The sequence below is a fragment of the Phodopus roborovskii genome, unplaced genomic scaffold, assembly GCF_943737965.1.
Source record: "Phodopus roborovskii unplaced genomic scaffold, PHOROB, whole genome shotgun sequence".
Classification (NCBI taxonomy): Eukaryota; Metazoa; Chordata; class Mammalia; order Rodentia; family Cricetidae; genus Phodopus; species Phodopus roborovskii.
In genome coordinates this window covers 7,722,350-7,866,528 of record NW_026126447.1, presented here as the reverse complement: position 1 = coordinate 7,866,528, position 144,179 = coordinate 7,722,350, and the positions used below count along the sequence as shown (strand labels likewise).

Below are 144,179 nucleotides of genomic sequence, written 5' to 3'. Positions count from 1 at the left end.
GATATACCCATGTCTGTCACCATGCACAAAACTGAAGTCCAAATGGATCAAAGACCTCAACATCAATCCAGCCACATTGAACCTCTTAGAAGAGAAAGTAGGAGGTACCCTTGAACAAATTGGTATAGGAGACTTTTTCCTGAACATAACTCTAGGGGCACAGACACTGAGAGAAACAATTAATAAATGGGATTTCTTCAAACTTAGAAGCTTTTGTAAGGCAAAGGTGACAGTGGACAAGACCAAACGGCAGCACACAGACTGGGAAAAGATTTTCACCAATCCTATATCCGACAAAGGGCTGATCTCCAAAATATACAAAGAACTCAAGAAACTAGTCAACAAAACACCAAATAACCCTATTTAAAAATGGGCTACAGAACTGAATTAAGAATTCTCAATAGAGGAAATCGAAAAGGCTGAAAGACACTTAAGAAAATGCTCCACATCCTTAGCTATTAGGGAAATGCAAATCAAAACAACTTTGAGATACCATCTTATTCCTGTCAGAATGGCTAAAATTAGAAACACCAATGATGACAGATGCTGGAGAGGATATGGAGAAAGGGGAACACTCCTCTACTGCTGGTGGGAGTGCAAACTCATACAGCCATTTTGGAGATCAGTATGGCAGTTCCTCAGGAAAATGGGACTTAGTTTACCACAGGACCCAGCAATCCCCCTCTTAGGCATATACCCAAAGGATTCACATCCATGCAACAAAGACATCTGTTCAACTATGTTCATAGCAGTACTATGTTGTTAATACCTAGCTATAATCTGCAGTAGCCATACAGGATGCAAGGAGTTATATTAGTTTTCTTTTATCTTTTGAGACTTGCTTCATGTTCAAGCATGTTCTATGAGGTGCTGAGAGGAAGGTATATTCTTTTGTGTTTGGATGAAGCATTTTGTAAATATGTTAGGTCCATTTGTATTATGATGTCACTTAACTTAAGTATTTCTCTGTTTAGTTTTGGCCTGAATAACACCACTACTGTTGAGAGAGAGGTACTGAAGTTTCCCACTATCAGTGTATGAGGGTCATTATGTGATTTAAACTATAGCAGTGTTTCTTTTGTGAATTTGGGTACCTTTGTGTTTGTTTCATATAAGTTAAGAATTTAAATGTCTTCTTCATGGATTTTTCTTTTGATAAATATGTGGTTCCCTTCCCTATATAGATAGCACTTCTATTTACTTTGACAAAAATAGACTATACCAACTTGTTTCTAAGGTACATTTGCTTAGAATATCTTTTTTCCATCCTTTTACCCTCAGTTGGTGGACTATACCCTGGAACTAGGAACAAGAACAAATCCTTCCTCCCTTAAATTGCTGTTGCTGGGGTATTTTATCAGAGGCAACAAAAATGCAACTAAAACATTCAAAATTCCATTGTTGAGAGAAAATGTATGGTAAAGCCAGTTTAAAAGATCTATTTTGACTGACAATTTCAGAAGTGTCAGTCCATCCTCATTCATCTCTGGTGCTTTGCACATGTGATGAGGTAGCATATCTAATAGGTAGTTCTTGGAAGAACAAAGCTGCCTCATAGCCCCTGGCAAGAGTGTACAGTAGAGTCTCCATACCCCCTTTCAAGGGCATAAAATTGGTGATGACAGTTCCTGCCAATAGGTCCCACTTTATAACTCATCAACCACATATTAACAAGGCTGATATCTGGAGAAGAAACTTCTAACACTTACCTTGAAAGGACATTTCACATCCAAAGTTACCCCATGTAACTTTTAGAGAAGAAATGTTTACTGCCCAGTGGATACCCACATGGTTCCCAAATTTCCCAGTTTATTTAGTTCTGTAACAGAGACCATGATTAACTCTGGCTAAAAGACACCTAGGAGCTGTGAATTTTATGCTCTCTCTCTCTCTCTCTCTCTCTCTCTCTCTCTCTCTCTCTCTCTCCTTTTGGCATGTATAAGCTAGAAGTTACACATCTAAAATGGTTTGCCAACAACACACAAGCAGCCTGGATACTTGAGTCATTTTTGGAAAGCAGCACCCCTGGAGAGCCATCAGACCTCTAGAGCCTATGTGGGGTTTTGTTTGTTTGTTTTTCATTGCTTGTTTGTTTTAGGAATGCCTAACTTATCTTGATAGATACATATGTTTCTGGACACCTCAGATTACACTAGGGGTTTTCCATGGGAACACATTAACTCTCAAATCCAACTAACTTATAATCAGTCCAAAAGGGCTGTAGACAGAATTGATCTCCGGATGCATAGGCCCTTTCAACATTGCCTCGTCATTAATCCTCTGATTTATTTTATCTAATGTGACCAAAGTAACACTGTGGCTTTACCCAGTCTGAGCCTAATAAAACTCTGCTAGTTTCTAATATTTGTATTGTAAGATACTCATGTATAAGAGATCTGACCAATCTCCTGTAAAGAGAAGCCATATGGAGATGTCTAGAAAATGAAACTTCACATGAAGAAACAGGATCCCAAAAGAGATACTAGACATGAAAAATAAGTCACACATGATTCAATCCCAGTTAGGCTTTCTCAGGAAATCAATCTTAAACATGGTCAGATTACAATTACATGAAAGACCCTGAGAGAAACAAAGCATTTCAGATGATCCCAGCCAATCAGGGAATTGTGATAAGAGTGAATTGATTTTAATCTACTCTTTTTGGACAGTGCTACTGTTTGGATGTGACATAAACATACCTTCCCAAAGGTTTATGTATTGGAGGATTGGTCCCAGATATGGTGGTACTGAGTGAGTGGACCATTTACCTTTAGGTGGTAGGGCACTGAACAAGGAAGTTAAGTAATTTGGAACACTGCCCTTAGAAGGGGTTTATATAGTTCACAAAGATCCCCAGATATTTTCCAAGAGATTGTTACAAAATTGCTTGGAACCTCCACACATTACAGATCCCACATTTATGTGCCCCCCTCTTGCATGTCATCCAAACATATCCTGCCACCTGCTACAAATTTCTCACCAGAATTGAGCAAATGTTGGCATCTTGCTCTTGAACTTTTAGAATTATAATTGCCTACACTTTATAAAGTGCCCATCTGCTCATATTTTGTTATAGCAACAGAAAATATACTAAAATAGTTTGTTAGCAATAGCTATATAAAGCATGGTATACCTACAATGTAGATAAATTATTATTAGTCTCCACATAGATGCTCATGGAACCACGTGGGTATAGGTGCTACCATCTTGTATTTCCATTTCAAACTCCGTTTTGTTAATGGATGAAGCAGAGGTGGAAACATTTAAAATCCAGTAGGCAGCCCCAGACCTCTCTTCCCTTGTCATGGATTCTTAGTGGAGCAGATACACGATGATGAACATGTATCAGCAGGACCCACATGAATTTATGTCTTAGCAATAAAATTTGTCCACACTTCCCCTAGTATTATATCAAGATTTTTATAAGTATTACCTATGGTAGTTTGAATGAAAATGGCCCAATAGGCTCATAGGGACTAGCACTAGTATGCCCTCCTTGGAGTAGGTATGGGTGTTATTGGAGGATGCCTGTCACTGGGGGGGGGGGGGACATTGAGGTCCCAGAAGCTCAACCCAGGCCCAGAGACTCACTCTCTCTTTCTTCTGCCTGAGGTCCAGATGTAGAACTCTCAGCTCCTTCTCCAGCACTATGTCTCTGCATGCCACCATGCTTCCTGCCATGACAATAATGTACTAAACCTCTGAACTGTACGCTATCCCTAATTAAATGTCTCCCTTTAAATGAGTTGCCATGGTCATGGTGTCTCTTCGCAGTAATAGAATCCGTAACTAAGACAGCACCCAACTTTTTTTCCCAAAATTTCTAAACAGTGAGGTATAGCACTGATTCACAGATCCCATGAGCTAGCTGAACAAGTCTGCAGACTCTTCATTCTTTGACATCATATTGGTGTTTGAAATTGGCCATGGTAGAAATACTTTTACCACAGCAAATCAGGATTTTCTTCCTCTGTAAATCTGACTGCTAAACATTTACCACAATACCACTAACTGCACACAAGCCAACTATATGTGCTATTTTAAATATGTTCCTGTTACTGGTGTTCTTGGGCTGGGCTGGTTTCCAGCTTCTTAGTGTCTTACTCAAAAATGAAATAAAAGTGTATACTGGAGGCAAAGTAGCACGAACACCTTATTTAGAGCAAATAGACAGAGCAGGTTGGATTCACTGTCAAGAGTGACAGTGGGACAACGAGGAGCATTCAAGGGCCTCAGGTTATTGCCTGGGGCTTCGTTTTATATTATCTTCAGAGAAAAGAAGTTTGTTTATTATGATTATGTTTGAATGGTTCCTTATTTTTTTTAAAAAAAAGTGTATTACAGTTATTTATTTATTTATTGGTGTGTGTGTTATGTACACATGTGCAGCCATGTACATGTATCCATATACAAATATGTATGTAGGCATGAGGGGACAATTTATAGCAGTCCATGGGTTCCTTCCATGTGGATTCCGGATATTAAACTCAGTTTCTTAGGCTTGTATTTACACTTTGAGCCATCTCACTGGCCCTGATTCCATATTTTTCATTGGCAGATTATAATATAACCTCATTTTAAAGAACATGCCCTTTCCCAGATGTATTTGATTTTATTCATATGCAAATTCAATTATGAATAGGCATAGTATAGTAAGTAATGGATTCTTTCTAAAAGTGAGGACATAGTTTGCCTGTTTGCTAATGCACTTAGAACCAGCGTAGGACTAATCAATCTATAACCATAGATCCAAGAAGCATTCTGAGATATGTTTGAATGGAAATGAGATGTTCTCAAGGGGCTGGCATAGAATAGTTCTGACTGTGACTTGACATAATCACCGGGAAACTAGTCTCAATGGGGGATTATCTAGATCACATTGGCCTATGGGCATATCTGTGGGGAATCATCACTGAAAGGACCTGCCTATTTTTGATGGCACCATTCCCTGGGTTTGTTTCTTTAACTGTGTAAGAATGGAGAAGATGAGCTGAGCATAAGCACACATGCATTTGTTCTCCTTCTCCTCTTGAATGAGAACATCACTTGCTGATCAGTCTCCTACCATTGAATCCCATAAAGATAGACCAGTGCAAAACTGTTAGCTAAAATAAACCCTTTCCCCCTAAGTTATTTTTGAACACATATCCTTTTGACAGCATCAGAAAACTAAAACAAGGAATGCCTTATTTTCATTGTTTAACACGGGTCTATTTGCAGGCCAATGCAAGGTGGAAGTTATTCCTTATGCACTGCTATATGTTCATGTCTTGTTATTATTAACTTATTATTTATTACCACAGGCAGAATTTGAAAATCTTCCACTAAGGACCACATTGTTCTACTCTGCATTTAGTAACACAGACTAAACACATGAATTAGAGCTATCAGCACACCTTTAGCGGCCTTTTATAAGTCATTTGATAATGGCAATTTAAGCCAGACATAGTAGCTCATATGAGTAGCAATTGTGAGACTGAGACCGGAGAATCATTCTGAATGAAACTGAGACCCTCCCTCAAACAATTTTTAAAAGGCAATTTAAAATGCTTTACATAATCAAAATGTACAAATTTCAATAGTCATGTGTGAGGTTCACATTTGTATTACTAGTCATAGAACCACTTCCATAAAATACAGAGGAGAATCTGTTTCCTGTCAGTACCAACAAGAATTCCATTGCTCCAGTACTATGGGTAATAATGTTAACTTAGTATTCCATAGTGTAGATGTGCCACATCTTCATTAACCATTCTTCAATTGAGGAACATCTAGGTTGCTTCCAGGTCCTTGCTATTACAAATAGTGCTGCTATGAACATAGTTGAACAGATGTCTTTGTTGCATGGATGTGAATCATTTGGAATACTACTCTGCAGAAAAAAAAAATAATGGTATCTTGAAATTCGCGGGCAAGTGGATGGTACTTGAAGAAACCATCCTGAATGAGGTAACCCAGTCACAAAAAGAGGAACACAGTGTGTACTCACTCATATATGGATTTTAGACCTAGATCAAAGGATCACCAGCCTATAATTCACACCACCAGAGGAACGAGAATACAAGGTATATTCTAAGAGATTCATATAAAGTCCCTCACAGAACTGCAAAGGGACAAGTCCCCCAGAGCTCAGGGGAAGTGCGGGGGGGGGGGGGAAGCCAGCGAATGGAGAGAGAAGTAGGAGAAAACGAGGGGGAGGAAAGGAAAACACATGAGACCAGGAAGATTGAGCCTGGTTAGGAATAGAAGACAGGAAAGAGAGAGAGAGAGAGACAGAGACAGAGAGAGAGGGAGAGAGAGAGAGACAGGGAGAGAGAACATAAAAGAGGGAGCCAATATTGGTTTGAAGATAAAATTGAACACAAAGAAAGGTCTAGAGAACTACAAGACTGCTGCCAAATAACAATTTGAGCTTCCGTGGAAAGGCTACCATAAATGCCCTTCCCGGAGAGTGAGATCAACAACTAACTTATCCATGGAGCCCTCAACTAATGCCTGTTGGAAACAGGAGCAAACACCCATACATAAACACTGAGTCGAACTAGAACCCAGATGCAGATGGAGAGGACAAGACCAGGCGGCAGAAACACATAGAGACAGCTTACCTGAACAGGAGGAGCTAACAGGCCAGCAGATTGATAGCTGAGAAGCCAGCATGGGACTGACTCATGTCCCCCTGAATATGGGTCTCAATCAAAAGGACTAAGCAGTCTAAGGGACCTCAGACAGTGGAGCCAGGATGTATCCCTGGTGTACAAAAGGACTTTTCGAACACATCCCCCATGGAGGGATAACTGCCTTAATCTAGAGACAGGAGAGAAGCCCTAGTCCCTACTTCACATGACCTGTCAGATCTACATGACCGCAACTGGATGGCATTCCCCTACATATGGAATTGGGGTGGGGGGTGGGAGGGGAGGGTGGTTAGAGTGCATGTGAGAGGGCAGAGAGGGTAAAAGGGAGGGAAGGAGGGAGCATTAAAATGCTTTGACTCCAAAATGTAAGTTTAAGGGCAAGTTACTGGGGAAAAGGATTTCTATTTTTGTTTCCACAGAAAATGAAAAGATGTGGATTCCTTCCAGACTAATGTGATTTGATCAAGCCAGACTACCTGAAACAGAGTACCAGGTGATCCTACATTCAAAAGAGCTGGACAAAGCAGCCTTACAGACTACAGCCAGGATTTCTGCATCTTTCTGAATCCCCCATGACAGCGCCCCTTACCAGCAGGAAGTAGTTTGGAAAGAACAAGGCTCAAATTCCCAAATATTGTCTATAAATGTTTGTTTTCATTTAAATGGACTTGGTTATATAAAATAAATAAATAAATAAAATAATGTTAACTTAGCTACTGATTTAATCGCTATCATTAAGGACTTAAGAAGTTTTATCTGTTTGTTGATTGGTTTTGTTTTGGGGTTTGTATTTTGTGATGATGGGAACTGAACCTAGGTTCCCTTAAATGCTAGGTAGCTGCTCTACCCTTGAGCTATATCGTTGGGGTTTATAAAATTAACCATCAGTTTACAATTTGTCAAAGGAAAAGGATATATATGTTCAGGTATTAAACATGGTTCATAGCTATTTTAAAATTGGTATTTGAATATATACTATTGTCTTGCTGGGAATATCAGTACATACATACCTTTTGTCCTGGCATTCAAAGGGTAGGCAGATTCCTCTGAGGTCAAGGTCAGTCTGATCTATGCATTGTGTTCCAGGCTAGCAAGAAATACATATTGAGATCTGCCTTAGAAACAAACAAACAACAAAAAATATTATCTCTATATCATCAACCTTTGTAGCAAATTTTTTAAATTATGCTATAATTATTGACTCTTCTATTGAAAGTGACTTCAACTGGGACAGTGATCTCCCTTCTCATGTCCTAAGTTCCCATGGCAGAGTATCTTGCTTCTGGAGGAAGGGAAAAGGAAGGGAGGGAAGGAGAAATAAATAGAAAATGAGGGAGAGAAGGAGGAAAAGAGAAAAGAGAAGAGAGGGAAAAGAGGTGTGAGAGACTGCATCTAGAAATGCTAAGAATGTGTGGAGAGGCTAGAGGAGCACAGATTTGGCTTCAGCTGGAAGGACATGAAGGAAAGGCTACTGCATCTCCTGACAAGGGTTTCTAGATTTAGTTGTAAGGAGTTAAGAATTTATTATCCACTTGAAGAAAAAAAGGCTAAATTTATTTCTTTCAAGTCTTGCAGAAACAGTTACTCCCTGTCCGAACTCACCAGCTCTTCCTCTCCCAGCTTTCCCCTTTGCACATAACCTAAAGAAAAGCCATCAACAAGGTTAAACCTTTATTACTGACTACGAAGCAATAGTGGTTGAAATAGCTATTGGGGGATAGAAGGAGTCAGTCCACCTCTCAGCCATGTCTGCCTATTTCACAACTTAGGAATATTTCAGGCCCTAAAAAAAATGTAGACTATTAAGAGGATGAGAATGGTATAGTAGAAAGGAAAAAATAATTTACTAGGCAAGAAAGGGCATAATTACACAAAGCATTTGAACACAGTCTGTCAAGGAAGCTTGCTACGAAGAGGTTGGTATTGACTTTGACTCAGCAAATTATTGAGTAAAGATAAATAGGTAAATAAATAAGTAAAGCACAGGGATACATGTAACTCAGCCAAGGATAACAGTCATGGTGCTTTGAAAGAAAATGGCCACCAAAGATAGGTGTGGTCTTATTGGAGGAGGTGTGTCATTGTGAGAATAGGCTTTGAGGTCTCTTTTGATCAAGCATCCCTCAGTGTAACTGTCAGTTGACTTCCTGATGCCTGCAAGATGTAGCACTCTCAGACCCAAGACATCTGCCTGTGTGCTGCCATGCTCCCCACCATGATGATTATGTACTGAATCTCTGAAACTGTAAGCCAACTCCTTAATTAAAATATTTTCCTTATAAGAGTTGCTCAGGTCAAGGTGTCTCTTCACAGCAATAGAACTTTAAGACACCGGTTTCTTTTTTGTTTTTTTTTTGTTTTTGTTTTTTTTTTTTTTTTTTTTGTTAAAAACCTACTTGCTGGGATGGAAAGATGGCTCAGCAGTTAAGGTCACTGCTTTTCCAGAGGCTGATATTTGATCCACAGCACCCACGTGGTTGTTGAGAATTGTCCATAACTCCAATTCCAGAGGATCCAGTGCTTTCTTCTGGCCTCAAAGGGTAGCAGGCATGCATGTAGTATCCAGACATACATGCAGGCAAAACACCCATACAAAGAAGGAAGAAGGAAGAAAGAAAGGATGGAAGGAAGGAAGGAAGGAAAGAAGGAAGGTAGGAAGGAAGGAAGGAAGGAAGGAAGGAAGGAAGGAAGGAAGGAAGGAAAAGGTTGCTTGTTGATTTGAACCCAGGGAGATTATCTACAAATAAGTCTTTTGTTCTGTTGTTCTCCTCAGAGCAGAAAGAGTAACAGGGCCCAGACCTTAGCATAAGTGACTCTATGATGGAAGCACCCTTCAGACTGTAACTCAGTGGACAGAAAGTACCACTTGCCAGAATGAAAACAAAGACCTAATCCATCAAAGTCCATAGTTCTAGGAAAGGCTTTAGATGTACTAACATTGCTTTTTTTTTTTTTTTTTTTTTTTTTTTTGTCTTCTATAGTTCTGCTTCTGGCTAACTGTCCTTGTTATCTGAAGTATGTCAACCCAGAACATGGCTTTCATGCTTAAAAGCTCACCCTAAGAAATGTTCTGAGCTACACTGGGATCCTGAACACTTAGTGTAATTGCCAGACAGCTAATAAAGATTTTCCATTAGTTTAATCTTGTTTAAGAAATGTTTTCTGATGAATGCCCCACCACACAAGCTTCATCTTCATTGACGTATTTTTTATTCATCCTGCTACAAATGATGTCTTATTTGAAGAATGAAGAACTATGGCCAGTTACAATCAAATCAAAACAGTATCAAAGCTCAGTGTCAGATATCTGTGATTTATGATTCTCTAGGCTTAAAAGGGCCTGGGAAGCTCCCCTTCTCCAAATCTGCCATCTACAGCACAAGACACATTGTTGGGAGATTTAGACAAACTCCACTCCACCCCTATACTGTTCCACTGGCCATCAACAATCCTAAAATCTTGAGTATACTGGCATCTTCACAGGCTTCACCTTAACCAAAGGCCTCCTAAGCTTCCCATGGTGCTGGATCTCTGTTTTTGTTCATGCCCCCTGCAATACTGATGTCTCCACTCTACCTGAGTCAGCATCTTCACCAATACTGTTTCTTGACCCCTCAAAGAGCCAAACCGCAGCTGTTCTCAATAATCTTTTATGCCTTCGATACTGTTGTGGAATATTAAGATGTGTTACATTCATTTATGCTTTGGAGTATTTGTTTAATGATGCAAAGTTGTGTTGCATTTTTTCCATGTTGTATATATTTAATTCCATAAAGCTGTGTTTATTTCATCTGTCTAAAACTTCTGATTAGTATAATAAAGAGCTGGAATGTCCAGTACATAGGAAGGAAAGAGAAATGGAAAGGGCTGCCAGTCAGAAAGAACAAATAGGAAGAGAACTCAAGGCTTGAGAGAAGAGGAGGACCAATAAAAGGAAAGAGAAGGATTCCAGGAAGCAGCCACCCAGCCACATAATCAGCTACAGAATAAGAAGGAAAGAAATATAGAACAGAGAAAGGGAAAAGCCCAGAGGCAAAAGGCAGATAGGACAATTTAAGAAAAGCTGGCTAGAAATAAGCCAAGCTAAACTGGGCATTCCTAAGTAGGAATAAGTCTCTGTGGGAGCTGGATGGTGGGCCCCCAAAGAGCAAAGAGTGAAAAACAACCAACTACAAAATATCATTATCTCATAGGAGATTCTTACACATTACTAAGGTCAAGTGCTCAGTCTGATCAAACTTCAGTGTGTTAACCCTTAAGAAACACCCCCAGAAAAATTTAACTCAGTGATCCTGGTCTCTTCTGATAACCATTTGTTTCTCAACTTCAGCTAGCCAGCATCAATTGTCCCAATAAAGTAAAGAGTTGACATTGGGGTGCTAAGTTTTTATTAATCACAGTCGATCTATTATCTAGCTCCAACTGACAAGATTCTTGATTTAAATATATCATATGTAGCCAGGCAGTGGTGGAGTATGCCTTTAATCCCAACACTCAGGAAACTGAGGCAGGTGCATCTCTTTGAGTTTGAGGCCACCTGGTATAAAGAGTGAGTTCCAGCACAGCCAAAGGTACAAAGAAAAACCCTGTCTTGAACCCCCACATGTACAAAAATTTATATGTGTGTGTGTATGTATAAAATGATATAATGATGTATATAATATATAGAAAGATACATTACATTTTATGTATGAACTGCCTTGATTGTCTGTAAGAGTCTTTTAAACGTCCCTCTGAATTTTACACACCAGGCCTCTGTCATCTGCACTACCTTCTAAGGTGACACAATAGCTCATTAAGCTCTACACTTAACAACTTTGCTATCCAAAATTTCTAAATTATTTTTATAGTTTCCCCCCAAATAAAATGGTCAGGTCTATCACAATACCCCATGACCCTGAATAATTTCTGTCCTTATTTTCTTTTTCCTTCTGTAATAAGACACCATGACCAAAAGCAGCTTGGGAAGGAAATAGGTTATTTGACTTACATAGCCCAGTCAAAGACCATCACTGAGGTAAATCAGGACAGGAACTCATGGCAGGGACCTGGATGCAGGAATTGAAGCAGAAGCCATTGAGTAATGGTCCTTACTGATGTGCTCTCCATGGCTTACTCAATGAGTTCTTCCTTCCTTCCTTCTTTCCTTCCTTCCTTCCTTCCTTCCATACTTTCTTCCTACCTTCCTTCCTACCTTCCTTCCTTTCTTTAATCATTCACATTTAAATTTTTATCATTTTTTATTCTAAAAACAATCTCTTCTCATATTACATACCAATCTCCTGTCCTCCTACTACCCCCTTCTTTCCCCATTCCCCCCTCCCCCCCCCCCCCCCCCCCGTCTATTCCTCAGAAAGGAAAAGCGTTCCCATGGAGCATCAACAAAGTTTGATATGTTACTTTGAGGCAGGACCAAGGCCCTCCTCCCTATATCTAGGTTGAGCAAGGTATCTCTCCTAAGAGAGTGGGATCTGATGCTTGATGTGAAATCCACAAAGAATCAATTAAAAGCTTAAAAAAGAGAAATCATATAAGGACTCAAGAGATGAATCAACAGTTAAGTACACTAGTTTCTCTTCATGAGGACCTAAGTTCAGTTCCCTGCATCCACATTAGGTGACTCAATGCCTTCTGTAACTCCAGCTCTAGATCTGATGTCTTCTCCTCTTCTCATTTGGTACTCACCCACATGTGACATAAATTCACATAAACACACACACACACACACACAAATAAAAATAAATCTTAAAAACAGAAATAAAATCAGAGAAGGGGGCCTGGAGGGATGGCTCAGCACTTAAGTGCCTGTTGCTCCTGCAGAGAACCCAAGTTTGGTTCTCAGCATCCACACTGGATGGATCACAACCACCTATAACTCTATCTCCAAGGAATCTGATGCCTCTGGCCTTCTTAAACACCTATATTCATGTGTATATTCCAAAACACAGATACATGTGTGAATAAAAATTTTAAATAATACAAATAAATATTTTTGAAAGAAGAAATCAGGTGCTGGAGAGATTGCTCAGTGGTCAAGAATACTTGCTGTTCTTGCACAGGAACTTAGTTTCAGTTACCACCAGCACCCATACAGCAGCTCTCAACCCTTATAACTCCAGCTTCAGGGTATCCAGTGCCTCCTTCCAGCCTCAGTGAGCACCAGGCACATTCATGTTACACATATATACATTCAGGAAAACACATACTAGAAATAAAATAGGTAAATGTGATATTATTATTACAGTTGCTAGACTACTTCAAAATAAAAGAATATCACCACTATTTGTGCATTTCACTTTTTGTCTACTTCAATTTGACATGCTGACTGCCACCTTGATATGTCAGGGACAAAGCTCAAGTCTGGGCAAAGCAAAAGCAGATGTTTAAATCATGTCTTTAATCAGAAAGACCCTGTTCCTTCCTGGAAATGCCTGAATGGGGAAGAGTCCTCCTCTCCACTACATAGAGATGCATATCATGTTGGCACTTAGCTAGAGAGGAGATAGTGTCTCTGCTGCTCATTGTGTATCTTTGCCTTCCTGTTGTCACCTTTTTATTGAGGGAGTTTAATCCTCCGGAATTCACATCCATAGTCATGTCTAAGAACTCCTGTTTTACAGCTCACATTTGGCATTGTACCAACAGATGATCAAAGAACCTCTTGAAATAGATTCTGTGGGAACTTTAGGGGAAAGATCACCTCTAATGAAGCAAACCTAGTGTTCTAAAAATTGTCAAAAACAAAATCCAGTGCTCTGAAATGTTTATTCCCATTCATTTCCTGACCTCTCTTCTTCCATCCCTCCCTCAATAAGGAGCTTTCTGAGAACATGGTGATACATATTTTCCTTTCACACACAGAATCAGTCAGGTGTTCTGTCCTGTCCATTCCAGAGCAGGCAAGAAACTGGTGAAGGAAAGAAAAAAGTGACAACAGGAATAACAGGCTCTTTCTGGTTAAAGATAGATGCTGGTAGCAAAAGAACTTCAGTTTGAATAATACCTCTTACACTTAGCTTAGATAAGTAATTTAAACTCTCTGTGCCTCAGTTTTCCCTTCTGCAAGATGTAGAGAATAACAACAATGAGATAAAAATCATAAAACACTAGAAACAATGACAACCTAATCAATATTAGCTATTGTTATTAAATTGTTGTTACTGTCACATTGGACTATCTCCAGATACTAATTATAATGCAACCTCATTATATTTTCCTCCATGGATGTGCTATCCAGCCCTCATACAGACAAGCAATGACATCACTTAATTACTGAACTCTTTGTTATAAAAATCAACATGAAACAGTTTAAAGCTGCTTTAGCAATAAAGGTAAGTGAGCTACTAGGAGGACTCAACTTTTCCAGGAAGTCTACTTCAAGGCATTCCTTCTGAGGCAGTTTTCAGATGGACAAAGAAAAGATACTTCCATATTATTTACAGGTAGGAAACTACACGTTGGCACCAAGTAATCGTGGAAGAGTCTGGTGATGATGAAATAAGTTCCAGACTCAGACTCCTGCAAATCATAATAAGCCATTAAAAGCAGCACTTCTGAAGAAATTGAAATATCTAATGATGCTCATGAAATACAGATAAGTAGAAAAGCCAAGTTTAAAGCCAGGTGTGGTACATGCCTTTAATCCCTGCACTCAAGAGGCAGAGGCAGGTGGATTGTTATGAGTTCAAGGCCAGCTTGATCCACATAGTGAGTTACAGGCAAGCCAGAGCTACATGGTGAAACCTTATCTCTCTTCCACAAAAAGATAAGTCATAAAACCATAATATGTAAACCATCTTCTGGAAAATGTGCAGTTGAATGAGAGGAACTATGGCTTTCAAATATTCTTCCTTCCCTTCTGTTTTGCCTTGAGTCTAAAATGAGTCCCTATAACAGAGACAAGAATGGTTCTTCTTAAATTTCTTTGTTATGGAAAGAAAAGCTAAAAGTAATCTCCCAGTTTTAAATGCACATTGATGGCTGTGGAGGTAGATTAGCAGATAAAGAAAGGTACTTGCTGCCAAGCCTGATAACTTGAGTACAGTCCCCAGGACCTACATGGTAGGAAAGAACTGACTTCCCAAAGTTGTACTCTGACCTCCACATGCATGCCAGAGCATGTATGCACCAGAATATAAGCACATACAAACATACACATAATAAATATAATATGTAATAAAACAATTTAGTGTGTATAATGTAGAAAGTGGCAACTGCATGGATGAGCACCTCTCATGGGCCTTAGGATACAAGCTAACACTGGCAGATTACAGCTAATGTTTTCACAAACTGGAGAGACATATCTTTGGCCTACAATTAAAACTGGAGAGACACATCTTTGGCCTACAATTAGTTAGTAGAAAGCTATCAGTCTATCAGTTTCACTGGAAGAAGTTTTGCTTTTCAAGGAAAAGACAATATACATACATAGTCCATAAGAGAAATCTAAGGAAGTACCAGAATTAGCAAATCTCCACATTTCTGCAACACAATAACTAGGATACAAGTTACAAATGGCTGTAACTCACTTGTACCTGTGCATCAGAAACATTTTTCAAAACCTTTTGACTTCTAGTCATTTTTTTTCGGAAGGGCTTGCACAAAGCATCTCATGGGTTTGAGACAGGTTCTGGTAATGAAGCCTAGTCTGGCCTCAAACTCATGATCCTCCTGTTTCAGCTTCCCATATGCTAGATTACAGGCAAGCAGTGTCATGCCCAATGTGGTGGATTGAAACAAAATGACCCTAAAAGGAAATGGAATTATTCACAGGTGTGGCCTTCTTGGAGGAAGTGTGTTACTGTGAGTATTGGCTTTGATGTCTCTTTTGCTTAAGCTTCCCTAAGTATGACTGTCAGTCAACTCCCTGTTGCCTGCAAGATGTAGCACTTTCAGTTCCAGCTCTATGTCTGCCTGTTTGCTGCCAGGCTCCCTGTCATATAAGCAAGCCACCCCAATTAAATGTTTTCTTTATAAAGTTGCTGTGGCCATGGTTTTTTCACAGCAATAAAAACCTAAACTAAGACACCCAACATAACATTATTACAGTTCTGACAACATTCCCCCTTATTGCTGAACAATATTCTCTGAAGATATTGTTGAATAACCCCTTGGTACTTTGCTCTCTACTGTTATATGATGCCAGGGAAGCATTCATCCCAGTTGATCTGATTTGATCCCACATCCAAGGTGAGGAGTAAATGACAGATGTCAAGAAGTTAGTGTCAATAAACCCTTCAGGCCAGGCTTAAGAAACTGAGGTATATAGATATAAATCTTAGGAAGGTACATCTGAACTCCATTCTGCTTGTCTTGTGGATAATGCCCTAGCATCTAAAAGTGTTGCTGTTCCTTTGTCAGAAGCTGCAAGTTGTAAGACTTGACAAAAATATAACTGTCAAATAGAATACAATGGTTAGCTACAAGGTTTTATGAAAACACACCAAAAAGCGTAAAACTATTTGGAAAATTAAGTACAGATTTATAAATATCTAACACCTCCAAATCTTTAGAAGGCTAACACAGTTTAAGAGATATCTATACATAAAGCTAGAAACAATTAGCATAATGACACAGAAGAACTATATAGTGTAGCACAACAAATAAAGACCAGAGACTTGCCGGTGTTAGTGGCTTTTAATCCAAGCACTTTGGGAGGCAGAGGCAGGAGAATCTTTGTGAGTTTGAGGTCAGCCTGGTCTACAGAGGTAGTTCCAGGACAGTCTCCGAAGCAATACAGAGAAACCCTGTCTCAAAGAAAAAAAAAAAAAAAAAAAAAAAAAGACCAGAGACTCGTATTGGGATTCAAGCTTCAAGCTGAAGATCAGAAAAGCAAAAGCAAAGCAGCTGGTCAGTAGCTCTTACTCTACCTCTGACTGAAGGGGATTCTGGCTCCATCAAACCTCAGACTGCTCCCTCTCCTCAGTATGGCTGTAAAATCCTGACATTTCAATGTCTTCCTGTCCTCAATGTGACTGGGAAATGAATGATTACTGAAATCCTTGCTCCTATCATTTATACCCCTCTAGTGCTGGGATTAAGGACATGTGATCCTTTTGTGTGTGTGTGTGTGTGTGTGTGTGTGTGTGTGTGTGTGTGTGTGTGAACTCTTTCTCTTTAGGACTGTATCAGTCTTGTGTAGATATGAGGTGGCCTTGGGCTCATAGAGATCTGTATACCTCTTAATCCTGAATCCTAGGATTAAAGGTCTGTACCACCCACCACCTCTTAGCTTCTGACTTCTGGAATTAAAGGTCTGTATCACCACTCCCTCATCTCTATCACTTGAGGCTGACTTTGCTTTCTGAATACTCAGGCAAGTTTTAATAAATCATAAACAATATATCACCACAATATAGAACTACTTTTAAGACAAAAATTAAACATTTCTGATTGAGTAGAAGGAAGCCAAATAGCAAGTTTTAATGCCTTTATAAAGTTTGTAGGACATGAAGAAGTCAGCATTACACCACACATGTAGTAGAACCTTTTCAGAGGGTGAGAGGGTCTCTAAAGACCCATCACTATCTATTTTAAGCAGGTACAAGTTGGTTTCAGGAGCCAGTAGCTAGAGTGATTAAAGAAAAACAATAGCAAGGTCCAATGGAGAGCCCACCATTTTGTAAAAGGGCAATTGTTCCATTTTAATTTCCTCTTAATCCACAAATTGTCTCTCTTTCTCATCCAAATACTGCCACTGGTTTTATATCTTTTTTTTTTTTTTTTAATCATCAGTTCAGTTGGCTTAGGCTTTTCAGCCTTGCCCATGGTCAAAGGGAATCAGGGCTTGTGCCTATCTGCTGTGCCTGTTGCTCAAGCTGGCTCCAGCAAGATGCAGCCCTGTAATTATCTCACTTTCAGCCCCATCCAGCTGCTATAAGACATTGTACTGAGCCATAGCACTTGTTAGTTATTTCTCATGGTGTATAAAGTTTACATACACAGCCCTACATGCTTGTAGCCAGGCAGATAGGGACTAAAATAAATTCAAAATAGTTGCTTACAAAGTTATCATTTAAAGACTGTGACACAAACTGATCCTTAAACGAACCTTGACTTTAAGACAATTTCCTAAGTAATCAAAGGCTGAAAGACAAACCATAGAAAACATAGAACACTTTTTAAAATAAACTGCAAAATCTTGTCTTATTGCATAAACAAAACAATTTCTCTCAGAAGATGGCAGGCAGCCATTTACATGATGTGCATATGTATTGTCTGCAACAAACAAATACAGGCAAAGCACACAGATTACATTTAAAACAACCACCCAGATCCATCCACCATACATTAAGCACTATACAACTGCAATTAGAGGAGCTGTCCTTTTAATAACAATAACTAGATGAGTTTACCCAGTTTGGAAAATAAAAACTTACAAAATCACTTGAAAACTTCTAAGTCTCTCTCTCTCTCTCTCTCTCTCTCTCTCTCTCTCTCTCTCTCTCTCTCTCTCTCTTCTCCTCTCTCTCTCTCTCTCTCTCTCACACACACACACACACACACACACACACACACACAGAGTGTGATGTGACCAAGACATGAAGCACAGTCACACTTTAAAACTAATGAGCCCATAAAACTGAGATGTTAGCTAGTCTCAGGGAAGAGTGATCAGTGATCAAACTAGATAGTATGAACCACAGAGAAAGCATTTGCTGAAGCTAGAATTTATAAGAAAGCTTATGTTAGATGGGAACTAGGCTATTTAGGTCATGTATATCCCTTCTCCCTCTGTCCTTCATAATAAATAAAGAAAACACCAGGCACTCTACTGAGTGCCTACTTGTGAGTCTTTAATTTTTATTTTTTACACATAGTGTTCTGAAGCCTTAGTAATTGGGGCTCATTTTACATGAAGGACACAATGAACTAAACTTTTGCTTTTTCCTCTTTTAGTAACAGTTTACAAATACCTAATGGAACAGAGTCATACAGAAGGAAGAAGACATAGTACAAAATACTGAACATTTAGTATAGTCTAATGTAATATCAAGTTCTTCAAAAAACAACTCTCAATACTCCAAAAAAATAAATGAATAACTATTTGAACAAAACAGAAAACTGACAGAATGCTCAGGTGAAGATGGAGAAGAGAACAAAGAACTCATCTACTCGTGGGATTTTTCCCCATCTATTTTTCCAATAAAAACCCCTGAGATCACTTCCCATTTGAAAAATGCTTGTGGTTTCTGCTTCATTTCCCCAACCTGGGATTCAAATAATACTATCTCCTCTACCAATTACTCTCTTCCAATTTATTTTGTTTTAATAAAGGCCACCGATAGCATGCAGGCACCAGTAACAGGTGTGCTTCAATTCCCCCACCTCTCCTCTCTTTTTCATATTAGATGGTCTTTACAATTTATTCTGAGCCCTATTTTCAAACTCCCACTGTTAGCATTCGAGCATTTACACTGGCCTGTTCACCAGGACCTAGTAGGACACTAAGCAGCAGCCAAGATGTGACACTGTTACTGCTGTAGCCACTAAGTAGAGCACGTTTCCAGTGTGCATGCAACTTATAATAGGCAAGCTCTTCTTGTCTTCCTCTCTCTTTCCTTCTACTCTTGCTCAGAGGCTGCCTCTGCTCCTCCCTCCACTCCCAATAAACCTCCCATGGGAGGAGCTCTGTTGCATGGTGTGACTTTGTGGTGCCCCTTAGCTCCAACCCTCCATGGTTACTATTACATCCATCTCAAGGAGACTAAGAACCGGGAAAAAGGAACACTATTAATATATTTTAATTTGATACTAAAATATATTATTCTTAACAAGTCTCTAGCAAAGGCTAGCCCATCTCAACATCCTTAATAAGTGTATGTGTAAAATGAAAAACCTCAAAAATATCTCTTTATACAGTAGGTCAATCCTGAAGCTAATCCTATTTGACACTTTGTCTAGCAATTCTAGCAAAGCAGTTCAGATTCCTTTTTTTTTTTTTTAAGCACTTAATAAAAGATGTGTTTAGCTATCTTTAGGTTATCTCAACTAAATTCTGTAATCAGATTTTCCTTCAACCCGAGTTTCCATTATTAGCACTTGAAAGCACCAGACACAAATCATTTTAAGAAGTATATTTAAAATTCATATTTCAATTAATTTTAGATAAGCCTGATAGAGGTAAAGCCTAGAATCCAGGACTTTTATTCTTAAATTTAAATTTCCTGAATCCTTGGATTTTTAGTTTAAAAAAAAAAACAGACACAGAAGCAACTGCTCTTATGTAGTCCAAAATGATCCTAAACACATTTATACACACAAACACTAAAACATTTTTAAAAGCATGCCAATCATGTTTATTAGTACACATTGAGTTTAAAAATAAACACACAACTGGAGTAGCCAGAATTTTCTCTTCAGGAGTTCCAGGAGCAGAGATTGGTTTGTCCCATTCCTGTCTTACAAATCACCCTAAGTGTATAGAAGACTTGTCAGCTGCAGTCCTCCCTGTGGGGGTGGACTTAATATTTTAATACTGACATAAATCACGACATCTTAATGATGCCGTCTAAGGGTCTTAATCAGGTCCATTTTCTCTGCCAGTTAGAGTTAAAAGTTAGAAAAATGTGGAACATCACAGGTAGCAGCAGAGAAATCAGATGGTAAAGATGGCTTTTATTACACACAAGGAAATGAGAAGGGCATGCCTATACAGAGAGAGAGAGAGAGAGAGAGAGACAGAGAGAGAATGCAGTCTCCTCTCCAAAATGAAAATCAAAACAAACAACAAAAAAGACAAAAATGCCAAACAAAAACTCCGGTGGTGGTGGTGGGGGTCAAGATCATGATGGGAAACCCACAGAGACAGCTGACCTGAGCTTGTGGGAGCTACCAGACTCTAGACGACAACTAGGGAGCCCCCCTAGGCCCTCTGCATCTGGGTGACAGCTGTGTGGCTTGGTCTTTGGTAAGGCCTCTAGCAGTTGGATCAGAATCTGGCCCTGATACCTGAGCTGCCTCTTTGGAACCTATTCCCTATGGTAGGATGCCTTATTCATCCTTGATGCAAGGGGGAGGAGCTTGGTTCTGCTTCAACTATATATGCTTTGCTTTGTTGATTCCCAAGAGAGGCCTTAACCCTTTTAATAGAGATGGAGGAGGAGTATGTAGGTGGACAGGAGGGAGGCAGAGAGAGAAAGGAAGGGAAACCATGATTGGTATGAAATTTAATATATATGTTTAGATTAAAAAAACAAGGCCAAACAAAAACTATTCAGCCAACGTTGAACAAACTCCATGTTTTGTTTTTGTTTTGTTTTGTTTTGTTTTGTTTTTTGTTTTGTGTGAACTTTGTTTAAGAGGCCAGGTTCTTGAGTAAGAACAGTAGGGAGAGGAAGAGGCCAGAATTCTTGGAAGTTTTTCATCTTTATTACCTGGTCATGAGCCCTTCTCCCTATCTGTGTGTATAGTAGGGAATCTGTTTAACTCCTACTCCATTTTCACCACACTTGTTTCTCTACCCCCAAATGGTTCCATAAAATGCAGTGGCTCAAGAGAGTCCTGCAACAGTTCCTGTCGAACAGTGGATGCCCTGCATGTTGCAACTGAACTGCAAAATTGCCCAAAAGAGACACCAAATTGACAAGGCTTGTCCTGCAAGTGACATCATTGTTAGATTATGAGTCTGTTTATTTAAGTCAAGCCATGTTCCTTCCCAGAGGTGACAGGCCCATTCTTCACATGTCACAGCAGGGAAAGAAAACAAACCTAAGACAAAGGAGACCTAAAAAGGTCCCACTGAAGCCCTGACCAGTCAGGTTCCCAATGCCTTCCAGATTTCTCTGTTCCACTTCCAAGGTTACTGTATTTCTCTGTGTTATAATAATATTGCCATAACTCTAACACTGTTCAATAAAAGACAAAATCAGTCTTTTGCAAGCTTTCTCTCCAGCGGATTCAAAAGAACCTCAAAATGTCCAATAGTATAGAGGCAAATAGGCAGGCAAAGCCCTTCAGGGATAGTGGTACTAGGTCAGATTTCCTCAAGAATCTAGAACAATGTTCAAAATCATTTTTCTGCTTCACCAAGTGGATGTCAGCAAGTGGAAAGATAGAAAAATGTCTATATGGTATGAATAAGAATGGACTCTATAGGCTAATAAAGTTGTACACTGATAACAGGAACTACTAGGGAGGATTAGGAGATTTGCCCTTGTTGGAAGAGGTGTGTCACTGGCAGTGGCCTTTGGGGTTATGGAAGCCTATACCATACTGTTAGCTCTCTGCCATGTGTTTAAGACGTAAGCTCACAGATACTGCTGTAGTGCCATGTGGGCCTACCTGGTGTCATGTTCCATCTCATGACAGTCATGTACCTACCCTCTGAAACCCTTGATAAATTCTTTTACAAGATGTCTTGGTCATGGTGTCTCTTCATAGAAACAGAGAAGCAACTAAGAAAATGTCTGTGGGATAAAAAGACCCAGCAGCTGCTAGGTCCAATTCTTTTGTTTTCACTGAGTCAGTTAACTGCTAGTGACAGCCACTCTCAAAATGTGTCTTTATTCCTTCATGGTTATTATTTGTTATCAAACTTGGGGGTGGGGGTGTCACAATCTGTGTCACAAGTCAAGTCTAGCAGCAAGTCCTCAATAAGCCAATTTAAAGAGCCAAATTTAAAATGAAGAGCAGAAAACGTAGATTTACTCAATGTGGCCACATTGGGAAGAGGGACAAAGGGATCCAGCAAAGTCATCATGTCTGTCCTCAGGTTTCTGAACTGAGCTCAAAATTTAGAGGCCCAAGTACATGCACATCTAAGCAATTCCAGTCAAGGTATGGTCCTCCAGTAAGAAATACTAAACATGAGGATTTTCTATAAACTAATATAAACAGTGTGTTTATGACAAGGAATTCAAATGTTTTTATCTACCCCACCTAGTAAAATCCTTGTGCAAATGTTTAATGCCCTTCACAGCAGGCAAACCATTGTTTGCACTATGTCCTTACTATAATCTCTATTAAAGTGGCTAACCCTTGCCTCTTCATTTCTTGCCAATTCTTTAGAGGAAAATAAACAATTCCACTTTCTGTTTCTGTGTGTTCACTCTTCTGAGCACACCCTCTTGATCAAAGGTCAAGTTTAGTCTTGTCCAGTAACTTCAACACAAGTGGAAATTCTTTCTTTGTAACCCCAAAGGATGTCTAACACACCCACCATTGATTCATCATTATATGGTTTCAGTCTCACCTGATAGGGCAGTCTAATAAGTTGTTAGAACTGTTTTTGTTGGTTCATTGGTTGAGTTTTGTACCCCTGGCTGTCCTGGAACTCACTATGCAGACCAGGCTGGGCTTGAACTCAGAGATTCACCTGACTCTGCCTCCTGAATTCTTGTACTAAATGCATGTGATTCACAGTCTGACTACTAGAACTATTTGAAATCTTCTGGGAGAAAAGTTCTCCCTCTGCCTGATGCCATTTTCCTTCTCCTGGCATGAAACTCTGTGGGAAATTCTCATGGCAGGGATGGGGTAGGGATGGGGGATGAGGGTGGGGGGTGTAAAGACCCAAGTGTTTCCAGATTCTAGAATCTCAGCTTGTGGGTCACAACCCTTTTGGGGGTGTATAACAAATATCCTGAATTATCAGATACACATTACAATCCATTATCGTAGCAAAATTATAGTTATGAGGTAGCAATGAAATAATTTTATGGTTGGAGGTCACCACCACATGAGGAACTGTGGTGTGACTGGGTCACAGTATTAGGAATGTTGAGAAGTACTGCTTTATTTCTTTCTGCTAGGCCAGTTAACATTCTCAGAATCCTTATCTTACAAATTTCCGCAACAGTTCATTAAGCTCTAAACACTCAGTGACTTTTTTAGCCCAGAGTTCCAAACTCCTTCCACAGTCCTCCAAAATACAACATAGTCAAACTCTTTATAGCAATACCCTGAGAACCTGGCACAAATTTCTGTCCTGATTTGCTTTCTATTGCTGTTACAAAACACCATGACAAAAAGCAACTTGGGGAGAAAAGGGTTTACTTGACTTAAAGGTTGTAGTATCAAGGAAAGCTAAGGTGTGAACCTGGAGGAATGCCGATTACCAGCTTCCTCTTCACAGCTTGCTCAGTTTGCTTTCTTACATACCCCAGGTCACCTGTTCAGGGATGGCACATGTGGTAGGATGGGCCCTCCCACATCAATTGTCAATTGAGAAAATGCCCCACAGATATACCTACAGGCCACTCTGATTGGGAGCATTTTTATCAGTTAGTTTCCTCTTCTCAGAAGACTCTAGCTTGCATCACACTGACAAAAAACAACATAGTTATCTCTCCAGCTGTAGTTAGCATTTCACTTGTTTATCTCCTTCAAGAAGACTGGCTGATTAGGGATTGAGAACTCCACACCTTTCTAATTCTAGGTTATAATTCCTGGGCTTCTAGTCATCTCTCCCCTATTCCTCATCTATGCTGAACACTGTTCCTTTCCCATGTTCAGCAGCAGCCTTGGTTAATGACTAATACTCTACAGTTAGTGGTCAGCTTGATGTACTAGACAGCAAAGAAGTTATCTGATGGGCATTTTCTATATAGATGTTAACTTGCTAAACTCTGCTTTTGTTTTAGAGGTTAACTAATTTAACAACTAGGTTCTGTCTCTTAATCATCTTAATATTTCTGGCCTTTGGAGTTCATAATGCTAAGTGTTTTTTGTTTGGTTGGTTTTTTTGTTTGTTTGGTTTATTTACCTCAGCAATGCTCACAGTAGGTCTCTTCTAGTCTACAAGGATCAGTATCATCTGGAAACTTTCAAACAATTCAAATTATCCAGCACTTCTGCTGAAAGTCTCAAAAGTAGAGTCTAGCATTTTCTGTTTTAATAAACTTGCCAGGTGATTCTAATGCATATTTGAATAACGATATTTGAATAACAGGGCCTCACAGGGAAGTTTTTCTCATGTAATTGCTCTTGATAGTTTCGAATGATGATACATTATTGTAATCGCAGCACTGAGGAAAGTGAGGAAGAAAGACTGTGTATTGGAGGCCAACCTGGACACTTACTGAGTCTGTCTCTACAAGCAAACAACAAAGGACAAACATTTGAGGATGGCAGCAGATTCATTTCAAAAGTAGTTAGGCTGGGCCTTTAGCTCAGTAGTGCAGTTATTTAACTAGCATGTGCCATCACCAAAATAATAAATAAATAAATAAACAATAAAGGAGGATGGAAGGAAAAAGAGAGGAAGATGGTAATAGAATGAAAAGTAAAGCATTTTTATGTCAGATTTTTAGAAAAGGAATTTTATGACAGGATAATTTCCAATAGGTGACATTTTAAGAGAACAACCTGAGCTGGGTGTGTTAGTGCACATCTTTAATCCCAACACTCAGGAGGCAAGGGCAGGTGGATCTCTGGGGGTTCCAGTCGAGCCTGGTCTACAGAGTTAGTTCTAGGACACTCAGGGCTGTTACACAGAGAAACCATGTCTCACAAATACCAAAAATAGAAAAGGAAGAAAGGAAGGAAGGGAGAGAGGAAGGAAGGAAGGAAGGAAGGAAGGAAGGAAGGAAGGATAGAAAGAAGGAAGGAAGGAAGGAAGGAGCAAGGAGGAGGAGAAGGAGAAGGAAACAACAACCTGCTTTGCTGGCTGTTTCTCTGCAGTCAGGCTTGGGTGTGGTCATGCTGGGGGCAGCATTTGGAAGCTGATCTTCTAGCATTCATATGCCAGGTGCTTTTAAAGAAATATAGTTTAGGCAGCAGGCACACAGTCAGACTTTCAGTGGACAAGGAGGCAGATACTTTTTCTTTTTTTTTTTTTTTTCCTTTCCAAGATGAGTCTTTGCCAGTCAACTCCAACAAAGGAGTGGCCAAGACCTTTCCAGAGAGATGACTGTTTGTTTTTAGGCCATAGAAATGAATCCTTGCGTTGTTTTCAAAGAAACCTGCTCTTCACACAGCCTACACAAACTGAATGACAAGTGGGTGAGTCCAGGATTGGAAAGATAAAACTTTATTTGTTGGTTTTTGGCCTGGTGTTGAAACAATGGAACAAAGGAAAGGCTTATTTGTATAATCTCAATAAAAGACAATAACGTTAGTCATGTAAGCAGAAGAAAATAGGAGAGGCTAAATGTGATAAATTACATCTAATCACCACATTAGGGATTAAAATATTCTGATTAAGCAGACACCAAAAGGCCTAGAAGAGAGGATAAAGGGAAGAGTGTTAACTTCAGATTCAGAGAACAATGGCCCTTTCTATCTAGAGTGCTATACAAAAAGCACAGCAGTCAGCTTCTGCCTGAGCCAACTGTGAGCTCTCATTAAGACACTACTTTACAGTTCAACTTCCTTCACCATCAGAAATACAAGTTAAAACAACTTTGAGATCATCTTACCTTAGTCAGAATAACGATCATCATGAAAGCAAAGCATTTTTTTAAAAGAGGCCTGGAAAGATGAGTTCAATCCTAGGACCTACAGATGGAAGAAGAAAACTGACTCCAGCAACTTTTTCTATGACTACCATATGTATGCTTCAATAAATGTTTTAACTACAACAAATACTAGTCACATTTTCTCTCATAAGTAGAACTTAGATTCTAATTGTTATCTTGTATATTTGTGTAAGAATATGTATGTGTAGAGGCCAGGAAACTAGAAATGGGTCTATGACAGAAGAAAAAGAAGCTTTAAGGGAGGGGATTGGAATAGAAATAGAACACATGTACTATGTCAATGGAAGAGGAATACTGTGGGGTGCACTGTGGAGACAGGATACAAGGAAATGGGCAAGGGTGGATCAACAAAATCTGAATGTAAGTATAAATGAAAATGCCATAAAGGAAATACATTAATTTGTACACATTTTTTTTAATGTAGCCACCCTTTTTGTTTGTTTGTTTGTTTGTTTGTTTCAGTGGATGGTGATAGGCACTTACTTGCTTTTAAGTACAGCATTTTGAAGGCAGTAGTGAACTCATCTATCGGAGTTCAAGGCCAGATAGATCTACATACAAGTTCCAGGCTAGCCAGGGCCATATAGTAAGGCCCTGCCTAATAATAATTAATAATAATAACCCAAATTTCACTACCAAAATAATCTTATGTACAAATCAACACATTGTTTTCCTACCTCTTGTGGGTCTGTGAACTTGGCTTTATTCTGCTTTCCACCTGTGACCCTGTGAATGCAGGTTTCTAATTGTGTTTGCACCCTGAAAACTGTTGGCCTGACTTTCAAATGTTGCTTAATCACTGCTGGTGAATAATCAATGGGAAATGGTAGACCTAACATTTAAGACTGAGGGTATGCTTGTGTAAACAGTAACTTTCTCATATTGTTTTTACAAGGAACTTTCAGCCACTGAGATGGAACTCAGACTGGAACAACGTCAACAATAGTGCTGTGCTTCTGGGGCTGGAATCATGATGTATGCTGACACAGTTATCTGTGGTTTTGATACATCTATAATGATGAAACAATTTTATTCTAAACCTAACAATGAGGAAACTCTCACTGATTCAACACTTCCAAAAGTTTCATGGCAGTGGGAATAAGCAAATAGTTGGCAACAAGTATTTTAAGGTAGAAAGCTGAAGGTGTTTCTGAGGGCAACTCTAAGTATGTGAGAGGCCTGGGGGTTGACATGTTGAGCACTGAATGTCAAAATCCTTCCTAGGAGGAGAATGGCTTTGAAAAAGAGTTTGCACCAAAGATATTTGGCCAATTTGAAGGTTCAAAACGGCCTTTGTCATAATTAATATTTCTTACTTGTTCACCATATACTCTGAATATTGCATCTCTTCAGAACTGAATATATATGTACATATATATGTATATGTTGAATATATGTGTGTATATATGCATCATACACCACACACACACACACACATATACATATATATATACCTGAACTTATATGTACTATATCTAATTTTAGGTAGATAATGATATGATTCCTCATGATTTTTTCAGACATCCCTAATGGTACTTTACCTTCCTCCTTCCTTCTGTATTTTTCTTCCCATCCCTAGAGTGCCCCTTTGCTCCACTTTTCCCTTGAGTTCACAAGTACCCTGCTATCCCCACTGTTCTGTATTATTCCTCACCATCCTCCTCTACTGCCAGGCAATGGTCTCTTTATTTTCCTGGTTTCTGCAGTTATTCCAAGTTACACACACACATCTCAAATCTGGTGCAAGGAACTTCAGATGAAAAAGAATAGGCATATTTTTTTTATTTCTGGGTCTGAGTTGCTTTATTCAATATGATCATTTCTAGTTATATCCATTTACCTGCAGAGCTCAGGATTTTATTTTTCTTTGGAGCTGATTAGTATTATATAGTATATATGTACCATATTTTCACTATTCATCAGCTGAAGGACATTTAGGTTGTTTCCATTTCCTAGTTATTGTGAATAAAGCAGCTATAGCATTAATAAGAAAAAGCCCAAAGACAGATATATAGGTTCAAGCTGAAGATCAGAAAAGCAAAGCAGCCAGCCACTAGCTCTTACATCTACCAAGGCTGGGAGGATGATCCTGGCTCCATGAATCCTCAGCATGGATGGAGACTGAATGCCTTCATGTCCTCAACATGGCTGGAGACTAATTGTCAGGTCTGAGACCCTGCTTCTGTCTTGTACACCTCTCTAGTCCTGAGATTAAAGGGGTGAGCTTTATTTCTCTTTTTGACTGATTCACTCTCATGTAACCCTGGGCAGTTGTGTACTCACAGAGATTCTCCTGCCTCTGAGTCCTGGGATTAAAGGTGTGTGCAATCACTGTCTGGCCTCTATGGGTGTGGCTGGCTTTGCATTCTGATCTTCAGGCAAGCATTATTAGATCAAAAACAGTACATCATTACAAGCAGCAACAGACATGGCTGAGAAAGAATCTGTGGACTAAGATGTTGAGTCCTTTGGGCACATGACAAGAAGTCAATTTGTAGATGTTGATGTATCTCCACACTGATTTCCAATAGTTTGCAATCTCACCAACAGTGAATGTTTGTTTCATTTTTCTCAGATTTCCTCCAGCATTTGTCAGCTGTTTGTTTGTTTGTTTTTGTTTTTTTGTTTGCTTGCTGTCTTTGTCATACTGGGGTAAAATGAAATCTCAAAGTTGTTTAGATTTGTATTTTTCTCATTCCTGGTGATGACGAACATTTTTTTGCAATATTTCTTAGTCATTTTTATTGATTCTTTTGAGAAATCTCTGTTCAGGTCTCAGGCCCATTTTTGAAATCAGTAATTTGGGGATTTTTGTTTTTTGGTTTTTTTTTTTTTTTTTTTTTTTTTGTCTTTTTGAGTTCTCTCTATTTTCTGATATTAATCATCTGTCAGATGTATAGTTGGAAGATTCTCTCCCTGTCTGGTCTTCCTTATTACTGAATTCATGACTGGTTCTTCAGCTGTGCAGAAGCTTTTTAGTTCTATGAGGTCCAACTGTCAGTTTCAGCCTTTAAGTTGTGGGCGAAAGGTTATCTATTCAGGAAGTTCTTTCCTATGCCTAAATCATGTAGACACTACCTTTCTTCCAGAAATTTCAGTCTTTCCAATTCCATATTTGTATCTGATCCATTTGTACTTAGTTTTAGTGCAAGGTTTCTACTTTCTTTCTTCTACATGTGGGCACCCAGTTTCCCTAGCACCATTTGTTGAAGATGACTTTCTTTCTTCAGCTTATGTTTTTAGCATCTTTCTCAAATATTAGATGTATATAATTATATGCATTAATGCTCTGGTGTTTGATTTTGTTCCATTAGTCTATATGTCTGATTTTGGGCCAATACCATATTGTTTTTATTACTATAGCTCTGTATCTTAAGATCTAGAATGGTATCCTTCCTATGTTGCTCTTTTTGCTCAGGAACACTTTGGCTTCTTTCTCTATATGTTGTTGGTACAAAGAAAAGCTATTGATTTTTTTTCAAGTTGATTGTGTCTTCCTGAATTGCTGATTGATTATTTACATAAGAACAGGCTATTTTTCAGGATATCTGAATCTTCTTCGAATCCCCCATGACAGTGCCCCTTACCAGCAGGAAGTAAATTGGAAAGAACGACGCCCAAATTCCCAAATATTGTGTATAAATGTTTGTTTTCATTTAATTGGACTTTGTTATATAAAATTAAATAAAATAATAAAAAAAGAACAGGCTATTTTTTTTAATTTCTTATGTATAAAATCATGTCATCTGAAAATAGGAATAGTTTGATTTTTACTTTTCCTATTTAAATCTCTTCAATTTCCTCCTTTAGTCTTATTGGTTCAGCTAGCACTTCAAGTACAATATTGAAGTGGGGATAGTTAGAAGTTCTGTCTCATTATTTTGAATTGTTGTCTGTTTAGGATAATATTGACTATAGGTTTCTCATATGCAGTTTTGCTTATGTTGAGCTATGTTCCCTCTAATCCTACATTTGCTAGGATTTTTTTTATTATATAGGCATGTTGAATTTGTCAAAAAATTCTTTTTCTACAACCATTACATCAAGTAATTTTCTTTAAAACCATTTATGAGATTTATTAAAGACAATTAGGTCACAGAGAACCTAATTTGGTGTATGTCTACATTTGATTTACAAGTATTTTATTAAGCTGTTTTCAAAAACTGTTGATTATGATAATGACCTATAGTTTTCTTTTTGTTGTCCTTGTGGTATCTTTCTTTACCTGGATTTCATATTAGAGTGATACTGAATTCATAGAAGAAGTTGTTAAATGTTCCTTCTGTGTCCCACCTGTACCCCAGGTTGTGAATCCTTCTGGGCCTGGACCAGTTGGAAAGTTTACTACTTTTACAATCTCCTTTGTTATGGGTCTTTTTAGATGGTTGATCTCTTCTTGGTTTATTGTTGGAATGGTAGTTTGATGAATCAAAAAATTTTCCAACTTAATGGAATAATGTTTTTTTTTTTGTAAGTATTACCTTTTAATATTCTGAATTTCTTGGGTGTTTGTTGTAATGTTCCCATGTTCATTTCTGATTCTGTTAACTTGGGCCCTCCATTTTTTTCTTCGGTTAACTGAACCAAACATATGTCAATCTTCTTTATCTTCCCAAAGAACCAGCACTTAGATTCATTCAGTCTTTGCATTTTTTCTCTCTTTGATTCTATTTCACTGACTAGAAAGACAGGTATCTCAATAAATTAGCCTTATGATGAACCTTAAAAGCATTGGAAAAAAACAAGAAGAAACCAATCACAAAAGCAGAATTTGGAGAATAACAAAGATTAAGGAAGAAATCAATGAAGTAAAATGGAAAAAGAAAAATACATAAAAAGAGAAAGAAGGGGTTGTTTCCTTGAAAAGGTAAACAAAGTACGCTGGATAATTTTATGTCAACTTGACATGGGCTAGAGTCATCTGACAGGAAGGAGCCTCAATTGAAATGCTTCCAAAGACTGGGCTGCGGGCAAGGGTATACAACATTTTCTTAATCAGTGATTAATGTGCAAGAACGGGCCCAGTCCATTGTGGGTAGTGTCATCCCTTGGCTAATGGTCTTGAGTTTTATAAGAAAAGAAAGCGATGCATGGGCCCGAACTAGGTCCTCTGCATGTGGGCAACAACTGTGTAGCTTGGTCTGCGTGAGGGGCTCCTGGTAGTGTGACCAAGATCTATCCCTAGTGAGTGAGCTGGCTTTTTGGAGGCCATTCCCTATGGTGGGATGTCTTGCTCAACCTTGATTCAGGGGTTGGGGCTTGGTACTGCCTCGACTTAATGTGCCAGGCTTTGTTGATTTCCCATGGTGGAGTGGATGGGGGAGGTGTTATGGGGGAAAAGACAGAGGTGCAGAAGAGGTGGGAAAAGGAACTGTGGTTGGTATGTAAAATGATTAAAAATTTTTAAAAAAATTGGCAGGCTGAGCAAGTTAAGGAGAACAAGCCAGTAAGAAGTACCCCTTTGTGGCCTCTGCATCAGCTCCTGCCTCTAGGTTCCCTTGCTGTTTGAGTTCTTGTCCTAACTTCCTTCAGTGATGGACTATTGATCTATGGATTTAAAACATAAGCCAAAAAAAAAAAAAAAAGCTTTCTTCTCTCTTATCCTGTACATAAATCAATTACAAATGGAAGAACGAGTAGGGAGTACACTTCAGAATATAGGCTTTACTAAGGACATTCTGAATTGGACTCCAGCAAACAGGAAATAGAACCAACAATCGAGAAGTAGGAGTTCATGATGCACTGCACAAGAAACTCTTAATCCACTGAAAAGACAGCCTACAGAATGGGAAAGAAAAAAACAAAACCAAAAACTTTGCTAGCTATATATCTGACAGAGGATTAATGCCTAGAATATACAAAGAACTAAAGATAGTGAACACCAGGAAAGAAAGCAACCCAATAAAAAAACAAAAACAAACAAACAAACAAACAAAAACTGGCAGTGAATAGAATAGAGTTCTCAAAAGAAGAAACACAAATGGGTAAGAAATATATTTAAAAGTATTCACCATAGTTAGCCATCAGATAAAGGCAAATTAAAACTACTTTGAGTTTCATGTTGTCCCAGTGTGAATGACTATGATTAAGAAAATGAAAGACAACAAATGTAGATGAGGTTGCAGGTAGCCGTCCTCATATACGATTGGTGAGAATGTAAACTGGTGCAATCACTATTGAAATCAGTGTAGCAGTTCCTCAAAGAACTAGAAATAGATCTATCATATGAACCAGCTATACCATTCCTGAGCTTACATCCAAAGAACTCTGCTTCCTGCCACAAAGACATATGCTCATCTATGTTTATAGCTACCCTATTCTCAATATCTAAGGCATGGAAACATTCTAGATGCCCATTATCTGATTACTGGATAATGAAACTGTGTGATCTGTAAGTAATGAAAATGTTCTCTTCTGTAAAGAAAAATATAATTTGTGGGTATGAATAGAACTGGAAAACATTATACAGAATGAGGTAACCCAGACCCAAGAAAAAAAAGTCACATGTTTTCACTAATATGTGGGTTTTAGGATTGAATCCTCAACCTTGTGAATTTAACATTGTTGGGGAGAGGGAAAAAAGTTCTTAAGTGAGGGGAGACAGTAAAACACAGTTGTTATGAAGGAGAGAAAGGAGACTAATGAAGAGAGAGGTTAAGCAGAGAGAAAGATGGGAGGGTATGGTGGAGAAGGATCTAGAAAAGGAAATAACATAAAGGTTGTTTGAAAAATCCTATGGAAATATATTGTCATAAGCTTTATATATACCTGTGAATGTATAATATTCATATTAATATATACATCTAAAGACGTTCAATAGGAGTTATCCTACATATAGGGTAGTACTCCTCCCAGAAGCTAGAATTTGCCAAATAAAAAACAGAGCATCAGGTATGGAATACTACTCCTCGAGTTTCTAGTCAGTGGTATCCCAGATACCCATAAAACAATTCAGGATATTGCCCCTGCTTTTGCTGGCTCACTGGAAAGATGATGGTAAGACCCTAATGCTAAAGTTGCTAAAGACACCACACTCAAGCCACAGGGCATGGGAAAATCCAGTTGGTACTGACTGGGAAACTTCTTCCCTGCTATCTTTCTTTTATACCAGCAAAAGTGTTGTGCAGACTGCTGGGGGGGGGGGGGTCATCAACTGTCTTACATATCATCACACTCTGAGTTAGAATAATTACTGTCTTTCCATGATATGCCCATAGATGTATTGTAGCACAAAAGTTCTTAGGGTAACTCGCTGATTGGGTTTAAGGCCCAACCCACAGAAAGGAACACATACCTAGTACTATAAATTTGGTTCAACACCCACAACCAGGGAGTTCATAGATTCTAGGGCTGAATGTACACTAGTATTATTTTGCTAATTGAACATAATTTCAACCTGCCCTCTAAATTCATATCTGTATAGATTAGAGATTAGTACAACTCTTATAACTTGTTAGATTTGTTATTTTGTGCAATGAACAGTAGTTAACACTGAAACTCACAACCAAAGTACAGAGAATAAGAGTCTCTAGATTTCTCCACAACAAATGGGATAGCTATATCATATCTCCTTTCCCTGAGGCTCAGGGATACTATGAGAAGAAAGGGTAGAAAGATTGTCAGGACAAAACCAGTGTCTTCTGCACAAGACTGGACCATTGAACTCATGAACTCACAGCAGCTGTGATTGCTGACATAAGACTAGCACGGAATTAAGCATCACAAACATAGTGTGGAAAGGGGCTCATGAACCCCCACCCCTAACCGAGGAACTATGAATAACTGTTGGCTTCTGGGGGGAGGGACAGTCAGTTTTCATTAAGGTATGTCAACCATATTTCAGTAGATGCCCAGAAACCCAAGGGTATATCTGATTATTCTTATTTGAACATTTCTTCCAAACTAAATGAATCAAATTAATTTATTCCCCAAACTAAACGCTCACTGCCTTCGCTACGTTGATGTTCCACTAACGGCATACCAAATTATAGTAATAGAATTGTATTTGTTTGCTTTTGATTTCCTTGAGAAAAGTTTCATTATACACCGAAGGGTAGCATTAAATCTCCTTAGGTAGTCAAAGCTGGACTTGAGCACTCAGTCCTCATGCCTCAATCTCAAGAGTGCTGGAATTACATGTGTACACCACTACTCCAACCTAGAATTTTAAATTCATCATTCTCTCTCTCTTATGCCCCAAGTTCTTAACTCATTATTATTCTTTAGCTGTATACCAATTTCCTACAAACTGAAACATTCCATTCTGTAGATGTAAATAACTTACATATCTCAGGGAGTTTTTGAAAAATAAAATCCACCCTCCCCCTCCAGGTTATATAAGCAGTGAGAACTGCTGAGAAGTAGATTCCTTAGTTGGGAACTGACTGCAAGTCCTGCAGAGACGTGTATGTGTGTGTGTGTGTGTGTGCGTGTGTGTGTGTGTGTGTGTGTGTGTGTTGTACACACATTTTGCTATCAATAGATCTATGGGGTAATCACTAGAAGAGCAACTACTGTGCTAATCATGACCAATGTCTGTTAGTGAGTTCTGTTGAATTCTAGGGTTAGAGGAGATTCTTAGCTTCGGATTCCTTGCCAGTAAAATAAGGAGACAGAAACAAGTCAGGCAGTTTGAAGGACAGGGACCAAAGTACTTATCTGTAGCCAGAAGCTACAATTGTCCTTATTTTTTTCCTGGAAGAGTTTAAGGGCTCTGGTTCCCTGTCTGATCTTGCCTCTCCTTGTACGGGGCTGCCTGGAGGCCTATATGGGGGTGTGAATAAAACTCCAGTACACACTTGGGAAAGAGAGATACATATAATTGCTGGGTGAACCAGCTGGGATGACTGGTTCCCTCTGCTTATCTCTACTCAGCTTCTGCTCTATATCTTATAAAACGCTCTTAAATTAGTATCCCAATGATTCTCCATCTCTGGGACCCACTACTCCTACATAGGCACTCTGCTGTTTGCTTATTTACTTTTTAGCTCCTACCTATGAGACTATAATAAACTTCTTCCTAAAACCGGACCATCTCTGTGGCCCATGACATTCATTCTTTCAATTCATGAGACAAGAACCCAGAGCAGCCGAGTCAGAACTTTCATGTGACCATTTGCTTACAACACCCTAACTCTTGAGTTAAACTCACAAGAACTTAGAAAGCCTCCCCAGAACGCAAGGACCCTGCTCACCCTAATTTGTGAGAGCAAAGTTATACTTTAAATTTTAATTACTGAGCTTAAGAGATCTAGGAAACAAATGCCTCTGATGAAGCCCCTTGCCCAAGGATAGATAGTTTTTGAAATGCTGGAGGCTGCTGTTTATGTAAGAAACAAGCCACATATTTTCACTCCCCTAAACAAGTTTGTTTGACCCAACTACACCAGAAGTGCTTGATCACATGTGGGCAGGAGGTTCATAGGCAGAAAATAACATTAGGATGTATGCTTGCCCCTGATTAGACCTGATGGGAAAACATTTAAGCCCCTGCAAACCATACCTCAAAGCCATTTCCTGGGAACTTGGGTATGGACCATCTACCTGGCCAGAATTTAATTAAAGCTTGCTTCAAATCTGGCTGTAAATTGTGGCAGTGACCTTATTCTCAACCTCCATTTCAATAAAACTTCATGTAATACTATGTAAGGAGAAATGGAGGTAATACAGACATAGAAAACACTTAGACTATTAGTGGTGTGCTGGCAGTATAGCTTAGTTGGAGTGTGCTTGCCTAGCATACATATGGCTTTAGGTTCAATCCCTAGGAGTTACATAAATAAATGATAAAATTCACATAACTTATACCTTTACAACTTCTCCCTTTCTCTCTCTCTCTCCCCCTCTTCCTCTCTCCACCTCTCCTTTTCTTTCTTTTTTAATTTATTTTTCTTATTTTACACATTGATTCCAGTTTCTCCTTCCTCCCTCCCTCTCTCTAACCCTCCCAGGCCCCCAACCACACTCCCCTCCCATTCTCCCCCCCCCACTCCACATGTAGGGTGATGCCTTCCAGGAGGGGGTTATCTAAATCTGTCAAGTCATTTGGAGTAGGGACTATGCCCTCCCTCCTGTCTCTAGGTTAAGGGAGTATCCCTCCATGGGGAATGTGCTCCCAAAGTCCTTTTGTGCACCAGAGATACATCCTGGTTCCACTATCAGAGGTCCCTTAGACTGCCCAGGCCTTCTAACTGAGAGCCATGTTCAGGGGGGTCTGAGCCAGTCCCATCCTGGATTCCCAGCCATCAGTCTGTGGGCCCATTAGCTCCTCCTTGTTCAGGTCAGCTGTCTCTGTGGGTTTCTATAGCCTGGTCTTGTCTTCCTTCTCTGCATCTGGATTCCAGTTCGGCTCAGTGTTTAGTTGTGGATGTCTACATCTCCTTTTCTTTTGAGATGGAATATCCTACAGTCTAGAGGAGCCTCAAACTTCATATGCAGTCAAGGCTGATATTGAACCCTTGGTCTTCCTGCCTCCACCTCTTGAATGCTGGAATCATAGATGCCTATGATATCACCAAAACTAATACCACCTTAACCATTTTCAAATGGTCAGTGGCAAAGAATACATATACACTTCATCTATTACCACCATTCACCCACAGAACTGCTTTTTCTTGCAAAACAGAAAATATACATTTATGAAACTCAAAGTTCCCATTAGTTCTTCCTTCCATCCTTAGGCAATCACCATTGTGCTTTCTGTGATTTTGACTCTAAGTATCTTATGTAAGTCTACCCATACACAGCTTGTCTTTGTGACTTATTTCTCTTAATATTACTATGGTGAAAAACAAAACAAAAAGAGTTACTTCAGGATGTGCACACCTGTTATTTTTCTAGGAAGACACCATACTCCCAGCACCAACTACACCCATCCTTGTGACTGAAGTAGTGTCCTTCTCCAGGAAGAAAACTAGATCCATACTATCATAATTACTTTTCTATTACCATAAAGAGACTCATTGACCAAGGCAACTTATTAAAGAAAGCATTTCATCTGGGGGGCTCACAGTTCCAGAGGATTAGAGCACCTGAACATCATGGTGGGGAACATGGCATCAGGCAGGCAGGCAGGCATGATGCTGGAATAGTAGCTGAGAAGTTACATATTGAGACAAGACAGAGAAACAGGTAACTTGGAATGACATGAGCTTTTGAAACTACAAAGGCCATGCTCCAGTGATATATCTCAAACAAAGCCATACTTTCTAATTCTTTCCTAATTCTATAAACTAGGGACCAAGTATTCAAATCTATGAGTCTATAGGGAGCTTTTTATTCAAATCACCACCTACACCATTCAAACTCTATTTACTCTGAAACCTGCCTAAGAAACCTACATCTAGTACTTGTCCTTTTGCATCCCTTTCTTCACACCCTTCTTGTTTAAGGAGGCTCAGCTTATACTACTAGAGTTCAGCTATCAATTCTACTTACCCCATCCATTCCTGTGTACATACTTAAGTCTTTCTCTAAACAGACACTAGACTTTTGTTTCTAACCCTATCCACCTTGAGGGCTTTCCCTCTCCAGGGTGGTACACTACACCCACACTGGCAACTCCTTTTTCATTCATGGCTGTCCTGAGGACCATGCATTTAACACCTCCATTCTGCCTCATCTCCTTCATTTAGGGATCCCAGACTGTTATCGCCAATTCCACTAGTACCTCTTGCCTGAGGAAAATTCCTGAGAAGCTCCCCTGGACTCCTGAAAATTGATTGTGAGAAGCCTCTAACCCTATAGAAGTTCTGTTCCTCAGCTTTGAAAACTAATGTAGTTCAAGCTGAGCCAGGACTCATTTTTGAAATCCCATTTGAACATTAATACTTTATTGTCCAAAGACTGAACCTTAAGTCCTACGTAGCTACTGTGCAATCACTGGACAAGTAGTGGTAATAGGAAACACAACTTCAAACAGCCATGTAGTAAATCAGAGAGAAGATCCATATTAAGAAAAAAACAAAAAAACATAACAACAACAAAAACAACCAATTACCTAACTCCAGAAGCTCAGGGGTTCCATCATAAATATACAGACATGAATAACCAAAGAAGTCTTCACCAAAAGTTAGTACTCTTATAGTAATGTCCTCCAATAAAATTGACTTAGAGGATATAAAAGACAATGATTTAAAGATAGCAATAATAAAGATGAACAAAGGTCTTAAAAATAATATAAATTAATGCTGGAATGGTGACTATGCATACAGTTGAATCAAATGAAAACAGGATTTAATAAAGAGATAAGATCTCTGAAACAAAGTAAAAAAGTGAAATAACAATTGAAATGAAAAAATTCAGGAATTCAAACAAAAGTTCAGAGGAAATCCTTACTAACACATTGGACCAAGTGGTAGGGAGGATATTATATCTTGAAAGCAAAGTAGAAGGGTTGGATCACCCAATCAAAGAAAATGTCAAATTCAAAAGAATACAAGAATGCAATATATAGGAACTCTAAAACACTATTAAAGGCCAAACCAATGAATTATATTTATAGAAGAAGGAGAAGAGACCTAGGTCAAAGGAAAAGAAAATATTCTGAATAAAATCATAGAACTTCCTTAATCTAAGTAAGGAGATACTCATCAAGATAGAAAAGGCACTGAGAACACCAAGAAGTCCAGACCGGACCAGAAAAGAAACTCCTCATGTCATAGAATAGTCAAAATACTAAATGTATATAAATGTATATAACAAAGAAAGGACAGCCACAAGAGAAAAAAGTACCAACTCACACATAAAGGGAGGCCCATGAGAACAACAGTAGCAAACGCCATGAGAGCCAGAAGAAATTGGACTAATGTTTTACAAGTTATGACAGATCATAGATGCCAGACCGTCACAATATACTTAGCAAAACTATTATTTCTAATTGAGAAAAAAAGGAAATTTTTTGATGATTAAACAGATTTAGGAAATTTATGACCACTAGGCCACCTCTACAGAAGATACTAAAAGGAATACTTAGGTCTGAAGATAAACACACCCAACAACTATCAAATAATTCCAGGAAACTGATATAAAAGAGGCCTAAGAATTTGGGCATGATGGTGCATAACTTTAATCATAGCATTCCAGAGGCAGAAGTAGGTAGACCACTGATAGTAAAGGCCAACCTGGTCTACATGGTGAGTTCCAGAGTTTCAGGACAGCTAGGATCATGTCTCAAACAGTAAATAAGTAAGAAAGTAAGTAAAGTAAATGGATGACTAAATAAAAGAAGTCTGAAAAAAATAATAGAAACAAAATGACAGGAATAACTCTTGATAGTCTCCCCCAATAAAAGGATAGATTACTGGAATGGATCAGAAAACAGTATGCACATTCTTTGCTGCTTCTACATAACAGAATAGTGCAATAGTGGCACAAATGTCAGGGGAGAAACCAACCATTTTCTCACTGGATTTAAAGGCCACTCCGCAAGATGAAACCCATACCTGGAGCCATTATAGAGCAAAGAATTTAGTCAAGTCATAGGTTTTTGGAAGAACCTACTACTGCTGGTCTTCTAAATGGACATTGCATTAACCCAACTCTTAAGACTTTTCACTGTACCCATAGATTAATGCATCTCTCAACTCTCATCAGAGAAGTTTCTATTTACAATAGGTTATTAACACAGAGACCCATAACTTGTCAAGGCACAGAGAATAAGAGACTGCAGATTGCTCAGTCTTAAATATATAATGGGACATATGTACCATGAACCCTACCTTCAAAGGCTCAGGTATCATTAGGGAAGAGGGAGTGGAAAATAAAGGAGTCAGAGGTAGTGACTGACTACAAGGAAACATTTTCTTTGGGACATGGCCAGTTTCATATATGTACTTACTACTATTGTGGCAGCATGTACAAGACCTGTGCAATCACAAACCAGACCTAATCTGCTGAGCATGAAAAGGGAAATTAGGCACACAATCCCACCTCAGCGATAGAGCTACTTGCAATTGTTAGTTGGTAGGGAAGGAAGAAACAGTTTTCTCTGGAAGTGTAGCTTCTGGTAAAGAGATCATGCTCCAGTAGAAGACCATATATCCAATCCAAGAATGCGTGAACAGCACAAATTAGTTTTGAAAGTTTTGTTGTTGTTAGTTTATTTTATTTTTCTTTTTTTGAAGAACACAAAGTTAGATGAATAGGGAATGGAGAATAGTGAATCTGAGCAGAGTTAGAGAAGGGATAAATATAATCAAAACATTGTACAAAGCTCTCAAAGAACTAATTTTAAAAGAGAGTTTTTCTAGTTGAGTATACCAATCACACAGTTAAGACACAACTCTCAGGAAGACATATACACCCTACGTCATGCTAATGAAATTTGAGGAATAACTATCCCTTTAATAAAAGAATGCACCTTTTCTTCCCAGAATTCACTTCTTCTAGTGCAGTGGCTTTCAGAAATTCATCCACATAGCTTTTAAAGTCTGCTTGCTTTTCTAAATTAGTCAGAATACCATAATTTTCCTTTTGCTCTTCTAAGCATACTTTTCCTGACATTTGTGGCTTCTTTCTTCTGTAAAGCCTCCTGTTCTGTTATGTGGCTGCTTCTCTGCCATGCAGTTTTCCTTCATTCTGGTGTAACTCAAGTAGCATGGTTTTCTTACCTTCTCTATCTAACTCCTCTGGGTAGCTGCCAAGATTTACAACTTTGCTGTCCTGGGGGGGGGTGTCTTTTGTTCATTTATTTATTTATTTTCTCAAAAATTAGACATGAGTCTTTCTTGGCCATGGCTATTTGGAGGTGAGGCAGCAATGTGTCAAAGTATGTGGCACCAATGCCAAGCCAGCCATGCATCATGGACTTATTGAAGATGGAGAACTCGCCTAGGCAGTGGCCAACTATCTCTGTCTTTATATCCATCTGATTGAAGGTCTTGCTGTTATACCTGCTTACTATGGTTCCCACCATCTCAGGTAGAATGATCTCATGTCACTCTGCTGAGTCTCCATCACTACTGACTTCTTTATGAATGGTACCACTTTATTTGCCTTGCACAGACACTTGAGTAGCAAGTGTTTCTTCTGCCACAGCTATATGTCTGTGTACCAAATCATATATTATCCTCAGAAGCCATAATTTCTTGGAAGTGGAGTTAGCTGTCATGCTGGTATCAGGAAATGAACCCAGGTCTTCTTGAAGATCATCAAGTGTTCTAACTCTAGTACCATTGCTCCAATCTTAATTCCTTTATTAACCAGACTATGAAACAGACATGGATAGCCTTATTTCCATGGTAACATGTGGCAACTTTTTTGGGATTCCTCACAATTTCTACATGGTATACTTGCCAGAATTTCCTTCCTTTTTAAAACTTACTGACCTTTCTTTTCTGTTCTTACTTGTTTTTCTGAGACAGGGTCATACTCTGCAGTCCAGGCTGGCCTAGATACATTTGGTATTCTCCTGCGTCCATCCTTAAGCACAGCGATGGCACAAGTGAATTGCTATATGCATCTTTACCTTTTAACTAATTTATTTCTATTCCTTTTTCAAGAATTTAAGTTCTAAATAAGAGGATACTTACCTCTTCTCCAGCAGAAGGAAATAACTTCTACTGAATCACTCCCTGGAGTTTGAAGATAGTGTCTTCATAGAACTGCTAATTGGAAGGCAGTTTTCTTAAGACAGGCATTATTCCTTGAGACAGGCTGTTTATATTAACCAACATTTCTCTAATACTTGTTAGTGTTTCATAACATGTTTTCAAGTGCCAATTGTCATTTGCCAGTTCTAGTCAAGTGTAGAGACCGCAAAAGGAAGAAATCAGAATGGAAAAGCGGTCCCCTGGGACTGGGGGCCTCCATCATTCACATTTTATTTAATTATTGGTGTATATAGACGGTAGCTAGAAATCCTGGATGAACAGATTAGTCATTGTGTGTAGAAAGTGGTGGTTTCCATGTATTTTCATAATTACTGTCCTTTAAGGCAATTGAGATTTACGACAAATTGCAGATTGATTGGCTGAAGAAATAGCTCAATGACTAAAGGTACTTGCTGTTCTTGTAGAACACCTGGGTTTGATTTCCAGCACTCATGGGTCAAAACTTTATTTCTTATGGCAGTTTTTCATGATCAGGAAAAAAAATGTTTTTTCTTTTTTAGAGATAGTCAATTTTCAAAATGAAGCAAATGGCACTCACCATAAGAAAAGTAGGTGTGGGGGTTGGAGCATCCAGCTCAGCTATTAAGTGTACAAGGTGTTTCTCCTAAAGACCTGAGTTCCATTCCCAGTACCTATAGGTGGTTCACAACCATTTGTAACTCTGGGGGGGGGTCTAAAGCCCTCCTTGGCCTCTTTGGGTACTACACACACTTGTTGCACACACACACACACACACACACACACACATATGGAAACACTTGTATACATAAAACAAAAATAAAAAATACAAAAGTTTTAAAAAGAAACATAGGTGTGGGCAATGAACTTATCTTTTTAGTCTTATAAAATAATTTATAAAATAAATTGTCTCTCTGTCTCTCTGTGTGTGTGTGTGCGAGAGAGAGAGAGAGAGAGAGAGAGAGAGAGAGAGAGAGAGAGAGACAGAAAGAGAGATAGAGAGTACTGTGCATGGCATGGTGTTCCTTTAGAGGTCAAAAAACATGGTGCAGGAAAGGTGTGTCTTCTCAGTTGGATTCCTGAGACTGACTCAGGGGATTGGCTTGGCTGTAAGTGCCTTTACTTGCTGGACCATCTAGAAAGCCGCTTTCTAAACTTTTCATCATAAAATAAGTTTAGACACAAAAAAGATAAAGGGATAGTGAAATTAATATCTGGGGATCCATCCCATAAATCCAAGAACAGTAAGCCTGTTGCCAAATTTGATTTCTTTTCTCCCTGAACACATTATTTATTGGTAGCTATACACATTACCTTTGTATGTTTTATCATTTAACTGCACATAATAATAATCTATTGATAGGATCACAACATTAAGAAAAGAAACTCTTCTATATTACCTAATATCCAACCCACATTAAAACTACCTGTAACCTTGTCACAGACTTTCAATCTAGGAGCTAACAGAATTTACACATAGCATTTTATTTCACTCCTGCCAGCCCCAGAGATCTTTCAACATACTCACTCTTACATTCTCTTGCTTCAGCCTCCTGAGTACTGGCTACATTGGGCAAAATTATACACAGTATCAGCTATTAGACAGATACTAAGTTTTTTGTTTTATGTTGCTTTTAGGTTTTGGGGATCAAATACAGGGTCTTGAACATGCTGGACAAGACTCTACATAACAAGTCTGCATTTCTTTTCTTTCTTTCTGTTTTTTTCTTTCAGTCTTAATTGACTTTAAAACTACATTTGTTTGGAAGCTGGAGTAATAGCTCAGGGGTTAAAACCATTCACTATTATTTCAGAGACCCTGGGCTCTGTTCTCATTACCCACATGGTGGCACACAAGCATCTGTATCTTCATTTCCAGGATATCCTACCACCTCTTCTGACCTCCACAGGCACCCATACATACATAAGGCATATAGGTGGACTTTTCTTCCTGCTGTTCCCAAATTATCTACACAGACTCTATATTAATTATAAATGCTCTGGCTAATTACTAACGAGCTCTTACAACTTAAATTAACCCATATGTATTAATCTACATTCTGGCACGTGGCATTACCGCTCTTTGATCTTGTACCTCCTATTTCCTTTCTATCTTGCTGACAACTCCTCTGACTCCACCTTTCTTCTTCCCAGTATCCTCAAGTCTGGTTTTCCTGCCTAACTTTATCCTGTCCAGCTATTAGTCCGTCAGCTTCTTTACTAAACCAATCACAGCATAATTTACACAGTGTAAAGAAATATTCTACAAAGGCCAAACACTTGTACACATAAAACAAGAATAAATAAAATAAAATAACTTTATATCTATATCTATTATTGCATTTTTGCAATATGAGATGTGTGTGGGAACAGTTGTGGAGGGCAGAGAACAATTTTCTGGAGGCAGTTTTCCCCTTGTGTTCTAGTAACTGAACCCAGGCTGCTAGGCTTGTTCAACAAGTGCAATACCACTAAGCAATCCTACCTGTCCATCTTCCTAAGATGTCTTTGCTTTTAGGATATAATCCTCTCACTGTTTTTCTCTCTGTCTCTTGACATCAACTTCTTATTTATTTTTACACTGAGAATCAAACTTAAGAAAAAGCACTTATTTAAGACAGGGTCTTATATAATCCTGGCTGGCCTTGGACTCAGTATGTAGGCTAGACTGGCCTTGAATGCCTGATCATCTTGTCTTCACTTCCTAATAGTGGGGATGATGACATAGGTGGCCCAAAGCACCTAGTTGGTTCAGACTTTTGAAAAGAGTCCAAGGATAGCTGTTTTGTGGAATGTCCCAACATTCAGTTTATGGCATCTGATTTCGTCTAGACCTAGACTTTACATTTTAGAAACACAAAGGTACCTTGAACATACCCTCTTGTGACTGTGGGTTCTGGTCCTCAGAAGTTTCCTAACCAGAGATCTCCTATTAGTTGAGGTATGCCTTAAACTCTTCAAAGATCTGGTTAATGAAACACAAATAATAAAAGACCCAGAGACAGATTTTGGGGTTCAGACTTCAAGCTGGAAATCAGAAAAGCAAAGCAGTCAAGCCACTAGTTCTTATCTCTACCTCAGGCTAAAAGGACTGATCCTCTCTACAAGCTCTCACCATGCCTCAGACTGCTGCCTCTCTTCAGCATGACTGGAGAATGAATGCCTTCCTATCCTCAATGTGGCTGGAGAATGAATGCCAGCTCTGAGATGCTCCTGTTCTTGTCTTAAATATCTCTGAAGAGTCCTGAGATTAAAGGCATGAGCTCTGTTACTCTTTTAGGTTGATTCAATTTCATGTAGTCCTGGGTAGCCTTGAATTCAGATCTATCTGCCTTAGTCTCCTGAGTCCTGGGATTCAAGGTGTGTGCCACCACTGCATGGCTTCTATGGCTAACTAGTATGACTGCTTTGCTATTTTGATTTCCAGTGGCTTTAATAAATCATAAACAATATATCATCAAAGGGTAGTTCCAGAAAGTTTATTCAAGTGATATTATCAGAACAAAAGCTTTCAAGATCTACAAAGTATCTGTTTCAACCGGTCTATTGATTTTCTATCAATTCCTTGCCTTAATGTCATTAAAGGGGCCAGGAGTCCCCTTGCCTTGTTATGTAAATTTTTAGGAAGAAGCATTAAAATTCTATTCAGACCACTTTTGAACTTTGATCAACTTTATAGTAGATTAAATTAACAGCAGAGGAGTGGTCACTGAAATCCTTTACTATGACTGGAACTCCCGGCAGCATTTGATCAGGTTCCCAAATACTAGCTCTGTTTTACCAAGGAACATGGCTGGCGGACAGGGGAAATTGCTAACAGGAACCTCTTCTTGAAGTATTTCAAGGGAATCTAATCCTTTTTTTTTTTTTTTTTTTTTTTTAGACAGTCTCAGGTTAGACTGAACTTCATGAGGATAACCTTGAACTTTCTGATCATCTTGCTTCCCAAGTGCTAGCAGTATAGGCACATGTCAACATGTGCAGTTGATGTAGCACTAGGCACTGAACCCAAGCTAGGCAACTGTCTTGCCAACTGAGCTACTTACTCCCCTTGTCCTAAAAAATACTGAAATGAACTGGACCACACTAATGTGAAGGAATGTGCTATCCCACTGCATTAGAAGTAAACAGGATTAGAAGAAAGCAATATGCAAAAGAACACACAGTTCAATGGCATTTCTATCTCAGCACACTAATGTCTACTTATAAACACACACCCTTTTCGAAATATAGTCTTAGATAAACAAAAGATTGTCCCTGACTTACTGTAGTGTTCTAGGGTCACAGACATAAGACTCTTTAACAGCCTGATTGACTGGCTTCCAACTTCAGAGTGTAGCACCTCCAGTTCTCAAACAGTTTACTTGAATACTGAGTGAATAGTTAATCTCTTACAAGTTTGGGGGCTTTAATGAGGTAAACAAATGGCTGGATTGCAAAAGTAAATGCTGCAATTTCTCCCAGGCTCATTCCAGTTTCAAGAATTTCTTTCCTCTCCTTTCACTAGCCCCTGTTTTCTCAAGTTTGGTGCCTTATCCTGTACAAGTATTGAAATTGCAAAAGAGACCTTTTTAATTATAAGTACTACAGTAATGAATTCAAGTACACTCATTTATCATAAAGGGCTTTCCCATCTGTCTCTAAAGCACACTTAGAAATGTTGTGTATTTGATAACATTAGCACCAAGCATCTTCCACATGTTAATGTTTAGCGTTTTAGATGTTGTTGGTATTTCTCTCCTCCTTACAACTTAGTGGTGGTTCCAGAAACAGCACATTCATCTGTGTATTTAGGAGTGCCTGTGTGGTCTTTTCCTAATTTATTTGTGTTCCTATCCTAGGGGACCCATCACAATCCCCCAAGGCAGGGAGATTAGGGAATGGGGCTGTCTGCCTTTGCCCACTATGCCAGACGAGGAAAAACAACTTCCCCAAGTCCCTCAAGTTCTTCTGGCCACTGTACAAATTGTTCTTGAGCATGGAGAGTTTCCAAAAGCCCTAATTAGCAACTCACAGCAAACATTTCTTTGCATTAGCTAATGATCCGGCCACACTTGTAAGCAAACAGAACCAACATAGCTAATCAATGCTGAAAACCAACCAAATGACTATTAAACATCTGGATGTAATTTTCTTGTTAGAACAAAATGAAAACATATGCAGGTCCCTTTGATCTTCATCTTAACAAAGAAATTGTTGATAAAAAGCATACTGGTCAGTCAATGTGTAATTTTCATAACGTCTGCTGGTTTGTCTTCAAATGGTCCCCATTTAATTTGGTTGGTTTCCTGCAATCTCTAATTTTACCATATTGTGTGAAACCACAAGAGATTCTTTGGATGTGATTTTATTTGTGGTTTTACTGTTGCATGGATCTGCTACTGATTTCTTTTCCTTCTCTGCCTTCTGTCCCCTGCCTCCTCTCTTTAGGAATGGGGTAGGAATGAAATGCAACATGCACTGCTGAGAAAATTTCTGGACTCTACTTCCAGGTTTATGAAAACACTCACTTCAAACAAAACCAAACCAACCCAACCCAGGCATGTTGACTCATGCCTATAATCCCATTGTTTTGGATGCAGAGGCAGAGGCAGAAGCAAGAGAATCCGAAGTTCAAGGTCATCCTCTGTTGCATGGCAAGTTTGAGGCCAGCTTGGACTACATGAAACCCTGTCTCAAACACAAAAGAAAACAGAATAACCACCATCATTTATTTACATTTATTTATGTTGAGTTGAGAAACTGTAATTAGCAAGAAGTGAATGAAAATACACCAAGTTCCTCCTCCATAGTGGATGAAATGGGTATTATTTTCTTTTTTCCCCAAGACAATTTCCTATGGAGCTGGTATACTTAACATTGTTAACTGATTTCAAATTAAAAGATGAAAGCCAGGGGGTGGTTCATGTCTGCAGCCAATCCCATCACTTGGAAAGCAGTGGGAAGGAGAATTACATATTGAAGCATATTCGAGCATGGTCAACACCATGAGTTCTAAGTTAGCTGCAATACAGAATGAGACCTTGTCTCAAAAAAACAAAAAAACAACATCAACAAAACCCAAGCATATACAAAAATGTGAAACATCAAAATAACATAACAGACTGAATGAGCAAGGCCATGTTCATTTAAATATGCTACAGGTAATTGCACATATATTATTCATTTCAAACATAGGAGTAAAGCTACTGGATTGCCTTAAACACCATCATCTGTGATGTAGTTTGATGAGAGTTTTGTAGTATAATTAAATATGACCTTGAAAATGAAAAAGGACACAGTCCTCTTCTATTCTCAAGAAAGATGACCAGAATGGAAAAGATGCCTTCAAAAGTCCATCATTTTTATATGTGCAATCAAAGGGCTCCCAATTTTAAAATCATACTATGTACTCCTAACTGCATACTGCATTTTAAAGAAATCATAAGGGCTGGCCCGGTTTCAAAGGCTAATACTAAGAAAGCATTAGTTAAGAGAGAAATTCTAGTTTTCACTCACAACAAACTGGAAACTCCAGTGAGTTAGTGGAGAATAAAGGCAATGAGTTAGAATTGATTTGGAGAGTGGGGCATGTAGCAACACTTTTGTTTCTGACCCTAAACCTAGTACTTTAAAACTTAATTATCACCATGTTCCATTAAGTGAAGGGACACCTGATAGGTAAAGGAGGAGATGGGACCCCAGGGAGCAAATTTCACAGTAGTCACATGCACTTCCTGAATCAGCATAGGGACAGGCCACTGACTGGGGAGATCAAACCACTGAAGGATGATTTCAAGGAACATGTTAGTTACCTAGGATCACAAGAGTTCAAAAATTCCCATTTGGTCCACTCATACATCAGCAAATATAACCAAGGAAAAGAGACCTTTTTTCTTTTTCATTTGGTATGCTATGAAAACTAGTAACATAAATCTGTTCCCAATTCTTCGAGGAAAGAACAACCTCAAATGACACTGAATCAGTTTAAGTGTTTACTGTGGTCTGCAGATTTGGCTGATACTGTCCCTTTGCTTTTCATTTACAACGGACATTAGAATTGATGCATTTACAGACCTATCAGTAGCATACATGTTTAAAAAGAACTTTCCAAGTAATGTATTGCCTATTTTTTTTTTCTGTATTTCAAAGAAAAAACATCCGCCAAAAGCAAATTCCTGTTTATTTCAGTAAGCTCCTTCCCGTAAGTCTCTATAAGGAAAAATAATGGGGATGGAGGTATTATGCCCCAAATATGTTAACTAGGATTCAACAAAAAATAAATTTTTGTCCAATCGGTGCCTTTCTTACCAGAGAAGTTACCACCAGGAGGCTAAAACAGCATCATTCACTCGTGGCTCACATTAAAAGAAAACAGAAACAAACCAACAAAAAAACTACAGTTCCATGAACTGTTCTTTAAAGAAAGCATGCATTTGGCCATACTGCAGGTGTTTTGCTAGGGAACCAGACAAAAACCGGAGACTCACAGCATTAGTTCCATAGCATGTCTCCTTTATTTAAAACTTGAAATTCCTCTTACGTCAATCCTCATTAAACAAGCCCCTCAAGCTGCTTCATTTACCAATTCTCAGTGGTTCACAAGTCTCTGCCAGGAGTACAATCAAAGCAACGGGGAAGTGGGAAGGGCAGGTTTCAGATCTCAACGCTGGCTTATACCATTGTCTTTCATTTCCCAGAAATTTGAAACTGACTAGTGATCTTCCGGCAGTTTCCTAAAACTCTCGGCCACTTCTCTCCTATTCAAACAGTGCAATCATTTGAAGACCAGAACCCGGATTTCTCGCGGGGCGCAAAAGCATCTCGTCTGCGCATGGGACGATGGCACCTTTGGGATCTTCCCCGCCAAACCCAGCCAGGTCGACCTTTCACGACGTGGTGCGAAATCTTTCCAAGGCTGTGCAGCTAGCGGTCCAGTCTTCCCTCGATGGTGTGCGCATGCCAGCTGCTGCGATGTTCACGCACTTCCTATCAAAGGCACTGTTCACTTCTCGTGCGTCCGTGGAAAGGCAGCTCGAGGAAAAATAAGCTTCCAACAAAGTTGTGAATGGAACCTCACCTTCAGAGTAACACCCAACAAAGGGAACCAAGACAAGAAAGTGCATTCAGTTCTTGTTAGGAAGACGCATACCCTCCCCCAACTTTCACTGAGATTTCCTTCAAGGAAAAGAGGAGCGAGCAGCAGGCTTCTGCAAACTTCAGCCCCCTACTTTCCTCGCCTCCGGTGCGCAGACCGCTTGAGCTTGTGGGCACTCGCGTACTCCCCAACTTGCCCCACGTTACTTTGATTGACAGTCCGGCTCGCCGCTCTCCTTTCCTCCGACCTTCGGAGGCGGCTTGCCAATCTCAGCGTCTGACCGCTCCCCATTGGCTGGCGTGCGCGCCCCGCAGCTCCTCGGGCACCGCGGCACTCAGCGCACAGGATGCGCTGGCGGAGGAGGGGCGCAGGCTGGTGGGCGGAGAGCTAGGCCAACAGAGGCCACGCAAGGTGGGCGGAGCGAAGGCCAACACTGGCTGTGGCCGGCGCGCGTCAGCGCCCCACGTTGGCCCGGCGCACGCGGTTGGCCGAGCTGTCGCGGCTCCGCCCACGTCCGCGGCGGCCCTGGCGCTCGCAGCCCCCGCCGCTTGGCTCGGGAGGGGCGCTGGTTTGCTAGCGAGTGTGAAACCGCGTGTTAATGTAAGCGGGCGCGAGAGGCGCGGGCGGCGGCAGGAGCAGCGGCGGGGACCCCGCGTCCTGGGGCAGGAGCCGAGACTCGTCTTCGACGTGGCCCGAAGCGGAGGGAGGCCGAGCGGCAGCGCGCTCTCCGTCGCGTGGACGTTTGCCTCCGGGTTGTGAGAGAACTTTGCGGCGGCTGGAGCTGGTCCGCCCTTCGCCAAGAGTCGGGGAGGGGAAGGCAAGCACCCGGGACGCTGGAGCCGCGGAGCGCGCCCGGCGTCCTGATGCCCGGGCTGAAGGAGTGGCGGGCGGCCGAGGGGCTGCACCGCGAGCACTAGCCGCGGACCGGAGGGAGGGCGCGTACTGGCGCGACCCTGCGCAGCCCCCTCTTCGTCTCCGCAGCTCCGCGCCGGAGACTCTGCAACGCCGGTTGCTGAGCCTCGGGTGACCCGGAGCTCACTGTCGTGGGAGCGGGTGACCTCCCGACCTGAGACGCGTCGCTTGCTGCTGGCTGACTACGTGGGTTTTAGCCAAGGCGCCACCTGCGAGGCCGCCGCCGCAGGGAGGAGACTCGCCGCCTGTCTGCATTCGTGAGTCGCCGAAGGGAGCGCGCCCGGGGGCACCGGGTGGAGGACCGCCGTAGGACCCGGCGCCCCCGCTGCGCAGACTCGCCGGCGCGGGGCAGAGCCGCTCGCGATGTGGTCCTGAGGGCGGGGGCCGCACCCGTCGCGCCCTGGCCTTGTACCCTGAGCGCTCCGCGCGCCGGCCTGCTGCGCTGCTTCGCGTTCCCCGGCGGGATTCAAGTTGGAAGTGGCGCGGAGGATAGAGCTATCCCGGAACAGAGCCTCGGCTGCCGCCAGAGCGATGTTCCCGCAGAGCCGGCACCCAGTGAGTCGCCGGAGCGGTTGGGACCCTGTCCTGCTCGGGAGCCCACGAAGCCCCGTTCACCCGTCCCCCCCTCCCCCCGCTCGTCCCCTCCTTCTGGAAGTCTAGACGCCCGGGCGGGGGTCTGGCAGTCACGTCCCGCCTATCCCGAGGCCGGAGTGGTCGTGGATTTGCCACTCGTCTCGCCTGTTTACGTGTAGTCAGTGTGGCCCGGTCACTCCAGGACTGGGGACTAAGAGGGAGTTGGCATTTCTTCTTCGGTCCCGGGGTCTTTTATCGCACTGTTTGGGGAGGGATGGCCTTGACGGCGAAGCTCTGGCCTGGCCCTTCTCAGTCTCTTCGGGCTGGGTGACCCTAGGGCATCGGGCACGCACGGCCCACGTTGGAGGTAGATTTGCTTCTAAGCCTCTTGAGAAATTAGGGCCCCGGGAAGGTGTGCTTTCTTTCTCCCTCTCTAAAGTGAACTGAGGGCTCGAGTTTGGGGCTCCGTTTTCCACCACTTCTAACTTTATTTATTTTTGTTGTTGTTTATGTCCCATCTGCTTCTCCCTCCTCTGACTTTTCTGCTTTACACTCTCACCCTCATATCTCCTTCCTTGGTCCTCCTTGCTGGTCACCTGCAGACGCCGCACCAGGCTGCAGGCCAGCCCTTTAAATTCACTATCCCGGAATCCCTGGACCGGATTAAAGAGGAATTCCAGTTCCTGCAGGCACAGTATCACAGGTGCGTGACGACCTGCTCTGGGTGGTGGTCATTTGGGGGGGTCATTTCTCACCCGGCCAGGCTGCTAGGACCTGTGTACTTAGTGCTTGTGTCCAGGCGGTGGCGTGTGGAGTCAGTTAAGCCCTGTCATTCATGTTACCCCCCCTTTCTTGGCTCTCCAGGCCGCCCCTTCTGTTGTCTCCTCCTCCTCTTCCCATTGTTTCCCCTTTGCGCATTTGCGGCTGTTCCAGGGAGTCCCTTTTCGTGTATTTTGGAGTTGCATGAGAACCGTCAATATTTGCGCTTCGTTTATTTGTTTTGCAACAGGCTGAACTAAAACATGGGTTCAATCAGTGGCTCAGCTCAGGAGTGTGCGTTCAGGAAAGCAAAGCCATGTTGAAATCGCTATTTGCCATACTAGAAAATAGGGTTGTCTGAGACAAAGTCCATTAGGGAAGGCTAGATGCATTTAGCTGTGCCCATCATGGGTTATTAGGCGGTAGAATGTAGATAATGTGTGTGGCCCACACTCTAGGGTGTTTGGATAGGCCAGGGGAATAAAGTCACATTCACATTGACTTCACATCTGAGTTCTTTATGTAATGGTATCTTTTTCAACGGGATTTCTTAGTGAAAATTCTTGCTAAAGCCCCCATCGATGGTGAATATTCCAGAAAGGCTACTTATTTTGCTCCCCTTGGGTTTGACTCCTTGGAACTAAGCAATAACTTGGAAGGAGATTTTTACTTTTCTTATGCTTGAGAAAACAGACAAACCTAAGGCTTTGTGGCTCGGGTATAAAATTTCCTATTTTGTCAGTGGCTTTTTGATTTTTGACCTCTTATCTGGTTTAAGATGATATCTCCAGAGGAACTTGAGGCATACTTGCACATACTGTTTACTGAACAGGGGCCAGAACTTCAACCCACTTCGTTGCTGTAGCTGCTTGTCATATTTTGGCAGGGATTCAAAAACGAAAGGTTTTGAAAGGCCCTAGTCGTTATAGGAGTAACTTTACCAGCAAAGTTTTTCAAAACTGACAACTGACTGTGCTAGGAAATGGAGGTTGTGTAAAGGACAGACTTTGGTGCAGTCAAGAGAAGCAGGATGGGAGCAGATGAGCAATCCTTTTTGATAGGTTTTTCCTTCTTGCCCTCTCAACATGATATGTGCCCCGAGAACAAAAAGAACAGTAGTTGGTGGATATTCCCTGTTGTTCATCTTCTTTTTCCAGCATTGGATACAAAGACAGCTTTTAGGATGTTTTCCTAGCTTATGACTTTTCCAAATTGTTTTTACTTGAAGTGCAAATATGTGAGGCAGATGTTAAAACAAGTGACATAATGTTTACCTTAAGCTGCCTGTTTTGTTTTCATAGTCTTAAATTGGAGTGTGAGAAATTGGCAAGTGAAAAGACAGAAATGCAGAGGCACTACGTGATGGTAGGTATCAAAGATAGGACCTTTTTCTTTATTTTTCTTTTCACATAATAGTGTGTGTTCTGACTACAAAAATGTGAGTTAACGACATGCTTGGTTCTTCTCTTTACAGTATTATGAAATGTCATATGGATTAAACATTGAAATGCATAAACAGGTAAGCTTTAGCTAAACGTTAAGCTCAGTCACTGCATGTTAGGATGGGTGTTTGTGGACTATTTTTTTGCCCTTGTGGACTAATTTTCTGCCGTTCTTTGAGTTGGCATTAACATTCTGCAGCAGGATTGCTTCTTCAGTGTTATAAGACTAGCTGAGGTGTTTTGGAAATGTTTACAGGCAGACAGCATCTGAGCTCAGGTTACTTTTCCACATGGATAGATTTATCCTTTCAAAGATCTCAGATATATTGTGGTTACTGGAGTTTAGGACAATTCATACTTTTATATGTTTGGGTATAAAATCTGGAAAGTAAGGGGGTACTTGGGAGTTTCTTTAATCAGATTTAATAAGGCATATGACTTTAGAGTGCTCTTAGGCTTTGGTGTTCCCTAAAGTGACACTCAAGATTAGTGGCTTATTAGCAAACATGTTTTTGAAAGTTTTCTTCATTGATGAAGATTTGGAGGAGGAAAAAAAATGTGCTTTTATAGTCAGCGAACGTGTTGGAAGGCACTTCAGTCCTAGTGGTTTTAAAAGCATGAAAAGATTAGTGACTGGAAAGCTTTAGCAATGACTTGAGTTTGCAAGTTCCCATAAAATTCACACTTATGGCCTCTATAATGGTGTATAAAAAGAGTATTGAGCTGGAACAAGACACTAAGGACCTCATAAGAGAAGAAAAGCTAAATGATTGCTCAGCCCAAAGGACCCTCAATTGAGTAGTCATTGTCTGCCAAAGAAAGCATTAATGGCAGGGTGCAAGTGTTCTGGAGATATGCTGACATTCACTTTATCAAAATGCTGGTACAATAAGTCTTTTAGAAATCGATTCCCTCTTAAAAAATTATCATCAGATGAAGTTGCACAGTTGGACACGTTTCAAAGTGCAACAATACAATTCTTACTTGATGTATATGTGCTATTTCATCTCAGACCCTTGTTTCATTAAATTAAAGAGCATGGCTGACCGGCTGGGACATGGTGGAGAAATTGATTAGTTCAGCCTTCAGATCTTCCTTATATTCAAAGATTTTCATTAAGCAAATCCATTTCAGAGTTGAATTCTGCTTTTGTAACTCTGCACGCTTTGATTTTTAATTCATCATAGATTTCATAATTATGTACATTAGATCTGTTCTCAGATACATGTTTTCAGAGCACTAAGTCAGAGCCTTTCAGTGATGTAACGAGCTTTTCACAAAATGTTTGTTTTACTGATTTGCAGAGTTCTTTACATGGTGCTTATTTTCTGTATTTCTGCATCTAGTGTGCTTTGTTGAGGTTTTTAAGTCAATGATAGTGAGCTGGAATATCTTTGGTCTATGGCCATTTAAATTAAGAATGTAAGTAAACTTGGTGTAGGAATTCAAATTTACATCTTTTAAGTTACTTTGTAGGGCACTTTTCCTTTTCTGTTATGTATTCTGGACACTAAGCTTTTTCTTAAACAAATAAACTGGAAGGATTTAATGACCCACAGACTCTTGGGCAAGGGAACAACAAGTAGTATACAAGTGATGTGTTGATGTTGGTTTTGCTGGGGAAGCAGAAAGAGGTATGTTAATTCTGGCTTCTGGTGACTTTATTTACTATGTAGAGAGGAGTAAGGGGCCAGGAGGGTCAGACACCCCTGGTGTGAACAAAGTTTTCTCTTGAGTTCTGTACTGTTGTGTTTTGAACATTTGTGGGTAAATATTGTCTCTTTGTGTGACGATATGCATTAATAATACACTGTGTGTAATTTGGCCAGTAATTTGAAACAAATAGGAAACTAAGAGACACCATGTTTGTCATAGTAGAATGTTAAGCCCCCTGAAATTTAGTTTATATTGCAAATGCTGATAGACCCTTCACTAGAGTGGTGTGCAAAGTCATGCTGCAATTTAGTTTAAAGTGGTCTTACGTTTGAAAAACATCCTTCTGAGTGTCACATGTTAATAGTAAGTTTTGAGGAGTCATTTGGTGCTGTTGGTGATCATAATTCTTATTAAAACTAGTGACGTCTGGCCCCCAGGGTGTAGCCAGGCTCAAATTGATGCTTTTTGCTGCCTGATCACCAGCATGGCCTAAGTGCTCATTATATTGTAGAGAGGGCCTTTGGAGCTCTCATTAGATTTGACAGGAATTCTCTCTAGGGGGAAACTGGGCATTAGCGAAGACTCCTGACAGGCTGAAATTATTCCTGCTTTATGGCTTATAACCAAATGCTAGCAAGGCATCATCAAGGGACACAAAAAATTGTCATTTCTGACAACATCTTTGTTACTGAAAAAAAAAAAAAGGTAGCAATGAAAAAAAGGGTAGCGATGGGGGAGTTTTGCATAGAGAACACTTGAATGCACTTAAGATTTGTCTCTAGTGTGGCTCCTGCTTTCCCTTCATAGCTTTCAACAGCTTTGTCAGGATCTCACCACCGACTTTTCTGTCTGGTAGTTTTAAAGAGGAAGTGCATCCAAATCAAGAGTGGTATAATTGTGGTTTCCTTGTTTGGTGTGCTGCCCACGGTCCATGTTTATGTAGTGTCAACACTTCCTGATAAAACCTTCCCATGACTTTTCTCCATTCGGTGGCTGCTTTCGGAAAAGACAGTGTTTTTGTTTTTTTTTTTTTTTTTCCCGTAGTGCTTTTTAATAGGCTGCTGATGTCTGTCTTTCTTGGTGTAGGTGATAAATTCTATTTCTGATCAGCAGAGAGGTGGGACCTATTTGTGAGAAAGCAAAGCAATTCTGAGAACATCGGAGTGTTGAAAATTACATTGAAAATAACAAGCTGGTGTGAGTCTTCTTCTAGGAGCTGATCCCCCAGTGTATGAGCTGTAATTTGTTGTTTTGTGTTCTGTGTTTCTTAATATTTTAGGAAACAAGATGTTCCAGTATGTTTTCTGCATGGTGGTAGGGCCAAGGCCAATAACCTGTAATACCAGTTTGTTGTTAAGGCAGGGGGATTTTGAGCCTGAGGTCAGCCTGGTTACACATTGAGACCACCTGTCAAAGGTGTGTGTGGATATAAATGGTGCTCCTTGCCTTTGATTGTACCATTTCCAGTGGCAGTCTGCCTCCTGTGTCTTACACATGTTTAGAAGTATCTGGGTAGGTGTCTTACTCTACTTTGATACTTAGCTCCTGGAGATCAGGGCTCAGCATTACAGAAGCTTTAGCTGGGGTTGCTTATTCCAGAGTTACCAAAGCTGCTTCCTGTCCCCTCCATGTTGCTTTGGAAAACATGAAGACAGTTGCAGGATCACTTATGGACCTGTGTCCTGACCTACATCTCTTCTGCTGCATCTCCTTCCAGTTCACTATTTCTGTTTGATTAACTTTACAAAATATAATTAAAGGCAGGTGTCTGGAAGAAGATTCTACAAGTTAGGGAAGTCAGCAGCACTATTTTGATTTGTGATCTGTGATTTGATCTATGGGGATCTAGCCACGGGAAGACAGAAAGTTGTATCCCATTGAGCACTGCTGTTCTCAGCCTAAATGTGTTCAAGAACAAAAGAAACATGGCAGGAATCTTGTTGGAGACTGGCAGCCAAGCAGTCACGGTCTATACTGCTTTCTGTTAGAGTGGGCAGGATGAGCTCTGGGACCTCAGCCTGACACTGGAAGGAAAGACAATCTTTTTTTTTCAGGTCTGATTTTTGGGTGAAGTCATGTGTTAGTTCAGCATTCACATTGAATGAATTTTGGAGTGAAACTACCACTCACGATTTTTATATGTGCTTTTAATTTTTCCTAGAACACATTATTCTTTGTGTGCATGTCTGCAAATTATTTACGTGAAACTGGTAGGGATTCATTCCTTAGGTGTGAGGCATTCCCTATTTCCCTGTAACATTTACCATTGTTTCTACTTTCATTCTATAGCTGAGGAACTGCTTTGGTTCCTGATTCTTCTGTTTCTGCTTTCTAAGTGATGGAATTGCAGATGTATGCTGCCAGGCTGTTTTTTGTTTTTGTTTTTAAAAATATGAGTTGTTTGTCTGCAGTTTGTTGCTCTGAGAATTTTTAAATATCACCTTTATTTTGTGCATGTGTTATGTGTGCTGTTAAATCATGTCACACAGGCCCCAAGATTGTTTTTAGGATGGAACCCAAGACCCCCATGTCACACATCTGATCCACTATTGAGCTGCTAAAACCCAACAGCCTTGACCCACCTCCCCCTCCTCCATCCCACTCCTTCCTTCCAGAAACACAGACCCAGGAATGACTTGCCAGAGGGCAGCACTTAGATTTAAGCTCTACTTGGTTTAAATCACCTTGTAGTACAAAGAGAGTAGCTGTCATCAAGATTGGAGTGGCCCCTAACTTCATTATCATGAGCCAGGCTTGTCCTTTACAAGCATAAGTTCAGTGAGATAAAACTGTGTTTAAAGCTAGAGTTTGAAGTGCAAGATTAGCTTTCAGGATTTTTTTTTAAAATCAGCAAAGGGCTGATTTCTTACTACCTAACCGTTTCTTCCCCAGCCCTTTGTCGAGTTTCTCTCCATGGCCTGTAATGTGTGTGGCAAGAAAAGTGCAGAATCAGGCCAGAAATTTAAGGAGGCATCAGGAAAAACAGTTATCATAATTGATAGGCTGTAAGAAAACATTTCTACTCAGTTATGTTTATTTTGGGGGTTTCCACAATGGGAGCAGGTGTGTATGTAAGTGGTGCAGGTGCAAAAGGAGTTCAGATGAAGGAGTTGGGTTCCCTGGAGCTGGAGATACAGGTGTTTGTGATCTACCCTGTGTCATTGTTGGAAGCTCAGAATGGTCTGCCAGGGAAGTGTGTGTTGCTGCTGTTTTTTAGGCAGGATCCCTGTGTATACTGGCTGGCCTCAGACAAAGGCAAGTAGAATTGAACCTGGGTAGCTCCCAATGCCAATGTTGCCTTTCCCACTTGACTGTACTGCCTGGGAGAGTCCCCAAGGTCTATGGTTTTGCTTTGGATAGTTAGAGGTAACATGATTAGGAACTGAACATCTCATGAAGGAGTTCTCAGGCCCTCAGTTTATGTCTTTGTAAATTGAAGGTGCGATTGAATTAAAAGTCTGTTACTCAGTGCATGAGCCACACCAGAGCACGCTTACAGATCCAGCACTCTGTGTACAGACCAAGTGCAGTGCTTCACCAGAGCACTTAAGATGTTCTACCGAAGAGTGCTTATTAAGAACCACAAACAGAAAAACGTTTCTTCAGTAAATAAATCACCTTGAGTGGTATTTAAAGATAGATTTAGTTACTGGTTCATGGACCATTTTACATTTCTGTACAGTTGATTCTTTGTTCTTTTCCTCCTGTGGTTTCTGGAAGGGGATTAAATAGGAGGAAACAGAGGAAGAATTTCAGGAGACTTTTACTCAGTCAATCTGCCTATCTCTACTGCTTACTGATTTTGTTTGAGAGGCTGGCCTTGAACTTAGGATCTTCTGCTCCAGTCTGCCCAGTGTTGGAATTGCAGGTCCTTGTTTCCAGCTACAGTGCTTTTAAAATCCAGTTTTTAAGTACTTCTTTTTGTCTTTCTGACAAAGTTGAATGTTTATACCATCAAAGCAGTCCTTTAATAGCATTAAAGAATTCTGTATAACACAATACTTTCTGTAGAAAACAAAACAAAACATGTATACTCATGTTTTGAAGCTTTGTAGTACTTCATTGGGATGGAGCAGGGCCTCACACATGGTAGTCAAGTACTTTACATACCCAGCCCAACTTGCTAATTTAAAGAGTTCTGGGATATATGTGTTGGGAGGCTGGGCTAGATGGCTATATAAGTGGGAGAAAGATTTTCTGTGTGACCCCCCCCTGGGGGGGGAGAAAGGGGAAGGCATAGTTTGATAGGATGTTCATTCACATATTGTTTACAAAACTTTACTGGGCTTTGTATGTGGTACTATAAAAAAACTATAGAGAATAATATTTTCAAATTTTCTCAGCTTATCCATTTATAATGGGTTTTAAACAGTACAGTTATGAAATAACCTGTGGTTTTGGATAATTATTTCAGTTTTTAACATTTAAAATTTGAATTGTTGTTTCATACTGTTGACCTACTTTGAAGAAACCACACAACCATTATGTGAACATAGCATTGACTTCCCCTTAAAATTTTCATGCTGGGTAGAATAATGGTTTTCTTAGGTTTAAGGTCAATGCTATATGATACTATGCCATTTTTGGTAGAAGAAAAAAATGGAGAAAGAGGAAAAATCCTGGTTTTTAATCAATGAAACTTTCTTCATCTGCCAAATAGAAGAATTGTGGAAACAGCTCCACCAAGGAGCAACATCACTAACAGAGAGGAGATGAGATTATCTCATGTTAAAGCGGGACAGTCACAACGCTGTTAGCCTTCTGGAGTGCTTGCAGTATTTGACTGAATTTGTTTTAGCATAGTGATCCAGCCAGGGTATTGACCAGTGATGGCTTGTACCATTTTGGATCCCCATCTTCTGAAATTTGTCGAGAAATCCTTTACCAAAAGCAACAAAAGAAAACCAACCACTTGTGCTCATGTTTATGTCCAGTTACAAAAAGTAGCCTCACCCAAAAGTTCAGATTCATCAGTAAGTCCATGGAATCCTGGTAAAAATCCTGAATCAAGAGTAGTAATAATAGTCCCTCATGGTAAAATTGTAAATGAAATCTGTTTAGTTGAGCACTGATGATCTTTTCTAACTACTTGCTCTGGGGTTTTTATTTTTATTTCTTTAAATTTGTTTGAGACAAGGTCTTATCTGGCCTGGAACTTACTATGCAGATGAAGCTGGCTTCAAACTCAAATTCTCCTGCCTCTGTCTCTGCCTCTTGAGTGCCGGGATCAAAGACACATTATCCCTGGCTTTTTCTTCTCACAAGTAGTTTATACTTCAAATATCCCTGATGCTTCCAGGCTTCAGGAACACACAGCTGCCTAAACTAGTTCATGGAGAAGGCGGCTTCTTTTTAAGATTTGTTTTATTTTTATTCATAATTATGTCACTATGGTTGTATGCCATCTTATTTGGGTGCTGGGCACGGACTTTTAACTGCCAAGTATTTCTACATTTCCCTATGCTGCCTTTTCTTTAAACAGGGTCTCATATATCCAAGGCTGGTAGTAAACTCACCATGAGTACTGGCATTATTTATAGGCATAGACTACCATGCCTGGTTTTCCACTGAGGCTTCTTAAGGAGGAGTTTAATTACATTAATATATTTAGATTTGGACTTTTAAAAAGGACACACTATGATGTTGTTGAAGCCTGCATTTCAGAGTGAACTGAATTCACTTGCTTTTCAATTATAGTCAAGCTGCTAGTAGAATTGGTGATTAAATTGCATTACAGTACTTATGATGATTATATCTACAAGTTTTGAGTTTTATTTTAACTTCCAAATTTTTACATCCTCTACTCAAACATTTATAATGTAAAAACTAAATATTCAGGAAAGGAGGGAGAGGACTAAAAAGGTAGTTCAGCAGTTAAAGACCAGGCTTACACCCAAAAAAGAATGAAAAGGAGAGAAACACAGTGAAAATTCATTAACACTCAACCTGCATGGTGTCTGAAGTCTGTAAATTAAAACATTTAAACTACTTGCCAGTTGGTTGTTGGTCTTGGGGTGTGTGTGTGTGTGTGTGTGTGTGTGTGTGTGTGTGTGTGTGTGTGTGTGTCGGTGGGTGGTAGTGGTGGGGGTTGTCTGACCTAGAATGTTCTGACCCACTTGCCTCATCTCCTAAGAGCTTAACTTGCCTGTATGAAGAAAGAATGGATCTGGAGAGTCTGGGTGTGCTTGGTAGAAGACAGTGGCTTTTTTTTTTCAACCAACATTGGTCTGGTTTGATGTGAGGAAGGAATATTTGTATCTATCTTAGGAGTTCTATCTTAATGGATTCTTGTTTCTTCTTTCAACTAAACTTATTCTTCTGTTTCTGCATGTTTGAACTAGTGATTTACATATTGTTGCAGTACTTTTCTTCAACTTTCCCCAAAGTACAGACTAATACCTAAACGGAAAGATCAGCTAGGGAGATGGCTCAGTGAAGTACTTGGCTATGTAAGCATGACAAACCTGACTTTGGATCCCCAGCACCCACCACAATTCTGTGCTGTGCCTCTGTAGCCCTAACACTGGGGGGACTCAAGGGAAGGGAATAGGTGGGGTGTGGGGTACAGAGACAGGTGGACTGACCTTTATTAGCCCAGTCAGTGAGTTCTAGGTTCAGTGTAAGACCTTGTCTACAAAATAGGATGACTGCTGACTGATGAAAATAGCCAACATTGACCTGGTCTCTATACTTCACATGCATATGGGTTTATCTTCCACCCTCTCACCCCCACACAGAGGAAATGCCACACTGCCTCACCAGGCCTCCTGCCACCCTGTTTTAGGCCCTTTAATGAAACTTAAGGCACCTTGGAAAACTGCACATGGTGTTTGCTAGGGAGAAATCATTTTATTTAACAAGTAGGGATAGGAAATGCTTTTGTGAAAGGAGGCTGATTTTGAAATACTTGTATGTATAGAAGGTGCTCTAGTTGGGTATTTGGTTAAAAAAAAAAAAGAGTGTAAAGTGCCAGGGAGCAAACTGTGGCTCCCTGTATGGGAAGCACAGTGGTCTCCCTAAGGCTTAGGTCCCCAGGCTCCAGGTTCGCTCTTGAAAAGCCAAGCTTTTGTTCCTTCCCACCACCCTATCGCTGCTTTGAGCAAATAGTGAGTCAGAGCCACTTAGAAATGTGGTGACCAGTGGTGTATTGACATGTTCAGACACAGAAGAAACTGCATCAGGGAGGTAAACCATTGGGATTTGTAGTAAATATATTACTGCACACAAGTGACTTGCCGATACTGCTTGTTTAGCAGTTTGCAAGGGCAATGGCAGTATAGATTTTTGAATTAGAAGGGAAGGGCTGTTCTTTTTCTGTGCAGGAGCATCTACTTGATGTCTGGGAGGAAATTGATTTGGGAAACAAAATACAGCTGCCTTTATACTATTTCATGGACTTCTATGGATTCATGAATGAAAATAAAAAGATTGCTTTGGGTTTAGGGAACAGTATCTTAACATTGATTTGCATCTTAATCTAAAATGGAAAAGGATGGGCCATATGGAAATCGATGGGCTCATAGGGAGAGGCATCCTGTCCACATGCAGCCTACAGTTAAGGTTCTTGCTTCACTCATTTTTTTTTTGTTGTTGGTTAGCACAGAGTCTCATGGAGGCTTGGTAGCCTTCACTTCACTGAAGGCTAGAGTTGGACTCCTGATTGCCCCATTCCCACCTTACAAGGACTGAGATTAAATGCATTTGGTATTTTTTCACAACAATTTTTTCCTCTTTTTTTTTAAATTTTGGTTTTTTTTTTTTTTTTTTTAAATGATTCATCTGAGATGAGCTTTTTGCCATTGTTGCTGGGCTAACCATGATTTTGAAATTGCCTTGTCCTCCCCAGACAGGGCTTAGTGGCCTAAACCACCATGCCCAGATAGTTGTCCTTTTTAGTATTTTGGTTGCAAAAGTTCTTTTGTTTCAATGTGGAGTAGGCTTTATTGGAATTACTGAGACTACTGAGTAGTCTTCTAGTCATGGAGCATCTCGAGAGTTGCTCTACAAAAGCTTCCTGTCAGTTCCTCAGTTTCCCCTTCTTTTTGAGTGGATACGAATTACATCACTTTCAGTGATGTATTCAACAAATAAGAATACAGACAAGTAATACAGACAGGCAGTTACTTGTGTGAGAAGTTGAGAGCTGTTATCAAAGCTGGTAGCCACTTTTAAGCTCCGTGCATGTGCTTGGCCTTGCAGGTCTTGCTCTGTTTGTACCTGCATCTTGTTTTTTGTTTTCAGTCCCAAAGTTTTTTTCCTCTGTCCACAATCACTTTTCATCTTTCTCCTTGTAAGTGTAAAGTTTTTTATTTATTTCCTCTTTAGCATTTGTCTTTGGTTTAAAAGGGAAATATAAAAAACAAACAAACAAAAACCACAATACAGCCCTTGTTGGCAATCTCCACTGTTTAGGAAATACACAATAATAAACAAGTCCACCAGCAACGTTGCTCAAGTAATTAATACAACTGCCAAAAAAAATATAGTGACTGGAGTTTTTGTTTCATTTCATTTATATGGGAATGGATGAACATCAAGTACGACTCAGTTCACTTTTACAGGAGTAAGTTTCAGCAGTATGAATGGTACAAGAGATGCTTAGGTGTGTTTTAGAGTCGTTTCATTTTAATGTAACAAAACTAATTCTGAAGTTGAAGAAGTTGTCATCCTGAATATAAAGTGGTTTGTTTGTAGGATTACTAGGTCAAGATGTGTGTTTAGAATTAAGTTTCAAGCCTTGAAACAGGGATGTGTGTGCATGCATAGCGCATGTGTGTAGGGAATGCTGTCTGCATATGGTTTTGTTTTTGCTACAGAATCTATAAAGTGCTATGTGGATAACTTGAATAATTATATTTCTGTATCTCTTCTGCCTCAAGAGATGTTTGTTGACTTGTCACATTGACAGCTGTTGTTGCCTAAATCATAATATTTGGAGAAGTAAAAACAAAATCAGCAAAATCCTCAGGTCAGAGAGAAGTATGGCCTTTGAGAGTGGTTGCGGATATTTATTTGTCTTGAGATAGGTCTTGCTCTGCTTTTGCCCAGACTTGTCTTGAACTCCTAAGGTCTGTGAGCCTCCTGACTCAGTTTACCAAGTAGCTGGAAGGAACTACAGACATGGGACACTGCTTCTGGCTAACATGCTGGAAATTGAGGTTTTTGGACGAAGTAGTCATTTCTTATGTCTGTGGTAAGTACTTAGGATGAAGAAAGGCATACCACAGTTAAGCCTGTTCTTGAGCTGAGAAGCAATGCAGTTGTCTGTCTATATAGGAAGCAGCAGTTGTTGAAAGCTGCTTTGACCTGCCAGTTGGCTAGGGTTCCAGAGCCTTTCCATTTGTTAGCATGCTGGCTTTCTTATGTTCTTGGGCCATGAGCTCCTTGGAGCCAGTGTGTGCATATCTGTAGGGAAGACTGGACTTGGCCCACTGAAGTGTATTCAGCATCCATACTCTTTAGCTGACCAAAAGCCAAAATTGTACTGCTAAATTCAAAAGGGGAACTGCTAACTTTGAACCTTGTAAGAAATCTGTTTCTTATTGACTACCTTGGGTGTTAGGGTACTGTTGAAGTAAATGAAGGACATTTTGACTGTGATTTCTCTGAGGGCACCTAGAGTTTTCCAGCTGGTTGTTATATTTTTATATTTGTATTCATTTCTACTTCTTGACTAATTTACAAGGAACTTGACTCAGTTCCCATAAAAGATCCTGAGTTTACTGGCAGTGTTTTTATTAATTATTTTAGCTATGGTTTGGGCCACAAATGGCACAAGTTCATATCTAAAAAGTGATTTAAAATAAGTCAGTTTTTCTCATCTGCTTCTGGGATTATTCTTGTCAATTTCCTCCACGCTAAGAGTGACGTTGCTCATTAGTTTTATGTGTCAGCTGTTGCTATGCAAATTAAAGCAAGGACAGGGAAGAGCTTTTTGAATAGACTTTGCATTGTGAGAATATTGGTATTGACACTGTTTATGATCTGGAGTACAGTTGGAAGGCCAGATTCTGCTGTTTGTCCCATAGTGGTTAATATGGCTGTACAGGGGAGATGAATGTGGCTCCTTTTCCAAGTCTATTACTCAGGAGGACTGTAAATTTGATTGGCTGTTACAATTCTAGCAGAATCATTCGATTTGAGAGCAATAGAAAGATAAGATATCCAATTACTCAAATGATTTGCAGGGTTAGCCAACGTTGTCATGGAGACATGAGTTGGAACAAATTAAATTTTAAGCAATAAAATAATCTTAAAGCCCGTCTGGGAACAAGAAAATTTGGCAGTAGCACTTACCTGAATTGAATCTTAGCTTGACACGATGTTGTTTGACATTGATATACTGTAGGGCCTAAACTGTATATATAGTAGATTATCTTTAAGAAGTAGTGCTGCTAAACCAGTGAAAGAGAATATTGATATAAAAATCAAGGGGCATGTTCATTTATTCTGTGGCTTAAATGATAATTGGCCGTAGTTCCTAAGATGTTTTGTATTTAAGGATTTAAATGCCTTAAAGATGAAGCAGCTTTAATTGCACATTTAAAGAAAAGATTGATTTAGCAGCCACATGAGTTTTCAGAGCAGCTCTGCCCCTGTGTTTGCGGATGCAGTAGAAATCCTGTGGCAGCCTCTCAGTGGGGGTGGAGGTATGCACATGCATATGTCTGCATGCACAACTGGAGATTTTTTGCATATTCATTTGAACTAAAGGTACTTTTTCATATCCACTAAAATTTCTACTTTGTGGTGTCAGTTGCAGACTGGAAAACTGTTCCAAACTTGAGCTGATGACCTAAAACCTGAGTAAGCCTGATCCGAGGTTTAGAGGTTATTCCTCTTATTACAACATTGTTTAACTGGTTCCTGGCTTGTTCCTTGGATTTCAAATTAGCTCAGTGCCCAGAAGCACTGCAGGCGGCCCTTTTACCCACATGTCTGTTAGTTAGATGGAGATGAAAACTGTTTTGAGGTCGAGCCATTTGCCGCATTCTCACAGGCTTCGATTTTCTTCTCCTCCTAACCACAGATCATCTCAAATGATTCAGTAATGACCAAAAGTGCAATATTGACCTTTATTCCCTGGTGGATTACTGTGTTTCACAGTCCAAATGGCAGGAAGTCTATTCTGTTCTGTAGAATGAGTGCAACATTATTGAGTCAGCCTAGCCCTGTGGGAACCACACAAGTGCAGATCAGTGTAACAGAGTATGTGGGTTAAATTTGGTTTCTGATGCTCTGGGAAATGAGAGCTGGCATGTCCTGGAACCCACACAGTTAGTGGGAGGATATTTGGGATGTTTTCTAAAAACACCCACATGCATTGATTTGTCTGTTTTTAAAGTAACTTGTGACATGGGTCTACCCGTGATGTTAAATTGCTCTCATTTCTGTTACCCTGGGTTGCCTTCTCATTCACATTGTGCTTCTGTGAACTTCAGGACGATAATCATAAAACAATGTTTCATAATTACAAATGGGGATGACTGTATAGTTGGAAACTGTCTATTTTCTTTAGCAGACATGTTCTTATGTATATATTGGGTAATCTGTATATCAAAAAATTCTGTCTCTTATACCATTTTTCTCCAGAAAATTGCTAGGCTGTTATTATCTTAGAGGACCCATAATTTTTCTTTGGGTTGGATTTCTGTGTATGTTATATTTCAGTGTTGTACCCTCTGTCCCTTTAAACAGTGCTTTAATTTGTAGTTAAAGTATAATTCCTGATTGCCTGCCTCAAGCAAAGCTGCATCATTATCTAGTAGTTCTGTATACCCCAAGTTATTCTGCAAACCATCTTCTAAATTTTCTTGGTGTATGCCTTGGAGATTTGTTCCAAAATGCTCTTGAGAATATTTTTTTTTTGAACTTTATTATCTATTGATAATGATCTCCAACTTGTAGCACATTCCATTACCCTTGTCCTGACTAAATATGGCTGGGACTAGTCCTTAGACCCTGGTAGTAGCTCCCCTGCTCCCTCCCTACAATTCTGGGTACACTGGAGCTTTGTTTCCTGTTGTTGATTGAAAAGAGTCAGGTGGTGGTGGCCACACATGCCTTTATTCCCACATTTGTGAGGCAGAAGCAAGAGGATCCAAGTTTGAGGTCAGCCCTGGTCAACATCGTGAGTACCAGAACAGACAGGGCTACACAGAAAAAAAACCAAAACAAAACAAAAAACAAGACAAAACAAAATCAACAGCAACAACAAAAAAGATCGAATTAAGCATGCTACTTGGGAAACCAGTATCATTGCCTTTCTTCCTTTGGGATTAATTCTAGCTGATAGTTTAACCTGGGGAAAATGGTAAGGCAGCTCAGAGGTTGGGTCTTTTCAGGTAAAATTAAGTAATACAAATATATGTTACCCAGACTGCCACTTTGCTAAGGCCCATGGCTATCTTTGATCTGAGTCTTCAGCAGTTGGAGTAGCAGCTTTCTCTGAGATGTTCCTTGGGAAGAACAGCATAACTGCTACCATGTATGTAGGTAATTTAATTGTATATAGCATGTTTATGAAGTTAGGAAACCCAGTTTCATCTACTGTCCACATTGGCTAATGACTTCATTGTGTTAAGGAAACACAACGCATGCACAACTGTTCCTTCAGTTACTGCAAAGATGTAAAACCTATGTCACAACAGACTGTATAAAATAGGTCACAGATGCCTGGAGATCGGTACCAAGAAAAAAATAAATGGCATGGTCCTCAGTAATAGCTGTAGTAAAAGGAATGCTGTTTATGTCATTACAGTATTCCCCATTGTGTGAAACAGTCACTTCTGCTTTTCAACCAGTTTGACTTTCTTGTATCCTACCTCAATTGCCTCACACAGGTCATGTTTTGGTTTATCAGTTGCTGTTCTAATCTTCTGGGCATAATGATGATGTCATTGGCTTTTTCTCCTACTGATCTTGCTGTTCTATGAAATACCTAGTTTCTCATGTGCTGCCAGGTGAGCGAGATCTGTGAGAAGGGTTTAATATGTGGCTTGTTTGGGGTAGCTATGGAGAGATTGGATCTTTCCAGACTGTAAGAGTAGAATTTGTGTTGGAAGCCCATGGAGTCACAGAAGATATCTTGCTTTGAGGGTACCAGAAGCTGTCTGTTTTTCCATCCTGTAACAAGTCAATATGATTTCCTGTGAACAGGCCCTTTGTGAACTCTGTAACAAGGGTTTCTGAATAATAGAAATGAGCCAGTTACAAGCCTAAACAGCTGTGATGCTTTTGTTAAAGATGCAGCTTTACCAAAGAGACAAATTAAAGCCCAAATGTTCTGCTTGGCAACAGTTGGGTCAAAACATTTAAATCATTAATTAGAAGGGACTGAAGGGTGGGGGGGCAACTTACACAAATACATCACAGACTCAGACCTCATCTTAGAAAATGCAACTGAATTCTTTGGGGAAAAAATTAGGGCAGCCCTCAAGTGGGGCCTGACAAGCTTGTCATTTGCAAATAAATCAGAAGACCATCATTGCAGGGAGGAGACCCAGTGAATAGAGTTGCTTTGTCATTCTTTGATGAGCCCTACATCAAGCCTGCTATTAAAAATGAATGCATTCAAGAGGCTCTGCATTAAGAACATAAACAATTAAGGGCACTTGAGCTGGTCTGCTGAGAGCTGCTGAAGAGAAGAGATGGCAGAGTTTCTGCATTCTGCCTCCAGAGCCAGAGAATGGGAGCAATTAGTGTTGCTATCTCCACCCAGGCAGCCTTCAGCACTTTTTTCTTTTTCTTTTTTTCCATTCTCTCTTCTTGTTACCACTCCTTGTTTTTGAGAGGGTGAGTATAAAGATGAACAGTGAAAGAAAGAGTTGGGAAGGCTCAGGTTTAGCAAGTGTAGAGGCTGCCAGGTGACAGGGAGAGGGAATGTAAAAGTTATTAACTGCAGTAATTAGTAAGTTTTGTGTAGCTGACCCATCAAAAGCTTTCTTTCATTTTGTGCTCTTTGTTTTGTATTAGTTACAAGTTTTAAGGAGGGGTACATTTACATTGCCACAGGGCAGGGTCAACTGAATAGTACCTGAGATTTTATACACAAGGCAAGTGTCGTCCTGGGCCGTTGGGTTTGTTTGTATTCTTGTCTTCATCCTGTTTTATAGAATTTTTAAAAAGAGCTGTTCACATGTCACAGCAAGGCTTTAGAGAGAGTCCTAGGTGTGCTACCAGATTGTTTTGACCTTAGGCTGATTATTTTCACCTTTGAGTCCATTTCCAAGAGGATTTGGTTTGAAATTTACAGAGATGCTACAGGGCTAGGCTGGAGCTAACACAAGGTGCTATGCCATTGTGTGGTAGTAAGTAGATGGTGGTAGATCACAAAGTGACCCTGAGTCCCCACAACTGCAGGAACATCTGAGAACCATAAGAAAGAATTGCAAGTTTCCAAGCCCAGATCTCTGGCAGAAACCCTGGAGCTAAGGTAGATGCTCTGGAGAACAGACAGACATCACTGATCACCTCAGTCTGAAGATAACCCACAAACCAGGGCTGTTGCTTTGGAGTAGAGCATGTGTCTAACATGTGCCATGCCCCAGATTATATCTCTGGAAGCAAGATAATAACAAGGTCAATCCCACATCCTTTCAATTTAGGTGTTTTAGGTTTTTCTAAGATGTCATTAGTGATTTCATTGGCATTAAGTGTATTTTAAGCAAAAGTCTTATTAGGTACATTCCTCCAACAAGAGCACACCCACTCCAACAAAGCCATACCTTTTAATAGTGCCACTCCATTTGGGAGACATTCTCTTTCAAACCAACACACTACACATAGCATTGTTTTGCAATAAAACTTGAGTTATCAGCTTTGGATATGGGGTTCCTCATGTTCATTTACTCTGTTAGGAAATCATTTTCTTTAAGTGTTGATGTCTATATGTGTACTTTGATAATGGAGAGAGAGAGAAAGAAAGGTATGCAAATGTTATCAGGGCTTGCCAGGATAGCTACTGTTTGGGTTGTGCTGACAGTTGTTACCTTTCTTATAATATATAATGAATTGAAATGAAAAATTAAGAAAAGTTTTCAGAAAGACTGAGGTTGAGAGAGTCAAAAACTCTTATCATATAGCATAATCACTTTGTGTTTTGGATATCAGCTTACAACAACTGGTTACACACATTTCTTTAAGAAAGGACATGCACATTATTGGAAAATGATAAACATTGTAAATCTGGTATTTTACTCTTAAACATGTAGAATGAAACAACATTTATTTAGATCACGAGGCATCAAAACACTTTTTTTTCTTCCTGCAAAAACAGTCTCTGTGTGGGGAGCAATCCCAGTTTCTCTTTGTGTGGGCATATTCTTCCTAGAAAACTGTTCACAAATATCTGCCATCCTGATTTTGTGCATCAGTTGGGATATTTCTACACTCACAACAAATTGGAGAATAAAAAATACACCACTTTTCAGACTGAGATAGTAGAAGACATATAACAGGCTTTGAATTTGGGGTCAAGAGTCTTTAACCCCTGAGTTTACCAAGAGAAAAGCTGTCTTGCCTCTGGGTTCTTGCTGCTTGGTTATGTAAAGAAGAAAACTATTGGTGACAGCAGAACACCTTCTCCTGCTGAAACACCCAACATTGTGCTCTATCTTGTTCACTCACCTTCCTAATGGTTCCCACTCAGCCACGCTGAGGATTCTTATGGCTGTGGGAAATACACACTGTGTAGGAATATCACTGGAAAAGGACATGCACACATGTGTATACACTGCCTGCCACAAGGTTTCTGTTCATCCTCACTCCATCTAGTGAATATATTGGCGACTATCATAAATACAATTTTAATGGTTATTTGCCATGCCTGCAAGTTGGCCTGTATTTGACTAGTCCTTTAGTATTAAATAGCTGATTTATCAGGAGGAATGTGTTAGGTTTCTCAAAAACTGTGGAATGGTTATGATGTATTAAACTACTATTGAATCATTATCTCTCCCTTTCCCCTTTTGCTTTAAAATAAGTTATGCAATGATTTTTTGTTCATATATGGAATACTTTTCAATTTGAACTATTACCTTATGATAAAGTTTTAGCTATGAGGAGCTGTATTCTGGGATATAGATAATTTTCTGATTTTGAAGCACTGTCTTATCTCTTTTCTAAGATCAACTCTACTGGGAACTCAGCTTCAGTCTGTAGCTGTGGATGACTTCTCATCCTCCTGCCTCCTCCCTAGTGTTGAGATTTATAGTCATGTGCCATAACACCCAGTTTTATAGGATGCATTCAGATTGTATTTGTACATGCTAGACAAGCAATTTTCCGTCATTAGTGTACACACACACACATATTTTTTAAGTTATAGTAAGTTCTAAATGATCCACCTGACTTACAACAAAAACTTACCAACACTTCATTTCCTCTTTTTCTCTTAGGCTTCAAGATTGGTTCAGGGAAACAAAATCAAAACAAACAAGCAAAAACAAAAAACAAAAAACATAATCACTTTGGCAGCATTAGGTGTAAGCACTACTTTTTAGGATCCTTCACTTTGTAATTTAATCCTGCTGGAGTTTCACTTCCCCTAAACTGACTTTGGGCAGAGTGCCACAGGACTGCCTAGAGACCTACAGGCAATTATTCTCTCACAGTCCTTACTCTGCTTTGAGCTTCAAATGGTACTCATTATGCATTAACTTTGGGTGTAGTGGGGAAGTGTATGAGCCCTGGGGAGTGGGCTCTTTAGTCCTTGTAATTGGACAAAGTGTGAGGAGTTAGAGAAGAGAATGCTGAGCTTTTAGGAATTAGAATCCTGTAATTGTCATGTGCAGCTCCCCCAAGGACACACTTCAGTTTAAAAGCCCTGCAAAAACACTCCAGTTTTCTTCCATTGCAGGGCTTTGAGGTATCTTGTGGTTTTAGCTCCTTAAAAGTATGCATGCCCCTTTGCATTATTGATATTTGGGTGGTCTTAGGGATCCAAACCAGGGTTTTGTGCATACTGAGAGGGAGTGTTCTGCTTTTCATCTATGTCCCAAATTGCTATGTACTGAATTGTTCATACATTGAGAGGCAGAGGCAGTCAGAGTTCTCTGAGTTTCAGACTAACACTCCCAAGTACTGGGGTTACAGGTGTGTGACACCACATTCAGCTAATGTCTGGCTCTTATCCTATTCATGGTCTCTTTTTGGCAAACAGGGTGTTACTATATTGCTTTGTCGTGATGGTTTTGTGTATCTTACCATTGAGTTGAGGGGTACAGGGTGAACTAACTTTGTATTTCAATCAAGTTTGACTTTGATGATATGTTGAGTGTGAAACAATGATCGGTTTTAGTAGATCTGACAGAGTAAAGGTCTGTCACAATGTTTAGTGAAGTCCTGCCTGTCTCCATCATGTTATTGAGGTAATTTATTGGAGGATATGGTTAGGAAGTATATGACAATTATATATAATGAGGCTTTTTAGCATATAAGTTTAGTTTATCAAATGACAGTGAGTATGAACATCTTAAAGAGCACAGAGAAGAGTGTTATTGTATTATGTGCAAAGGTACCGTCTGAGTGGACTTGAGGGAGGCCTTGAAGATTGGAAGCCCTCTTAGGTTCTTAAGCTTGTATAACACTTTGGAATGGAATGCTCATAGCTTATACATTAGTTCACTTTGATGGAAGGAACTCTGAGATAGAGTAGTTGAGTTCCTGTTACTCAGATAGCACACCTATGATTTGGCAGTTGAACCTTAATTTGGGGACACCTGATACTGGTTTGCTGAGGTGTGAATCTAAATTTTTGAGTTATGGTTCATTTCGTAAGGATAAATCAATATAGGGAGCAAATATGTATAAGGAACATAAAAAATTGTGCTAGAAAGGTGAATTATACCCCTGTCTCCTCCTATCTTGATGGGGACAGATAGTCTAGAGGGTAAGACTTATTCTGAGAACTTGACTGGGCATTTCTGGGTAGAGAGTGGGAATGATGGCTCAGTAGCTAAGAGTAACTTGCAACATAATCACAAAGAATGGAGTTTGATCCCAGCACCCATGCAGTCTTGTGTACTTGTGAAGTCAGAGATAGGATAATTGTTGGGGTGGTCCTAGCTGGCTACCTAGCCATTGTAGCTTGCTTCAGATAAGAAACATTAAGGATAATCAGACCCACATCCTCCAAGATTGGACAGAGATGCCATCATTTTTTTATGTTCATATACCACACATACTAATACAACACACCTAATTCTTTGTGAAGAGTTGCTTCATTTTGAGTTGACAGTGACTGCCAGATGTTGATTGTTGTTACTGCCTTAACATGTCAATTGTGACCTAACAGAACCAAATATATTTTCAGCTTTGAGAGGAAAGTCCTTTATAGGTGGAAAATACAGTTGTCACACAGTGGTTTATTGGGTAGTCTCATTTTCAGGAGAGGTCAAGGTTGTATCTAAAGGTTTAAAACTTTTGTTTTTGAAGATTTATTTAGTTTGATTTGATGGGGGGGGTGGTTGTGTGCATGTATGTATGTGTACCATACAAATACCTGGTGCCAGAAGACCTTGAGAGAAGGGTATTGGATCTCCTGGAATGGGCCATCATGTGTTCTGAGGTTCAAACCTAGATCCACTGGGAGAGCACCAAATGATCCTTAACTACCAGACCATCTCTTCAGCTCCTAGGCTGTGAAACTCTTTAAACTAATTAAGGCAGGGCCTGATATAACCTGCTTGGCAGCATTGAGACCTAGAATGGGTATGAAACATTGCTGATTGTTAATTCATACTAAATTAAGAATTTTATCAGTGTGCCCTTGATATCAAGTCAGGAGACAATACTAAGAATCATTGATATTTTCATTTATTTATTTATTTACTATGCCACCGCCACCACTGCCCTGTGTGTGTGCACACGTGTGCTCGCACATGCGCACACACATACACACACACATACACACACTCACTGCTGCCATCCATGTTTTGAAGGGAAGGAAAAGGAATATTTTAGGAGGTGAAGGTGTGGATGTGGGGAGTGAGGATACTGTTCACAGAACTCAGAAAGCACTGTTAGGCGCATGTGTCATCCTCACTTCCAGAAGGAAGGCGCTCTTGTTAATATACCACACAGGTGGACAGAGCTGTGCAGCTTGGGGACTTATAAGTAGAAGCAAGCAAGAAAATGACTTGAATCAATTTCCCTGATTTTTCTGGTCAGATGGTTTAAGGTTGGTTTTAGAGACCTGCCAAATTAGGTGGGTGGGGGACCACTGAGGTAAGTTTCCTCCTCTTGCTCTGTGTCCATTCCTTCTCTAGCTTCTATTTAGAATTTGCAGTGCATGTGACATGGCTTCTAATGGCTTCTCATCATTTTTGAAGCTTTGATCTGCATCATCTTGTCTCACTCTCAATTAGTCTAACCTGGTATTGCTTTTACATTAATCTTTACTTTTGTTTATTTGCTTCTCAGTCACTTTAGTTATTAAAAGTTATACTGTTAAGTTCAGGCTGTTCAAAATGGGTCCTATATTATATATTATATTATATTATATTATATTATATTATATTATATCTTCACTATATTACCCAGGCTGACCTTGACCTCAGCACTTCTGTCTGCTTTAGCTTTCTGTGTTACAGAATTGTTGTCTACTGCTATCACATATATCTCAAAGCAGGTCATAAATGGTCTTCTGGCCATGGTCAAATTTACCTTGATGACTTTTTGTGTAATAACACATACTACTGTTAAGGATGAGGATTTTGATTTTTGTAAACCAGAGTTAATTTCATCTAGATAAATTAGTATAAAGAGAACATCTGTGGCAACAGAGAAACAAATTACAGTTTATGTAATCTTAATGTGTTTTAATCCTTAACCTAATATCTGGAAACAGCAGAAAAAAAGCTCATCAGTTTGCTCATGTAACTGAACAGAAAAACCCACATTAGGCAAAGCTGGGAGATATGTGGCAGGCTAGGTATGTGTGGTTGGGTTTTTTTTTTTTTATCAATTTGACAAAAGGTAGAGTTTATCTGGGAAGAGGGAGCCTCTGTTGAGAAAATGCTTCTATCAGATTGGCTTACGCAAGTCTGTTAGGGGTATTTGCTTGATTAATGATTGATGAGGGAGTGCCCAGCTTACTGTGGATTCTTCTACCCTTGGGTCCTATATTGTATAAAAAGCAGGCTGAATAAGCCATAGGGGACAAACCAGTAAGCAGATTTCCTCCATGCTCTCTACTTCAGTTCTTGCCTCGAGGTTCTTTTGAGTTCCTGTTCTGACTTCCCTCAATGAAGTTGAAATAAACACTTTCTTTGTCAAACTGCTTTTGGTCATGGTGTTTATCCCAGCAGCATAAATCAAAGGAGGACAGCAGGCAAGCCAATGAAGGATAGTATTTATATTTATTTTAAATAAGGAATGTCTCTATAGACAGGGTGTAAACATCAACAGAAAAGGGAAAAAGGAGAAAAATAGTAGATCAATACAAATCCGTGGAAACATATTGGACTTCAGAAAGAAGCCAAGTAATACAAATAAAGATGATGAGAAAAACCTATTTGATGGATGATTTTAAGATGTCTAGAAAATCCATTGTTAATATGGGTAGGGGAACAGGCACTTTCATTCATAGAGCTTTTCTCCTGGGCATTTTGGCAGCATGCTTCACAATTAGACATGCATACACACTCTGACCCAGAAGCTCGGGGAGTTTGTTCACGGATTCCCTTTAGAGATTCATATTGAGCATTACTTGGCACAGAGTATGGAATTGTGGAAAATTGAATAAAATATTAGTGTCTTCTGGTGTCATTGCATAGATGTCTGAGTGCTCACAGAGTGGAATATGTTGATATACTCAATACTGTCTGTTTATTGACTGGGCAGTTGTTTCTTAAATGGAAAAAAAGATTATAGAAAGGGGTTGTGTGGAATGGAACCTGTTATTTGTAAAATGTGTTTTTTTACTTTGGGCTTCATAGCTGACATGAGAGACTAGAATGATGGTGGCTCAGGGGCACCTAACATACCTGTTACTGTTTCTGGATGAGTTGTTTAGTGTTAGTTCAGCTTTCTGTCATGCTTCTCTATCCATGTACCATTGTTGTGCATGTGTTACATGTTCAAAGGGAGTTGTGACACTTTTTACCTTCTACGTTTTGCCCTGTGTCATACTCAGGTACTTGTACACATCAGGCAAGTAAGTACCTACCTCTGAGCTACATTTCCATCCAAATATACGTCATTCAAAACAACAACAAAACCAGAAACAAAAAGATTTATTTTAGGAATGTATGTGTTTGATTATTTTGCTTGCTTTCTCTCATGACTGGTGTTCACAGAGACCAGAGGGCATGAGGGCATAGTGTCCCATGGCATTGGAGTTACAGGTAGCTGTGAGCTACTATATAGGTGCTAGGAACTGAACCCCAGATTTCTGTAAGTGCAACTAGTGCTTTTAGCCACTGAACTCTCTTTAGTCCCACATTGGAAAACATCAAGTGCCTTTTGAAAGAGAGAGAACAGAATAGAAGGTGGGTAATGAGTACTACACAGGACATCTCTACCCTTGTATGAGTGGGTACACATGTGCATGCATGTGCATGAATATGCATGTGTATGTTGTATTGCATAACTACAAAAAGGAAAGGGAAGCTTGCCTATGCTTTGTGGGAGAGTCCGGATTTTGAGTTATCTGCCTTGAGTGAATGAGTAATAGTGATAAATAAATTGTACAGTCCTCACTGATTTCTGTTTTGCACTTGACACAGCTGCTCTGGTTTTTGCCCCCTTGGTTAAAGAAAGGTCATGGGTTTGCTCCATGCACAAATTATATGCCCTTCCTATACATTCCTTCTATAATATAGTCTGTAATGCCATTCCAGTGGTGATCAGGAGAATTGGGTTGGTCTAAATCCTGTCCCATGAAATCAGAGAGCTTGGCTGCTCATGGAACAAGAATCAAGTTGGAAGACAAAAGGCAACTCTTGCATATACTTTAAAGTTCTCGGAGGTTCCTGCTTTATTTTCCTTTGTTCTCTGTTATGGGCATGGCCTGTTCATGTCATAATTTTCTTTTCGTGATCCTTCCCCCTGCTTCTATCTTGCTTCTTGTTCTTGGTCTCAAATACCTTGGATTGGTTTTGAAATCACTATGACATGTAAGACCTTGAACTCTTCCAACTTCCTTGTCTTCTACATACCCATTAATCAAACCTAGCACTTCATATATCCTGTCAACTGAGCTACATCACCCTCTTGATGTTATCTATTGCCTAATCTAGTAATAAAGTCAGTATTATATATATTTATATATTTCTTGGTAAGAGATGAGATCTTGTCCACTTCTGCTTCTTTGTTCTTGAACTTTGTCTGGCTTGAAATTGTTTGGGTCTTTTGCATGTTGCCAAAGTCTCTTTGCATTCCTATATGCATCATTCCTGTTCTATCTAGAAGGTATTATTTCCTTGGAGTGGTCCACCAACCTTTTCTCCTAGACTCTTTTGCTCTTCTGCATAAATTCCTGTGCTTGGAGGAGAGGGTCTTAATGAAAACATCCCTTTTAGGACAGAGTGCTCCAAAGTCTCTCACTTTTTGCCCACTGTTCAATTGTGGGTCCCTGTATTAATTGACATTGACCTCAAGAAGAAGTTTCTGATGCTCTCATCTTTGGGTATAGCAGAATAGCATTAGGAGTCACGTTATTGCTTGTTTAGTTATGCCATTGTTCGTTTTGTGGAATATTAGGTACTTGGACTCAATAACCGTTTCGTCAGATGTGACTTCCATCTCATGGAATTGGCCTTAAATATAATAGAAGAGTGGTTGGTTAGTGTCTTAGTTAGGGTTTCTGTCACTGATAAAACCCATGAACAAAAGCAACCTGGGAAGAAAGCATTTATTTCAGTTCACAGAAGGAAGTCAAGGTAGAAACTCAAACTAAGTGGGGACTGAGAAGCAGGCACATATACAAAGGCCATAGAGGAGTGCTGCTTACTGGCTTGCACCTCATGGCTTGTTCAGCCTGCTTCTTGTAGCACCCAGGAGCAAAGTGCCCAAGGGTAATACCACACACAGAGTGAGCTGAGCCTTCCCAGTCATTAATCAAGAAAGTTTACCATATGCATTTCTATAGGCCAGTCTGGCTGGGGCCATTTTCTCAGTTGAGATTCCCTCTTCCAAAGTGTGTAAAATTGACATAAAAGTATTCAGCACAGTTGCTCTTTTAAATTTGTGTCATTATTGTACTAGTGGATCTTTTTACAGGCAGGTCTCTATTGTAGCTGAGCTTGTAGCTAAATGAGATTGATTACTTTTCACCCCCAGTAGTGGTTATAGTACCTTTGAACACTGTGGAAACTAGTCAGCTGCACTGAAACTTCTGTTTGGGCACCAGTTTCACTTCTCCTTTGATGACATAAGCAGTGTGTCTCCAGCAATAAGGTATTGCCATTATGTTGTGATCGTAACCAGTAGCCCTGGCAGTATCATGTAATGTTTGGGGAGATCTGTGAGACCCCTTTAGCACCTTAAAAAGATGTAACCCATTCTTGGTACAGAGGCTTTTATTTGGTAACATATGATGTCTAATTGGGTAATGTTTCCCCATTATATGTTAACTCCATTTAGGTTCTTCTTATATATGTTTATATTGTTGGATGCTTCCGTGTCAATACTACCTTTCTTCTGCTTTGGATCTTTGCATCTTTGAAAGGTTTCCATATGGCTTTTTAACAGTTCTTTAGTGTTAATCATCCCCCCCACCCCTTGTATTCTGTCTTCTACTCTGCCTACCCCTTGTTCCCCATTTAATCCTATTCTAGTTTCCCCTTTATCCCTCTATGATATTGTACTCTATTTCCCCTTCCTTTGAACATCCCCTTCTCTGTTCCTCCCTGATCCCTTTCTGGCTAACCTCTGGGTATTCTTAATGAAATACACATACCTAAATCTCACAAGCTGAAATTCATATACAAGATGATTGTTTCTGTCTCTGTCCATTTATCTGCAAATTTTATTTTCTGAAGAGCTTAATAATATTCCATTGTGTAAAAGTATCTCATTCTCATTATCCAGTCATCATTTGATGGGCATTGAGGCTGTTTCCAGTTTCTGGCTATTACGAATGTAGCAGCAAAGAATCTGTGTAGTAAGATGCAGTTCCTTTGGGTATATGCCCCGGAGTTTAATGGGAAGATCTTGAGGTAGATCTATTCTCATCTTCCTGAGGAACCTCCATACTGATTACCATAGTGGCTGTACAAGGTTGCACTCCCAGGAATAAATGTTCCCCTTTACACAAATCTTCACCACTATTTGCTGTCATTTGTTTTATTAATGTTGGCCATTCAGACTGTTGTATGATGAAATCTCAAAGTACTTTTAATTAGCAGTTCCCTGATGGCTAAGGAAGTTGAACATTTTATGCCTTTTGCATTTCATCTTTTGAGAACTTACAGGTCTTTATTCCATCTTTAAATTGGGTTTTCTTAACATTCAGTTTGTTGAGATTTTTGCATATTCTAGATATTAACCCTTTGCTCTCTCTCTCTTTCTATATATATATGTGTGTGTGTATATATGTATATATATATACATATAGATATACATATATATATATATATATATATATATATATATATAAATTCATTAAGAATGTTTTTCTTCAGGTTACCTATCTCCTTGTTCAGTTGATGGTATCCTTTGTTATATGGAAACTGAAGATGCATGAGCTCCTGTTTATTGTTGGTTTTAGTGCTTGCAGTGTTCAGAAAGTCCCTGTGTCAATAATTTCAAGCCTATTTCCTACCTCTTCTTTTACCAGATTGAAGGTATCTGATCTTATTATGTTGTGGTCCTTGATACATTTGGAGTTGGGTTTTATATAGGGTGATATATTTGCATCTGTTTTCATTGTTCCACATGTAGCTATCCAATTTTGCCAGCATCATTTGGTAAGATACTGTCTTACCTCCAGTGTGTATTTTTGGTTTCTTTGGCGTTATATCTAGATATTCAGTTCTATACCATTGATTAGTGTATCACTTTTCCATACTATTGTTATTGTTCTATAGTATAGTTTTAAGTCTGAGATAATGATACCTCTGGAAGTTTTGTGATTTGGTATTCTTTTCATTCTTTTAGCTATCTTAGTTTTATGTGTGTATTTGTATGTTTCCATATGAAGTTTAAGATTATTTAATTTCTGTGAATAATTTTGGTGAGGATTGCATTGAATCTATAGAAAAGCAATGTTAATCCTACTGATTAATATTGTCTACTTCAATGTTTTTCTTCAGTGTCTTAAAGTCTTGTGCTTGCTTGGTAGAGGTAATTCAAGATGGTTTTTGAGGCTATTGTGGAAAAATACTGTTTCTCTTATTTCTTTCCTAGTATATTTGTCAGTTTTATATAGGAAGGTTACTAATTTATATGTGTTAATTTTTTATCCACTACTCTGCTTAAAATTTTTACAGCTATAACTGTTTCCTGGTAGTATCATTAAGGTCTTTTATATATAAATCCTATTGTCTACAAATAAAGACAGATTCTTTCCCTTGATCTCTTCCAGTTGTCTTATTGCTGTAGGTAAGACTTTGCACACTGTATTGAATAGGTATGGAGAGAATGGACTTCCTTGTCCGGTTTGTGATTTTAGTAAAAATGCTTTGTTTCTCTGTGTTTAGAGTAATGTTCACTGTGGGCTTGCTATAAATTGCTTTTGTTATGTTGAGATAGGTCCAAGGTATCCCTTTTTCTCTAGGACCTTTTATCAGGAAGGGATAGATGTAGGATTTTATCAAAAGGCCTTTTGTGAGTGGAGGATTTAAGCTAACATACAAAAACTAGTGGGCTGAAGTATGACTTTTTCATGCATATGTGTAATTGTATTTTATAGATTCATTCCCCTTGGCTGCCCTCACGGCCCCTGCCCTGCACTTTCTTGCTGGTCTTTTTCCTGGCTTCAAACAACCCCCTAGATCTGCTTTAATGTCACATATTCCATTAACCTCTCTCCCCTCTGCAAGGTCTCTTCCTTCTTGATCATGATTCTATATTTTTTGTCCCCCCCACACACACTCACATTCACATATGCCACACACATGAACATCTACTTTTCTGCAGATGGTGTGATTTCATTTACCATTATGGTTATACAAAATTCTGTTGTGTGTATAAACCACATTTTCTTTCTGTTCATTTGTTGGTGGACATCTAGGCTGTTTCCTGGCAGTTGTGAATATGAGATTACATGTGGTTCATTGACTTATCTAAGAGTGCTGAAGTGGCTTATGCAGTAGTTGTATTTTCAGTTTTTTGAGGTATCTCCACACTTTTGTAGCAACTGCATCAGTTTACATCTGCACCAGCATTGTATAGTGAAACAATGTGATGGTAACAATACTCCCTTTCTTCTGCTTTGGATCTTTGCATTTTTGAAAGCAAGATTGCTTAGACATCGTATTTTTTTTTTTTTTAAATACCACCCTCTGAGAAAAGTTTCTGTAACTATAAAAATGTCCCACAGTATACCTTCAGTGAGAAAATGTTAGGGGCTTACCAACTCCAGGTTGAATTGACCATATAACCTAAACCATGTAGATATTTCCAACTCAAATACTCCTTCATTTTTATTTATTTTTTTAATTAAAATTTATATGATGTTTAGTCAGCATGTGTGCCTGTGCACCATGTGTGTGCCTGGTAACCACAGAGGCTAGAAGAGGTCATGGGAACTTGGATTACAGCTGGCTATGGACAACCATGTGGGTGCTGGGAGTGGAGCATGGGTCCTATGGGAGAACAGCCAGTGCTTTTAACCTGAGTCATCTCTCCAGCTCCATCATTATCTTTTAAGTGATTGGTAAAATGTACACTGATGCCTAATCTATAGGGAGTACTATCTACTGTTTATCTCCAGGTAATTTATTGGTACCCTGGCTTAAGGAAACACTTTTTTGTCCCCTAGAGTAAGAGTTGAAGACTCAAGTTTCAACTTTCTGAACTCACTGGGAGGTGTTCTAAACATGTATTTGGCTTTGTCTTTGTAGACTGAAATCGCCAAGAGATTGAATACCATTTGTGCACAAGTCATCCCATTTCTGTCTCAGGAAGTAAGTAAAATGTTCAGTTGTTAAAATTTGATTACGTTGCTTCTCTGTTTGCAAATGAGCCAGTTTTAAGATATTGATTTTATCACAAGGAACAAGTCTGGAGAGCATCTGTTATTTTTGAAGTGTGTCAACCCTGTCCTTCTGTCTAAGGCATCCAAGGGCAGACTGCTTGAGGGGTGGTAGTATCTCAACCCCAAATAATAATAACAATAATAATTATTATTATTATTGGGAAATTGCACTGTGACTGTCAAACATAAAGAAGACTTTGGGGTATGTGTGTGCTGCGCATGTGTCTGTCTTTCTGTGTGTCTGTGACCTGGAACCCATTAGGTAGATCAAGCTGTCCTCAAATTCATAGAGATCTGTTTGCCCCTGCCTGTTCAGTGCTTGAATTTAAGGCCTGTGCCACTCAACTATGCCTGACTGTGCATGTGTTTAAGTAATATGTGCTTAATATGATTCAGGCACCCTTTTGTGTTTTCTTGAGCTGTCTTGAAAACAACTGCATTGGGTTGATCTACATTAAAAGAGGCTCTTCATTTATCATATGCATTTCATGGAAAGAGTAGATGATAACATCATAAAGATAAAATGAGTATTCACATATATGACTCAGAGTCATAAACATAGACAAGCCATGTGGTTTGAGTTGACTTTAACATTTTTAGAGGAAAGTCCTTCATTGGAGTCATTGGAGATTGACTCAGGATTGTATTTCAGTTTTGCTTTGAAAGTTTTATTTTCTTTCTGGGTACAGGGGAATAATGTGTTTTCAGTATGTAAATAGGAATGTATGGTACCATGGGGAGGCCTGGCTGGTGGAAGGTTAGAGTATTGGAGTTGGCTGTAGAGTACCCTGAGCTTCCTACTGATTTGCTGTCAGCTTTCAGTGACCTTAGCTTCAATTAGCCTCTTCAGATTGACTGTAGCTACATTGTAATTATGTGTAGAGTTGGGGAGTGGACAAAGTGAGTTTTCATTCTCTAAATTGAAAACAGAGCTTTCTCCTTGAAGTGGGAAAATAACAAAAGGCTAAAACAAATAATAGGAAGAAATGGGAAGAATTCCCATAGTTTTTTTTTTTAATAAGCTGTGTATTTAGATTTTTATTTTGATCAGAGAAATCACAGACTGACTGATTATGCTTTTAGTAGCAAGATGGGTGTTTGAATTGTTATGAATGTCATGTGCCCTGATGCACTGCTATAAACTCTTGTGAGCTAGGAGAGCCCTCTTTGTCCTGTTCTCTGTAGTATCTATCCAGAGACTCTAGTTCACCATTCTAAATGTTCCTTCTGATACTTACCAGTAATGACAGGAATGCTTCAGAAAATGATAGCATCATCCCATTGCCCCTCCTTTTTGTTCTGTAAAGTAACACATGCATGAGGACCTACTATCTGTCTATTGTTGTCAGAATGATCGGGGAAATTCTTAGCTGTTGCTAACACATTTTCTTCTCCTTGTTTTCAAAGCATCAACAACAGGTGGCCCAGGCTGTCGAACGTGCCAAACAGGTGACCATGGCTGAGTTGAATGCCATCATCGGGGTACGTGGCCTACCAGGTCTACCTCCTACAGTGTGTATCATCAGCTTTCATTTCTTTATGGTTTGATGGAATAACACACACACACACACACACAACTAAGTTTGTGTAACTCAGAGATGACTTATTTGATTAATAAGGGAGGGTCAAAGGGGGTTTGTGTGTATGTGGACATGTGTAGGGAAGAGGACATTAGCACAAGGAGGATGAGAGGGGAAACACTTGAATAGAAAGACAAATAACTCTTCTAGGACCTGCAATACTTAAAACCAACCTTTCTGTTAATGAGGTAGAGGCTGTAGATCAGTTTCTAAACACTTTCCTTGCTTCTGTCTAGTACTGTTTCACCACAGAGAGATCAGTATATGACTCTGAATTACTCCCAGAACTAAGTTGTCTTTGCCTTTTGCTTTCTAGATACTGGAACCCGTGTGGTTAAGTTTGATACTTCTTTCTTGTGCCTCTTTCATGAATTTTAAAGTGGCATACCAATGAAAGCTCCCTCTCCAGGGAAAGAGTATCAGGGAAGGGGTGTTAATTGTCTGCCCTAGTGTTCTGTGACCTTTCAGAGTTCATGTCTCCTCTAGAGTTTAGCCATATCTTCTGCCTGGTGAAGCTGGTTTCTGTTGTCAATCACAAGTCATTTGTTCTGCATTAAGAGATCTAGTGAACCAGGCATTCTGTCTCTTTTCTTTGCTGGAGTTCGGCCCCGCCCACTTTAGGACCTAAGGTGGTTCTCATGTGCTCTGCCCCTTTTAGACTAAAGGAAAGAAGTGGCTGAAATCAGGAGTGGGGGGGTCCCTTTATTTTATTCATATGTGAATTCTTCCAATGGATTCAAAATCACTCATTTATCAATTTATGTTAATTGCTTGTGAGAAGATGCCCTGCTGGTCTTTATAGTTTCCCTCAGACACTTTGTAATGATAATTAGACATGCTGCTGTAGGGATTAAGAGTGCCATAGTCCAGTGCTGTGACAGACAATGGAACCAGTTAATCTATCAAGGTTTAAAATTACATCCCCACTGGAGATGGGAAAAACACAAGAGCCAAGGAGGATTAAAGAATGAGCCTCAGCTTGAAAACCCTCTTTTCATCAGTTTCTCAATTGCAGACCTGCAGTTGGGGTGCCTGTGGTAAGCTATTGGCAGTCAATTAGGTGAAATAAACTGGGAGGGTGACCTTCATTTCCTTTTAATAGCTTTTTCCTCCATGAACCAGGGAGCTTCAGTGGATTTTCAGCTTAGATTTTATTCAAGCCACTTTATTGCACTTGACAGCTTAGCTCTGCATAAACAGTTCTCCCTCCTTCCCCCAGGTCTGGGCTCTGTCTTTCTTCCCCTTCTGTATCACATTTTTGACTGTTACTTAGTGGGCTCCCTAATCACATTCAACAAAAAACACAATTATGCCTGCGCTTGTCTGTTACCTTCTCTACCCTTTTCTTGTGTAATGAATTGCTTTATTTCAGAGATCAAATCAAATATTCACTGGCATTTTTGCACGTACTGTGTTTGATTAGAAGAGACTAATAGTGATTGTACTTGTAGCTGGAACAAGGAATTTTTTTTTTTTTAACCCAAATGAATGAGGATGGAAAAGCCTGTTTTGATTAAAAGGAAACATATGCAAAGCAGATCTCAAGGGCCCTGTTCAACTTTGTGGGACATGTTTGTTTTCTGATAGGCTCTGAATTTTAACTTGTAATTTTTGTGACTTTTCTCTGACAGTACTGGGGATTGAACGTGGGGCCAGACACGTACTAGGAAAGCACTCTGCAAGTGAGCTACATGGTTAGCTATGTGTAAATTTTTCAGGAATAAAATGCTAGTTTTGAGTTCTCAAAGGTATGCCCAGATTCTCAGTGTCTTCTTTGGATCTACATTTCACAAGGGGGAAATGTATTAGCCAGACATATTAGTAGTATTTATTTTTAATGGAATCATAAAGAATAGGTTATTTTGGAAGAGTGTATACCTTCCAAATTTTATGAATGGCTTTAGTTCAGGAAAACATATTGAGATTATCAAGACCAATTAGCTTTGATAACTTAGCAGTAATAACCCAAGTTGGTGAATTGGGCCCAGTGCAAGAATTAATGCATCATGGTGTGCTCATTATTTTGGCATATGCAGCTTTTAATCATTCAAATGGTGGGATCAGTATATTAAATTATGACAGGCTCTTTGAAATTTTTCAGTGATCAGAAATAGCCCCTACCTTTAGCTTTATGCTTTGGACATATGCTTGATATTTTTGAAAAGAATTGCATACATCCTGGAAAATCGAAGTAGCATAAAATTGGGCTGACAATTCTGTGGACCTTTGCACCCCTTCATTGCACATGCAGTGTGCCAGCTTGTCTGGCCAGAGGGGAGGAAGCACTTGGAGACTGTTCATACAGCAGCTGTGCAGAGAAAATGCAGCCTGTTTGATGGCAGCTGTCAGTATTGTTCTCCGGTGGGTTAGGGTGAAGAACAATGGGAGAGGCCAAGCTCTTCATCTTCATTGACTTTCAGACTAAGAAAAGAAAAGGTTTAGACGTCTATTTCAAGTATGAAAGATCATGAAAGAGAACCCTTTATAATGCAAATAGACTGAAATCCTCACCTTCCCTTTAAGGTACAATCAGGGCCCTTATGGTTTGCTTGACAGGGCTAAAGATATTTTATTTTAGCAAAGTAGATTGGGCTTGTCAAGAATACCAAACTCTTGGTGAGCTCCATTTGTGCTCTTGGCCTCTGTCTGAGTGCTCTTTGACTAGAAGAGGGGGAAGGTTCTACTTTCTTCTGTCCTTGTTGAGTGAGTGATGCCAATTTCTCACCAGCATGTAAAAATGTTTCTCCTATCAAGGAGAAATAGTGAGTTTTAGTTGTTTTCTAATTGCCTTCAACCTTTATTATAATACTAATCTTTAAGGAACAATTTTCATTCACATAATTTTTGAATTAACTACTGAAATATTTTTGTCATCACTGTCTCTCTCCGTGCCCCACCCCCCATAAAATGTGGTTTAACTGGCTGATTTGCAAATCCCTATATAGACCATGCTGGGAGTAAACATGCAGAGATCTACATGCCTCTGTCTCCTGAGTACCAGGATTAAAGATCACCTGACCTTTTGTTCACCTGTTAAAAGCAGCTGTGATAGCAAATTTGGTGACTGTGAAAGCATGAACTGTAACACTGCTTTTTGGATCATACTTCTCAAAAATCTCTTGCTGCTAATGTTTTGCGGTTTAATAAGGATCATGATAAACAAATAGGCTGAGGAGATGAACACCAGCAAGTTCCACCAGATGTTCTCCTCCTTCCACCATCAGGAGAGCATTCCCTGGCTCCACCCCCAATGGGCGTGGTCAGTGCCGCAGAAGGCTACAAAGTGAATATCCACTACACTAATGTGTTCTGTTGTAAGAATTTTCACTAATTTTTAAACTTGGCGCTCTCTCTCTCTCTCTCTCTCTCTCTCTCTCTCTCTCTTGTGTGTGTGTGTGTGTGTGTGTGTGTGTCTTTTGAGTCTCTCCTACCACTGTTATCTTTCTAGCAGGAGTAAGACTTGGGTGGCTAGACTTAGAGGTGAACACTTTACTGCTGAGCCATTTTGCTGGCCAATAAGGATTTTTAGTTCACATTTTCTCTCCATATATTAATACTAAATTTACATCATTCCATCCTACTCTTATTCCCCAAACTCTTACTCTGTCCTCACTCCCTTTCAGATTCATTACCTCATTAATTAATTAATCCCCTATCTCTTTCCCTCTCTTCCTCCCTTACCTGTGATTTTGTGCACTACACACACACACACACCCTGTAGAGTCCATTCTGTTTTGTTCTTATGTGTTTAGGGCTGACCACTTTGGATTCAGTAACCTATTAGGAGCTTGCAGATTGTCATTTTTAGCAACCATTAATTGATTTTATCTCTTCATATAGTGGTCTGGTGAGATTTCCCCATCCACATTGGGATATCAACCAGTGTTGTCATTGTGCAAGTGTTGTTTTAGGCAGTCATATTGTTGAGATTTCATGGTTTCAGCTTCCTGTCATAACAGCTGCAAAGCTTACTTACTAACCACAACATTCACCAGCATGGCAAGGTAACACCAAGGGCGCAATAGTGGCATTTACAGCTTGGCAGTAACAGCTGTCTTGGACATGAGGCCCACTGTATAGGAGGGAATTAATCTCTTACACTGTAAACCCAACCAGTTACCTGTTTGTGGGACCTTAGGAAAGCATACCACTTTTTAAATCAGTATAATTTCCCAATTTTATTCAAATACCTATTCTTATAGTCAGCAAGCAGAATAGCTCTCATCCCTCATCAAAGAAGCTTCTTTTTTGCAACAGTTGGAGGCCATTGTAGTGCAGAGATCTTAATTGTCTCAAGACTGATTGATTTCACATACAACCACTGTTAGAAAACACTGCTCATTGTGGGAAAGGGAACTCATTAAGACCTTGTTCTTGAAGGAAGAGCCATATTGATGCTTAACAGCGATATTCTGGAAACTTTCTTTTATTTAAAACTTGGGTGTCTATGGCTACCTGAAACACAAAATTAAAGAACTTCAGTGCGTGTCCATGTACTGTTGGAAATCGGAACTAAAAGCTCTTTTTATCCTGCTCAAATGTAATTAAGATTTCAAATTAACTTTTTTCTTTGAATCAGGTTATATCATAAAAATTCACTATGGCTCTTCATATGCTATAATGCTACACAGCTGCATGGTTTCCTTCCCACTTAATATATATTTTCTGTGCAGTGAAGTCTAGCCTGGTCACTTACAGCACCCTCATATTTCAAGGAACCATACTTCACAAGGGGCATGTGATTTCTGTCACCCAGTATATTCTCTGCGTTTTAGTAAATTTCACTGCATGCCAAACGAAAATAGCTGATTTTTGAGTGGAAACAATTTAGTAATAAAAGCCGAGAGCCATTTTTCTCTTAATTTAAGAAAATAGTTTTATGATTGTATACTTTATTTCTGAACACCCATTCCCTAAATTCCTGGTGTTCATATGCAGTAGACAGATACATTTTAGTTTTCCAATCTGTATATAGATAACACATAGCTTCCTACCTTTTGAGGGACCAAGCCTTTGGCTGGAAAGCCTTCACCCAGCATGTAATCCCACTTCTATGAACTGTAGTTTTGGATGTCTCATTTCTGAGTGCTTTGGATAGATTTGTGCATGTAGTTGCCCAGGCCCTTGGATGTGTTTTTGTGTGTATGGTTGCTCCAGTTTCCCATCTATCACCATGGCCTTTTCATGAATTTGTTTCATGTGTTTCCTTGAATGTATTGCCTTATAATGTGATTTAGCAGTGTAAAAGCACTGCCATTGTCCTACTATCAGTTTGTCTCTGCAAACCTAGACCTTGAATGTGCTATACAAGCATTTTACTACTGAGCTACTCCTCTAGCTATCTGTTTAGCTTGAAAATGAAGGACAGATGGAGACAAGAATTAGGGCAGAGCAGTGTTGTTTTTCATACTCAACAGAATAATATTCTATTAATGTGATTTTGAGATTTATAGGAGAGATTATCTTTCCTATCTACAAAACAATAGCTCTTTTGGATTTTGGCCTCATTGTTGACTGCATAAGAAAATTTGAACAGTTTCAATGCAGTACCTAAACTCTGGGAACTCAACATATTTGAGGCTAATCTAGGGAACCTTACTTTTTCTTTATAATCTATTTGGATACAGTGTGACTTATATTTCATTCATACAATTCCTATGAAGACCAGGATGGCTTCAGTTATTGCTTAGATTTGTACATATTTCTACTGCATAGCTCTGTACCTGAAAACAACCTCATATAAAGCAGAAAAAAAGCTTGGAGGATTGTGTGCTTGAGTTGTGTAATACGTGTATGTGTTTGTATATGGGATGGCTGTGTATCTTAAGAGGGAGGAGACCTTAGTAATTGTAGTTTTGGATGTCTCATTTCTGAGTGCTTTGGATAGATTTGTGCATGTAGTTGCCCAGGCCCTTGGATGTGTTTTTGTGTGTATGGTTGCTCCAGTTTCCCATCTATCACCATGGCCTTTTCATGAATTTGTTTCATGTGTTTCCTTGAATGTATTGCCTTATAATGTGATTTAGCCGTGTAAAAGCACTGCCATTGCTACAATTACAAATAGTAATTGTAGACTACTGTTACATGAGATGATTGGTCCAGGGATTAACAAACTGTTGGATTGTCTTTCTCCTTTACCTATAGCTGTTAGCTATCAATGAGATTGTAGTGTATGAAGTTTAAAGAGGATGAGCTTCTTATAAGAATAAGACTAAGGAACTAATCCCTGGAAAGCCCTTCTGTAATACAGCCTTAAGTGCCTTTCTAGAAGAGTGGGTATATTGTTAGTTGGAGGAGACTGCAAAGGAACAATAAATGGGAATCTTCTAGTTCTAAAGATGTAAACCTTCTAAATTCCAATAGTATAGTGCTTTATTAAATAATCAGAGGCAACATTGTATGAAAGTCCTACCCTTTCCTGGCCCCAATCCCTTCTTCCCTCATAAAATGGTCTCACTGTATAGTTCAGGCTGGCCTTTGACTCATATCTACCTGCTTTTGCTTCTCTCGTATAAAGATGACAGGTGTGTGTATCACCACACCCAACTAGAAAATCATTTTCTGTGTATGCTGGTCCTCTGAGTTAAGCCAGTTGATATTTTTGTTAGTTTATTATTATTACTATTTTTCCTTAATAGAATACTATCTAGTATCTCAAATAGATCTGGAATTGGCCTTGCTGTATGAATTTTCCCACAGTTAATACACATTTTAGGTACTAGAAATGTTTCTGGTTCTTTTTTTTTTAAATTTCCCTGCCAGGCGCTATTGTATGAATCTTAGTTGATTTCTTGGTATAAGACATTTCATGATTAAGCATGTTTTTAAGAGGGAGAAACTTCCATAGAAAGTAGAGTATCCCATTTTAGAGATTAAATATGTATATGGTTTCTTTTAAAAATTGAGATAGAGTTCACATTAAATTGATCCATTACGTCAAACAGTTCATTAGTTAGTATATCCAACTATCACTATGTAATTCTAAGATATTTTGATCGCTAACTGAAAGAAACTTCCCATGTCTTCTAACACTTAATGGCCACTAATTGACTTTTGAGGATATTGTATAAAAATAAATACATATAATATGTAGCCATTTATAGTTGGCTTATTTTACTTAGCACAGGGTTGTTTTATAATATTTTAATGTGTGTTTCTTTTGTTTATGCTCTGGAACATTTACTTAATGATACAAAGATGCGTTTGAATAAATAAATTTACCTGTGGTTAGGAGGCTGAGTTGGCAACTAGCAGACAGGAAGTAGTAGGGAGGGGCCTGTGGAGAAGGGTTTTTAAGGATGAGGACTTTGGGAGAGATGGGAGAAAGAGAAGGTGAGTTATTTCCTATTCAGCCTCTCTGAGGAGCAGAATTCCACCTCAGCCTTTGAATCTTGAATTCTTTAGAGGAACAGAGATTTAGGTAAGTACTTCCCTTCACAGCTTTGAAAGAGTCCATGCCTGAGGGAACAGAATTCCCTCTTGGTTGTGGCTCTTGTAGTTGCTGATAGCGCTGTGGTTACAGTTGGTTATTCTAACACTAGTAGCTTAAAAGGAAGTAACAAATTAAAGAAAAGGACAACAGGGTTTTTCTCTACCTTCTGAGTGCTGGGATTTTAGGCATGCTCTACCATGGCAGTTTTACACAGTGCAGGGGATCAGCTCCAGGCTATGTGTATGTTAGGGAAATACTTTGACAAGAGTGTTATAGTTGGTGGTTTTGGTCATTTTTTTTTTTAAATATGTTGCATCTACTTAGCACCTTTATTTGTCCATTATAAGTTTGGTGGATGATCAGGTTGTGTCTACTTGTTGGCTGTATGATAATCCAGCTGTGTGAGAATAAGTTGATTTCTGTCCTTTAACCATGTTTGTCTCTGGGATAGGATTCAGATCGTCAGGCTCGACAGCAGATTATCTCTGATCCTATTTTTAAGTTTCTAATGTAGATTTGTTTTCTTGTGTTGGGAGTAAACCTTGGAGTTTGTGGGTCATAGGTAGCTGAATATTTAATTCCCAACCTCCCATCTATTTTCCAAAATGCCTGCACCATTTTACATCTCCAGTAATGCATGTGGATTCCAGTTTCTTTATGATACATTTTCAGACCTTGTCTATTTTGTAGAATCTAGCTACTCTGTATGTAAAGACGTTGCTTGCTTTTTCTGTCTTTAAATTATAGCTCCTTTCAGGTTTTGATGAATGTGTGTTCTTTTAATATGTGTATGGTTTTTGAAGTAGATTTACCTATACATGGCTTTTAAAAATGTGTTCTAATTCAGATCCTTTCTAAGTACTAGAGATTAGTCATAAGTTGGGCAGTGAAGGCAGGATAGACAGTGTAGTGGTTATACAAATGAGTTGGCCTTCAGCAAAATTCAGGAAGAGTGAAGATAGCAAATATTCAGAAGTGTGCCTCTTCACCCTGATCTCTTTCTATGTGTATGGCATCATTTCTGCTTCTGTCACTGTCTTTTGCCTTTTTGGCTTTATTGGAATACCATTGACAAATAAAAAATTCCATATATTTAACAACACTTTTGATATTATCATTATCATGCTGATGAACATGTTTGTCACCTCTGTACATATGTTTTTTATGTGCACTTGAGATCTCTTCCTGTGGCCACAATGCTCAATATGAGATTTCCAGAACTTATCTTACATAAATTTAAACTTAGAATCATTTGACTACAATCTCCCTATTTTGCCCAACCCCTGGTGACCACCTACCACTCTACTCTCTGCTTCTTTTTGAATGATATGGGTGAGGTTACTTTATTTCTTGTGGGTTTCCAGGATCCTTAATTCAGGATTTGGTGTTTGCTTACATCTCTCACTCAACCTGTTCCCAATTCTTTCAGTCAGAGCAAATTGACACTTTACTGACTTTCTTCTAGGTGTCAAAACACTCTGGAAATTTTCAGGGTATCCCCTTTTACAATGGTCCTTTCTTTCTTCCCGTCTTTATAGTTTGATTTTTTTTTTTTTTTTGAGTTGTTAGTAAGATCAGCTTTGTAAAGCAGATTTCCTTTAATTTTTATTGTTTTGTGACCAAGGGTGGCATAGAACTCACTATCCAGTGAAGAATAAACTTAAATGCCTGAACATTCTGTCTTCTCAAGTGTTGGGATAACAAATGTACATCACCACATCAGTGTTTGTTTTGTTTTGGTGCTAGAGATCCAGTTGAGCTACATTCCTAGCTCCTAGTTTGTTTATTGGTTTATTGGTTATTGCTTTTTGAGCCTAGTCTTCCTGTGTAGGTTGGTATCAAGTCTTGCCCTAGCCTGGCAGATGCTAAGAATGGGCCTTGACTGTTAGATGGATGCTGTGTGCATGACATGGGTGTTGTGTAGTGTATGCACACAGAGCTCCAGTGGAGAGTCAGAAAATGACTTGTAGTGTTGCTTCTTTTCTTCTACCCTTATATTGGTTCTTAGAATTGAATTTAGGTCACCAGGCTTGCTTCCAGGGGCCTTTACCTACATTGCTATATTGACAGCTCTTAGATATTTTGGTTTTGGAGGTGTGACAAGGGACTTGCATGGTGATGACAATTAATGTTTGAGTATTGAAAATCATTATATTTTAAATGGCAATTTTCAGAATCACTTTGGAAGTAGTAGGTGAAAAGCAGCAATGACCAGTTTCTTTAAGCTCTGGTGGCATTTGGTATCCCCTGATCGTCTGGTAAACCATTTCACTGTATACTGAAGGATGTTTAACATCATCTTTCTTCAGACACAGGATGTGAGTAGCAATCACCTCCCATTTGTTCATGTCTCCAGATGTGCCAGATGTCCCTGTCAAGTTGCTCTGTTTGAGAGCCACTGGTCTTGGGTGATAGCCAGAGGAATGTGCTATATTGGAAAAACCATGCTCTTCAAAAACATCTTGTATGTGTTTGCACTGCTGGAGATTGAATAGGCATGAACATGCCAGGATTCCCTCTATCATTGAGCCCTATCCCAGGCTTTAAAATTCTGCTTTAAAATGACAACTAGATACACTGTTTTTCTTCTGCCTCTATGTAGTATAAACCTGTAAGCATTAATTTAAACGTCCTACTTAAAATAAAAAATTCTAGTGCCTGGATAGGAGTTTGAGTTATTCCATCCTTGCTGTCTGTTATATTGAAATAAAAAAGTGACAGGGGACATTTGGGTCTGGGGAGGACAGGTGCATAAAATTTTTCTAAATGGCAGAAGTGTTGTTTGGCTATCTAGCAATGCCAGTATTGTATTTGGCCTAAGACACATTCATTCTTAAATGGTGTTGCTGCATTTGCATTTGCTCTGGGTTAGGGTGATATGTACCAGATTGTCTTTGGAAACTTTGTTGAGAGAAAATGTACCTTTAGTAACATATGGAGTCAGGTGTGGGCTGCCCTTCTAAAAATAATGTATTCTGATGTGAGTCCTGCAGATAAATGTTTTATCTGAAGACCCCCTTTGTCTTTCCAGTATTAAATATCTACTTTTGGAAGAAAGGCCACTGCTGTGTCTGGGGACTTGATTGTCTTTTACAGGTCTCCTTGGAAGAGAGCAGGGATATCAGAACAAGCATTGAGAAGCGGGGCTGAGAGGAACTGTAATTATGAAATCTAAGAACTAGCTTGTGTTTGTCACTGCCCTTGGACTTAATGGTAAAAGTGGATTTGTGACTGAGTACATGGGATTCTGATTTCAAGAGCATTCATCTTGGCTACACTAGGAGAAAAAGTTATCTTTCTCCCTTGTGCTACAAGTGTGAACTTGACCTTGTTTTAGGTAGCTTAAAAAGTTCTAATGCTGTGGCTCTGAGTGTTGTGTCATACTTCTTTGAGTCCAGTGCCTAAACATCCTCCAGTAGATGAGGGCTCAGATGGGATAATGAACATGAAAATGTTACAGTGGCTCAGGAGGCAGCATGGGAAGCATGCAGCCAACTTTTTGGAATCTAGAGGATCTTGATGGCTGTGACCCATCTTTTTATTTTTTTTAGTCTTACTACATATTTTGCTTTAAAAATTATATAATTTTATTAATAAAAAATATTTTGTTTTCTAAGTTTCCTAAGCCAAGGATGGATGAGCCCAGTTACCTTTAGGCAGGCCTTGGAGAAAATAAGACAGGGTAGAAGTGGGAGGTCTCTGGGACTAGTTAGTCTGTTGACTATTCCCATTACCCCAACTCTTAGGTTTAACCATATGTAGCTACTTCACAGCTATGGCAAAATGCATTGTTATGTAAGAACAGCCCTCTTTCGTAGTGTGTTATAATCTGCTTTCTACCTTTGTTATTTTGTTGTTGTTGTTGTTTTGTACTTAACGTTAGCCTGGAATTTGGGGGTGGGGTGGGAGTGGAGTCAATACGTGTTCCCTAGCACAGATTTGCTGCCAACTAAAATCTGTCTCTGAGGTGCTTAGCCAGTGGTTACATGCTGCAAGTTTGCAGAGTGGTAAGAAGAGTGTCATGCTGTGGTTGTCTGTTCTGCTCTGTGCAGTCTCTTTCCCTCTAATCAGTGCTATGCCTAATGACCCGAGGCAGGCTTGTGTTCGCTTCACTGCTTCTTCGAAACTGGACGTGGCTCGTGCTCGCCACGTAATGATAGTAATTGCTAGTAAGGCAGACCTGTTCTTCATCCTCCTCCAAGCACATTTCTTGTGGCAGGTGTCTCGTTCCTAATTAAGTGCTAATGAGCATGCCTAGCGGACCGAGATGCTACTACTGCCAGCTTCTTCAGCTTTATGTCTCACTGTTGCCGAGCTCTTAAAAGGTGACAGAGCAAGAATTAGTGTCTTTTGGATGATGGCAAGGTGTTTTTACATGTAAAGAAACTGTGATTGTGATCTCAAGGGGAGAATGAGTAATCTATAAATAATTTCCAAGAACATTATTAATGTTGTCTGCTTGGACCTCACCTGTTTTCCCATTTACCCCTCTAATTAAAACTAATTCTCTTAGGAAGGAGTGGCTGTTTGAAAAGAAGGTGGACTCCTAAAGATTTTTAAGGGTGCTGAGAATGGTTGAAAATTTACTGTAAAAATCCATTGGTTTTCATGATTAAGATGTTGATTTTGGTTTATTCTTGAAGGTTAGAATGCACATCTGAAATGAAATTAAAAATGAATTTCTTGTGTGGGTGGAAGCTACTGAACTCAGCTGTGAAGAGTTCAGTGTCCTGTGTGTTCCAATGAGAACTAGGCACTACATAAACAAGCAATTCAGTCCTGAGAAATGAACATGGATTAGAATCTCCAGCATTTTCTAACATTACACCTTAGACACTGAGATTTAGCTGTTTTTACTGTCAAAACCAAATTCTATATTGGACAGCTGAGACACATTCAGATAGATGGTTCAGGGTCATTTCTTGTATACTTGCCTAAATAATACATAAGAACAAGAGTGTGGTTTCTTGTGGACAAGTTTATAACTTCTGGAATGGTTTGAGTAGTAGAGGCAAAGTGAGCACCAGGAAAGGAACCTGGGAATGGGGCACTTGAGGCCTTCTAGAACTCTGCAGTCAGAAGAATGTTTCTCAAGCTTCCAACCTGTTGATCTCAGCACTGCTCTGTAATGAAGCAGAGGTACCTGAGACTGCATTTTAGGAAGGAGGTTTGGGTGAAAGAAATGGCCAGAAGGAATTGACTCCAGGGTTTCTTGCAACAGTTTGAAGAGTGTTGTGTAGAGTAGTGTGGGGGAAGCTGCAGAGCTCACTGACACTTCCCTTCACCCTAGTGGCCTCATCAAGTCCCTGGTGCCTGGGAGTTTGGTTGCTTCTGAGAAATGGGGATGCCATTGCTTCCTTACAGTTCTTGGAGGGCTTGGTGAGTTAAAGACACAAGCACAGTGTCCTCCAAATGCCAGCACTTCTTGCTTTCTGAGTTCTGGCTTTCACTGACAGCATCATTGTGATAGTTAATGTTATGTTCTCATCTTCTAAATAGTGTGGTTCTTCATTATGACATATTTATCATGTCCCCTGATATACTGCAATCAACTCAGAATCAGTGCACAACTTAGATTCAGTGACACACTGGAGTTCCTCCTTAGAGGCACTTAGATGTAGATGAGATCCATATGTGAATCTTTTAAAGTAGCCAGGCTTGCCTAATAATGAAGTCTCGTTGTCCAGGTTGGTTATAGCATAAAGTAGCAGGTATAGCATCTAGGGTTAGATTTTGGGATTGGCTGGGGGTGAGTACTAAGGGGCAAAAGCTTTTGATGAGTTGAAAGCACTAACCTCATTTCCTCTTTCCTACCTCTGTCTCCATTCCCTTCTCTGTGTCCAATTTCTGGTTCTTTCTTACATCTTCTGATATTTCTAATTTTCTCCTGGATGGTTTCTCTGTTACCACTACTACCACCACCTTCTCTTCCTCTTCCTCCTGTTCCTCTTCTTCCTTCTCTTCTTCCTCCTCTTCCTCCTCTTGCTTTTACTCTTCTTCTCCTACCTCCTTCTGCTCTTCTTTCTCTTCTTCCTTTTTCTCCTCTTGTTCTTCCTCTTCCTGCCCTTCCTCCTCCTCCAACCACTGCCAACAGCAGCAGCAGTTGCAAGCTCAGCATCTCTCTCATGGCCATGGACCCCCCGTACCTCTCACGCCTCACCCTTCAGGACTTCAGCCTCCTGGCATCCCGCCCCTTGGGGGCAGTGCCAGCCTTCTAGCGCTGTCTAGTGCTCTGAGTGGGCAGTCTCACTTGGCAATAAAAGATGACAAGAAGCACCATGATGCAGAACGCCACAGAGGTGAGAGGCCGGGCAAGCCAGATTAGGCTTTGCTCTCATACTCAGACAGTGCTGCAGAGCTGTGCCTCGCTGTGGAAAGCCCCAGCCCCACACACAGAGTGAGATAACGGGAGCTGTTGAATTTCCACTGACACTCAGTTCACCCTGCCACTCTCCAAGGTTTGCTGTGGGCAGCTGTGGGTTTTTCTGTCTTGCTAGCCTGCAGGCATCTTGACATCTTGGTAACTGCCTTTTTAATGCCAGTGGCCTGTACCATATTATGGAGAACTGTTAACTGCTTAATTGGGTAATTTTCAAAGAAAGTGATGTTTGTTAAATGGGGTGAAATAAGAAGTTAAATTTGAAAGTGAATGTGTTCAAATGAAAGGCTTGACAGTTGCATCTGTTACTAGTTTTGTAGGCTTTAATCCTAGTATGCATTAAATATTGGGCAAATTGCACTTGACTAATTTTTTGAAGAAAAGTAATTTATTCTGTCAAGAAATTAAAAATAGGCTTTGTGTATGGTTAAACTGTAAATCTTATGTTTACAAAATACTGTAATTTTCAGGAAATCACTGTATTAGGAATGTGCAATGACTTATATAAATAAAGCCATTTTTAAAACTTCCTGGGGCCTGTGTTCTAATTATTCCCCCCTTTTTTTATTTCTGTTCTTGCCTCTGTGTCTGAACGGGCGTGTCTGTGCGTTTCTTGGTAACCTCGGGAGCAGACAGAGAGCCGGGCACGGTAAGTACCCCAGCGCCTGTTGCACATGCACACAGACCCAGTTGCGCCCCCAAGCTGCCTTTCTTCGAACACAAGCACCAAGCAGACACACAGACACCCCGTGTGTAGTGACCTGGGTTCCTCCTTTTTTTCTTTTTAAAAATCGGTTTGTTTTTGTGAGTACTTGCCCTCTCGTCTTTTAAAAACCTGGCCTTTGAGGAGAGGTGCCTGCTTTAGAAGTCAAATCGTTTGTTGTGATTCTTTACTGCTCAGTGTATAGCCCAGAAGTGCTTAAGTATGCATTATATGCAGAGTCTAGGTTGCACGTAGTTAAAAGAATATTCATTTTTATCTTAACATCACATTTGCAGTTATTCCCATATGTAAATTACTGCTCCTTCCATCTAAACAGTTTGCCTCTGTGAAAACATCTTAGTTGCTAGTTTTCCCATGTCTGTCTTCTTCTCCTCCTCCTCCTCCTCTTCCTCCTCCTCTTTCCTTCTTCCTTCTTCCTCCTTCTTCTTCTTCTTTTTCATATTGGTGGTTCAAGTGTAAACTTGATCTTAAATTTCCTTTAGACTTAAGACTGCATCTACGGCATCTAGTGATAACTTCTTAAAATCATGGAGCTTCAAAGACAGGGCCCTGTGTTTACAGAACTGGTCTTTTCACAAGCCTGAGGCGCACACACACCCTTTCATCTGCTGAATGCTTGCACGGTGCTTGTACATGCCAGTTGATGGTGGGAAGACACATTTTAAGGATGCAGAGTGAAAGCTCTGTTTAGCCTCCAGATTGTTCCTGTTTATCCCCATTTCTAAGTACAGAAATACGTTGCCCATCCCAGCATGCTTAGAAAAGAATTCCAGGACACGGAATTTTAAATCACTCCCTCCCTTCTCTTTTTCCTTTCTTCCTTTTCTTCCTGTGTTGAGAATTGCACCTAGGACCTCATGCATGGAAGGTGCATGTATATCTTGGAACTTGCTCCCAATACTGTTTAATACCTATCTCCAAAATCCCTCCCCCACCAATGGTTGTGGGTGTAGGTCAGAGGAAAACTTGGGATTCTGTTATTTTCACAATGTGGGTCCCAGGAATTGAACTCAGATTGCCAGGCTTGGTGGCAGCTGTCTTTAGCTACACAAACATCCCTCAAAATCATGAACTATGTCTCACATTATAGGCCCTGGGTCACAGGTGTGCGGCAACATCTTAGACTTTTCTTGAGAGTTTAGGAAGAGGATTGCACTTTGACAAGCTCAGGATCTCCCACCACGTGAGGGGTATGGACATTTATTAAATGGAGATATAGTTAGGTTTTAAATTATTTTAGCATAGGATTTTCTAGGTAGTTTCAGGAGGAAGGGAAGAAGACAGACAAAAGCTTTAACTGAGAAATAAAATTCCTGGCAGACAAGAGTATAAGGTTGAGTAAATTGGCTTTGATTTATGAAGTAACCTTTATGGTTTGCTATTTTGGTTTCATTGTAGATTGTCATCTTTTCTTCCATGTTCATTCAGTAGAGTACAACATTCTAAAATCCCGGCTTTGAACCTATAAAATCAACAGATGTGGTGAAGGAATGGGTTGCATGGTCATCAGAATTCATTTTTCTTGCCTTTTCTAATTTAATATGTGTCTCCTCTCTTAACTGCTCTTAAACCTTAAGTGAAAGCATTCATTCAGTGCTCCCTACACATAAGGCATCTACAGTTAGGAGTGTGTAGCTGTACACTGAAGGCATTTATTTTGCCTATCAAGGACAGGACAGGTAACAGAAATGCTAAAAGATGCAACTGTGATGTCACAGCTCTGCAAGTGTTTCCATTGGCTCAGGACTCAGAAATACTTTCTGCATGGACAGATTTTCATGCTGAAGCTGCTAGAAGCCTTGCCTGTATGCAATTTCTCCAATGGCCACTTCATAGTTTTGGCTGAAAGAGCATACAAGTACTTGATATTTCTAGGAGGAAAGGGTGTGGTAGGAGGGCATCAGTTGTATACTCTTTTAAATTAGTTAGCACAGACAATAATAGGTTTCATTATGACTTTTTCAGGCTTATGTGCATTACTTTGTTCATATTGACTTGTCACCCTGTCCTTCATTTCTCTTTGTGTCTCCTTCCTCCTTTCAAGTAGTCCCTCTCTCTAATTGCATCCTTAAAGGAATATAAAACAGTTCATGAGTTTTAGGTTACTATGGATTATTTTTAAGTGTTTATTAGAGTCAGTGAACTTCATAGAAATGTGGAGGATATCAGGCACACACCAGTCTACAGAATAATATAAAAGAAGTGATGACTTGTGTCCTTGAATGTGTCAGATTTTTGACATGCTTAGAAGTATATGTATGTATATCTGTGGTTCTTCCTGCATAATAACTGCACAGTCTTGAGTGGTGAGATAAAATGAGGAAAGTACACTAACTGGAGCCAAACTTTAGTTAGTCTGTAGAGGAGTTAAATTGTTCTGTCTACCTAAGGTAGTTTTTGATGCAGTTATATAAAATCAAGTAGTTTCTCAACTTGGCATAAAATTGAATTTGATTAAGTGCTTAGAGTTGTGAATCTGAGTTTATCTGAGTTTACTTAGCTTTTTGCTGCTGTTTTCTTTCACCAGAGAGATGAAGGTTGTTGCTATAGGCTGATGGTTTCAAACTTATCTGACTCAGTGTTTCTGCTTTTTAATTAAAATTACTGAGAACCCCTGAGGATTTGTTTCTCTTGGTGATGTACTTTGACATTTACAAGATTAGAATAAAAATTAAAAAAAGATAGGTACAGAGCTACTTAGTTATACTAATTATTTTTTAATATTAAAGAAAAAGCAATGTTTTCTTTAAAAAGGACTTTTAATGAATGAATTTGCTTTTTCATATTTGCAAATATCTCTAATGCTGGCTTAAAAGAAATTTCTAGGTTCTGATAAGCCTCTGTATCCAATCTTATACAGTTGCTTCTATTTGTCGTTCTTGAAGAACATTTATGTGAAGAGATTGGTGAAACTCTCTGATGCCTTTTTTTGGAGGGAGAGGTTTCTTCAGTCTAATTCAAGACAACTTGAGGCATGAGTACACCGACTCCTTACTGCTATTATTTCCTGTTCTTTTATATTCATATAGTTTAAATCACATGTGAAAATGGCCAGACCCAGAGGAAATGGGGCATGGCTTACGGCTGTCTGATAGGTATTTCATCTTTATCTTCCAATGATAGTATTATACAGTTTGTTGTTTATGCTTTTAGGTTAGAAAACAAATGAACCTTAATATAGGCAGTATGTTGTAATGTAAAAACATAAAAATTAGCGTACTAAGAGCAGAATGTTCCCAGTGGAGGAGCCAGAAGGTAATAACCATGAAGGGCTTGTAGCATACCTATTGGATTTTCCTTGTTGTCATTGTTTTATTTTAAATTTGACATGTAATTCTTAAAATCTGCTCTTATTTTAAATTTGACATGTAATTCTTAAAATCTGCTCTTTGCTTACCTGATCTTTTTCTTTTATTTTGTGTGCAGATGTATGTGGGCACAGGTATGCCATGGTGCACATGGAGAGGTCAGAGGACAGTTTGTGCTAGTGGATTCTCTCCATCAAGTGGGTTCAGGGATAAAACTTGGGTTATTAGAATTATCAGTAAGCTCATCAATTCATCTGCCTTTAGCTCCTAAGTGTTGAAACTACAGGCAGGAGCCTATCATGCCTGTTGTTGTCATTTTGCTTTCTATTTATAAGCTTTTGTAGGTAAATACAGCTCTTGAACAAATAAACAATACCGAAGGCAGGCCATACTCAGTGCATGAGTGTTTGTCTACATGTATATACACCATATGCATACCTCTTACCTGACCAGGCCAGAAGAAAGCATAGACCCATTGGAGCAGACAGCTGTTAGGCACTGTGTAGGCCCTAGGAACCAAACATGGATGCAAGAGCAGAAAATGTTGTTACCTGCCATGCTATTGATGCTTAAAATTATGTTTGTGTGTGTGTGTGTGTGTGTGTGTGTGTGTATCATTACAAATGTATCGGTTGATTCAAGGTTACTTGCATTAAATTTTGACTAAAAGGCATAGCACTTAAACTCATCTACTTGAAAGTACTTGGCATTAGAGAAGCAACAAATAAGTATATGTCTTTAAAAAGAAATGGTACAACAGTGTAGATGTGATAAGTGGTCAGTTGTCATCCCAGTAAGTGGGTACTTCTTACCTCTAAAATACAAGCAGGAGAGCCAGCAAGATGGCTCAGCGGGAAAAAATGTTTCATGACCTGAGCTCTATCTCTGGGACCCATATGGTAGAAAGAGACTTGACATCTGCAAATTGCCTTCTGACTGCTACATGCGTTCTATGGTGGGTGTGTATCCCTACTCCGAAGGGTACCTACACATACTCAGAAAACAAAAATACTTTTATAAAAAATTTAAAATACAAGTTGTGCATTGCATGTGAGGGTCCATCTGTCTGGATGGCAGTGTTGGAGAGCAGAGCTCATACAACCAAGAAGGCATGCTCAGTACAGTAATTCAGCTTTGTTGAAAGTAAACAAGGAAAGCAAAGACTCTTTCCCTGTTTACAAATTAAATTTTGACTGGATTTGTGAAGAGATGGCTTGGAAATACAGGCTAAAATTGAAACGACTCCTATAAAATGTTAACTCTTGGGCACAATAGGAAACGTGACCTGTTCTTAAGTAGTTTCCACTTGGCACATAATTGTTTTGGCAGAATTTATCTCTGCTTGAACTAACTCATGAAAGAGGCAGGCCTGATGATCTTAGGTGCTTGGGGTTGGTGTATGCTAGTGACAGGTGCAGGTGGAACTTCTTTCATTAGATGAATGCTGAAGCCACCTGGGAAAACATTTAGGTCTGTCCTACCTGGGAAAATATTTAGGTCTGTTCCACCGTGATTATTACAAAAACTTTTGTCTATAGCCAGTTGGGTTTTGTTGTTTTGGTTTTTTGTTTGTTTGTTTAGGTGGTTTGACTGTGTGTACCATCTGTGTGCCTAGTGCCCTCAGAGACTGGAGGGCATTGGAACCTGCATTGGAGGTGGTTGTAAGCTGTCACATAAGTGCTAGGATATGAACCCAAATCCTTTGGAAGAAGAGTCAGTGCTCTTAACCACTAAGCTATTTGTCCAGTACCCATAGCCAGTTTTAGGCTTCAGTTTGTATCTTATAATTCAGGCCTTGTGAGTAGGCATGTGGTTCTTTTCCCTTTCTCTTTGTCATTGTGATGTTTGTATTTCCCCATTGGAAATTCAGATCAGCAGCCAGTATGACATCTGCATGTTTGAGATGAACTGTGAACATAAGTGCTGTCAGAAATCCTAATGATTAGGTACTGTCCTAATGTTTTCTCAATGTGGGGCCATTTCTTATACTAGAAAACACAGTTTGAGTATCTTATCTGAAGTGCTTGGGTCTGAAAGTGTTTCAGACCTGGGTTTTAGATTTGGGAATATTTATAGACTTATATCCTACTCTTAAAAAATTTAAAAACTAAAATGCTCGAAAGCCCAACGTGCTTAAAAAGTTCAGATTTCAGAGCTTTGGAATTTTGCATTTCAGATTAGAGATTCTCATATCTGGGCTATAGAGACCTGAAAGGCACTAAAATACTGAGTAAGAAAAGGCTTGGCACACTGACTTTGCTGACTCTAGGTTATGAGTTGGGGGCATAATTGTGTTAAAGTCATTTAGGTTATTTTTATGTATTCTACTCCAGAGTGAATTTGCTTTGCTTTACCTGGAGAAGTATAAAGGGCAACTTGAAGGGTTGAGAGGTGGTGATAGTCTGGTGGTTTAATGTGTGATGTCTAGGTACAATATTGCAGGCTCATTCTCATCTCTTGCAAAGCCCAACTGCATTACAGCATAGGTCTCTGTGGTCCAGGTACAAATTACCTACATTCTGCATGTAACTGAGAGACAGATGAGCTTTAGCTTTCTTCAGTCCTGCTGCAGAGTGTGCAGGTTTTGTATATGCCCTGTGGACACATTTCTACTTTCTATGCTTTGGACAAGCAGTTAATCCCTATGGTTATGAATTAAAGGACTTTTTTTTTTTTAAGTGGATAGAAGAAAATGTGAATGACTGATTTGTACTGCTGTAGAAATATAGTGTAGGGTGATGGCTTAATTGCCATCATGTGTAGATGGAAACAGCAGACAGATGTGATGGGGTGCATCTTTACCTAATTGTTTTAATGTTCACTGAGAAGTTAATTGTCAGTGTGAGTGTGCTATCAAATTAGGTTCCCACCGTCTTGTTTAAGTGTAACTGAGGATAAATGAGGTGTCTCAAGTCTCCAATCTGTGCCTCTGACACAAACACTTGTCCTGCAGGGCAGGGGATTTCCCAAGGGAAGCAGTATAGCAGTTGGAGAATCCATTGGAATTGTGCTATTTTGATGTTAGGAAAGCCTGTCTAAATTATGCTGTGTCCACGAGTGGTTCTGCTTCCTATTGATGGTTTCAAAGTTTAAATTTGAGAAGTTAGGTGTATGGAGGCTTCTGAGGCTTGTCTTTGAAAAATGTAATATTCACAAGACATATCGTTAATTTAAATTTCCAGGGTTCTCTGAGTAGATGTGTGTGGTCGCTGCTGATAAGTTGCTAAAGAATAAAGTTCTTGGAACATGGCTATAAAGATCCACTTTTATCCATATCAGAGCTACCTGGGTCTTTGCTGCTTTATATAGTGGTTCTCAGCATGCATGACAGGTCAAGAGAAAGTAACACCAAGCTTCCTTGAGGCTTAGCCTATGTTTATATTATACTTTCTTATAGGAAAATATGGTTGTAAAATTGCATTTGGATGTTTAGATACTTTGAGAAATTGTTGACCCTCCTTTAGCCTTAGATTGAATACTTTGTAGACTGTCTTGCTTAGTTTTAGCCATTTACTGCAATAGAAAATAACCTGCTGTGTTTTATGAAGGATGGTCTTGTTATGACAGTGTCTCCTCAAAGGAGTGCTCATAGGTTGTTTTCTTTGGGAGGGGGTAATTATTATTATTATTATTATTTTTGATATAAATGTTCATGTAGCCCAGACAGTTCTTGAACTGAATTGCCTGCCTATACCTTCTGAGTGCTATAGGCCTGGGCCACTATGCCACCATCCCAGGTTTTGTTACTGGGAGCTCCTCTCTTGCAGAACTTTACAGCTGAACTTGGGTAGTGTGGGTAGACGGACTCTGTAATACTCAGTGGGTAGACGGACTCTGTAATACTCATTTGCTTGCTGCTGGTGCAGGTACCCCAAGATTTATTCTGCTGAAATAATCCCAGGTTGTTTTGAGGGAAGAAGCCTTTTTGTGTTGGGTAGTATACCTCTCTTCTTAACCTTTCCCAGTCAAGTCATTTCCTGTGTAGTTTCTGCATACAAACAGAAGGAAGTCAGGAAGTAAGGTTGATCTGTTTTCTTTCTCACATGGCAGTAAGTCCCTCCTCTTAGTCCTCACTTGGCTCCAGAGCATATGCATGTACATACAGTGCATAAGGCTATAGTTTCAGAATTTTAGTTTGTTTTGTAAACATTGTTTTCAGACTTTGATTTGCTCCTGTTTGCCATATTCCTGTGGGTTGCATAAATCCTAGTTTGAATTCCTATTAAGAAAAATAAGATAAATAAAATGATTTTGTTGATGTCTTAACAAAATTTTAAAACTAAAACTTAATATATAGCCTGAAAATTATAGTTCTTAAGACGGAATAGAATTCTGACCGGTGTTGACAATGTTTGAGAAGCCCTGTAGGTTTTTTAATTTTATCAGGTACAAGGTGAACTGACAGCCTGGTGTCTTGGCCGGGACAAGAGCCCTCCTGTTGGCATGACAACACTGGTTCTGGTTCTCATGTTGGCCAAAATCTGACTTGATGTTAAGTCTTGACCTGCCTGGCAGGTGGATCCTTTAAAATGGTGTCTGTTTTGATAAGTTCTATGTGTTAAATTAAAATGTTGAAAATGTGAGCTCAGGGAAGAGCCAGCCCTCTACTGTGCCAGCATGTCAGTGCAATGCTTGTCTATAGGACAGCATAACTCATTAGTGGTAGGGTGTGAGTAGAAAGACAGGAAGTCATATCATTTTTGGTAGTGTGTGTGTGTGTGTGTGTGTGTGTGTGTGTGTGTGTGTGTGTGTGTGGAGGTGAGCTTACCTGGGAGTGTGGGTAGGCTTTAGGTTGACTTTGGCTTTCTTCTTAGGCCACTCTCGACCTTAGTTTTTTGAGGTAGGGTCTCTCAATGAAGCTGGTGCTGGCCATTTCAGTGAGACTGGTGGGCCAGTGAGCAGCACATAGGACTATAGTTTCATAGTTTCAGAACTTTAGTTTTTTTTGTAAACATTGCTTACAGTGGCTCCACCTGTCTCTGTGACCCATCTGTCAGTGTTGGGTAGGACACACCCTGCTTTTTTATAAGTGTCCTAATGATCCAAGTGCACTGTTCTTGTGCTTACATTGTAAACATTTTATTCACTGTACCATTCCCTTAGCCCCTTTTCTCTGTTATTTTTTGTTACACATTTTGTTTATATTTATTTATTCTTTGTGCATGCGTGTGCCCATGTGCGTGTGCCTGCCTGCATGAGTTGAGTTTGTATGTACAGTGTGTATACAGGTACCTAAGGAGGCCCAGAGCATTGGAATCCCTGGAACTGAAATTACAGGGAGTTGTGAACCTCCTAATGGTAGATGCTAAGAATTGAACCTAGGTCCTATTCAAGAGTAGTAAATGCTCTGAACCACTGAGCATTTCTCTTGCCCCCCCCCCCGCTTTTTTTTTTAAAGAGAAAGGAATAACATGATATTTCCCAGTAAGATCTGCTGCTCACTTAGAAGTAGACTGTTTTTGTTTTCTTGTATATTCACATTTGGTGTGGAAAGTCTGTAAACCAGGTAGATGAAGAGATTGTGTGACTGATGGCAAGGAAGGAGTATCAACGAGCGTGTATCGGGCATTTGTATATCACATTAGAATGTGCAGCAGTAGCTTAAAGAGCTATTGTTGGTTTTGTTTAAGCAATATATTTGGATACAAATATTTTTTGTTCAGAAATGAAGTTTAGAATTTTCCTTCCTGGGAGAAGAAGAGGTAATTGTACTTTTGAATCTGTAAGTGGTAGTCTTAGGCAGTCATCTCTACTGTGTGGACATTTGCTATTCCAGGTAAAACACAAAATGAAAAGGATGTCTCTTAAAGGTAGGCTTGGCCTCTTCCCATACATGAATCTGGCTGTCTTTTATGTTTGACGCATTACTGTTCTTTCCCCGCTTGTATTGTTGTAGATTCATCTGAAGGCCACTTGCATGTTAGGCAAGTGCTTGGCCAGCTCACCACAAGCTTTTTAGGAACAATTTCAACTTTATTGTTTTGCAATCTTGTCTTAAATGCTTTTTAGATAATGTAGACTGTAGATACCTTTTGATGTAGAATGATAAATTTTGAACAAAAGGGACAGCCATTCAATCAGTATTCAGATTTTATTTTTTACTTATTTACTTTTAGTACATGTGTCAGTGATTTAAAATGACCATCAAAATAATTGTCCCATCTTCAGCCATAGGAGCTAGCAGTAGGTGGGATACTAGAACAGTACTTTCCTTATCACAAGAAATTCAGCAGTACCCAGGAAGTCACTTTAAGTTTTAAGAGAGCAAAGATAACTAGTATCTTGGGCAGTAGTTGGAACTCTGAGATTGCCTGTTGCTGTCTGTGTAGCTACTAGGGTGGGGCATTACACTCAGAAAAACTGCTCATGGAGGCAGCAAAGCTACAAGGATGTGTGGCCTCTTCCTTGGAAAGTGGACTTAAAGCTCAGTGGGTATCTGGCAGTAGCATGAGGCCAGGATACCTGACTTACTGTGACTCTCCAGGCCTCTCTGGCCTACCTTCTTTGTTTTGAGTTAAATTCACAGCATCAAAGGCATAAAGAAATGCTTTGTTTTGTAACTGTAGTCTGCTAGTTGAATGAGGCTAATTATCAGGTAAGCAAGGATGTTAATTACTAGCCTAGCCCAAATTTAGGAGGCACTGCAGAACTTTTCAAAACCTTTTCGGGTTACAGGCCCCATTTAAACTGCTGAAATGGAAATTGAAGTAGATTGTTCTTAACTCACAGAAGCAGAGGCCTCAAAGCATAGCAACCATAAAGGTCTGCCACTGAAATGTTACTGTCCCAGCAAAAAAAAAAAAACTGTGTTCTTTAGAAGTGTAGAATGCTTTGGGGTTTAGACTGAGTGGTCTCTGAGCAATCACCATTGACTTTGCAGGAGAGACTTTGAAGTTGCCCAGAACTCAATCATATATATATATTATATGCATTAATTCTGAACTCAATCATATATATATATATGTATATATATACATATATATATATGTATATGCATTAATTCTGCATCTTTTGCCAGCCATAGGTCCTGATTGGAGTCTGAGTGTTTTAAAGGGGTAATTATAATTAGTTGGTGGATCCAATCTGCTTACATCTCAGCCCCAGCCACTGTAGACTTTTACGCCTCTCCATACTGAATTGTGTGGGTCTCTCTACCTTTAATCTTCCTGACCATTTGTTTTGTTTGAATAAAAAAAAAAAAAAGCTCAGTTTTTAGAATCAGCTCTAAAGTGGGACAAGAGGCTTCAAACTGTCTTCTGTTCCCCAGGTTTCTGTTTTCTTCTGTGTGTGGTGGAGCTGGGAATACTGTCGAAGTGGGGTCCATGTTTTATCCCAGGGAGCTTAGAGAGCCAGCCACCTGGCTCATTATATCTAGCTGGTTAGGAATGTAAACCAAAGCCTTTAAAAATGTACTATAAACATTTGTTTCTGGTACATATTGTTGTGTACCATTTGTGTCAGGAAAGGTAGCATAATTGCTGACCCTAGTCTCCACCCCCATGCTTAGTTCTCAGGCATCTTGGCAGAAATTGGAGTTATCTGGGCCTTGTGAAAGGCAGTTTTTGCATAGCTCATTCAGCATTGTTCAGAGCAGAAACACATCACTGAACAAATTGCCCTCTTGCATATGCTAATCCAGCTCTTAAAAGAACTCTTTATAACATGTTCTGCTTTAGTCTGAGGGGAGATAGGAATTGAAGGGCCATCCAGGTCATGTCATGTGACCCCTAAATATCTAAAATGCCAGTTCTCTTTGGGTCAACAATTCATATTCAGCATATGCTGATGAAAGTGTCCTGTGTGGTTTGTGGCAAAGATTAGTCCACTTGTGTGAGCTCCTTTTGCTATTAAAGATTCACAACTGACTAAAATTTCCTCATTGGATATTAAATTTCGGTAGTTTTAGCTAACAATGCCAGATCTTATTCTCAACAGTAAATTAAAAGAATTTGAAATCCTTTATTGTTGTGTGGAAAAGGTTAGGAACTAATATTACTCCCACCTGCCTTTGGTGCCTTCTTAGAACACTGCATGGTGGCTTCCACTCAGAATTTGTGCCTAATAAAATGATCTCGGGGCTCAATGGCTATTCATATTCTTCACCAAGAAGTTGCAGTGAAAAAGAATAAAAGTACATCTACATACAATCAGCAAGTGTCTCAATGCTAAACAGAAGCACATTTTTAGAGAATAGGTCCCTAAGGATCCATCAGAGTTTAAAGAGTGTGATGTAAAATTGGGTTTCTTTTAAGCTCTGTCTAAATGCTTGCTACTGGAGTCTTAAGACATGTGACTGAACAGCGATGCCAGAATGTTGGGATCCTGTTTCTAAAACAATTCTTCCAGGTTGGGTTTTTAGTCATACAAAGAAGCCTAGGAAGAAACCTTTATTAGTACTTTTTTGTCTTACAGAGTAATTCCCTCTTGGTCCCAGACAGCCTAAGAGGCACAGATAAACGCAGAAATGGTCCAGAGTTTTCCAGTGACATCAAAAAAAGGAAGGTGGATGATAAGGATAACTATGTAAGTGAATAAAGGACTTCAATAATAATTGTTGTTTTCCTTGTGAGTGGGTTTCCAGATGTCCTGCTGGAGTGTGATGGTTGTATATCTCTCTATCTTTCAAAGCAGGTAAGTTCATACATTGGAGTACATTGTTTCCCTTCAGGGCTACATGGGTTATAGACTTCATTTGGGCTTAGATTTTTTTTTTTTTCCTAACTTAGCTACTCACAAAGGAACTCTGAAAGTATCAGGCTAGTCATGTAGGCTATATAGCACCAGTACCTGGAGGCTAAAGCATGAGGATTGCAATATTACAGCCAAATTGGGCAACACAGGGAAACCTTGTCTCCAAAAAATAAAAAATAACTAAAAATGTTTGTAAGAATATCTCTGTGATAGAATACTTTCCTAACATACGCCAGGCTCTGAGTTTGATCCCCAGCACGGTAACACACACACACACACACACACACACACACACACACACACACACACACACACACACACACACTGGGTCTTTGAGAAAAGAATTCTGTTCTGTACTAGGAAAGTTTAGACACGGCTTCTGTTTCCTGTGGATTACCCAAGGCTTCGGCTAATAATAAGTAGCATTTTGTGTGCAAGGATTAGTGCCAGGAACCCTGTACACTGACATAGATTAAATTATTTAGTCCTTATTATAACCTGCCAAGTTGGGTATCATCTCTATTTCATAGCTAAAGAAACTTATCCAGAGCTCATGTTTCACTAGAGGTCATGGTTAGTGGAATTCTGGAAGCACCTTATGCCAGAACCATGCTGTACTGAAGCTTTGAACCTATTCTTAGAACTGGCATTTCCCTAGAGGGCCTAGATCAGTCTACAGTTTGTATCATGGTTTAATAAACATCTCAAGAACCAGTCATTGGTTCTCCCCTCTTTCGCCCAAGCCGTTTAAATATCCTTCTGCCCCTATCTGTGGCCCTGCGCTTCAATTATTTGCTTTCATTTGTAACATTAAAAGTTAGCAATCAAGAAGGTGGTCTGTGATCTTCAGAAGGTGGGAAACTTGCTGATGTCCAGTTCTGTGTTATTAGCTTCTCCATGAGGCTTGTGCATTTAATTCAACAATGAGAGATCTGGATTCATTCATTCATTCATTCATTCATTCATTCATTTATTTATTTATTTATTTATGCTTTTTGGAGACAGGGTTTCTTTGTGTAGCTTTAAAACCTTTAAAGTACTAAAGAAAGTACTTATTCTTTAGCCCAGGCTGGTCTTGCACTCACAAAGTTCTGCCTGCCTCTGCCTCCCGAGTGCTGGGATTAAAGGCATGTGCCACCACTGCCCAGCTGGAATAATTATCTGGGCCCTATGGTTTTACTGTCTGGTTAGATAAATGGACTTGGGGTGAGATAATGAGATCATGTTGGAACATATGAGAGGCAAAGCCTAAGACCAGAACTGTTTTGTAAAAGTTTACTGTATTATGCTGGCTTATATTTTCAGAATGGCCCATTACAAAGCTATGTTTCCCTTGAAGAAGACATGAATGATTCACCTCATAACCCCATTAGTGGTATAAGAGGGTGTTGAAACTGATGATCTGGATAATGGTTTCAAGGAATTAGGATAAAGACATAGGTAGGAGAGTAAGGTGAATTCAATTTATCACACATCATTACATATTTATGAAGACAGGAGTTTGAGATCTCAAATAGAAGTGATAAAAAAAGATGGGAATACTAATTATCTTACTTTGTTCATTATAATACTGTATAGGTGTACCTCATGTATTTTTCATAGAAAGGAAAGTGTTTTTCTAAATAAAAGAGTGCAATGGTAGTGAATTGTTTGCTATAGTTATCCATTTTACCCTTCCTACTATAATTCTTTTTCTAAAAGGGAACCCGTTCTAGTATATATTTGTTCACAATTTCTACTCTTGACATCAGAGAACATCTGTGCTTTATCTGACACTAAAAGAAAATACATGTTCTTTATCACTTTGTTCAATGAAAGCATTTCAGTATATTTTTAATTTGAATTGCTCCTGACTTCAGCATTGGCTGTCAATTTATGTTGCTGGTGAACTCCATGGTTCTTTTATATTGTACTAGGAGAGGTGCTTGGCTTTGAAACCTCAAAGACTGCCCCCTGGTGACATACTTTGTTCAGTAAAGCCATGCTTGCCAAACATAGCCATCATCTAGGAGCCAAGTATTCAGAAACTGAGCCTATAGAGGACATTTGTATTCAGAACACCATACTAAGAAAATAAAATTTTCCAACTTTGATATGGGAGTGAACTGATCTTAAATGGAGCAGCTTTTCTTAATGCTTTCCAAACTTATTGTAACCTTGGAGTTTGCTGTTATTAGACAACTTTTGTAGTTCAGTGAAAAGACAGTAAAGACTAGATGGCAGTGCCCTCCAGCTACCTCCATCTGTTTTCCTTCCATTTCTTCATATCTCATGGGGGAGATTCCCCCCCCCCTTTTTTTAACCCCTGTGTGTGTATGGTATGTCTGAATGTACATGTAGGTGCTTGAAGTTGACATTGTGTGTCTTTCATAGCTCTCCAGTGTTTTTTATTTTATTGAGTCAGTCTTGCCAGTTCTTCAGGGTCCAGTACCTGGAATGCCCAGGGATCCCCCATCTCTGCCTCCTGAGTGATGTCATTATAGGTAGCCTCTATGCCTGTATGGCATTTCTGTGAGTTCTGGGGATCTGACCTCCAATCCTCACATCAAGTACCTTAGCCACTGACTTAAATTTCATCACCCACCCCACTGCTCTGTTTTTTTTTTTTTTTCTTTCTTTTTCCATGGTTTGTTTCCCCCCACCCCAAGACAGATCTCTTATGTAATAGCTAGGATGACTTCAAAACTCACTTTGTAGCCAAGTATGACTTGACCTAAACCCTTTATGACTTGAATACTGGTATGTAACACTACACCTGATTTTGCACAGTTCTGGGGATCAAGTCCAGAGTTTTGTCAATAGTGGGCACTCTATGAACTGAACTGTATCACCAGCCCCCAGATGTTTATCCTTTACATGAGAATTCGATCTTTTGTTTTCTTTTATAACTAATGACCTCATGGAAAGATGGTACAAGTAAGCTTATCTCTATATTTACGAATTGTCTATGAGCCCCATATTGCATCTTCAAGGTAGTATTTATAAAAGAAATGGTATGTTGTTCTTTACTTTGAAATCCAGTGGACTAAGAATTCTCATATGGAGTTATGCCAAATTCCGATTCCGAGAAAGATGCTAACATTGCAGACATCAAGCTCTTAGAGTGTACTTTTCATTAGGTAGCTGACTTTCACTGCAGCCACATTCTTGCTGGAGATTTGTATACCCCAGGTTAGAGGAAGAAGGTAAAGGAACCTGCAAACATATCCCAAGTGTTTAGCTTGTCTGCTACCAAGAACTATTGAAAGAAATTAAACTATTAAAAACTTATTTTTAGCCTTTACTAAACAAAATTAATTTTTTTTTCCAGGACAGTGATGGGGACAAGAGCGATGACAACTTAGTTGTGGATGTGTCTAATGAGGTAACCATGATTGTCATCAAGGTTTCTCTTGAATAGTAATGAGAAAAATCCACTCATAAGTGAATGAAGTTGAGTCAGTGTCTAGTGTCTTATACCTTCACATATCAAGAATTTTGGGGTAGTTATAACCTAATTGAAACTATAATTTCCCTTTTAAAAATGAGATTTGGGGCTGGGTGGTGTTGGTACAGGGCTAAGGAGTGGTGGCACACACGTTTAATCTGAGTTCTAGACCAGCCTGGTCTTCAAGAGCTAGTTCCAGGACAGGCTCTAAACTACACAGAGAAACCCTGGTTTCAAAAAACCAACATATAAATAAACAAGCAAATAGATAAAATTGAAAATAACATTTGCAAATGTAGGTCAGTTAAAGAGTGTTTGTCTGCCATTGGCACAGATATACTTGGGTTTGATGCCCAGCACCACCAGAAAGAAAAACTTTCTTAAACCATTTTTAGTTGTTGTGTTGGATGTCTGAAGACGCACCTGGATACTGGGAGGAGTGTTACTGTTTTTCTTGTGTTAAGGCCCTGAGTGTTTTATAAATAGAATTTTTTTTTTTTTTTTTTGCTCATTTAGAGACCATGACATTCACCTTCATCTAAAGATTGTCAGTATTATCTGTTAATTGAGAGTATAGAAAATATGTCCATTCTTAACTAAAACATGTCAATTTCTTATTGTGTGTTGAGGACCCTTCTTCTCCACATGCAAGTCCCACACACTCACCCCGGGAAAATGGAATTGACAAAAACCGTCTGCTAAAAAAAGATGCTTCAGGCAGCCCAGCATCCACAGCCTCCTCTGGAAGCTCCTCTTCCCTGAAATCCAAAGAAGTGAGCCTGGTAGGTAGGAGCTGGTCATTCCCTGGGCGGTACTGTTGTCTTTATGGAGCATAGAACCCTGGAGTGTGAACTGGGGGGTTTTTCTGCTTAAAGGTTGTATGTTCAAGCATTGAAAAGAAGCACTTTCTGTCCTATTCACTGTTTCCAGTTGTCTCTTGGGCCACAATTACAGTGGCTGTATGCTTCTTTGTGCATTCTTCCTTAGATATATTTATGACTCTGATCTGTGAAACTTTAACAGTTGGCAGCAGATAATTGTCTTAAGACTGGTTCTGAACCTGTAGGTCTCGAACCCTTTGGGGGTTCAAGTGACCCTTTCATAGGGGTCACATGTCAGATATCCTACATGTCAGAAGTTACTTTATGATCCATAACAATAGCAAAAGTATAGTTAGGATGTAACAATGAGAGTAATTTTATGGTTGGAGGGTCATCACAGCATAAGGAACTACAGTAAAAAGTCACAGCATTACAAAAGTTGAGAAATTCCATCTTAAGGTGTCTTGATTTTGTTAAGCTACTATTTATTGGAAAACTTAGCCATTGTGCCAGAGCATGTCACATCAGAATTGGTATGTACACTGGAGGCTTGGGATATGCTACAGTAGTGAATGCATTATAATCTATTTGTGTGGTCATGTATTAACTGAACTAACTTTGTAAGTTGAGAATGGTGGAAAATGCCTGCAGTGCTAGCACTTGAGAGTGTGTGGCAGGAAGGTAGCTCTTAAGGTGGGAGTCAAGTCTGTGCTACATTGTGAGACTACCTCAAAGTTAATCCTTACAAGGTGGCCTAGGAGTTACTCCTTTACCCAAGCAGAGTAAAGCCATGCCCGAGTGACTTGTTGGGAGTATTCTATCAAATCCTAGGCCAGAGCTGGGATATTTGGCTTTCTCTTTTCTACACCCTGGTAGTTTTTGAGCTGTGTTCTAGGGACACAAGAAGTCTTAAGAGATAAAAGAAGAAACCCTTATTATCCTGTTACTGTTTCAAATTATAAAGGTCTCTGAACAAGTGATGAATCTTCTATCTGTACTGGTGGATGTTGATTAGCTTAGTAGCCACATGGGTGGCTGCACCTCTCTACAAAGAGGAATTCTTTCTAGGCCTTTGTCTAAGCATGTGGGACAGGTGCTTCTAGAACTTTTGTCTTGGAAATGCCAGTTTGACTTTGAAATAATTGACAGTTGCACTGTGTATCACTGTCAGTCTGAATCCCCTAAAGGTCAGGCTGTGAAAAGGGTTTCACTTCAGATTTGGAAGCCAGATATGCCCTTCCAAGTTACTTGGAAGGAATCTCTGTATGGTCCTCTTTCTAACCTGGCATAGAGCCCAAGTTCACAAGCTTGATGGAAAATTCTTTTTAAAATTAAATTTCTGAAAGAAGAAGTGTGATCATGCTCTTTGTCTCCTGCTCAAGTTTTAATCTGGCAGGAAGAAGAAAGGTCAACATTTCTCTCTCATAAGTTAATGCTGTCAACATTGAGTGGATTTATGAAAATTGGCTGGGGAGTAACTAGAAGGTGCCCAGTGTCCCAGCTGCTGTTGTGATAAATTGTGTAATATGGCTTGGATTAAAAATAATACTCACTTAATTTGTTTAATGATACCAGCATGAAAAAGCCAACACGCCTGTTCTGAAATCCAGCACACCAACGCCTCGGAGTGACATGCCAACCCCGGGCACCAGTGCTACTCCAGGCCTACGTCCAGGTCTCGGCAAGCCTCCAGCTATGGAGCCCCTTGTCAACCAAGCAGGTCAGTACCCCTTTCTCTAGCTGTGCTTTGATTCTTCTATCCCCGGCTTGATGTGTTGTCTGCTAATACCATGACAGTTTGCCCCTGAAAGTGAAGTACTTAGAGCTGTCCTTCTCCTGTCTCTGAAAAGGCATGGTAACAGCACATTTGTCCTGGATTTCAGCAGCTGCACCCATTAGTCTCTAATTATTTTCATTCAGCTTTTCCTTTATTTCAAAATAATTCAAATCCTGGGGATTAGCATAAAGTAATTATTTCAAACATAGCCTTACAAAATATGTCATTGAATGTCTGATGTTGCTAATATTGGCCAAAATGTCTGACTGATTTTATAGCCAAAAGTATATATTTTGCTGCCTATATTTACTTGGTTGGTTGGTTGGTTGGTTGGTTGGTTGGTTGGTTGGTTGATTGCTACATTTTCAAGAATCAATGGTCATTTGCTGAAAGTTGGGAGGGTTTTGCTGAGACTAGCCTATGAGGTCTCTCATAACTTTGAATTTGATCTTCCTCACTGGACAAGTTAAAAAGTAACAGCTCGAGTCCAGGGAGAAATAGCACCAGAATGCCCCTCCTAAAGCCCTGCTCTGGTTTGCATAAATCCAGGATTTGGTTTTCATTTGGAATTGGTACCAGGGAGTGGAAAGTTCGGACTGAAGGAGAAATCTTGGATTTTATCCAGAAAATCTTCTTTTGAGATTAAGTCAGGTAAACATGAAGTATCTGTGCCTTGGCTTGCCCTTTGTGAATTGGGTGCAAGGATGTTGATTAATACTTCTGGCTTCCTGGTGTGGCCGCTTTGCCAATGAGGAAATATGGGGGTTGTGCTTTCTGTTCTCGAGGAGAATTCAGCTCTGGGAAGGAATGGACTTTATGTATAGGTTGGGACTGATGATCTCCATACCCCCAATATCATAACTAATGACTGGAATCACTGGTCAGGTTTGATGTAATGGTCAGTCTCATCACACATGGCATGTTTCCTTGCAGCAGCTGGCCTGAGGACGCCCTTGGCAGTGCCTGGCCCATACCCTGCCCCCTTTGGCATGGTACCCCATGCTGGCATGAATGGAGAGCTGACCAGCCCTGGTGCTGCCTATGCAGGTCTACACAGCATGTCTCCACAGATGAGTGCTGCAGCTGCTGCAGCTGCTGCAGCAGTGGTTGCCTATGGGCGCTCCCCAATGGTAGGTCATGTGTTTTTGTGTCCCCTAGGGAGTGGGCAGCCCAAAGAGTACAGGATCCAAAGTGTGGAGCTGGGGCAATGAGCTTCTGGGTATGCAGACTGGGATGAAAGGCATTCAGTTATATCTGGGTGCTCTCACTGCCCAGAGGAGGATACAGCCAACACCATGCTTGGGAACAAACACTAAAGATGACTCCCACTGTTCAAGCCATGTATTTACCTTCCTCTTGTCAGCCTTGGGTAGTATGCTAGTTCATTAAGCTAGAACAAATGCCTTTTATTTCATTGTGGATGAAAATTGGTTGGTTCCAGGATAGATAAGGCTTTTTCTCACCAGAGTAAAAATTTTAATCTTAAAATATTGAAATGATTTAATTTTTTTAAGATGTTTTCTTTTTTTTCAAATCTTAAGAAAAACATTTGAGAAGCCATACTTTTTGTTCCCATGCCTATATGTTCTTTAAAAGTTAATACACTGTCTTACGTAAAACAGTTTTTTGTATATGGTTTTAAAATCATAGAGCCAGTTTATTCATGTTGCCCTCCCTTCTGTCACTTAAGTGGCTCGGTTGTTTTGTTTTGTTTTCCCTAAAATGTAAAGAACTCTATTTGAAGGGTAAAATTGCACCAGAAAAGGGAGTAAAGTAAGTCTCATGGAAAATCTTTCCTATAAACCATTTGAAATATACCATGGACAGTATTTTTAAGTAGCTAATTGTTTTTATGGTACACAAACAGATCTGGCCTGTGAATCTATAAATGGTGACCTGGATGATCAAGTGGCATGCAGCAGTTTTGGTTTCCACAGCAAAGGGGTAGAGGGTGGGTGAAGTGCTCTTAGAACTTGAGACTAGCAGCCTGTTTTGCTGTGCATCATTCCAAGGTGCTTTGCACTGTCCCCAAAGAAGAAAAGAACAAACTAGCCCATGATATTAGTGCTGGTCAGTATCCTCCTGCACTTGCTTGATGAGGTATGACATCTTGCATCTATGGAAAATGTTTATCCTAGGAAACTGGTTTCCAGAGTATACAAATCCTTCTCCACATCACAAAAAGACAGTGTGTTTTGTAGTGTTTAGAGGTGGTTAAGTTACCATGTTGTATCTTTTCTTTTGAGAAATATCAGCTTTGCTGCAATGGCCACTTAGATTGCTTAAAGGGTAAATGGATTTCTTATATGAACTCAATGTCCACAGAGTGTCCACCTTGCATAAGCTGAGTCTGTCACACTTTTATTTCCAGGTTGGTTTTGATCCTCCTCCCCACATGAGAGTACCTTCCATTCCCCCCAATCTGGCAGGAATACCTGGGGGGAAACCGTAAGTACATTTGTTCCTTGGTTTTGGTTTGTTTTAGAGGTGGTAGTGTCAGTAGTCTGGAATTCCCAAGGCAAGATAGGTTTCCAAGGATACTTCTAAGGAGTGTTAACACTTTTCTATAAATAGAAAACTTGTAGGTGTCATGCCTCTGGCTTCTCCTTGTGTGTGAGCTCCTGTACTTGTACATTTAGTTATTTTTGAAGAGAGACTATAGAAGATGAAGACAGATAGGAATTAAGAGCTGGAGGTGTTAGGCCCTCCTGTGTGACCCTTCTATAGGAAGATGCTGCCTTGATCTGTGGTTAGAAGGCAATTGCCACATTTTCACTGATACTGTAAACAGGTAAAATCCAGGAACTCTCATTCTTAGAAGCTTGGGCTGTCATCTTTTTACCCAGGACAGTACAACTTCTTCCTTATTTTGGTAGAAATCAGTTATTAGATTGGTGAGTCCTATGGGCACCCATGTTCCAGTTTGGATAGGTGCTTTACTTTGCCTTATAGCACTTCTCAAAAGCAAAATTTTTTTATAGGGAAACAAGGGACTTAAAGGATACAAAAGCATCCAGAGTGTGGAAACACCCTGTTTATTTTTCTGACTAACCAAACAAAAATTGCCCCCTTTCAATGTTAGTTATTAGAAGTATAGTTTTAAGGAATTACTAATTTTCTAAGTTTTATACAGTGCAGAAACATGAAGTTCAATTACTCTCTCTCTCTCTCCTTCCTTCCCAGTGTGTGTATCTGCTGTCTGTCTGTCTGGGTCTGGAAGCTTTATGAAATGCTGACTTTCCAAATGAGAAGTTCTGAGGGGTATGCCTCAGGCCTCCACTTAGTCTTTGCCCCACCCCTTGCCCTCAGGGCTTGCCTTTACCTTTTATCTATGAATCTTGAAGGTAATAAGGATGAATTCCTCTCTGGTTGGAAGAGTTCAAGTTTACAATACTAGTATAAAAGGCTGATGTTCCAGGAATGCCTAATGTAGAACATCCTTCTTAAGATTGTACATGCAGGATGGGCGGTGGTAGCACACACCTTAATCCCAGCACTTGGGAGGCAGAGACTGGCAGATCTCTGTGAGTCCAGCCTGTTCTACAGAGAGCTCCAGGAAAGAATCCAAAGCTATACAGAGAAACCCTGTTTCCTAAATCCAAAAACAAAACAAAGATTGTACATGCATGTTTTTGTGTGCACTTAAGTATGCATGGTTTGAAGCAAAAGATAGTAATAGTCTAATTGACACTGCTAAGTCATTCCTTGGCTTGTGAGTACCTTATATTTCTTTGTGTTCAAAGATGTGCTAACACCGGGCATGCTATAGACGTAACTCAGGAGGCAGAGTCTAGAGGACTGTAACTTTGAGGAAGGCCTGGTCCATCTAACACAATTCTGTCTCAACTGCAACAACAACAACAACAAAAACAACTATAATTCATGATTATAATGTGCACAGAAACAAAGGGTATAGTAACAGATTATTAAGACTTAAGGTGTCCGTTGGTATCTAGATCTTAGCTATCACAACTGTCTTATGAGTTGAGCAACATGAGCAACATTATGTAAGGAATACAGGATTAATTAATAATAAGGAGTCTGTGAACTTTCCCCATTGCTGGGTTCTGGTTATATAGTCTTCGTGATTGCTAATCTTAATCCATTAGTTTGCATGAGAGAATGTGTTATCTGTTATTACTTAACCATTCTTGCTTCAGTGCCTCTCAAAGATTTATGGTGATAGATTTAGACAAAGAATGGTATTAGTGAAACAGGATAAAATTAATTTGGGAAAAACACAAAATCTAAGTACTATTTGTTATGAGTCTACAAGGATCCTTGACAAAGAAATTTAAAGTGCAGTTTGTTTTTTCCTGTAGCACTTCTCCCAATAAGTAAATCCATGTTTCCCATCCCTATGATAGCACCTTTGAGGTAGTCATAACTCAGGCTAATAATAGTTTGGCTTTAGATTGTATAGTAGTTATGTTCTTTCACCATTTGTTTGAAGGCCAGGATCATAATTCTGAAGTATTCTGCCCACTTGTTGAGAACTTAAAGTTCTTTTTGGGTGTAGAGCCTAAGAGGAAAAGAAAATCCTGCCATTGTAGAAATTATTTTTTAGGAAGAAACCATGTTTTACAGTAGATTTCAAGCCCAGAAGGGGCTCAGTGCCAGCAGCTTCCATTCAGTCTCTCTCCTGCCCTCTTCCATGACTGACCTGGATTCCATAGCCAGTTTGTTTAGTGGATTTGAAAATCTAGTTCTCTTCAAACTTAGGGTTTTTCAGAGAAACAGAACTAATATGTGATAGGGAAGAAGGAAACACATTAGGAAGAATTGGCCCCCATGATTTTAAAAACTGAGAGATCCCATGGCCTATCATCAGTAAGCTGGAACTCTGAGAAAGCTAACTATGCAATTCTGAGTCTGAAGGTAGGAGAACAGGAGAGATGGGGAGGGTATAGCGTTTTTAGTTAAGCCTGATGGCTACTGGTATCACACGTGCTGGTGACTTGATAGCCAAAGTAGAAAGTGAATTAACCCTTTCTCAACTTTTTTGTCTTGTTTTGGCTCTTCAGTGGCCTGGATAATGACCACTCAGTGTTGCCTGCCTACATTGGTGAGGGTACATCATTTTATTCTGTCTGCCAATGAGATGCTAATCTCAGAAACACGCCTCAGATACAGCTAGAATATTTACAGCCATCTGGGCATTTCCTAGCCTGGGCAGATTAACACATAAAACTAACCAGCACAAGTGATAATGGCTTTTGAAGTCTGTTGCCTGCTGAAAACAGTATCTGTTCAGTGTTTTGCTTTCGCTCTGTGTGTCTTCTAGTTTCTTCAGTTATCTAAAGGCAGACCTTCTCTTTGATGTGTAGTTACAATTGTCTCTCCTTCTTTATCAGAAATGACTTTGAGTTTATGAGATAGAAATATAGCTTACACATTACTTATTCACATTTGTCTCTAGTGGGTGGTTATTTCTTAGAATATTTTAACTAAGTTTAAAGAAGTCATGTTTTCTCCAGAAACTATAGGACATATTTTGTCTTGTGTAGCATCCTTGTTCTGTTGTCGTGCCCTAGCATATTTAAAAGTCTGGAAATGTTTAGTACGTTTGGACTTCTTATGCTCACTCTACCTGGACAGCCTTCTTGTTTACCAACATCTTTTTTTTCTGCTAGCAAATCTTTTATAAGGTGTTTTCAGAAATGTTATTACCTACCTTTTGTTTTGTTTGGAGACAGCGTCTTTCTATGTAACACTGGCTATTATAGAATTTGCAGTGTAGACCAGGCTGGCTTCAAAGTCACAGAGATCTGTCCCACCTTGCCTCCTGAGTTCTGGGATTAAAGGTATGTGCTACCATACCTTGGCTTATATTTGCCACTTTTAGAATGAGAAAATTAGACATTTATTCAACTAAATAAGCAGTCTCTCCCACTAATGTCGTGAATCTTAATTTTACGTAATACATTTTCCCATTAAGATAGAAATACCATCTTCCAAATATGGTAGGAATTGTATCTTGATGTGTATATTTCCGTTCTGGCTATGTCAGGATGCTAAACTAAATACACTCTCCAGAAGTAAAGAATTTTATTGCTCTTAAGAATTGGAGGTGTACAAACCCTATTGTAGTTTGAATGTCAGCCAGCCTCTGTAGACTGATGACTTGAGTAGGCATTTATTCCCCAGAGGGTGGCACTATTTGAGACAATTATGGTGGGAAATGGGTTTGAGGGTGAGCCTTAAAGGCTTTGTTGACCTTTGGTTAACATTTTGGCTGCCTGATTTGCCAGCATGTGAATAATCCTCACTGCATGCTCCTGTCTCCATGGACCTGGCAGCTCTGCCCGCTTAGCCTTTTCTGTCATGATGGATTATACCTTCTGAAACTGTGAGCAACACCAAAATCACTCTCTGTAAGTTGTGTCTGCTATTATTTTGCTGTGATCACAGAGAGGGGAACTACTACGGACCTTACATAATTCTGGAAATAAATCACATTGCAGAAGACTGTCATGTACTTTACACTTATGGACTTACTTTATCCCCTTAAATTCTTTTATTAGTAAAACTGTAATTCCTTACACTTCTGTGCTACCTCTACTTCAAGCCTCATTGACTTTATTAGTTTCAGGCCATGGGTATTCTCCAAAAATCATAAATTACATAATTCTTGGGTGTTTTAGGAGTTAATTGCCCCAGCCTTCAGTCTTCAGCTCTGTTTGAACTGTAGTAGCGCTGGGGATCCAAGTATAGTGTAGTGCCTCCATCCTGATAGGTCTTATATTCTCCTGAAAGATGCTGCTCAATCATTAAATTAAAACTAAGTACTGCATTTGTTCTGGACCTATCTGGATTAAGCACTTGGCTCTATGTTGTAGCTAGTTACTTTCTCTTGTTCCATTTTATTTTGTCTTAATTCTAAGGAACATTGGAATAACACAGAGGCCAAAGAATGCCATCATATAACCCACCCTTCAACGTTATTACTTATAAGCTAAGTTTTTCCAGGTCATGATGGAAAAACAGAGCAATTCGGTTGGTTAGATGGCTCTGTGCAGGCTTAGGGCATTTGCACCATGCCTGACAAACTGGGTTCAGTCACCAGGATCTACCTGATGGCAAGGAGAAAATTGCTTCACAATTGCTACACACTGTGGTATACATGAGCCATACACAAAATAAATAATACAAAAATCAAGGAGATGAGGCTCAACTAAGGTCCGTAAGTCCCCTGTGTCTTAACAGGGAGTACTGTGAAAGAACAACTTTGCTTCTCTCCTCTTGGACTTTACTCCATCAGTTGCTCAAGTCAAGGTTCAGCCTTTAACCGGTTGCCTTAGGTGAGAGAGACCAGCATCCACTTGAATTCACTGTTCTTAGCTCTGTCAGGATCTTTGTGGTCTGAGTCACCTCTCCAGGGACTACTTATCCCTTGAAAAGTTGTTGCCTTCTCTTTGCCAGATTTGGTGTATGTGCTTAACAATAGTTGATAAAAGTCAATTGAATATATTTTAGTGGTTTTTTTTCCCCCTCCTGATTTCTTGGTCTTTCACGACTCCACATATGAGTGACCAGGCAACAGTAGATGACTTATCAATCTGACTCAGTGGTTGAGCACTAGCTCTCCTAATGATTGTTGAAGACTTTTCACTTTTCCTTAAAGAATTGTAGAACAGTAAGGGCAGAAATGTCGCATGTAATAAATGCTGTAGCAAAGATTTAGAGGATTAGCTATCTGCAGGGAGAGGTAGATGTATATCTGGGAGAGAGGGTATACTCTTCTAGACAGAAGAGAAGAGTTCCATGTAATGTAGATCATCTTAAAGATGTGATGACATATAATGATGTTTGGGGGAATGACTTGCTGTCTGAAGTAGCTGGGAGCTTAGTGTCATATGAAGCAAGGCTAGTTGGCTTTAAAATCTTGAAGGACTTCAGAAGCTGTAAACTTCTGTTTTAGAACTGATCAGGCAAGGACTTTCATATCAGCAGTGTCATATCTTTTGAGCAATAAGGATTTGGCCTTCATCTCCAGAGTCTCTGCTTCATTACTATTTACTGGATTCTGCCAGTGCAGTTTGCTCTGTTTCCAGGTCACTGACAAGTCTGTAAACACCCTTTTTTCTTTGGTTGCAGAACACATCATAGCTTTGTTAACAGGAGCCAACCTGCTTGCTCAGAATGCATTCTTGCTATTCAGCTCACTGTTCCTGGGAGGAACTCAGAAGACCCTCTCCTTTTAGCACCTCACCTCTACCATGTGCCCAATAAACGAAAAGCCCTTTGTTCTCAACACAAACATCACAACACACAGACCACAATAGATGACCTTGATTGGGATGGCAATACTTGGGGCAGAGGCAAGGATTCCAACTAAAGAGCTTCCCACTCAAAATCTGGAATTGCTGGAAGGGAGTCTGATTCAAATTTTGTTTCACCTGTAGGCTCCCATCTTGATTGATGGCATAAAGAGAATTCCCCCTTTGCCTATGGCCTGCCATTGCTCTTATAGCCAGAAATCTTGATGGGCGGGTTCTCTCTTCATCTAAACCACAATTCTTAAAACATGGTGCAATCTAATTGTTACTTTGTGGGGACGTTTCTTCAGCATCACTTAAATACTCATTTTGTCACTTTAGGACCCCGGTCATACCTGGTATTTGGGATCACTGTGTTCCTAAGACAACTCTGTTTAATAGATCTAGATACACTTTGAATCATTTGCGTAGAAAGTCTGAATAAGGAATTATCGTGGTTTAATTGGGATCAGGATAAACAAATAGGCTGAATAGATGTTTATTCAGGGAGAAATAACTTACAACCTAGACAGATGAACACCAACAGGTTCCTGGTCCCAAGGATGCCTCTGGATCCTCTCCTGTTTGCATCCTGCCAGCAAGAGAGCACTCCCGGGCTCCTCCTCAGACCTATTTCCCCAGGTCACTTCCGCCCCTGTCTCCACCCCCAGTGGGCGTGGTCAGTGCCATAGAAGCAGACAAAGTGACCATCTCACTACAAGGAATTATCTAGATATGAGTTACATGAGTTTTCTGGCCTGGCAGGCCCAGCTGCCACTTCAACCCCAAAATGAAACACACAGACACTATATTAGTTATGAATACTGTTGGCCAGTGATTATGGCTTCTTATTGACTAGCTCTGTCTTAATTATTAACCCATTTCCAACAATCAATTTATTGCCACGAGACTGTGGCTTACTCAGTTATGCCCAGCATGGTGTTACTCCTCCAGCAGCCTACATGGTGACTGCTCAATGTCTCCACAGAGGAGAGAGGGGAGGGGAGGGGAGAGGAGGGGAGGGAAGGGGAGGTGAGGAGAAGAGAGTCATTTCCTGTTTGTCCCTGCTTATATTCTGATTCTGCCTAGCTATGTCACTTACTGGGATCACATGACGATTCCACTCTGCCTATACTTCCCAGAATCCTTGTCTCCTAGTCCTACCTATCATCCTGCCTGGCCAATCAGTGTTTTATTCATCAACCAATAAGACTAACATATATACAGAAGAACATTCCACATCAGATATGGTTGTCTGATAGGCATGTATGTGAGAGATTACCTTGGTTGTTAATTGATGTATGAGCAACACCATTCCCTAGGCAGGAGGTCCTCAATAGCATTAAGAGGCAAAAAGTAGACAAAAGTAAGCAAATAAGGTTGAATCCATGAATTTATTCTCTACTCTTGACTGAACATGATGCTTTAAGTTCCTTCCTTGACTTTCCCTTAGTAGTAAATGGGCTATAATGTGGAATTAAAAGTCAAATGTACCTTTCTTCCCTTGAGTTGCTTATTGTCAGGTTATTTTATCACAGCAGCAGAAATTAAACATACACTGGATATTGCCCTACCAGTTCCTACCTATTTGAAGTCCAGAATTCTTCTAGGAAATTATAGACACAAATCTCTGTGCTTTGGTAGTTTGTCTCCAAGAGCAACAAAGTACTATTTGATTGAAGCTGCAGATATCCTATAATAGTAATGTGGGTCTTTATTCAAATAACTTTAATATGCATATTTATTTATGTATTGCTAAGAATACAGAGGGTCTTGCTAGATTGGAAAAAAACACTGTGATTTAGAGGATTGAAGAAGTAAGGGCTAATGCATGTGGTCATTGTATGAGATGAATATGAACATATATACATACATACATATGTATGTATGTATGTATATATGTTCATATATTCCCAGAAAATTCTACATGGCTCCCATTCTGTGGCTCAGTTTTCAAACTGAATTGTACTATCTGATGGCGAAGCCTGGTGCTGCATCCCTGCTACCCTAGCTACTTGGGAGGTTTGACAGGAAGATGACATATTCAGGACCATCATGGATGACTTAGTAGGACTCTGTCTCAAAATAAACCTTTTTAAAAGGAGCAAGAGATATGCAGTTCGTCAGTAGAGAGCTTGCCCAGTATGTATAAGCATTGGATTCAGTCTTCTATAATTCAAAGGGAAAGAAGAAAAACCAAGACACCAGATTAACCTTTGTCATTTTCTATCATGGTGGGAGTCATTATAAAACAGCATTGTTAATAGCTTGGGACAAATAGCTGCTTTCCATTGGCCATTGGAGCCAGCTTTCTAGGAGATAGCAGACATGTAAGATCTTTCCTTTGTCTGAAGAGAGGAAACTTTTAAAGTCATGCAATTGATATTTTGCCTCTGTGGAGGGAAATAGTAACCTATGTTTATTTCCAGGCTGATAAATGTGCACTTTAAGTGCAGTTTCATAGAGAGTATCAGTTTTCAGTTTTGTGCCCAGTTATTTTGCACAAATTGATTTATTACAGAATAAAACTTCAAGAGCTGTGTTAGCATTCATGGTATCTATATGTGTCAAAATGTCAAGGACGGGTTCGAGAAAGGACTCACACTTACCCAAAAAGGTTGCAGGAATGAAAAAAATCCTGAAGGCTTTGTTTATACTTGGTGACTCAAACTCCTAGATCTAGTGATGTCTGAGATAGGAGGGAAACAGTGCTTTTCAGCCTGGAATGGGCTTTAAAGTGCCTTTGCTGTGTGTTTTATGATGCCCATTGTGTGCTAGCTTTTTTTCTTAAAAGAAAAAAAAAGTTGATTTTTGTTGCCAGATATAAAAGTGCATGACTAGGATCTGGCTTATCTGTGCATAACTGATAACATGGACTCTTCACTTCTCATGAAAGCCAACAACCCAGGATAGACATCATTAGCCCATCAGCATTTTCTAACTCCCTCCATTACTTCCCATCTTCAAAGTTGCCTTGTCTGAAGGGCTTCCTGAGTCCAGTCAGCTTGCTCAGTTAGGCATTAAAAAGGATAGGCATCTCTTCTGATTTTTTTATAGAACCTTGGGCCTTGCACATCCCAGGTAGCGCTCAACCCTGTGCTATCCCCAGTTCCTTTGCTTCACTTTTGAAAATGTTATAAACTTTAATTTTTAGGTAAGTTTTAGGTTCACCACAAAATATGAAGACCATTCTCAGATGTCCCACTCTCTTATTCTTCTTTCAAATGAAAAGCTAGGTTGAAAGTGCTCTCAGCAAGTCCTGCCTGCCTCCCATTGTCCAGCATGTGGTACCCTGACTAATGCGAAGCTTGGAAGTTACTTCTTTAGCTGGGTGATTTGCCTCCAGATAAAACTGGGTTGATGGTTCTAGGCTAAATATGAGCAATTGCTAGGTAGCAAATCTCTGTCTTCTGATATAAGAATCTCTTATGGTTTTTTTTTTTTTTCTTAGTTATGTAAAAGGGGTTTGAATCAAAAGCGTAAGTAATGTGTTTTAAAAAGCTGTTTTTGAATTTTTAAAAATTATTTTATGTTTATGTATTAGTGTACCACTCGTATGTGTGGTGTTCATGGAGGCAAAAGAGGGTGTTTGATCCCCGAGAACTAGAGTTATTGATGTTTGTGAGCCACCATGTTGGTGCTGAAAATAGAACCCATGTCTTCTGCAAGAGTAGCCAGTGATCTTAACCACTGAGCATCCTCCCAGTCCTAAAAGCTGGTTTTTGTTTTGTTTAACTTTAAGTTACATTATTTACTATGTGATTAGTATAAGGCATGCAGAAGGCTATATCAGTTTAGACACACATTTTTATAATGAGATTTGAAAGAATGCTTTGAAAAATTTGTAAAAACAATTCTAATCATTTAAGACATGTATTTAATATTTAAAATGGGGTTGTACATGTTTTAGAGCATTGTAAAAATAGTAGCTTGAATATAGATTTTTAAATGTTTTTCATTAGAAAATACTATGACTTATTTTGATTTCAGGAGAAGCCTTGGCAAGGAAACCCCCACCTTTCCCCATCTCCAGGCTATAGCTATCTTTGTGATATGTATGTTTTCTTTTCTTTCATGTAGAGCATACTCCTTCCATGTTACTGCTGATGGCCAAATGCAACCAGTCCCCTTTCCCCCTGATGCCCTCATTGGACCTGGAATCCCCCGACATGCTCGGCAAATCAACACCCTCAACCACGGGGAGGTGGTGTGTGCAGTGACCATCAGCAACCCCACAAGGCACGTGTACACAGGTGGCAAGGGCTGCGTTAAGGTCTGGGACATCAGCCACCCTGGCAACAAGAGCCCCGTCTCTCAGCTGGATTGTCTGGTGAGCGAGAATGAGAGCCTGAGCTTCACTTCAATTAGGAGGGAATAGAATCCCCCCTGTTTTCTGTTTAACTGTTCAAGCCCCTCCTCCTCCCCCTTCCCCCAAGTTGGGCAGGATTCAGTTACTGCATACTACCTAGGTTAATTCCTAGTGTTGATGAGTTTATTTTTGGATATGTTTTACAGGGGTTTGGAGAGCTCACTCTGTGGACACATTTTAAAAACAAAAAATAGTTAATGTGAACTCTGATGATCTTTACAATCTGTTCACCTTTAAGTTTCCCTGTAAGCTCTATATAAATTTCAAGCCATCAACATTTGCTAATAATGGCATGAAAACTCTTGCAAATAGGTTTGGTATTATCAAGGAGGTGGCGGAGATGATTTTGCCTTCCTACTATAGCTTCAGTAAGACAAAGAGTTATCTCTCAAAGCACCTAGTGACACCCATTTGCCTTAGGATTGTTAGACCTATACTGTTGGTCTTTAGACTGTGGACTGGACTTTTCTGCCTGCATGTCTGCAAGATGTTATTCTCAAGTGAAAGGGACAGATGTTTTAGAGATAAATACCTGGTATACATGCATGTGTCTGTCTGTCTCTGTTTACCCCCTCTCCTCCTCCCCTATCTCTTTCTCTCTCCTTTTCTCCCTCCTTCCTCCCCCCCCCCCTTACAATATTAGCCACTCTTATATTGAGAACATCAATCCACTAAATTCTTAGATAAGTACTCAATACTCATTGGGCAGTGTCAGGAAAAGTGAAAACAAAAACAGATTTGGTGGGTCTGTACTATCTAACAGTAAATGTTGGTGAGAAGACATGTTCTTCTCACAGGGAAGTACACTCACACCTGTGTGCTTTTGGGTCTGGCTGTGCAGTTGGAAATCAGGAACACGGTTGAGTGGCCCTGTGAGTTTGCATACTTTTGGAAGAAGACAATAGCAGTTGGACCCTGATCTTTCCTGTAGAACAGAGTGCCCATGAAATGTCTCTCTCTTGAAGTTAAAAACCAGAGTAGCATTTAGGAATACACAGTATTAACAGTTGGCTGTGCTCTACAGTGATTACATTCTGTTATTTCACAGAATAGAGATAACTACATCCGTTCCTGTAAATTGCTACCTGATGGCTGTACTCTCATAGTGGGAGGGGAAGCCAGTACTCTATCCATCTGGGACTTGGCAGCTCCAACCCCCCGTATAAAGGCAGAGCTCACATCCTCAGCCCCTGCCTGCTATGCCCTGGCCATCAGTCCTGACTCAAAGGTCTGCTTCTCATGCTGCAGTGATGGCAATATCGCAGTGTGGGACCTACACAACCAGACCCTTGTCAGGTGAGTACAGATATTGGGGCCTTCCTATGGGAAGCCTCAGTTAAGAGGCTGCTGTCAGTTGAATGTGGATACAAAAGCAAACTATGGCCAGATGTGGGCAAGGAGTGCAATCTTGCACCAGTACTTATATTGAGATGAAGTTCTGGCTTTGTCAATAAACAGTGTAATGTGGAATAAATGACAATACAAGGGCCTCCGATCTAAATGTTTTGAATTTGGCAGAGTCTTGTTTGTGCAAATGGAAATCTACTGACCCAAGACAACAAAAGAACATTAAAAATGAGCTTCCATGAATTGAAACCCCAAAATGGCTTTAAAATACCTGTATTTCTCCATCGATAACTAAGAAAGGCATTGCTCTTGGGAGGACATGGGCTTCTGCTAGGCTTTTAGATCTTCCCGCTTTCCTCATCAGCTAGTCTGGCTCCATTTAGTGCTCATACCAGAGGTGGTCCATCCAGAAAACTACTTTTAAGAATAAGCACTTAAGCTAAGTGTAGTAGTAAAGACCTATAACCCCAGCCTTTGGGAACTGGAAACAGGAAATTTTAAATCAAGGCTATCCTCTGCTTTATACCTGAGGAACCCTGACACAGAAATTACTTTGCTGTGGTCATGTAGACAGACCTGGCCTTCTATGTGCTGGCTCCCTGGAGAAGCACCAATCATATATGGGGGAGAGGGCATGCTTTTTACATCTTTTAGCTTGGACTGACCATGTGTGGCAAGTGGCTGCAATGTGGGACAGAATCCTTTATATCCTGTAATACTGCTTATTCTCAAGAGTCAACAACTTGGCAGTCACACTAAGGTGTGCCTGGAGATGGTGGTTCAAGGAGCACCCATCCTGTGCTGATAGTCCACAGGGAAAGATGTTTGGAATAATTAACTGAACTGAAGAGGTGATATGAAGTCAGGATGAAGGAAAAGGGTTCTGACAATTGTTTGAAGAGAGGAAAGGTACCATAAGAACTCCTCCAGCCTGGGATGATGTTTGGAGAGGCCTGTTAGTACTGTTGAGGCCCACTTACTGGGCAACAGTAGGAATACTGAGCGTGTGGGATGACGGTACCAGTTGGGACAAGATCTGAAGTAGGGATTGAGCTTGTGAGAGAAAGATTTCTGGCTCATATCTTGGCTGAAAATTTGGGGCAGCAGTGGTGATTTTTTTCCTTCCCTTACACTTTTAAATTCTAAGCTTGGCGCTCTGTGGCAATAAGGTATGGGGGGCCTAGAGAAAGAAAGGACCTTCCTGGCATTGAAATTCCTAAGCAGTTCTATGCTGGGTCTTTCCTGGTTCTGAAGGTGGGTCCTGACCTCTCTGATCTGCCCTGGCCAGTGCATGCTCGGCATGCAGAGTCAAGTTTGTGAGAGTCACTGCATGTACCCTCCCCACCTGCCAACCCCAGACCCTTCTGTGCTCATGTTGCTCTCTCCACTGCCAGCCTGACTTGTTGCCTCATGCCCTTCCAGGGGTCAGAATTCCCTGCCACTCAGTTGATTTGAATGCTCTTTGGACTTTGCATGAATGTCCCCTTGCACTGGGAGGGTGGGATCTGGCAAGTGTCTGTTGTTCTCAGTCTTTTTGCCTCTGCCTAGCACCTCTGAGGTCAAGAGGCCTGCTTGACCCTTCCTTGTTCTCTGGGAGTCCACATTTCCTAATGCAGGGCCCTTTCTGATTCAGAATGGCAAGGCTGAAAACACAGGAGAGAGAGAGAGAGCTCATGCTGCACTAGCAGGAAGGACACTGATGGGCAGTTCTCTTCTGAATGAGTTTGTTCTTGGAATGAGCCTTTTCCTTTCTGTGGGTTCAAGCCTTGGCCACTGAAGGACAGGTTTTTATTGTTCCTTAAGGAAATTATTGGGTTTCGTGTGTTTATCTTTATTGTCTTTTAGTACTTAAACACTTTTCCAGACATGGAAAGAGTTTCACTGGGTCTATTTATCAGAGGCCCTAGTAGCATACTTGACTTCTGGCAGCAGCCTGCAATGCCATTCCATTTCTTTAGGCCTTGGATCTTGAAAAAAGAAACAGAACCTGCAGGGGCAGTTTCCTGTGCTCCTCCGGGGAAGGTTAGTTTGATTTTGCACACCAGCAGACACTGAGATGACACACAGTGAGTCCAAAACTAACAACACAACAGTGTTTACTTTGAGCTCTGGCAGGAAATCATTATTCAGTCTGGTTTGTTTTATCAGGCAATTCCAGGGCCACACAGACGGAGCCAGCTGTATTGACATTTCTAATGATGGCACCAAGCTCTGGACAGGCGGTTTGGACAACACAGTGAGGTCTTGGGACCTGAGAGAAGGGAGGCAGCTGCAGCAGCATGATTTCACATCACAGGTGAGTGCTTGGCTCTGACCTGCTGTGGAGTCAAGGGGAGTTTGCATGAACCATCCTCCTACCACTGCATCAAGGTAGCCTGATAAACAGATCTCCATTAAATTTAAAATAACAGGTTTAAAACCACAGACTACAACACCCCCAACCCATCTGCCCCTGTCTCAAGGGAGAATGGTTACAAAACATATTAGCATGCTTTTGTTTCATATACACATAGTTTTGGTAAGAGGAGTTTATGCAGTAGTGAATATGCATGTTTCCCTCAGCAGGATATAGTCTGTTGTGTGTATTCTCACCATCAAATGCAGAGTGGGAATGAAATAATGTTGATTTTTTTTTTCAAGGAGTCTAAGAACATGTGGATACCCACCTCATTTTTTTCTTTCTTTTTTTTTATTTAATTTATTATTTTACAAGTCGATCCCAGTTCCCCCTCCCTCCCTCCGTCTTACCCTCTCTGCCCCCTCACATGCAAGCTGACCACCCTCCCCTCCCATCCTCCTCACCCCAATTCCCCATGTAGGGCAATACCATCCAGGTGGGGTCATGTAGATCTGTCAAGTCATTTGAAGTAGGGACTAGGACTTCTCTAGGTTAAGGCAGTATCCCTCCATGGGGGATGTGTCCACAACTTATCCACCATCATGGAGCCCTCATCTAGTACCTGTTAGAAACAGAAGCAAACACCCATACCTAAATACTGAGTCGAACTAGAATCCAGATGCAAAGGGAGAGGACAAGACCAGGTTGCAGAAACACATAGAGACAGCTGACCTGACCAAGGAAGAGCTAACAAGCCTCCAGACTGATAGATGGGAATCCAGCATGGGACTGACTCAGGCCTTCCTGAATGTGGGTCTCAGCCAGAAGGCCTGAGCAGTCTAAGGGACCTCAGACAGTGGAACCAGGATGTATCCCTGGTATACCCACCTCATTTCTTAGCCTGTAAAAGATAAGAAGCTGGGAAGTCCCAGCACTGATCAGGCAAATTGATACTGGGTCCCATCCCTGAGAAGCTATTTGCAGTTGATACCCTCTAGCAAAGGAAGATAGTTTTCTCCAATGGAAGGTCACCAGATATATCCACCACACTCTGGGCAGTCTCCATACCTCAATAATTGGCCAACACAAACTCCTTAGGGTTTTGCTTTTTGGTTTGGTTGGACATTGTTTTGTCTTACTTGTGTTTTTGCATGTTTGTTTTTGTGTGTGTGCATGCTCAAGTGTGTATGTGGGTGGGTGAGAGAGAGAGAATGAAAATAAAGGTGGGGAGGGTGGTGGAAAGCATATTTGAGGAGTTGGGAGAGGGGAAAATGATAGAATACATTGTGTAAAAAATGTTTTTAGATAGAAAAATATCATACCAATATAGATCTATATATAGGTTTGTTTGTTCATGTAGGGATTTATTTTGTTTTGTCTTTTAGGGTAGGGTCTTATTCTGTAGCCTAGCTTCAGGCTATCCTCAAATGCAAAGCAGTCCTACCTACTACTTAAGCATCTGGAGTACTAGAATTGGAGATGGATGCTATTATTTATTTAGCTGGAGTTTTAAAATAATACACAAACTTAGTAACTTTTGAAGAAGTAGTCAGATGTTATGTGTCTGGATCTAGACTTACTTGGCAAAGGTAGAACTTGCCCTTTTCTGTTGTCTTCCTCATGCTAGAGTTGTTTCTTTGTTAATTACTCAGCATTTGTTTGTTTACTACTAATAAAAATACAACATAGGGTAAAAATGAAAAACAACAAAATACACTCTCCTAATTTCATTTCTGTTGTTCTGATAATACACCACAACAAAAGCAGCTTAAAAGAAAAGGGTTTATTTTAGATGACCATTCCAGGGTACAGTCCATCATTGTCATAATGTCACAGTGGCAGAAGCTGGAGATAGCTGACAATGCATCCATAGTCAAGCAGCAGAGAGGAGGGCAATCCTGCATATATACTAGCACAATCTTTTTCTTTTTTATTCAGTTTAAGATTCATGGTGACAACTCTATTAGGGAGTTTTCTCAATCATATAAACAACTGAGAAAATCCTCTGTCTCACCTATAGCACAACCCAATCCAGGCTGTTCTTCATTGAAATTCTTTCTAGGTTGTGTCAACTGTCATATAGACTTTAGGTGACTATTAATATTTTTATAATATTTCCTGTTCAACCCTTCTGTAGAATATTCAGGATATTAATTTTGGTCAGTATTTTTAAATGTATGAAAATTTCAAATGTCCATAAATATCAAACATATGTAAGCCTATATCAAATACAGAGTTATACATTACCTAGCCTAAGCAGTTATTAGTACCTGAGCAGTCTTTGTTTTACCATCCTCATTTCAAACACTGGATTACAGATCCTAGACATCGTATTTTCTTGCACAAGTATGTCAGTCAGTATATCTTTATGTTGACTTTTAATGCCATTCTCAAAGATAATTTATTCACAGCATGGATAAAACTATTTAATCTCCCACTTGTTCAAAAGAGGGTTCTGGACTTTGCTGAATCTCATGCCTCTTATCAGTCTGGATTTGGCTAATTAAATCTCCTTTTTTGCCTTCCCTTCTTGTCCTATTTACTTATAACAGATCTTCTCCTTGGGATACTGCCCTACTGGGGAATGGCTTGCTGTGGGGATGGAAAGCAGCAACGTGGAAGTTCTGCATGTGAACAAGCCTGACAAATACCAGCTGCACCTACATGAGAGCTGCGTGTTATCTCTAAAATTTGCTTATTGTGGTGAGTTTAGCTGCAAGGCTGTCAATAGCCTAAATGGAAAATATTTTTTTAAAAATGTGGTTAGAGATGGTATCTGGGAGGAAAATGTTCCCCTCCATGCAGCTGGATGCAGTAATTCTATTCTATAATTCTATTGCCCCTCTGAGCAGAGTAATGTCTGTCTCAGCCTGCTTTGTTAATTTTGGAAAAGTCAACAGGCATTCAAATAAGCTTGGAGTACACACTTGCTTTGTGGTAGGGGTGGGGAATAATTATTAGTGCTCAAGAATATTGTAAATGACTATGTCCAGACTATAATGAGGAACCAGGATCAGATGGGATGGTTAGCTGCACCCAAATTCTTTTCCTCTGCATAAGAACAGAGAAAGGAAAGTTAACAAGGAGACTGTCTTTGTGCTTTAGTGGTCTCATATTTGTTCATTGGCTGTAAGGATACATGGGTGAATGTGTAGCTGACACTAATTGAATATTCTATGTGCATCTGATATGATAGGCATTTTACATTACTTCGATATTTAATTCTTTTTGCTGTTATGGTTTACATGAGACTAAAAATGGCTGTGATGCTTAGTAAAGTATTAAATAACTCATGCATATATAAATATACATGTGCATATACATATTGCATGTACAAACAAGCTCAGGTGGTTATGGAAGCCATTGGTCTTCATTATCTATCCTAAAGCCATTCACCATCTTGGATTTGAGGCAAGAGTTCTCACTAAACTTTGAGTTTGTCTTTTTTGCCTAGACTAGATGGGCAGCAAGTGCCCAAGGCCTACCTATCTGTTCTGTGTTCTTTCCCTACTTGTCTCTGGCCGAAAGCTAGAAATCCGAACCCATGTACATGCTTACACATGTTTATCGGCTCAGTCATCCCTCTCCTCAGCCCTTTGACAACTTTCTGATTACAAACAGGATCACACCAAGGAGCCTTGATGGGAGATGTCATTCTGTAAATATGTTTCTCTTATTGGTTAATGAATAGAGCACTGTTGGAAAATAGGAAGGCAAGATAGGTGGGACTAGGAGACAAGGAGGATCGACAGAGCTAGCCAATAAGAAACAATAATAACAGGCCAACAGCTTTATATCTAATATAGCATCTCTGTGTGTTATTTGGGGCTGATACAGCTGTGGGGCCAGGCTTGGGGAAAACTATACATAACAGAGCCTAGATTTAAAACTTGCTTGGATCAAAGACCAACTGTTTGTATATTGTACTTGATATGTTAAAAATGTTCTCTTTTCAGCCAGGTATGGTGGGCTATGTCTTTAATCCAAGCACCAGGAGGTAGAGGCAGGTAGATCTCTGAGTTCTCGGCCAGCCTGGTCTACAAGTAGAGTTGTAGGGCAGCCAGGGCTGTTACACAGAGAAACCCTGTGTCAAAACAACAACAATAACAACAACAAAAGCAAAACAAAAAACTCTTTTGGGCCAGCTAGATCATTCCATGGGGGAAAGCACTTACTACTCAAGCCTGGTGACCTGAGTTTAATCTTTGAAACCCATTTTACAAAAACTAGATGAGCTAGGGAACACCTATAATCCCTACAATTCTACAGTGAGTTAAGAATGAGCTGAAATGGGAGACTGGCCCTGGAAGCTCATAGGGAAACAATAGGAACAGTAATAGAGACCCCCATCTCAACAAGTGTGAAGGAGAGGTCCAACTCTATAAAACTGTCCTCTCTCCTTCACACATGCTTACACACACACACACACACACACACACACACACACACACACACACACACACACACACACACCATGCACTAAAAACAATGCTCTACTTAATTAATTCCAACAGGGGAAATTTTAAATATGTGCCTTTGCTAATTCTAGGCAAGTGGTTTGTGAGTACTGGAAAAGACAACCTCCTCAATGCCTGGCGGACACCCTATGGAGCCAGCATATTCCAGGTACGGAAGGGCTACCTTGTGGCCTTTGAAACAACTAATGGGTTGCCTCAGAAATGGAACACATTAAATATTCTTTGTCTGTTGTTTTCTCTTACAGTCCAAAGAATCCTCATCAGTGCTTAGCTGTGACATCTCTGTGGATGACAAATATATAGTCACTGGCTCAGGGGACAAAAAGGCTACCGTTTATGAGGTCATCTACTGAAAACATTATGGCTTCATATTTACAGTTGAATTGGGCCAAATGTTTGGGATTTGTAGAAATAGAAAAGTTATAATTAAGAAAACAAACAAACAAAAAACAACCGAAGAAACCTGTTTCCAAACATTGACACAGAACTGCTTTGAGTCTGCAAAGAGAAGGTAACAAGTCTATCAATAGCCAGTCACCTGTCTACCTTTGGACACCACAACCACAGAGGCCACAGGTGTGGGACAGAGGAGCAAGCTACTATCTGTCAGTCACATCTTGCCCAACTTTTCTGTTCCTTGCAACTCACTTCACGTTGAGTCCTCTGTAGAGCAGTGGTGTCTCCAATGAACTTGTTTCTTGATTTTGCATCTTGTGATTTTCTTTTCTTTTTGTATTTTTGTTGGTTCAACATTTGTATAAATTGTAAATATATTTGGTTTATTACAGTAAAGCCTTTAGTACCAGTAAGTAGTCTTCCTCTGTGATTGTTTTTCATCAACATTTTGGAATCATGGATGTGGGTTTTGTGAGTAAAGTCCATGCACACATAAGTAAGTTCTCAGCGCTCTTGTATTTGCACAAATATATTTGACGGTGGATGTCTACTGTATTGGGACCAATTGTGTCAAAGTCCTTGTGGATAACCACAGACTCAGGATCAGAACTGGAACTGTCAGTAAGTGACAGCTTTAAGAGAAGAAGTTGGAATTACTTTGATGCTCATTCTTTGAGACTTACGATTAAAATTCAAAATTGTCATGATTTTTATTTTTAAGCATGGGATCTTACTATATATCACAGACTCACTTTGAACTGGTAGCAATCCTCTTGTCTCAGCTGGGATTACAGTCGTGTGCCACCTTTCCTAGCTGCTGCTGCTTTTTTTTTTTTTTTTTTTTTTTTTAATTTAGATAATGTAACAAAGAATGAGCCTATTTTCATACATTCACCCCTACTGCCTTCTTCCCCTCTTTCCTAACCCCAAAGAGACCCCTTTTTTCTTTCATATTATATGAGTGTAAGTTTGTGTATATGGTTAATTCTAGATTGTGTGTATGAGAGAAAGTTCGTAAATTTTTTTCTTCAGTTTCACAAATTAAAGTTCTGCCTTTTCCTGGTGTCTCACTGACAGACAGAATTGGTTTTTCCTAGGAAGGCCCAGTCTTTTCTTATCTACAATCTTTCTCTTGCATTTCAAGAAATGTATAGATGATTTATATTTTGTTTTATGAGGTGTGCTGTTCAGAAAGCTCTGGAGTTCATGTCCCTGGAAAAGTAAGGTGGAAAGTCAGCTGATTATGTCTCATTAGCACTTACTTGATCTATTGTGCTAATTTACTTACTCCAGTAAGCCTTGCTCATTAAGACTGTCCCTGTAGCTCTGGACGTTGTAGTCTATCATTAATCTTTTGTCTTTGTTTTTATAGACAAGCTTTTATTAATTTGATTAGGTGTGATATCTGTAATCCTGGGCTCTTAATATGTTACCAAGCATGTTTTCTTTTGAAGAGGCTACACAACTCATAGTTTATATAATTATTATTTACCACTATATATTAGAAAATGGCTGGTAAGTACCACTAGCTAAGAATTTCCCATGCCCTTGTTCTCTTACAATTCAGTGGGTTGGTAGTTTTTCTTCATGCTTCTCATTTATCATCAAGACCTTTTTAGGTCTTTAAAAACATTAGTTTTCACACACACAAAAAAAAAAAGTTTCTCCAAAGTTTACTAATTGCTATTCATTAAGGGAAATAGCTAACCCTAATGACCAAAGCTAGTATCTGCCTCTCTTCCCTATATTATGAAGTAGATCTGTGTGCCTGTCTTCTCCTTCCATCCAGACACCCAGCCATATAGTGGTGAAAGAACACAGGGGTTTGTTTCTCTCCAAGCTTAGACTCAGGCACGGGACAGCAGTGTTGCTTTAGGTTTGCAAATTCACAGCCTACAAATAGGGAAGGATTAGAAGTTCTAGGAAATATGCCACTGAATAGAATCTGTTGTATCCCTTCCATTCACCCATCATCTGAAACAAACATGGTATATCCAGACACAAGGGGCTGTGAGAGCTGAGAATAGAAAGTGAGAATTTGGGAAACTTTCAGGTCTTCATTTCTCACTTGTATAATGTGAATAATAAAAATTGTGCCTACCACTCAAGATCTTAAGGACTCTAGTTGGTATGTCAGCAGGATTTATTGAGACCTATCTCACAAATGGTAGAGGAAATCTCCAAACAGCCTGGTATTGACTCTGTTGTATGGTTGTTAGCATAAGCTCTTATAAAGATCTATAATGAAAAGGAACAGTCTGAGCAAAGAAAAATACAAAATGTACAATTTGAGGAGAAAAGGGGCACCAGGAAGTGGAATGGTGCTAAACCCTGTGTTCAAGAAGATAAATGGATTAAAAGAAACCCTGGTATTAAATGGAATAAAGGGAATGGAGACCTCAGAACAAAATCCCACCCAGCTAAACTTCAACTTGTGAAAAGGAGTTAAAGCTTAGGTCTATGTGTGGTGATGCACACCTATAATCCCAGCACTCAGGAGGCAGAGGCATGCAGGGGTCTGAGTTCAAGGCCAGCCTTGAAGTTCCAGGATAACCAAGTTTAAGCAGAGAAGATAACCATCAAAAGCAGAAGGCTCATGAAGATGTAATTGAACAATTGATTGTGTTCCAGCCACAGAAAGTAGCAGAACATAGCAGTTTCGGCCACATGGTTCTGTCTTTAGAATTCAGGATACAAGAAAGTGATTATGGAATCTCCCTCCTCTACTAAGGAAAGTTGCTGAGGCCAGGCATGTGTCAGAGGTGTCCCTTCAGAGAGGCCATTGTGTGAAGCTGTGAGAGTGAGGCCTGGAAAATCCTGGAGACCCAATGATGTTGAAGATTCCAGAGTCATGGGATATCTGCTGAGGGCAGCTGATAACAGGAGTGCCAGACCAAGAGAAAGAAGTACATTAACAAAGTTAAACAGAGTTGGAGATGTGAAGGACATTTTGACATCAGACATGGAAATGGCAACATTTGGCATTTACCCAGCTGGTTTTTGGTCCAGTATTTCCTTCCTATGCTCCCTTTCCTCCATTTTGGAATGGTAATGTATATCCTGTGCTGTTATATGTTGAAAGTATGTGATCTGCTCTTTTATTTCAATTGTACAGGGGATTACCGTTAAGAGACTGCATGAATCTCAGAAGAGACTTTGAACTTTTAAGCAGGGTTGAGACTTATAGACTATGGGGACTTTTAAAGTTAGATTGAATGCATTTCTGTATTATTTTATGGTTATGGTTTATGAGGGCCAGGGAATAGAATGTGATGGTTTGAATAGGTATGCCCCTCCCCCATCCATAGACTCGTGTATGTGAAAGCTTGGCCTGTTTGGGAGTGGCACTATTAGGAGGTATGGCCTTGTTGGAGTAGGTGTGACCTTGGAGGAAGTATGTCACTGTGGAGGCAGGCTTTGAGGTAATATATGCTCAAGCTACTGCAGGTGTGGTACACTGTCTTCACTTTTGCTGGCTGCAGGTCAAGATACAGGACTTTTAAGTTCCTCCAACACCATTTCTACTTATACATTGCTATGCTTTCCCATCATGATGATAATGGACTAAACCGCTCAAGCAATAATCCAGCCCCAGTTAAATGATTTTTTTTATGAGAGTTGATATGGTCATGGTGTCTTTACAGCAATAGAAAATCAAACTAAGACATCAGTTTCTAGTTTTCTGAGTTTTCACACTGATTTGTATAGTGGTTACACCAGTTTCTACTCCCATCAGCAGTAAGCATTCTTCTTTCCCCATATCTACATCAGCATTTGTTGTCCCTTCCTTGCTTGCTTTTTTCATCTTAGGCATTCTTCCTGCTCTGTATGGTAAGTTCTCTAAGTAGTTTTAATTTGCATGTCTCTGGTGGTTAAAAATGTTGAACACTTTTAAAAATTGGGTTTTTTTTTTAACCATTTGTAGTTCTTTTCATAACATTCTCTTTAGGTCTATGCCTAATGTTTTTGGTTTTCTTTATATTTACTGTTTTGAGTTCTTTGTATATCCTAGATACTTACCTCTGTTAGATGTATAGCTGATTAAATTTTGATTTTTTTTCCCCTGTAGGCTGTGTCTTCCCTCAAATGATGATGTACTTTATTGTGCAAAAACTTTTTAGCTTCATAAAGTCCCACTTTTGTGTTAGTGTTAATGGCTATGCTGCTGGAATCCTGTTCAGAAAGCCCTTTCCTGTGCCTATTAGCAAGGTCCTTGGTCCATTTGGAGTTGATTTGTGTACAGGGTAACAGATAAGTATCTGATTCCCTTTACATATAGATACCCAATTTGAGCAGCAGTATTTGTTGAGGATGTCTTTTCTCCAGTTTGTTGTTGGCTTGCTTGTGAAAAGTTGGGTAGCAGTAAGGATAGTGGGCTTATATGTAGGGCCATAGTTCCATTCCATTGGTCAGTGTGTCTGATTTTATATCAGTGCCAAGATTTAATGTGATAGCTCTGTAGTATACCTTAAAATCTGAGATGTTAATACCTCCAGTAATAATAGCATGTTGTTGTTCAAAACTGATTTTAGTTTTCCTGTGTATTTTGAATTTCCAAATGAGTTTAAGATTATTTTTCTATTTCTGTGAATATTGTGTTTGAGTTTTGATGGAGACAGTATTGTATTGGTAGACTACTTTGGTAAGACGGTTATTTTCACAATATTTTTCCTACCAGTCCATGAACATGAAAGGGAACCAGGGGCAGATCTTAAGTTTTTCACTTACTTAGATTTATTCCAAGGTTTTGTGTTTTTGTTTGTTTTGTTTTGAGGCTGTTGCAAATGGAATTTTTTTGCCTGATTTCTTATTGTGTTTGTCATTAGGAAGGCTACTGATTTTTGTGTGTTAATTTTGTGTCCTACTACTTTGCCAGTCATTTAGGGACTTTTCTGTATAGAATCATATCATCTCTAAATAAGGACATGTTATATTTTTTCTTTCATAGTTATAGACCTTTATCTTCACTTGTTTTATTGTCCTAAGATTGCCAGTATTATATTGAATAAGATGGAAGAGAGTAGAGATACATGGTTTTTTGTTGTTGTTGTAGTTTGTTTTTTTGGGATTTTTTTACTTTTATTTTATTATTATTATTATTATTATTATTTTCCATTTGGGATGATATTGGCTGTGCTCTTGGTATTAGATTGAGATATTTCCCTGTCTTCCTAGATTCATTTTCTAGGACTTTACTCATGAAAGTATGTTGGATTTTGTCAAAAGGCCTTTTCTTCATCTGAGATGAGATAATCATTAGATTTCTGTCCTCCAGGCTATTTATGTAGTAGATTAAATTTATTTATGTGTATATATTGAACCATTCCTTTATCCCTATGATGAAGTCAACTTGATCATGGTGGATAATCTTTATGAAGTATTCTTGAATTCAGTTTGCAAGTGATTTACTGAAAAATTTTGCATTCTTACTCATTAGAGATTGGATTGTGATTAATTCTCTATTTTTGTGCGTGGAGAGATCTTTGGTTTGGGGATGAGAGTTGTACTGGTTTTGCAAAAATGAATTAAAAATGCTCCTTAATTTTCTATTTTGTATAATAATTAAACAAGTATTTATTTGAGTTCTTGTCTTCTTGTTATTAATTTGGAGCCCCTTTTCTTTATTTTGGTTGATTTGGTTAAAGTTTGTCAAACTTTTTTTTTTTTAAAATATAGGCAGTTAGTACTATTGACTTTGCATCTTAGGATGCCTTTATTGTATTCCATAGATGTTGGGATGTTTTGTTTTCATGCAAGTTTTTTTGTTTTCTTTTTCTTTGGTGTTTTTGTTTCGTTTCGAAACAGGGTTTCTCTGCTTAGCCCTGGCTGTTCTTGAACTCTGTCTGTAGAACAGGCTGGCCTCAAACTTACGGAGATCCACTTGCTTCTGCCCGGCCTCATTCAGTTTTTGGAATTATTAAAATGTTTTCTTGATTTCTTTTTTGACCCCATTGTCACTCAGTGGGACTTTATTTATTGTTCACTAGTTTGTGTACTGTCTGTGGTTTCTCTTTATACCATTGTGGCAAGAGAAGTTACAGGATGTTATTTGAAGATTGCTATAATTTTAGGCTTGTTTGTGTCATAATATGTAGTTGACTTTGGACAAAGTTTCATTGGCAGCTGAGGATGTGCATTCTTTAGTGTTTGGGTTAAATGTTCCATAGATGTCTGTTAGGTCCATTTGATTTATGATGTTTTTAATTACATGAGGTTTCTTTTCTTTGTTTAATTTTTGTCTCTATAACTTCAATTCACCTACTATTACTGTGGTATCAACCTATAGTTTTAAGTGTAATGGTGATTTTTTTTTTTTTAATTTTTGATGAAGTACAACTATGCTTGGTGCATATATATTTAAGATTGTAATCCTGTTGGTAGATTTTTTTCCTCTAATGAGTATAGTGTCCTCCTTTGTCTTATGTTTAGTTTTGCCTGCTTTTTTTCTTGGTGCCATTTTCCTGAAATACTCTTTTCTATCCTTTTATCCTAAGGTTGTGTTTATCATTGATGCTGAGATATATTTCTCAAAGACAGCAATAGTAAGGCCCTTTTTCTTATTCAATCTGTTTGTGTGTGTCTTTTTATTTGGGAATTGAAACCATTGCTGTTTAGTTGAAATATGTGTATTAATTTTTGTCGTTTTGTTGATTTCCATATATGTATATGTT

The 144,179-nt window shown here is 39.7% G+C and overlaps 1 protein-coding gene across 13 annotated transcripts; it reads left to right on the top strand.

Moving 5' to 3' along the window:
• The first annotated feature begins 50,666 nt into the window (after positions 1-50,666).
• Tle1 (TLE family member 1, transcriptional corepressor) lies at positions 50,667-137,921 on the top strand. Of its 13 annotated transcripts, none has more exons than XM_051188043.1 (21): positions 50,668-51,166; positions 51,787-51,887; positions 53,245-53,308; positions 53,418-53,462; positions 82,050-82,112; positions 83,591-83,665; positions 97,293-97,494; positions 98,207-98,223; positions 110,019-110,129; positions 113,608-113,661; positions 114,354-114,506; positions 116,121-116,265; positions 116,872-116,973; positions 117,256-117,452; positions 118,694-118,770; positions 128,661-128,910; positions 129,998-130,245; positions 132,445-132,592; positions 135,187-135,337; positions 137,184-137,260; positions 137,358-137,921. In XM_051188043.1, the coding sequence occupies exons 1-21, from the start codon at positions 51,143-51,145 to the stop codon at positions 137,463-137,465; spliced, it is 2,412 nt and encodes an 803-aa protein (XP_051044000.1). In that variant the 5' UTR covers positions 50,668-51,142; the 3' UTR covers positions 137,466-137,921. The 13 variants fall into 13 exon arrangements, with proteins under 13 accessions (XP_051044003.1, XP_051044008.1, XP_051044000.1 ...); XM_051188042.1 differs by having other exon boundaries at positions 97,290-97,494; XM_051188041.1 differs by having other exon boundaries at positions 83,591-83,695; positions 97,290-97,494.
• The last annotated feature ends 6,258 nt before the right edge of the window (positions 137,922-144,179 follow it).

Excerpts from the sequence above, each read along its gene's own strand:
- Tle1 (XM_051188041.1), top strand. The coding sequence starts at position 51,143 with ATGTTCCCGCAGAGCCGGCACCCA. Across the intron at positions 116,974-117,255 it reads TTCTTTTGAGATTAAGTCAG|CAGCTGGCCTGAGGACGCCC; the intron begins GTAAACATGAAG and ends GTTTCCTTGCAG. Across the intron at positions 118,771-128,660 it reads GGAATACCTGGGGGGAAACC|AGCATACTCCTTCCATGTTA; the intron begins GTAAGTACATTT and ends TCTTTCATGTAG.